General features: G+C 43.1%; 1 protein-coding gene across 3 annotated transcripts; it reads left to right on the top strand.

The window, feature by feature from the left end:
- Positions 1-19,633: 19,633 nt before the first annotated feature.
- Positions 19,634-86,821, top strand: LMO1 (LIM domain only 1). Of its 3 annotated transcripts, none has more exons than XM_031941433.1 (5): positions 19,634-19,684; positions 71,922-72,130; positions 75,212-75,425; positions 81,841-81,966; positions 86,318-86,821. In XM_031941433.1, exons 2-5 carry the CDS (start codon positions 72,109-72,111, stop codon positions 86,421-86,423), a joined length of 468 nt encoding a protein of 155 aa, XP_031797293.1. In that variant the 5' UTR covers positions 19,634-19,684; positions 71,922-72,108; the 3' UTR covers positions 86,424-86,821. The 3 variants fall into 3 exon arrangements, with proteins under 3 accessions (XP_031797293.1, XP_031797294.1, XP_023362026.2); XM_031941434.1 differs by lacking the exon at positions 19,634-19,684 and adding an exon at positions 25,874-26,501; XM_023506258.2 differs by lacking the exons at positions 19,634-19,684; positions 71,922-72,130 and adding an exon at positions 25,874-26,501.
- The last annotated feature ends 23,651 nt before the right edge of the window (positions 86,822-110,472 follow it).

The following is a 110,472-nucleotide window of genomic DNA, read 5'->3' as shown; positions in this document are numbered from 1 at the left end:
TGCTGAGTTGTCTAGGAGCCGGCTGGAAAGAAAGAATGGAATCAAATTATGGGAAGCCTTGAATGCCAGAAAAGGATTTGTATTTTATCCTAACAGCAATGAAAGTTGAAGTTTATGGAGTTTGGGGTCCAAGTAGTCAGAGCTTTCCTTAGAAATATAGTATGTTACAGAATGGAGAAGGATCTCATTAAGTCTCTTCCTGCTCAGAGCTATAACAAGGGAGGGACAGTGAAGCTGTGACCTAGGATGGTGGCTCTGAACTCAGATGGAAACTAGAGACAGCTACTAAACCTTACAGCAGGATCCCAAAAGCCATTGACTAAGAAAATGACATCAATATTATCGGTGCTCTGTTGTATTTTTATTTGTTATTGAACTCTTCTCGATTATATTTTAATCTTGTTCAGATCAGTGTTGTAAGCTTTTATGTAGCCCCCAGACAATGTTTGACACCCCTGACCTAGAGGTGGATCTATTTCCTTCAGAGGAAGTCATAATCCAAGTGCCCTTTTCCTCCCATCCTGTCCCACTGTTCCCTCCCTTTGTAGAAGCTTTGTTGACTTAGTTTCTTGAGGTGCCTCCCTTAGGTTAGGGTATACATCATGCATCCTTCCTCTCAGCCTCCCATATCCAGCTCCAAGTGACCCATCTTGCTGTGAATGGCAAAAAAAAGGTTGAAGGGAGGGTTTGTACGTGTCACTGTGATCGTCTGAAGTATCCTTGACTCCCTGGTAGCCAAGAGATCTGGGAGTAGGCACGGGAGGGGGAGGAGAGAGAAGGTTCAGGTTTCCAGACTTTTTGTTTCCTGGAGTCAGAGATAGATCTTCGGTCCCGCTTCCAGCTTTTCCTAAACTGTTTCCTCATCCTCAGGATATTCTCTCCCTGTCCACTGAGTGGTCAATCCCACTCAAGATGCACCTTACCCACTCAAAGTAATCCCTGCCCATTTGGAATGATCTCTCTGGGATTTAGCACTTTCAAATATATAAGTTATATATTTTATTATATATGATATTAATTATATATTAATTTCAAATATATAAATTATATATTTTTATTTATATATTTTGTTATATATTATATGTTATATTATATTATATATAATATATTATATATATATAATATATAAAAGGGCTAGATTTATAATCCCTTAGGGAATTTTTTGTTCTGAGATTTTTCCCTATGTGTTCTCTCCCAAAGACCACCCCCCCCAACTGTATTTTCCTTAATTGCGTCTGTACTATTACTTTCTTTTTAAAATTAACCATCTACTATTTTTTTTCACTTAACAGTATTTTTCCCCAATTACATATAAAGATAGTTTTTAACATTCATTTTTGTAAAATTTTGGGTCCCAAACTTTTTTCTCCTTACCTCCCCTGCCCCTTTAATCTGATATATTTTAGACATTGTCCTATTAGTTAGACATTGCACTATTACGACTTTACATCTCTGATCCTACCCTCTTCTTCCCATCAATTGGACTTTCCTCCAGTGATGAGCATCCCAGACTAACCTCTGGAACCTAAAGTTTCGGATGAGTGGCTAAGCTGCATTGATGAAGAAAACTTCCACACTGAGAGTACCCTCTACTAGGGAAATCATATATTAAGCGTCCCTCACGTCCACAGCTACAGAATATCATGAAAAGGTGTAAACTTTAAAATATCATGTAAGTGTGAATTATTATGAAGGATTATGTAAAGGCAACACTGGCACACTAGTTGCATGAATGTGCTAGATTAGTGTAGTGACCTTGGGTTGGTCCTCAAACATGAGGTCAAAAACATGATAGAGTTGGCTCTTATTTCAAGAGGGAGGATCATTAGGTGGAGGTATGAACTGGTCTAATCATTCTGGAAATTGAAGAAAAGAGATCTGAACTGGGTAGTCTTCAGACTGGGCTTCCGGTCTGAGCTATGCCATTGTCTCACTGTGCCCTTGAACAAATTGAACAAATGTCCTTCCCTTTCTAAACCTCAGTTTCCCTGTCTGTAAAATGTCTGAAAAAAGAACGAAGTTGGATTAGATGATTTTTAGTGTCTCTTAAGGGATTTCTGGTGGTGTTTGTTATTCCTTAGGCGGTGACTTCATACACTCCCCACTCAGTGTACAGAGTGGAGTGACCAGATCACATGAAAAGGGAGGCAATTGTAGACAGGCATATGATGAAAGGTGACGAGAAGGTGGACAGAAGAAAGGAGTTGCGAGATGGGCAAATAGGTCAGAGAGGACTTATAATGGGATTAGTCTTGGAGGGTGAGAATCTTTATGAAAACTTCCTTACCAAATATGAAGCCATGGAAATGGCTATTGGATTCCTTCTTCCTGATTCCCCAGGTATTCTTTGAATCCCAGGAAAATAGAGAACCCTGTGAGATCTATGTCACAGATACTGACTATAAGTTCCATGAGAGTAGGAACTAGATCTTGGCTTAGTCCCTTAGTCCCCAGAACAGGGCACTTCATCCAGGAGGTGCTACATAATAAATATTTTTGAATGGATGAATGAATGAAAATTGATCTAGAGTTGGTTCCAATTGGGAAACCAGCCCCAAGCCAACACTTACCAAGTTTTGATATTCTTTAGAGAACCACGTTGCTGACTAATACCAGAGCAAATGGAAACAGCTCTTTTTGTGGGCAGAGTCTCCTAAGAGCTTCTGAAATCTTTATGGGACTTTGTTTCATAAAATCCTCCAGTTTAAAAAGCTTCCCAAATATTGTATTTCAAGAAGGACATGGATGGAGTTCATCCAGAGGACAGCAGGTGAGGGAAACGGGGAGTATGCCATAAAGCAATCAGTTGAAGCTACTTAGGATGCTTCAATCAGACAAGATTTGGTTATTACCTATAAGGATCACTCTTGTAGAGACTGTACACAGCTCTGATCAGATTATAAATCTTTTGGAAGAATTTTTTTTCATCTTTGAACATCTTCCAGTTCCTAGCTTGGTGCCTTACACATAAAAGGTACTTCATAAATGTTAATTCGATTTATTAATTTTGGGTTTTTGGTCCTAGATGACAGAATGAAGAACAATAACTGGCAAATACAAAGGATGAATATTTTAGCTTAAGAAAAGACAGAACTCACTAACAGCTATCTAAGTACTAATTAACTTAATACTTTCATTCACTTATCCAAAAAAAATTAACTAATTAGCTACTGTGTATAGTAGAGTCCTTGATTAAACACTGGAAGAAATAATCAATTTAGATAAAGCATGAACCTGGATGTCATGGAGCTAAAAGTTTAGTAGAGGGACACAAACATTATAATTCACTAATGTTATGGTAGATCTGTAGACATTCCTATCAGCAAGGTAGTTCATGTTATTCATCCCTGAGTGTCCTATGTGATCCCTCCAATAAAGCCATACCTGGGGGTGTGAGGAACAAATGTGCTTGAGGACGTCTTCTACTTCTGCTGACATTTTGAGGATACCAATGGAACACTCCAGCTGTCTGTTGTCTATCTTTTATTTTTGCCACAACACCAGCCCATCCTCTTTTTTTCAACTTTAAATTTTTCATGATGACATCTTCCATATCACTTCTCCTTTGTAATTCAATATTCATAATGAGTTGCAAAGGCAGCTAAATGACACAGTGGATCGAGATCTGGGCTTGGAGTCAGGAAGACTCATCTTTCCAAGTTCAAGTCTGACCTCAGACACTTATTAGCTGTGTGATCCTAAACAAGTCACTTCTCTCTGTCTCAGTTTCCTCATCTGTAAAATGAACTAGAGAAAGAACAAATCACTCCAGTATCTTTGCCAAGCTCATGAAGAGTCAGAATAACAAATGAGTTGCAGCTGGCTCAACCCAACCATGAACTTTTCTATTTCGATCTGGTTGTTCCTCAACTGAAAACCCTTAAAAAATGCCATGTATCTTATCTCACATCTATACAAGAAGACCAGATGATTATTGATAAATAAAGATAAAAGATACTGATAATGGCCATGCCTCTCAAGAATCAAAAGAAATGATTATTAAAAACAAATATCTTGGAGAAATTCAGCGCTTTCCCCTCTAAAACTGTGAGTGGTCTGGTATAGAGGTACTTTGCCTATCCAAGAGATACTCAGTCCTTTATTTTAACATAACCCACCTCCAGTTAGATTTGATTGCTCTTCAATGGATGTTTGTCCATGATTGTCTTTGGTCTAAAAGAGATGGTCAAATGACCATCCTTTTAATAACCTGCTGACCTTACTATAAAATCATTAAATTACCTCCGAAAAAGAATACTAACAGCCAATACTGGAAGGGTACACAATATACCATTGGTGGAGTTGTTTGAACATCAGCTTTTAAATTTTTAACATTTTAATATTAGCTATTATTATTACTAGAAGGATAATGGTCCGACCATTCTGGAAAGAAATTTGAAATCATGCTAAGGAAATCACCAAAATGTCCATCCCCCTCGACCCAGACACTCTATTGCTAGGATGGATGAAATATATAGATGCCCATCAATCAGAGAATGGCTAAAAGAATTATGGTACATTAAAGTAAAGGAATATTATTGTAACAAAAAAATAGATTTATGTAATACAAAGAAAACTTGTGTGAACTTATACACAGTGAAGTAAGCCAAGTTGCATGACTGACTACATGAATGTAAATGGAAAGAACAACAACAAGCCCAAATGAAATAAATGAATATGAAGTAAAAAAGTAAAGAGCTCAGTTACAAGAGGAGTAGAATTAGTAATTGCCTTGCAAAATTGGAAATACTCAGAACTAGAAGAGACATTTGACTATCAAATGTCAGAACTAGAATGCATTAGAATATAAAATAGAAAATGTCAGAGTTAGGGATAATTGATAACCTTTATATAGCACTATAAGGTTTGCAAAGCACTTTACAAATATCATTTAATCCTCATAATAACCCTGGGAAGTAGGTGCTATTATTATTCCCATTTTACAGATGAGGAAACAGGCAAACAGTGCTTAAATGACTTACTCAATGATACTCAGTAAGTGTCTGAAGGGGCATTCAAATTAAAGTCTTTTTGACTTCCAAATCAGCATTATCTCAAAAGGGACTGAGTTCAAAATCCTTTCTGATTCTTATTAGATGTATGCCATGAAAGTCACTGACATCTCAAGTTTCATTTTCCTCATCTTTATAATGAGATTTATACTACCTGCAATACTTACAACACAAGGATTCTGAAATAATGCATAAGAAGATTCATAATTGCTCATATTTATAAAGCATTTTAATGTCAGTTATTATTATTATTAGAAGGAGGTGACCTCAAAGGAAGAAAGGAAGGAAGGAGGAAGGGAAAGAGGGAAGGAAGGGAGGGAGGGAGGAAGGAAGGAAGGAAGGAAGGAAGGAAGGAAGGAAGGAAGGAAGGAAGGAAGGAAGGAAGGGAAGGAGGTAAGAAGAGAGGGAGGGAGGGAAGGAGGAAGAAAGAAAGGGAGGGAGAGAAGGAGGAAGGGAGGGAGGGAATTAGTAGGAAGGAAAGATTCAGTTTTTCTCCTGGACACTTAAGATGTCCCTTAACTCAGGGGGAAAATGGAACCCCTCCATGTAAGACTGACATGAGTCTTCAAAAGCTCATTTCACTGCTCTTTATGGAAGAGTGGACTATTGCCTTCCAAATCCATGTCCCCAGACACAAGAAAGCTATAAACAGGGTCTGACCTTTGAGATTTTCTCCAACCTCGAAGCTGACCTTGGGGATCATCTCTGAAAGCGCTGATTAGAATTGCCTCCTTGAATAGAAGGAGGGAGTTTGAGGAGGAAGATCTGCCTTTCTAATTAGATTGGAGAGTGGGGTGGGGAGGAGAAAGGGGTGCTAGAGAGTCAACAGGAGAAGTCAGTGGCCTCTGTGAATGAACATCTGTAGGAAATTAGGAATTAGGCCTGGTTTCATATGGGACCCATTAGGAAGGAGGACTGAGTCCTCCTGGCTGTAGCTGCCTCTGGGAGTTTTATTCGGTCTGGGCCTCCTGGACAAGTGATTCAGCCTGAGACGAAGGGAGGGGGGGAAGGGGGAAGAGTTATTCCAGGGAATAAGTTTAAGGACTAATATATACATTGCCATTTGTCATCCCCTGCTGCCGGACCACATTTCAAGAGGGAGCCCTGGGTTCTCCGGCCTTCTTGGCAGCCCCGAGGCTCTCCCCCACAGTATTTCAGAGCCGACTGTTGACAGGGGGCTGTATTTTACCCATCTCCTGTTTAATTTAGTAAGCCCAGGTATGATGATGGGAATTAATTAGGGGAGGGGTGGAAGTGCAGTGAGTAATACACTTTTGATATTCACTTTCAAGGTACATTTATATCTATTGATCTATAAATACTTGCGGTAGATTTATGCAAATGTGATATACTGGCAAGGTAAGGCATTACAGACAATTTGCAAGGGTGTTATGGCGTAAATCTCCATTTAAGGCATCCGGCAGCAGCATGAGTGAGTTAGAGCTCAGTGCTCAAATCTCTGGGCAGAAAAGCAAAGGCAAAAGCTACGCATGAAGAAGCAGGAGGCAGGAAGCTTGGGATCCCAGCATCTCAGGACTTCAGCACTGCCCCTGATCAGTGATTAGATCCAGCCTTTTCTTGAAGCTTTCCAGTGATGGAGAGCTCACTACCTCCTCTGAGGTAGCCTGAGACCCTTGGAGATGGCTCTGACTATTAGGAAACTTTTACTTAGATATCAAGCCAGAATAGACACAATTTTAATCCGTTTCTCCTAGCTTTATCTTCTGAGACTAAGCAAAATGTTTCTAATTCCCTCCTTCTCCTCCTCTTCCTCCTCCTCCGCTGCCTCTCTGCCTCCTCTCCATCTCCTATCCTGTGAAAAGAGTGCATGTTGAGGTAGATCTGGGAACCTAAAGTCTTGCCCTCTACCACTTACTCTCTCTGTGACCTTTTGTCTAAGCCTTCGTTTCATCATCGGCAGCTTCAGAGATGTCATTTTAGAGTTAGGAGGCAAATTATAGTTAAAAGGGATTTTAATGATAATTGAGCACATGAACATACACTCTGCCCTCATTTTTACAGATAAGGAAACTGGAAAGAAATGTGGGGTAAGATTTGTCTAAGACCATTTATATAAGCATCTAGCAAGCAAATAAAAAGCTCTCGGATAGACTGTCCTAATGGACTTGGACTGGAGAGGGACAGTTTGAACAACATTTTAAAAATACTTGGAGATTTTAAGGCAAGGTGATTCTGGGTGTAAATTATCCAGAAAACCAATTCTAAGTGTAGAATTATGTAAGGATAAAACATTTTACAGAATCAGAGACAGACTCAATATGGCAAAATAGTAGTGCAACAAGGAACTCTGTCCCCAAACTTCTCCAAACAAAACTAAAATATGCATCACTCCAATGGAATTGAAGGGACTCCAAATTATCCAGTCCATCACCAGTCATTTGTCCTAGATCAGGGCTTCTCAAGCTGTGATCTACAAACTTCTTCCTCTTCCTTCTCCTTCTCTTTCTCCTTTTCATCCTCTTCTTCCTTATCATTGGAAGGACTAGTCTTACTAACTCTGAAGAAGCTCCTTATTTATAACCAGTCTTGATCACCAGGCCATTTTACATATGAAAAAACTGAGGCAGGTGGAGGTGAAGTGACTTGCTCTGGCTGCCTCTCTCTCCCACCTAGAACACAGCTTCTTCCTCCTTACCTTAGTAGATACATCCTTAGTAGTAAAATCAATGTTGGAAATGTGGGGGAAAGAAGATGCTCTTGGTTGAAAAGAGAGGGATGAAAGGTAAACAGAAAGTCACATAGAAAGGAAACATAGGATCAAGGATTTGGAGCTGGAAGGATCTTGGTGGTTGTTTAATCCAACCCACTCATTTTATTGATGGGGAATCCAAGATCCAAAGAAATTAAATATCTTACTCATATAGTAAATATAGGGCAAAGCTAAGAGTCCAACCCAGGTCCCCGATTCCAAATCCAGCGCCCTTTCCATGGTGCCCTACTGTAAGAATCCAAGCTCCAAAGATGACTGCTAACTCCATCTACCTTGGATCTCCACTAGAATCTCTTCTTTCGCTGTGTTTATTTACTTTATGTGACTTTACCACTTCAAGGATCTATGATAGTATCTGATTTGCTCCAGAAGTAGATGGCTCTTTAGTAATATCTGTAGCCAAAAATAAATCTATTGCCTAGTGACCAAGACCAGCAATGGATGATGAGCCTCTCCAATGTTAGTAAGGTTGATCTTCCAAATAAAGATGATGATGGTGGTGGTGATGATGGTTGTGATGATGATGATGATGATGATGATTACATGTTTCTATAGCTCTTTAGTATTTAGAAAAGGTCTTCTTGAAACAACCCAATGAGGGTAGGCAGTCCAAGCATCATTCTCCCAGCTTCACTGATGATAAACTGAGGCTCTAAGAATCGAAGTGTAACACTCATAATAACATAGTCAATGAGGACACGGTTCTTTATCTGCCTTGTAGTCAAAGCTACTCCAACATGGTAGGATCCACCAGCTTGTACTCCTCTAGGACAGCCTTTGAGAATCCAGGGCTATCTCCATGTCATGCTGAAACCCTGAGGGAAACTAACATTAGGGGCTCATGAAATAAAACAGAAGAAAATATGCATTTATTAGATACCAACTATGTGCTAGAATATGGTAAGCACCTTATAAATATAATTTCACGTGATCTTAGATACTTATCCTATTCTAATGTCTTTATTGTTAGAGACTAGGTCACCTTTCTTATACAAGGTACATTTGCCAAGTGTTTCATACTTTAGACTTCTTAATGGATAAATTATTAGAAGACCTGAGCTCTTCTTCTACCAACTTCTTCCTCCAACATTTATTAGTTGTGTGACCTTAATCAAGACACTTAAACTCTTTCAGTTTCAATTTTATCTGCTGTTTTGAGAGTCAGGTGATATAATCATGCAGGTCATCTCCAGTTATCCTGATCTATATCTTGCCACTGATAGATGGCTCTGGAGGGGAAAGTGAGGTGGGTGACCCTCCCTTGTTTAAAGTCAATTTATTTGCATGTCATGACATCACCTCTCTGAGGTCATGGTCCCTTTCTAGAACAAAGGACAAACAACATATATGTAATATACTTTGCAAACCTTAAAGCACTATACAAATGCTAGCTATCATTGTCATTTTATTCTCAATTAGCCCTGCTTCCTCTCCTAATCTGCCTTCTGCTCTTCTTTCTCTCCTCAAATTATCTTGCACTTATTTAGTTTCACATGCTATATTCTCACAAGAGAATATAAGTTCCTCAAGGACAAGGGCTTTTTTCATTTTATCTTTGTTTCCCTGTTACCTTGCACAATGCTTGCACATGGTATGTATTTGAAATAGGCAGTTACTGACATTTGAAAGATGAGGAAACTTTATAAGTAAAATCTTATGCTATCTCATTGAAACATAAAAAGGGTGATGGGTGCTCTCTTGTTCAAGAATCTTCAATACTTCCTTTTTACCTCTACCAACTCCTTAGCCTGACCTTAAGGCCTTTTCCAATTTAACATCAGCCTACATTTCCAAACTCTTTTTGCATTACTTTACCAAAATCCCTGACACTGTCAAACAATTCTACATATGATTTTATCAGTGGAAATTATATGAGAGAGAAGGTATTGCTATCTGTTCTGCTGCTGCACCCTAAGGACCATAGTAACTTTCTATCTGACTTGCCTCTGAAACTTTCTACATGTATTGTCTCCCTCATTAGAATGCGAGTTCCTTGAGAGCAGAGAGTATTACTTTTACATTGATATCTTCAGCTCTTAGCATGGCGTTTTGTAAATAGTAAGTGCTTAATAAATGCTTTATTCATTCATTCAGGAATTATTGATTTTGTTATGGATTGTAAACTGATCTATTTGCCTGCATCTTAAGCCAAACATTGGATCTCCTGTCTCCCTTACTTTTGCAAAAACTATTCCTATGCCCAGGATTCTTTGAGGAGGGCAAACTTCTCAAATTGCCTCAATTCTTACCCGGTCTTGAACCACTGAATGGGTGTTGCTTCAGACAAATGGAAATCTTCAGCTTAAAAAAGCCAAGGTGTCCCTCTGCATCTGGGCACATCCCACCCCATGTCTGGTTCCTGAACTCTGAGTGACTCTGGAAAAAGAAGCAATGCTGGTGACTTTGCACAGTCCTGCCTCACTTAAATCCAATTCACTTGCAAGTTAAGACCTCACCTTCCTAATGTCATCGGTCATTTTCAAGAACAAAGGACAAACAACAATCTGTCTAGAATACTTATCATCCTGAACTCAGTCTCTTAAAACCTTTAGTTTCCTGTTAGTGAATTATACAACCATGTTTATTTTGCTGCTTAGATGTTTATTTAAGCAAGGAGATTATGGGGACTGATAGGGGTTTGTGAAGCCTTATGGAAAAGAAGGTTTCTGAGATTTACTTAACAAATATTATTTAATAAACTAGTATGGGCTCAGAGCTAACTTATTAATTAATTAAAGTTGCTTTGATTTTAATCACTTGTGAGGAAATGTCAGAACATACCCTTCGCTTACTTTAGAATTGGGAAAGAAAAAAAATATAATAAAGAATTGTCAACTGGATCAGAACGAGCCTCCATCCTGTGGGTAGCTGGAATCCAATGAGCTGAACAAAGGACGTCAAAGTCGGGAGAATCGGGACACAAATAAAAGTTTAATTTCAGAGTGGGGAAAATAACATTTGCAAACAGAAAGTGCCCATCCACCCCCAAGAAGGAAGGCTTAACATGTTGGGGCCATTTATATATATAAATGGGGTTGGCCCACAACACAATCATTCTTAGATCTTGAGATACTTCTCCTAGTCACCATTTATTGAGATATTACAGATGTTCTTTAGTCCTATGGGAACAGTCTCAAGTTTTGTGGGGTTAGGGCCACTCTGCAGGGCACAGAACCAGACTTTTGGGAGAGGAACAGACGTGTAGTACAAGGAAAAGGGATAGTGAACGTGTGATGGATAGCCCTGGGAAATAAGGGGAACTAAATCCCTCAGTGAACACCTGGTGCTACTCCAAGCAAAACTCTTTGCCAGAGAGTGATACTATTCTGAGCGCAAAGGATTATTGTTATGCCAAGCTCAGGACACAGCCTGCTTGCCTGGACTTAGCTCTGGGAAACAGGGTGTCTCCAAATATTTTGACAGAATCAAGAAGGTCTGGAGGTATTGACTGGGTTTGGCTAGTACATGTACTAAACTTACATAATCTGTATGTGGGATGATAGCTCAAAACCCCTATTATTTCCAGGGATTTTTAGAAGAAAAAAAGAAATTTTAATTTGGAACACAAGGTTTTGCAAAGGTAAATGTTGAAAATTATCTATGTGTATGTTTTTTAAAAAAGAATTTTTAGCTTCCTTCAAGGTTCAGTTTTGATGTCACCCACTTCAGGCAACCTCTCTTGATCTCTCTTCTTTTTTTAATGAAAGCTTTTTATTTTCAAAATATATACATGAATAATTTTCAACATTACCCTTACAAAACCTCATGTTCTAATTTTTCCTCCCTTTCCCCCATCTTCTCCCCTGGATGACAAGTAATCCCATGTATGCTAAACGTGCGATTCTTCTATATATGTTTCAACAAATATCATGCTGCACAAGAAAAGCAGATTAAAAAAGGAAAAAAATGAGAAAGAAAACAAAATTCAAACAAACAACAAAAGGAGTAAAAATACTATGTTGTGATCCACACTCAGTTGTCACAATCCCCTCTCTGGGTGCAGATGGCTCTCTTCACCACAAGACCATTGGAACTGGCCTGAATCATCAAATTATTGAAGAGAGCCATGTCCACAGACACTATGTACAATGATCTCCTGGTTCTGCTCATTTCACTTGGTATCAGTTCATGCAAGTCTTTCCAGGCCTCTCTGAAATCATCCTGCTGCCTGATCTCTCTTCTGATTCCCTCCCAACCTTCTTACCTTCCTCACATTATCTTGCACTTATTTAGTTTGCATATTATATTCTCACAAGAGAATATAAGAATAAAAATTTCATTTTGTCTGTTTCGCTATTATCTTACACAATTCCTTGCACATGATACATACTTGAAAAATGCTTATTGAATTGAACTGAATTATCTTAGTATGTTTCTTGGTTCTAACACACTGTGGATGTTTTTAAAATCTCCTGGGACTGACCATGAATGAAGGCTGAATGAATGAATGAATGCTCCTGAAAAAGCCCGGTTCCCTATGTCCCCAGGCATCACACCTGGACCAGCTTCCTACACAGATGAAACCAAGGGAGTGATGGGATGAACATTTTGCCTTTGACTGCAGGCAATGCCCAGGGCCTCCTCCTAATGTCTTTGCCTCCAACTAGAATCCAGGTGTGTACCAAGAGGTAGCTAACATGATCTATGGAAAGAGCCCTCCAATTAAAGCCACTGGAGACACCTAAAAGTGATTTTTTGCCTTTTCCAATGTGGAGGTTCAAACTGTCTATTGTACCTCCCACTTGTGGCCTATTGGCAGAGCTAGCAAGATTGACACTGCCTTAGTCTCCTTATAACAGCTTCTGGGGCCATATTCCTTTTCTATAGTTATCTTTCCCAGGGACAGGGAATACCTTGGTAACAGCAGTGCTTCTGGGGAGCAATTGAGACTGTCCAGCAATTCTTTTATCTACAGTATTTTCTCCACTAATAGGACTGCCCCTGTTTCTGCTCTTCTACACCCACATCCCCAAACAGATCTGGCTAGTGAAACTGCCAGAGTCCTTTCTCCCAAAGAAAAACAGAGATAAGATAATAATGGAGATGATGGCTGATATTTTTAAAGGGCTTTAAGGTTTACAAAGTGGTTTACATATAAAGATATACTCCCTGGATAAGAAAAAAGAAAAAAAAATCACTGAATAGTATAGAATATAGACTTCCTTGCTATATCCATGAACTAAATCAGGATAATGTATATAAAACAACTTCCAATTCTAGTTCCCCCATAAGTTGATATGGCTTCATATCTTCTATCTCAGTGGAATTACAGTTGATCAAACCACAATAAGAGGACTTCATGTTGGGATGGAATTTCCTAAAAGTATTCTTCATCTTTGCATAGTATCCCATAGCATTTCATATCTATACTTGGTGTGTAAACTCTGGATCCTTGAAAGTATTCAATCAAAGCCCATCTTACAGTTCTTATACACAACTATCTTTCATAGGTACTAATAATATACAATTTCCACTAACACAAAAAGGGTCGTTTTATCACCTGTAGCCTCAGAGCATCACAGAGCACAGAGATACCAGTGGGAAGGTCTTTAGAATTGGTCTTGATGAAGGGGAACAAGGTGAGCCAAGGTGTTTAGAGAAAAGGGGATGAGGCTGGAATTCTCATCCTGGAAGCATTTCTGGAATTGGGGAAGGGGTGAAACAATAGTCTGTGTCGCCTCAACCTTTCCCATGAGAATCTCTAAATAAGAGCTTTACCACTCTCATGTTTAGAGTTGAAAAAGATTTTCCCAGCATCCCATTAGGATAAGAAGTGCCCCCATGAGATTATTTTAAATTGCATAGATGAACCTTTTACCTAAGTATCATGTATGAGAAAGGAAAAAATTTCCTGAAAAGCTTTTGCTCCAATCACATAAGATAGGAGGAAAGAAGAGGCTCAGGTTTTAAGGTAAAGGGTAAAACACCAGACTAAACAAGTCACCTTGTTAGAGAAAGACCAGCACAATAACAGACTGAGAAAAGGCCTACGAGTTTGTAGAAGAGAGTCCCCTTAGAGACAGACAAGAAACTGTTCCTCCAATTCCTTCTCTGCTAATTTAGGGAGCTAAGTGACTGGCATCTGTGAGGCTCTTTAGATAAGGAAGAGGGAGATGAAGAAAGGAAGGGAGAAAATAGAAAGAAAGATAGAAAGAGTAAGAACAAGAGAGGCTGGGGTAAAGGGAAAAGAAAGAGAAATTACAGAGAAGCTCACACTGGGCAAGACACTTCTTTTGAGTATCCTCATTTATAAAGTGGGAATCATGGTAGAATATAATCTACTTGTGAGCAAGAATTGTATTCTCTGTATTTGTGCCCTCAGTGTCGAGCAGGGTATCTGACATAGTGTGTCAAACTAACAGACAAATGTTTGTTGATTGACTAGGTGATTCATAATCACTGCATCAACTTGCCTACAAATTTATTGTGAGGAGAGTGCTTTGCAAACAGAAATCTGAGCAATGTGGGGTGTGTGTGTGTGTGTGTGTGTGTGTGTGTAAAGAATAGTTATCTAAAGGTACCTTTATTGATCACATCTAATAAGGACTATCAACTCTTGAGAAAAGCAATATAAGTATCATCATCATAATCATTTTACAAACATGCTAACTGAGTCCCTCAGAAGAGAGAGTGATTTCTTTAGGGTCACAGTTTGGGAAATTGTCCTCTGTCATCTAAATTTTTTTTTGAACAAGGAGGGTCCGGAGAAGGGAAGTAACACACCCAGTCACAGAGAAAGTTAGTGGCAGAGCTAGAACTAGCATCCAGGGCTTCTGACTCTGGCCAATGTTCTTTCCCTAATTCAAACATTTCTCATAAAGAAAAGGACTATGTTTATCAGAACTCTCCTTTACTTCTGCATACTCCTTATGAGTGACACCAAGCACAGGCAAGTTTTATCTTGGGTCCCCAGAACCAAGAAATCAGAATTCTGGTAATCCAAGATGGAGAGTTTGCAGAAATTCTTCAGATTTGGAGATTCTAGCAGATGTTTTACTCACCTAAAAGCCCAACTGATAATCAGGAAGGAAGCTAAACCTTCTGGGCAGCCTTAAAGGATCTTAGAGTTTGGACATTACATTTTGTTTTAACCAAATAAAAGTTCACTTGAACCCTTTCTCTGAGACCATCGATTCTTCCTTTATACATTGTTCTAACAAGCTAGGTTATCTAAGCTCACAGGAGATTAAAAGAGTTGAGACACAAGAATACCAATAGCAGACAAGTGAAAGCTAACACCTAACAGCACCTGGGAAAAACCAGAAAGACCACAAAAAGCAGGCACAAGAACATGAAAAGCATGGCAACTTGGAGTCATTTAGTGAATAGAAAGATAGCTTTATTCACCTCAACGCACTCCAACCTATCATTGTATCACAACATAAAAAGCTCTTAGATTTGTATTTTCAGTACCTAGGACAGTGCTTAGGGAGTTAATGGCTACTTCCGGTCATTATCAGTTAACAACATAACATTTATCAAGCATTTAGTTACTATGTGCCAGGCACTGTATTAATTATGGGAATATAATAAAGCCGTAAGAAAGAAAGGCTTTGCCATGAAGAAAAGAAGAAAAAGGATTAGAATTAGAAGAAGAAAAAGAAGGAGAAGAAGAAGAAGAAGAAGAAGAAGAAGAAGAATTAGAAGAAGAAGAAGAATTAGAATTAGAATTAGAAGAAGAAGAAGAAGAAGAAGAAGAAGAAGAAGAAGAAGAAGAAGAAGAAGAAGAAGAAGAAGAAGAAGAAGAAGAAGAAGAAGAAGAAAAGAAGCTTACATTCAAGAGAAAAGACAGACATATAAAAGATAACTGAAAGGGGAGAGAACAAAGGTATCCAGTTCACCGCATGGTGGGGAAAGTCTTGAGAATGGGAGACCCAGCTGGCCTGAAAACCTTCCTTAAATGGAGGCTCTGAGAGGAACCTAGGGTAGTTCCAATGTATGAATTCCATGCAGGAAGGAGGCTTCAGGAAGAAAAGTAGGAGCATGGTAGAGGAAGTCCAGGAGTACAATCTGGAAAGGAATGAAACATGGCTAGCCTTAAAAAAAAAATGCTTGGTGATTGACTGGTTGATTGATAAGCATAGCTGGTTGCTCATAACAGTTGACCCTGGATCATCAAGAGATTAAATTATGTTCAGTCTGCCTTGTTGACAGAAGAAATCTATGATAATATAAAAAAAAGTTTTTAATGATGATTTGGTGCTTAAGGAGAATGTGGGGGGGGGAGAGATAATCTTCAGTTATTAGGGAAACTAATCTTATCCTGTGCTCTAGATAGTTGAAATGTCCTCAAAATTACAGTCATTTTAGATCATTTATGTTTATATAAGAATCTAGAAGTAGATGGAGGATAAGGTAAAGCTTGATAGCAAATAGAACTATTCTCATCATGGAATGAGCTACTTGAGGAAGTAGTAAAATTTATATTAGGATTTTCAAGTCAAAATTGGGTAGCTACTTTTAGGGATGTTGCAGAGTGGGGTTCTAGTTTAATTCTGGGTTAGATCAGAAAGGCTTATGGGTTCTTTTCTGACTCAGATTCTGCAATCTTACTGGTTTTAGAGATTGTCTTTCCAATTCCATTCTATGGAGGAGAAAATAGGCCCAGAGTTGGAAGACGAAATATCAGATCTGACTTTCTTGATTTCATTATACTTGTTTCTACTATAATCCTACATCATCTCTTTTCTCCCCGGGTAACTTCCTATGCCAGACAAGGAGTCTTTGCTTTTAGAATGATTGATTCTTTGCTGTATTCTAGTCTCTGTGCCTGCCAAGGACTTTCTGAAACTTGGTTTAAATAAAATAAATTCTTCCAACACACCTTCCATTCCCCCTCCCATTTCCTTTCATCTACCTTACAGACGGATCATTTCATGATGAAATAATAGAGTTATTGAGTGTAACCTGAATTCTAATCCTGAGTCTATAAGACAAGTACTACTTTGGCATCTTAGGCAGGTCACTGAACCTTATAGGATCTCTGTCTAAGTTGACCTAGATGATATTGAAAGATTAGATATATGATTCTCTACACAAAAGCTCAACCTTGTAAGCTTTCCCCAGAAGGCAAGCAATATATCTTATTATCTCTGTATTCACTCTCCCTCATTCCACCATCCCAAGTTCATAGACATCTTGCCCATAGTAGAAATATGACAAACACTTGTCACTGGTATGGATGAACAAGTAAAGTAGCTTTACTGTGATCAGACAAATTCAAACTCCAGGACGTTTAATTTGGGGGAGGAAGGCCAGAGTCAATGTCCTTGTCTGATGTAGCACCATTTGATTGTTAGGCATTGGATAGTTCCATGAACAAGAAGAAACAAAATGCCTTGCCCTCTAAAAAGTTTTAATCTTCCAAGTCTGATGAACGAACTAGATTCTCGATCCAGACCTCTCACTAAACTTTCTGTGTGACCTCTGGGCTTCAGATTGCCTCTCTAAATGGGAGGAGGAGATTGTATTAAAACAGTTGTTCTTAACCATTTTGTGGCAGGGATCCCCTTTGGCCCCTGCCCTTTGGCAGGCTGGGGAAGTCTACAGACCATTCTCAAAACAATGTGGTTTAAAAAGAATAATCGGAGGAATCACCAAATTTCAATTAGACGTTAATGAAAATAAATATGCAATTTCCCCCCATCTTAGTCCAGGAACCCCTTGAAATCTAACCTAAGGAATAAGGAAGGATAAAGAGTTGTCAAAGAGCCCCAGCCACTGAGACACCTTAGCATCGGAACACAACACAACTTCAGTAAATAAGCAACCTCAAGTTGTCACCATTGACAACTTGTGTCCGGACTTCTCACGTATTCTCCATATTCATTTTCCTCCTAGTCCTCTTCATGCGCTAGAAAACATTTCTTCTCTTTCTTTCTTATTTATTAGCGGGGGTTGGGGACGGAGAAGGGGTAACTGGTGGGCCCCTTTCCCCCTCCCAATTAAATAAAGCCTGTATGAACAGAGCTAATATTAGTTTCCTGATTTATAAAAGCCAAATGGATTAATGGATCAGCTCATTCATTGCCTGGGGGAACAAAAAGAAAATCTTCAATACCTCTGTGCACATTGAAGAGGAACAATGAGGGTCTTTAGAAAGCAGAAACCTAATTTGGGGGAATCAATTACTCTCTCGGTCTCTGCGTCTCTGCCTCTGCGTCTCTGGCTCGCCTCCTTCTGCCTCTAGCTCTCTGTCTCTGACTTTTGATTCTGGCCGTTTTAAAAGAGATTTGGGGAGAACTAAAATTTGGAAAAGTCTAATTCTAGTTCGTCCATGTCCCACAAACTCCAAGACTGTTTGTGTTCGGTGCTGATAGGAGTGGAGGGATTGGGGGGAGGGTGTAATGGGTAGGTTCTCTTGGGTTTCATTTGAGGGGGGAATATGTGTTGTTAGTGGAAATATGGACTATGTGTTCTCATAGGGAGGAGAAGGAAGAAAAGGCGACTTGTTCTGCCTTCTCAGTCTTGTCTGATTAGGACGTTGAAAACAAGAAGCTTGTGTGAATTTTGGGGGTGTTGGGTAACGGTGGGAGTGGGTGGCAAAACCAAACTAGTGGAAGAGGCTGAAGGGAAGGATTCTTGCTCATTTTGAGACCAAACCAGTGAAGAGCAGCCCCAAAGGCGAGGTGGCGCTGTCCCCCCACATCGCGGGAGGTCTCTCTGCCTGGGGAGGCTTGGCTCTCTCCCGTACTTAACGAATTGTTCCAAGTAGTTCTCTGCTCCCTCCCTCCCCCCACCCCTGTAGCTTCCCCACAATGGCTGGGTGCTGCCCTCTGCTCTGGCCGGCCACTGGGGTCCGAGGAGGAGGATTTTCAGGAGAGTGGTTGGGGCTTATTTCCTCAGAAGCACGTGTGTGTGTCAGGCGCTCCTCTCCTCCCCGCCCGCGCAGACGGCTCTGCGCTCACGCACACACACACACACATACACACACACACACACACTCACTCTCACTGCTCTCTCTCTCTCACACACACACACACACACACACACACACATTCTCACTCACTCACACACTCCGCTCCGCTTTTGTGTTTTGTCAGAATTAATGAGAAAAGTTCCCTTGCCCTAGGGGTAATTAGTGTCCTTGGAGTTAAATAAGCTAATACTTAGGCACCTCTGGCACAGGCAATTATGTTTGTGTATTGAATAATTGATTCAAAGAGGGGGGGGAAGGGCCGCTAATCAGATCTGAGCATAATGAATTGATTTAATTAACAGGGGAATCTGAGGGTCCCTGGGAAATGCGGGCGTTTATTCAGCAGCCGGAGAGGGCAGAGGCACATAAATTGCGAGCGGGCGGCGGCGGCGGCTCCGGCTCCGGCTCCGGCTCCTCCTCGATCGCTTGCTCGCTCGCTGTTCCTGGCTGCTGCCTCGCCCGGCCGCCCGCCGCCGAATAACTGCTCCTGCCCCGAAGCGAGCCGGGCTCCGGGCTCTGGGCTCCGAGCAGGATCGCGCTCCCTTCCGTTCCCTGCCCGGCTCCCAGGCTCCCAAGCTCCCCGGCTCCCAGGCGCACGGCCCGCCCCGCGCTCTCGCCAGGCTGCCCTTTCACAAATTCATTATTAATCTCTCCCCTGCGCGCCCGCCTCCTGCTGCACAGCAGGGGCCCGGACTGGGGAGCAGGAGCCCGAGCCGAGCCAGGGGCCAGATCCAGATCGCGAGAAGCAGCGCCGGCCGGGTCTAGCCCGGGCCGGGCAGAGGGCGCGCTCGGAGCGGGCCGGCTTACGGCCGGTGGCCGCCTCCTTCCCGGCCCCGTACCCCGGTCCCCGTCCCCTCTGAGGCGCCCGGGCGACCGGGAAGCGGCGGCGTCTTGTCCACGCTCCCCCGGGCTGACGGCGGCAGCTGCCGCGGGTGGAGGAAGAGCCGCGGCGGCAGCGGCGGCGGCAGCGGCGCGGGCGCAGCGTCCCGGCAGCCAGGACAATGGTGCTGGATAAGGAGGACGGTAGGTGCCCCACAGGGCCGCCCGGCCCGTGCGCCCCAGGCCTGGGAAGAGGAGGGGGGCCTGGGGCCCAGAGAGGGGGAGGGGGGCAGGTTGCGCGCGCCACCTTCCAAGTCCGTGCCCGGCAGCCCCGGGAGGTAGAAAGTGGATTTGTTGTGGTTTGGAATGGGGCCGGGATGGGGAGGGGGTAGGGAGGGTGCTCAGTACGCATGAACGCCGGGCCGGCCTCCCGGACCGAGCTCAGCCACAGACCCGCCGCCGTGGAAAGGCCAGACTTTTTCAAGCTAGGACCACCCCCACCCCCCAACTCTGTCCCGGGCCCGAGGGGAGGGGAAGAGAGGGGAGGTGTGGTGTGCGGCGGGGCGGGACACGCTGGCTTCTCCCCTGGGATCCCGCCCCCTGACCGCTTTGCCCAAACTGACAAAGGGCGGGGGGCGGAGATTTACTTTTTAAACGAGTTGCGGACTGGAGGCCGGAGTTGACCCCAACACCCCTGCTTCTGATTCGGGGACTCTGGATCTAGAGATCCCTTTTGAGGAAGCCAGTGGGGGAGGGTCGGGGCAGGGCAGTGATCCGGGGAGGATTAGGATCTGTCCACAGGATCTGTCCGGGAGATAACCCGGTGGCCGCCCCCTTAAAGAGACCTGTCCTACTACTAAGGGATGCTGATGAAGAGACTCCTTTTCCCCCACTTCTCCCTCTGCTCTTTCCTCCCCGCCCCCCACCCACCCTTCCATGAGGCGGTGTGACAGCAGCTTCAGCAATACCAAGCAGCAACTCTTTCGTGTCTCCCCCACTCCCTGCCTCTACACACCCCTTCCCCAAATACGGGGCCTTCAAGTGACCTTCCCACGTCTGTAGGCAGGTTTCTTTCTAGAAAAGAGGCACAGAGCTCCAGGAGACAGCTTCTAAAAACCTTTGGGTTTCGAAGTCTTTAAAAACACAGGATGAGAGCAACCTGGAGGAGAGGCAGGGAGAAGCCTTCAATCTCAGTTCTAGTCTTTGGCCTTAGTGGTGCGGTGAGGTTCCTGCTTTCTCATCCTCCGGCCCATTAAATTGCCTTTGTTTTCCCAGACTTCCCTTGGCTAGAGCTCTTAACACGGGTGGATACTCTTGCTTCTTCTATCCCAGCAGATGCCTCCTCTCCTTCCAGAACAAGTAGTCTGAAAATCCAGGAAATTATACTAGTCACGCCAGGTTTTGGTGGTGAACTTCAGAAGAAAAGTACCCGCATTTTCAATGACCCCTTTCCATCTAGGTCCAGCTTCCTATTATATTTTGGGACTGCTGATTTCATAAAGGGATGCATGGCTCCAGAATTCTGTGGAAATGGGCAAGTCACTGGGCCAAGAAATAGAAGGGAGCTCCTTGATTTTTTTTTTTTTTTTACTCCTCTCAATCCTGAGGAATCCTAAAACATCCCAAGTGGCATCCCTCATTGTGACTTTTTGGTGGCCAGAACTGTTATATGCTTGAGGAGAAGGGAACATGAGAAATGTTCTTGACTGCTTAGAGACTGGGGCACTAAATAGTTGAATTGGAAGACAATCACTTGAACCCCATCGTCAGAGCCCAGAGTCAGGAAATATTGTAAAGTATTGAACTTTTAGGACTTGCTCCGAGACTACTCCCTGTTGGACCTACCAAGCATAGGACTTCTTCCACGGAAGTAGGAAGTAGGAAGAAATGCTGTTTTTCTTCCTTCTGATAGTAGGGCACAGGCAGACAGTTAAGTGGTTCAAAAATTAAGGACTGTTAAATTCTATTATCCTGTTCAGGTCTGCTGACCTGTGGCTGTAAGACTAGATGCAGGTCAACACTGGGAGGGGAATGGGGCAAATAGCCAAAGGAGGGCTACTTATTGATTCTCTCAGCAGTGCAGATGTGGTCATTAAACACTAGGCCTTGCAACTAGTGTGATGGAAAGAAATTAATTTGAAACCCCCGTACCACCATGGCCACTTTTCCTACGAGTCTTCCTCAGCCTCAAGTAACCTGACTGCCTGCTTGCTTGAAAGGAACAGGAGCAGTAGGTGGGTGGTTCTCATGGTAGTTCCTTAGAGCCATGTTCCCTTTTGCCCTCTTGGAGGCAGCCAGGGTCAAACTGTTTTTTTAAAGTCTTGTTTTCTTGCCTCATCTGCTTTCCACACAGGACTCGGAAAACCTGAAAAGATTCTTTGTGTGCTTTGACTTTGAGCTAGTTTTAAGGATCCAAATCTACTTAATTTTCCTGAAATTGAAGGAAAACAGAGTTTGGAGCATGAGAATTTCTTAGTTTTTGTCTATGTGACTGTGTGTGTGTGTGCACCCAAGGGTTTGCCTAATTCCAGAGGGAGGTAGCCTGGCCCCTCACTCAGTGACTTTGCCCTGGTTCATAGTGGGATATGAGGTTTCAAAAAAGGCATTCTGGGTGCTCCCTGTGGAACACTGAGCCTCACTAGCCCAGAACACCTGGAATTTAGATTAGACACACTGTTCCCAGACTCAGGAGGACAGTTTGGGGTTGCTGACCCCAGACCATGTTAATTTCCATATCATTTGATACCAGATCATAGAATCCTAAAGATAGAAAAAATTGAGGACTTAGAGAAGTGACTTTTCCAAGATCATAAGGCAGCAAGCCTTTCAACTTAGATTCTCTGATTGTATTTCCTATGTCCTTTCCACTGTACCAGACTGCCTTTTATTCCTGAGTTATAGAATCCTGGCATCTAAGGTACTGCCTCAGTACAGAAATCTCTCCCACAGGACCTGACAGGTGTTCCAGTCTATGCTTGAATCCCCCCACTGACAGGGAGCTTACCACCTCAAAAGACATCCTATCCTAACCCCTTTCTTGCCTTCTCCTAAAGGTCCTAGTCCATTTTCACCAGACATGAGGGCAGAGTCCTCTATCAATATAGCTGATCTTCAGTGCTGGATCTAAAAGTCTCCTATAAGGAATAGATTCCTCCAGACAGCAACCTGAGCATTTCACTACATTAGTGCCAGCCCACTATCGTTGTGCTGGACACCTCTGAACAAACTGCCTTTCCTGTCCCAACCTGACAGGATTTGATATGATTTTTCTGCCTTAATAAGGAGTCTGAGATGGTTGAGACCACTGCATAGTAGGCTGCCAAGACCATCGCCTAAAAGGTCTGCAGCATATGTGATTTGTATGTTGTGAAATCACGTCAGCTTATATCAGCAGTGCAGGATCTTTTTGTGTCTTTGGAGATACTCAAGAGCCTTCTCTCTGATGGAACCTGATATGATAGTTCAAATGCAATTCCAGATCAGCAACAGCAAAGCACCCACAGTTACATGAACTTGGGGAAGCAAAACTGGAAGCTTGTGTTCCTAACCGTTCATCTTCATAGGACCTGAGAAGGAAGCGTTCTAGTTTTTAAAAGCCGGATGAAGTTATCTAGCTTAACCCTCTCAATTTTCAAAGGAGAAACTGGGTGTCAGCAGAATGAAGAGATTTGACCAACGTCACACAGATAATAAATGGTAGAATCATGATTTTAACCTAGGTCTTCTGATGACATCAAGTTGTATCTCTCCCACAGGGCAGACTTTCCCAATGAAGGAGGTCCATAATCTAGGTCTAGTCCCATATGTCCTGCAGTCCCTGGGCACTGCCGCCAGTCTATAGCTCTTCCTTCCCTCCTTTCCCCAAATCCTAGCAAGTGGGATTTCAGCTCACACAGTTCCTGCCCTGATAGCATTTAGATATTTTGTCCAGTTCTCATGGCTTAATTATTGGAATTCTAGCTGTTTGACTGCTAATGAGGTGTCTTGGAGATTAAGGAGAAATCGGATGTTGAAAATGAACTTCTTGAGTATATGTGAGAAGATGTGAAATAAAAGAAAATGAGGAAGGCAAAGAACATACAGACACACATACAAGCAAAGAGAAAATCCCAGCCCAATTCTGTGGTGGGAGGGAAATTCCTTCTTTACATCATGTGCACAAGGACAATGATCTTACTGAAATGAGATGGTTTTGAGTGAATGTCTCAGGTGGTGATAATGTGGGACTCTAGGCTGAATATCTGAAGGAAATAAAATAACATTCCACTCTTGATTGATCAGAGTGCCAAAACTTCTGGCCTCGGAAATGATGGGTGATTATTGATATGAGCCAGGAATGTGCTTTGGTTTGGAGGGAGGGAACTTAATGCTGAAGGTTTTTGCGATAGGAGAGACCTGGATATGTAATTCCAGACTCTGGGTTATTGTAATGCCATGGTTTTTGTTTGTTTGGGGGAGACTATGAATACTGAATGGGAACTTTTCTTAATATGTGACTTGGAAGCCCCTTTTAATGAGTGAGAATCAAGTCCCTCCTTCCTTAAGTGTATCAGGGACCTTGCTCATCTCTCCAAATTGTCACCAATGGAAGGGAAAGAGTCCTGGATAAAAGCTATTCTGTGCAAAATGAGCTACTTAGCTTCAAATATATCCAAGGACTCTTTGGATTAAGCATTCAAAACGAGGGGGATGAGGGGAAAGCATCTGAGCTGTGGCTAAGGAAGCTAATTAAAAGCAGGTTGTGGAGATGTATTGCCTGAGCTTCCTACTCTTGCTTTTGAAAAGTCTCACTTCTCTGTTTGGAAAAAAGAGGGCAGGGTCCCTGAAATGGGGTTAGATGTGGTCTGAGGGGTTTTAGGGAGGTACATATGGTTTAGTGAAAAGTCCATTGATCTTGGAGTCAGAATATCTGAGTTCCAAGGACTAGTATCACTAGTTATGTGACTCTGGATGAGACATTTTCCCTCACAGCTCCTCAGCTTCCATTTCTTTCATACTGGGGATAATAATCATTGCATTGCCTATATCAGTCTTATGAAGACGTTTGTTAACCATATTAAGAGGAAGATCTACAGTTCTAGCTTTTCTTTGTGGCTAAAAGAAAGTCCTTCACTTAAATAGTGTTCTGTAGTTCACAAAGTGTTTTCATAACTGTATATGATAATTCATATGACCCTCATGATGACCTTATGGTGAAGGCAGAACAGATTATCCTTGCTTTACAGACAAACCCCAAAGCATTCAAGGTTTCCTTACTCCTATACTTGGGACCTTCCACTCATAAGAGAAAATGTAAATATCCATTTCTCTATCAAGATGTACTCATGAAAAATGCCATCTTGGTGTGCTTGACTAAATTGTGGGTATAATCCCATTCAAAACTGGCTTGAAGCCAATTTGCAAACCGAGGATAGGGGCAGAGTGGTATTCTCCCCAAAAGGCAAAAGGATAAGGGTAGAAGGGTGTTCCCCCCAAAAGACAACAGAGAATAGGGGTAGAGTGATATTCTCCCCAAAAGGCACCAGAAGATAAGGATGGAGTGGTGTTCCCCCCAAAAGACAACAGGGGATAGGGATAGAATGGTGTTCTCCCTCAAAGGCAACAGAGGATAGGGGTAAAGTGGTGTTCCTCGCAAACAGAAGAAGGTAGAGATTTAAACCCTATGCAGAACTTTAGGTGACCCACTTGGGAAAGCATAATAAGATTCTAGAACAAACCCTAGAACCACAGAATAGCCCAAGAGAGCTGGGATCTTTCAAGATAGAAAGGTGACCTTCAGCCACCTGGGTAATGGCTGGCCAGTCACTGAGATTCTTTCAGTAGTAGAAATGGGGAGAGGAGAAAAGGAGAGACCACAGAGCACTCCAATCTCCAGTTGCTACTTTCTAGGTTGAAAGTCAGACACCAAATCTCAAGAATTGGCACGGTGTGTTGGAAAGAGCCCTGACTGGGAAGCTGAAAGGACCAGGTTTGAACCTCAAACCTGTGTGTGTGTGTGTGAACCACACAATCTGAGTCCGTGAGCTTGGCGGAGTCATTCTCCCCTTCAGGTGGATTCCCTCCCTCTGTCAAATGAGAGTGGGCCATTCCCTCAGGCCTGGAGCTTCTGTGGGACCCGAGGGAACCAGCTCTTGAGTCTGGCAGAAAAGATGCCCCCCCCTGATACCCCGCGCACCCATGGAGCGGAGTGGGACAGGGAAAGAGGCCGGAGACTGGGTGCCCCTCTTCTAGCTAAGGGCCACAGTGCACCTCTGGTCCTGAAACATCTGCAGAAATGATCTCGGGGAGTGAGAGAGAAAGAGAGACCTGTAGGTGGTGCTGGAGAACCAGGCAGCCTTCCACTCCCCATTAAACTCTTGGGGAGGGGGGGCAGTGTGGGAGGAGGGGGGCTGTCTCTGGGAAATGTGCGCATTTATTCAGTAGCAAGAGTGCAGACCTCATAAATTGAGAGAGAAAGGCAGCGGTAGCCAGCCTCCGATATTTCCCCTCCCATCTCTTTGAATATAATTTTAGATTTAGATTCAGATTAAATCTAAGGGGAAAGCACTTTATAAGACAGAGCTGTGTAGTTGCGAGAGCCAGGGTTATGAGCTATCAAATGCAGTTACATTAAGACAGATTATACTGGGCAAATTGAGCCATTTAGAAGGTGAGAATCAAAGAAAAACTCTGCTCCTCTTCCCTCCTACTCTCTCCTCTCTCTCCTCTCTCTTTCTAAATTGCAGCCCCCTAGTCTCTTGCAATTCTGAGGCACAAAAAAGTAGGTGAGACTGCTTTTGTATCTGCAAAGTGCTTCACTTCTGAATGTAATTCTAGCTGAGTGCAATCTAGGTTAAGAGCTGGACAACCGGGTAATTAGAGCTCAGTGGCTGCCAAAGGGCCGTCCGCTGCGCTAGCTCATCCCGCTTCCCGGAGCCGAGACCTCTCCTCCCCGGAGCGGAGGCTGCAGCGGCTGGAGACGCAACGCCCGCCTTCGGACACTTCTCCCTCCCCGAGATGATGGTGTTGGACAAGGAGGACGGTAGGTCGGCTGAGGAGGGCACCGTCCCCCAGCGGGCAGCCTCTTCTCGCGCCTCCCCTATCCCACGCCGGCCGACCCGGCCCTGGCCGGGCACGAGCGGACCGGGGGCCGGCGGGCACGCGAGCGTGCCTCGGTGCCAGGGGCCGACCCGCCGCGTTCGCCCTTCTCCCTGGCATTAATGAAAAGTAATCTAGCCCAGAAGGCGTCACTCCACGCTCTGTTTGTTGAAGGATGTACAGTAGGAACCATTTCTGCCCGTTTGAATCATCCAGGCTGAGAACCCAATGACTCATTGGTCCGGGCTTTCGAGGGCTTCTTTATATAGTTGGGGTGGGCGGGAGGGTGTGGTGTGTGTGTGTGTGTGTGTGTGTGTGTGTGTGTGTGTGTTGGGTGTGCATTTCTTTGGAATCAAAGTGCAGGCACTAAGGGGCCCCTCGGCTGCCCGATTGCCATAATCATTTTTCCTACTCAGTATTTTGTCTTTGCGGCTTCCCTGCCCACCACGGCCATAAACCCGGCAGCCTTAACCTAATCTTCTCCCGAAGCAGAGGAAGCAAAATCGCCACCTTCCCAGAGCACTGGGGGGAAGGAGGGAGGAGGGACGAGTAAAAGTGCAGCCCTGAAGTGTAAAGGACTGCCCGAGGCTGCTCCCGGGCTCACCTCTGAACTTTAGCAGCAGCAGCCGGCTTGTGGAGGTGAAGGATGTCACCCCAGCCCCAGCCCAGAATTAAGATAAAAGCTTCCCAAACCCTGCAAGTATGTAAGAAAATTGCTCCACTGCCCCTGGGGAAAGTCTAGGAGGTGGATCCCCCCCCTCCCATGCTCCCTTTGCCAGCCTTGATTTTTGGACTGCTTGGGCAGGCTTTGCCTAGTGCCCATTTCTCTGGGATCTCTAGAAAGGGTGAGGGAAGTTGAGGCTGGGAGTTTTGTAATGGCATATAATCATTGCTGTGGTTTCCAAGAAGGACCTGACTGGCCCAGCTCTTCTGGAAATCCCACCCCCCTTCCCCTGACCCTGGCCAAATGGGATTCATCCAGAGAGTTGGTGGATTTTGGAGCAAAGAGCTGGCTGGGCTTATTCAACAGAGTGGAAGCTCATGGAGTTGGAGTCAAAAATGGAATAGAAGAATTATTAGAGATGGTTACATAGGGCCCCCTCCACTGGTTAAGGAAATTTCCTGTATCTGACTATATAGGGAGACAGCTATCGGAGGCAGCAGCATCCCCACTAGGTGTGTGTTTGGGGGAGAGAACTAGAGATGCAACAAGAGGGCTATGGGTGGAGAAAACAGGAGCAATGTCATGAGTGGGCAAAGCTGGGATTCTCAGTCAAGTCTTCCCAAGACTTTTATATACCCGAGAGGTACCAAGGTGCAGTGGGACATACAAGTGCTAATCTGACCAAGTCCACCTCTGGCCTCCTCCCTTGCCAACACAGACAATTGGGAATTTCCCCCAAATGCCTTCCCAGTTAATAGAAACTAATGAATAAGTCTCTGAAGTGGAGCTGAAATGGGCCACCTGCCCACAACTGTGATGGCTTTAGTGGGAGACACCCCCCACCCCAATCCCATCTCTTACCTTCTTTTACTGAGATCCCTTCTTACCCCTTCCCATGAGCTAACAGACAAGAGAAGACCTCAATTAGGCAACCTCTGTGGGCCCAATTGCAAGACAGGATTATTTCCATTCAGAGCTCTAAATGTGGAGTCAGAAAACTGCATGTAGGTTCAGCTACTTACTACTTGCATGATCTTGAACAAGTTTTCTCTTTTCAGATCTCCAAATCTTCATCTATAAAATACAAGGTTGGACTAGGTGGTTCTAAGTCACAGCCAGCTCTGAATCCCGTGGAGTGGGAAGGCTGAAACATCTCAGTCATAACCAACCCCATGGTCAAGGTAGTCAGGCGCAGGACAACTGCATACCTGTATGTTTGAACCCCTATATCAACAGTGTGAGTGATATCTTTAATGTCATTTTGTACCTCTTGTGGACTGTAGCAATGATTATATCCCATTACAAAACTCCCAGTCTTATTCTGTTTCCTCATCTGTAAAATGATATTAAAGATGAGTCCAGCAGAAGCTAATTTATTTGTCCAGCTAGTAAATGTCTTGAGACGACAAATTCAGATTTTCTTGACTCCACGTCCAATATTCTATCCACTATACCATCTCAAAAGTCAGAGTATCCAGGTGGGCTTCTGCCCAACAAAAATGTCTCACTGCACCTGTGACCGACAAAGTCACAGACTTCTTTTCACCTTGAGGTGAAGTCCTGGGTCGTTGGTTCATCGAGTCCTCAGGCTACTTGGCCCAGGCTTGCCAGCAAACCCACTTTAGGCCACCCAAGCTTAGTTCTATGGCTTTCTAGGAACTGTGCTTCCTCCACCCTGAGCTTGCACTCTGTCTTTCTTGTCCAACCCACTCCCATACCCATCATCACCACAGGAGCAGTTTTAACTCAGCCAGGATGCTTCATCTCCTGCCTTGAGCATCAGTGAAGGACCATATCCTGAACCATATACCTGGGTACTATCGGGATTCGTATTCTGTGAGACCAGTGGGTAACAGTGACAGTGAGTGAATACAGAATTTCAGGGACTTGCCCCATGGCACATATCAATCCAGGGATGGAACAGGGACCTGGGCTCTCTCTTAGCTTGAAGGAAAACAGGGGCCTGTCTCTTCACTTCCATATGATACCCCAATGTCACTCTTCTTGCATGCTCTAGTCAATCCAATTGAAATAGGATAAGAGCAGCGATTGGACCCATGATTTCATTCATTGGTGTAAGGAACTATCCCTATCAATGCAGATCCACACTTATCTATAAATTTAAGTCTTAGAGAGCTGCTTTGATCAGAATTTGTGTCAAATTCAAATAGAAACTGATCCTTGTAGGGTTATATATTGACATAGACGAACAAAAATTAACATTACTTATGTTATATTTTAATTATTATTTTTTGTTATATTTTTGTTAAAGATTTCCCAATGACATTTTCATTTCATTCGGGCTGTATTACATGTGACCTAAGAGCTGAGGGAATTTGACTCTTTTGGTCTACAGTACTGAAAATGTAAATGGCTTGCCCAAGGTCATCCAGCCAGCATGCCTCAGAGGCAAGACCGGAATCCAGGTCTCTATCACCTCTCAATTTTAAAATGATTACCATGTTTCTTTTTGTTATTTTTGTTTTCTTTTTTATTTAATTATATTTTATTTTTTCCAATTACACGTAAAGATAGTTTTCAACATTCATTTTTTAAGAGATCACTACAGATGGAATTGGAACATGAGATCACCATAGCAGACATAGAACCCACAAATGGTGTGTCTGTGTGTCTGTGTGTATAGAAGATACTAAATATATGGGACAGGTGAGAGAATTCATAGAAGGAAGAGATCAATACATTTGGTTTGATCGTCTATAGAACAGATCTTTCCATACAATTTGTGCCGTTCACTAACCCCACTGTCTGAAAACCATAAGTTCATATTTAAGAGCTGATAGGATTCTTTCTGAAAAGTCTGTAAGCAGCAGAGATGTGACTAAATCTAATGGTTCTGTCCAGCCGGCCCAATCCTAATAGCAAGGAACAGAGATGAGGCAGCTGCCAACATGCTCGAATGATCATAAGTTGTATGTGACTATAGAGGTCATCCAAGTCCAACCTTCTCCCGAAAAAAGTGGGAAAACTGAGGCTGTAAATTGGTTTGCCCAAGTTGAAAAAGGGATTTAAGTAGCAGAATTTTTATATTCAAATTAGGACCCAAATTTGGCTCTAGAAACAACACTCTTTACATTGAACTTTGAGGTCAGGAGAATGGAAAGGCTTGTGGTTAAATACCCAGTATTACACAGCAATCCTCAGGAGGAAGTGCTAGAGGGGGAAGAATCTGGTTCTGCCCTTCTGCAGCAGTGAAATGACCACATATGTTTCACCTAATCTGAAGGCTCTTGAAATGTTCAGAAGAGTCCAGGGCTCCTGGATGACCCTTGAATGAAGCAAGCAAGACTAGGCTGTCAGCAAGAACCTACAGAATTCAACCTGGTATTGCTCAAGACCACCATGGCCTAGAGCCTCCCTGATCCTCTCCTAAGGGCTATGAGAGCAAATAATGAAATCCCAGTTTTGGTATAGAAAGAATCAATTGTCTCCTCAGCAGTTCTTTCTGGAAACACTCTTATGTTCTTTCAAGATGCTGTGGGATTTTTTTTCTTGAGGTTTAGAGCTTGCTAAAGTTAAACCCAGCACTAAGAATCCTGCAGTGTCATTCAAGGTTCTTTCTCTTCCATCCATCTTCTCTTAGAGAGGAGGACTCCACACAATTGTTCTATCTCAATTGTCCATCCCATATTGTCTCCTTACTGCTGTGGACAGGCAACAAGTAGTCAACAAAGTTATATTAAACATTTATCATGTGACAAGCACTGTAAGAATATTGGGCATACAAGGAAAAGCAAGAGACAGAGACAGAAAAAAGAGAGTCAGACAGAGGAAAACACAGAGACACAAGAGAGACAGAGACAGAGAACAGAACACAAAGAGAGAACAAAGAGAGGAGAGAGAGAAACGGAAGAGAGACAGAGACAGAGAAAGACAGAAACAGAGGACAGAGAATAGAAAGAGACAGGAGAGAGACAGGAGAGAGAGAGAGAGAGAGAGAGAGAGAGAGAGAGAGAGAGAGAGAGAGAGAGAGAGAAACATCTTCTGCCTTCAGAAAGCTTACATTATGATGGAGGAAGAAAACACATTAAAGGGAGTTGAATGAGGAGGGGGAGAGAAAGATCCTTCCACAGGGCCATTATGGCAAAGTTCCAGAGTCAGAAGCGCAGCCAAGGGAGAAATGAAGTCACAACCCATCCCCAGTTAGAGGCCCCCAGAAGGAATTTGTCAGTAAGGAAAAAGGGCCAAGATGGGATATTCTATAAGAAGACAGCTAAGTTATGGTTGCAAAGTTAAGGAAGGGCAGGAGTAAAAAAAAAACACAAGGGAATGAAGCTCTATAAACAGGTTCCCCCAACCACAATATGGATTTCCAACTAAGTCTGTGCCAAATTCATCATGGCAAGCCTTTAGAAATCAGCTTGGTGATCCCACTGGAGTCCCCTGAAGATCATAGGGAGCATGAAGGATGGGGGTTCCAAACTAGCCATCCTTCTCTTGATTTCATACAAAAATAACTGTTGAGGCAAAACAGATTTACTTTCTTTTAAAGAGATCTTTTAAAAATTTTCCTTCAAAAATATAACTTTACCTTACTAGAGTCTTCTTCATATTGATTAATTGTGGCGAGTTAATCCTAGGTTCCTGAAGCTTTTGTCATAACTCCTAAGTTTTAGAATTGAAAGCATCCTTAAAGGGCTTCTGGTCCAAACCTCTCATTTTGCAGATGAAGATTCTTGCCCATATCCCACAGCTAATAACAGGATTTGAACCTCATTCCCCGTGACTTCCCAGTTCAGCATTCTTTTTTCTTTCTTAAATGAAATTTTTTATATAAAGCAAATCTACCTTCTCTCTTTCCTCTCTATCCCTCATGAAAAAAAAAAAGAAAAACTCATAACAACTATTTATAGTCAAGCAAAACAAATTCCAGCATTAGCTACGTTCCAAAAAAAACATATCTCAATTTAAATCCCGAGTCTATCAACTCTGTCAAGAGATGCGAAGCATTATTTCATTATATGTCCTTTGGAATTTGTGGTCAGACAGAGCATTGATCAGAGTTTCTTCTCAGCCTTTCAAAATGGTTTCTCTTTTCAAAATTGTTTTCATATAAACTCTCTTGGTTCTGCTTCCTTCGCTTGTATCAGTTCAGACAAGTTTTCCCAGGTTTCTCTGAAGCCGTCCCTTCCTTTTATTATTTTTACAGCACACTTCCATCACATTCATAATCCATAATATGCATACTGTCCAGTGCTTTAACACCACTTAGTAATAATAACAGCAGCTAACATTTACATAGCACTATGTACCAGGTAATGTACTTTCCAATGATCTCATCTGATCCTTACGACAATATTGAGAGGTAGACACTATTATTACCCCCATTTTATAGATGAGGAAACTGGGGCTAGCCGATTACATGATTTGCCAAAAGTCCCACAGATACTAAGTGTCTGGATTGAACTCCAGACCCAATGCTCTATCAGTTGTACCACCACTTCAGCATTCTGTCCGGCATTCCATGATGATTCCTCCGATGTCGTTACCCCATAACTTCCAAGCTGGAAAGGCTTCATCCTAGACTGTGCATCCTTGGCGAGCCAGTCTAGCTCAGGCTGGTGCACTTCTCACAAGCTCAGTCACCAGGGGATGTACTTCTTACCCATAAACCATGACAAATCTAAAGAGAATGCAATGATCTGCATTGATGGAAAGCATATCTACACAAAGCAAACAGAATCCTTAACATTTATCTTCCTGGGTAGTCGAGTTTTGCTGATATCATTGGTCTTTGGTCCAGCCCTTGTTATAAAAGGACAGGGTTATTCCTGATCTTTAGGGCTAGAGACACGACTGAGTCTCTTACTCCTATTCTCCCCTTGCCTCTGCTCCAAAGGAGTTCTCACCTTCCTGGGTCAAAAAATGTCCCTCAAGATCTCACCATCTTTCCAAGTAATAGCTTGGGGGGTGGAGGACAGTGATACTCTCTGTTCTCCCCTCCTTCATTGTGCTGTATAATTGGTTCTGTTTTGATGTTGCAAAGAAATTAGGGGAGCTGTAGGGTAGCCCGCAAGTATTTCCTCCCCCCTTCACTTGAAAAGCTTGAAAATCTTAATCTCCCCTCCCCAATCTGAGTAGGGTTCTTGGAAGAAGCTTTTGCTCCAGTTTGTTTCGGAGTGGGTCTGCAAGAGACTCGGGACTGTGAAAGACCAAAGCAGTAGCAGTGATGCTGCGGTGGTGCTTGGCTTTCATGTTTCACTTCTGAGAGATAATAAAATATCAATCGGGTTTTGCCGTAGCAACGGTTTTTAAGAGACTTTCTGAAGTATTGAATTGTCAGATTTTTTTTTTTTTTTTGCTTTTAAAGCACAGTGCATTATTAATAAAGTAATCCATTAGGTCGAACGGTGAGGGTCACCACAGAGATGGGCAGTGAGTTTAGCTTCTCAAATGGTTAAACTTAGGATTTCTAGATTAATTGCTTTTATTTGGGAAGTGGTTCTTGGCCTTCTAGGCCCAGGTTTACAGGAAGCTCCGGCACGATGCTTTAGTGAGTCTCCGCCATCCATTCCAAGGCTGAGTTCAGTGCAACCAATGTCACACAGGTGACAACACCCCAGCTCTAATGTAAGAACGCGGGACCTCAGGTCAGGAGTCCCAGCTCTGCCCCCCAGCAAGCCATGCGACCTTAAAGTCTCTTCATTCCAGACTGCATTGCAGCCCAGATGAGGAAAGGAGTTATGAGTGGGCAGCAGCTCGTGGTGATTTGGGGATGACTGGTGAGTAGGGAAGGAAAGGAGATCAAGAAAATGTTTGATTCTCAGCTGGCCTGGAGTTCCAGAAGGAAAATATAGACATGGGCAGCTAAGCTACGTGTTTACCTCTACCCACTACCACATTGTATCTCTTTACCTCCTGAAAAGTGAGGGCAAAAGGATGACCCTCTATTAAAAAAATCAAGATATAGCAATACAGTATAGTGGTGGGAAAAGAAAAAACATTGTATTTGGAATCTGAGATCCTGGCTTCCAATCAAAGCCCACCTAATTACCATTTGTGTCACCTGGGACAGGTCTTTTCCCAAAGTGTTTTCTCATTTGTAAAATTAGAGAGCTGTACTAATTCATCTATGGATGCTTCCAACCAGAGTCCCCATGTTTCTGTCTTTTTAACAATAAACTTAACAAGGAATCTAATACGAACAGCCTCTATTTTCACAGCATTTGAAGGTTTACAAAGTACTATTCTCCCAACAGTTTGAGGCAGGTGGGGGAAGTATTTTTTTTAGATAAAGGAATAGAAGTCTAAAGGTTGGGAATGATGTCACCAGCTAATAAGGGGAAGAAGCATCGAACTGGGGTCTCTTACCCCTGAACCCAGTGTTGTTATTTCTAGTGTAATTTAATGTAGTCCATCATAACTAGTCCCTCAAATCCTAGCCAGGAACACTATGAGCAGATTAATCTTCTTTCATTATGGACTGGAAGTGTAAAAAAAAAATTCTAGGGCATTTTTTAATTTTTGAAATGTGCAAAGATAATGAAACGTGGGAAAATGAAACTGGATATGGTTAAGCATTGACTTTTTAAAACTGAATTTCATTTTTTTCGATTTACAAAAGTCTACTTTATCTTCTTCTCACTTTCTACCCCACCCTCAATTGGGAAAAAACTAAAACCTTGTAACAAATATTAAGCTATAAATTGTTAATATCATTGGCCCCAATTCAATCCCAGTTGTTTTGAGTTTGGGACCCTTTAACCATGGGTGCCATTCTGGAGTTGTCCTGGGCACTGAAACTGCTCTTCCATCTGCTACCAGAGGTGGGTTAGAGGCAACAGGAAGAAAGGGTGGGCAGGGCAGCGTACATGTTGCCTTGGGTGCTAGCTTTATACAGAGCCCTGATTGCTCATCACTGGAGGAGACATAAAAGTTTAAATGAGTCATGGTCCTTGACCTCAGAAGACTTGCAATCTGGTAGAGAGAAGATATAAATACAGATCGTTAGAATGATTTAAACAAATATAAAACAATGTTTTGTGAGGTCATGAGGGCAGAGAATAAAGTTGCTGGTGACTATAGAAATCAGGGAAGACTTCATAGAAGAAATTAGGTTGAAAAGGATGACTAGGAATTCTAATAGAGAGGAAAAAGGAACAGCATGAGCAAAAGCTCTGAGGTGGGAGAACCGCTACGCCCAGGTGGAAAGCAAGTGCATCCCAGCTGGGATGGGGAGGCCGCTTGTGCTTAGACCCAGAGATGACAGCTAGAAAGCTAATGAACTGATAGAGCTAGAATGCAGAGTGCACCAAATGGAACAGTAATGTGAAATGTGGGCCAGAGCCAGGCTGCTGGGCAGGACTTTCAGTCCCAACCTGAAGAGTCGGCTAGAGACAGAGAGCTTGGAAATGATGTTGTGAGCCCCCATGCCCCCTTGTATGGAGAGCGACATCGTGGTATGGGCTCTGTACCTCCTGGGTCAGACGGACTCATGTATGGTGCCTTAGGACATGAGACCCTCTCACACACACACACACACACACACACACACACACACACACACAGCACCCATCTCCTTATCTCCAGGGCCACAGATGGGTGAAATATTTGGTGTGCTAACTCCCCAGATAGATAATGGATCAGCTCGGTATCTGATGGGTGAGAATGACATGCAGAATCTCTTAGGGTCCCAAGACCCCGGGGGCAATGGATGACAACTTTGAGTGATTAGGTTCCCTGAAGCCAGAGCAGACTCCTGTTTTTTGTAGCTGCCAGTCCTCTTCAGTGCAGGGGCTTAAGGACCCCCTGACTCCCTGAGGAGCGCCCTAAGCAGGGGGCAGAGAGCGGCCAGGACCCAGCACCCTCACGCCAAGCAGCCCAAGCCCCGTGTTCTACATCGGTGCCGTCCCTCCCACCCCAGCCTCATAGCTCAGCGGACTGTAGGCCCTGTTTGGAGCCCTGCCCATCCCCAACCTTTAGATAAGAGACCAGCTCCTGCGGTGACTAGAGGAGGGACTTTGCCAGGTGGCCCCGGAGGACTGGCTGCATTTAATGTTCCAGACACCAGGCACCTGGACCCCCGCAGAGCAGTCAGATTGCTGGGTTATAATAAATACCCAGCAGTAATTACATGCTTTTTCCCTTCCTCCTTCCCCCTTCTCCCCACCCCCCAGCCTTCGCCCACGGAGATCCAGCGATGCACACACTCACTCTGAGGTCAGCTTGATGCGCATGTGGGCCTCCAGCCCACCAGGCCCTGGTGCTAGATGGGAATCGGCTTTGGGAAAGGAGGGGGCTCCTGTCTTTTTCCTTTGTGATCTCCCAGTTATTTGCCTACGCATGGCAATAAAGGGTAAAACGCAAGTAACATAAATTGGTCTGTCTTCCTGAATCCATGTCTCGCTAATGTACCCAGATTAACTCAACTGTAAATTGTCTCCTTTGGATGCTGGTGTCTTGCTAAAAGTTTCCTCTATGATTCATGATTTGGATTGCTTTTAACAGCTATTGGCTAAGCAATATGGTAAGGGTACAAGGTGATGCAATTGGCATTAGTGGGAGGGTGCACAGGAGCATATAATGCAGTCAATACTACATTAACTACTGCTGCCCAATTACAGAAACGGGGAGAGTGGCTTTTAGGAGCATTAGGACTCGTGGAAGCGCTGAGATCACCTGCTGCTGCATCCCTAAAAGCTTCACCCTTTGTGTGCCGGATTGGGGCTCACACTCCCCCAGTAAGTGAGTCTGTCTGAGAGGGGGGAAATCTCCCTTTTCTCCCCTCACTCCCCCCCCACCCTTCTGGAGCCAATCACCCCAAAGATGCTTTTAACACAAAGAAATGGAAATCTTCCTGTACTGGGAGCTGGCCTCTCCTCTCCTGTCTCCGGAAGCAAGGCAGGCACTGGGTTGAAATGCAAAATCATCTTTGGGTGGCCAGCCTCCCCCCACCTGACTAAGATTTCCATTTAATTCAAGGGAGCCTCTTTAGAGTGATGATGTTTGGGTATCCTATTCGTGGGCCCTGCAGAATGGAATTCTATTTAATTCTTTACCCTTTATCTAATCAGCACATGATTGTTTATGAGAGGAAACCTATCAGCTCTAAGAGGTACCCATAGAACAGGATATTTGAGAGGCTGGCATCTCTGCAGTCGGTACATGTTCATACATATGGCACCCACCATTGGTGGAGCCCATAAAAACCAAAAGCAATCATTTGGGATGTGGAGAGATCCTTGTACTTCCACAGGACAAGTTAGTTTGGATTTTTCCTGAACAAAGTATGTCTTATTGGGCTCTAACCATTTGGATCTGTCCTGGTCTGACTCCAAGCTACCTTCCAGCCTTATATCACATTCCTTCACTTCATATCATCAGCATCCCTGCCAGACAGGATCATTCCCCATCCCTGTATATGTCTTGCTTGCCCTCTCTTGTCCCCCTCCCCACCCCCACAAAACCAGGCTTACTTTAGCTAGCTAAAATCCTTTAAGAGTTAAGAAGCTCTCTGGTGGGGTTCAGCTTAGCTAAGCCCAGTGCAGCTTAGTAGAAAGAAAACCTTCCTTAATAGAACTATAAAAGGAGAATTGTCTCCCTTATTGTATCCAGGGCCATCTTCAGTTGTCCTGATCTAAGTTGTCTTGATCTTGTTTCCATACTTTTGCTCATGGCAACCGGAATGGATTTCCCCTCCAACTTTATCTCTTACCAATCTCTCCTTGTGCAAATCTTTCCCCATTCCATGAACTTTTCTAAACATGACCCCGATCCTCCTCTTGAACTCCTCTCCCAGTGAAAATGGCCTCTCCCTTCTTTTTTACTTATAAGTTCCTTTTTTTCTATGAATTTAACAAATAGCAAAATAATTCTTAACAGAAAAACAAGATTCTGTATGAAACTAAATTTCTATTATGTATTTTCTGAAAGAAAATGTGTATAAAATTTAACAAGCTAGTAACAAAACTGCCCCATTCTATGGGATTTTATAGTTAGTCTCATTCTCCCTGGCATCGGTTATTTATGGACTTGCTATATCTGTACCCTTCCCATCAAGATCATAGATCTAATAATAGCAAGCATTTATATAGGGCTCCAAGGTTTACAAAGTGCTTTACATATGTTATCTCAATTGGTTCTTATAACAACTTTGTGAAGTAGGTGCTATAATTAGCTCCATTTGACAGATGAGGAAACGAGGTTAGGTGATTTGCTGGTATCTCACAGCTTGGTGGTGTCGAGCAGGATTAAAATCCAGGTCTTCCTGAAATCAAACTAGCACACTATTCAATAATGTATCATCTTATTGCCCCCAAGAATTGGAAGGGACCTCTGAAGCCATCAGTCCATCGTTCTTATTTTAGAGATGGACAAACTGAGAGCCAGTCCAAAGTTACAGAGGTATAAGCAACAGAATAAAATTTGAAATCGGGTTCCCTGTTTCTGGAGACAATGTTCTTTCTATTGTACCATGCATTAGACTGTGAGCTCCTTAAGAATAGGTATTGTCATACACACACAGGTATACATGAAACAATCAATCTTTGGTGTTAAGCACAAAATTCATTTTTAATGTTCTTGTTGAATGAATAGATGCATGAATAAATGCACGCATACATGAATGAATGAATGATTCTGAACCCTGTGTTTCTAGCCCAATAGGTGTTCCCACAGTTACGCCCAGTTGCTTCACCAGGGCACCCTCAGAAAAGAAAGCCCCTGACTAGAAGGAAAACCTCTCCCAAACTGTGAATTTAAGGAGCAAGAGTTCACACAGGAAGTTATTAGTACAACAATGACCTGAACACAGGTGTCCAACACTGTTATGGCCTCTGACCACGCCCCAAAATGTGACTAAGTCCATACTGGAGCCTAATCCAATAGTACTAATTTAGCTCAGAAACCTGGGTTCTTCCTCATCAGCCCTGTTGGATTAGACTCCTAGTCTGAGATTCTGACCTTTGTTTTCACGGACCTTGAACTCGGCAGACTTCTGAGTGGAAAGGGGGAATCTCCCCACATCTCCAGAAAGCCAAGCTTACTTTAGCCGGCCAAAATCTTTTAAGAGGTAGGGAGCTCTCTTGGTGGGGTTCAGCTTAGCTAAGCCCAGTACAGCTTAGTAGAAAGAAGATCTTCCTTTACAGAATTATCAAAGGAGTATTGTCTTCCACTGTATCCACGACCATCTCCAGATGTCTTGATCTATATCTTGCCAGTGGACCCAGATGGCTCTGGAGGAGAAAGTGCAGCTGGGACCTTGCACAGTCCTCCCTCACTTACATCCAAATCACTTGCCTGTCATGGGATCACCTCACTGAAGCCATGGTCCTCTTGGAGAATGAAGGACAACCACATGAGGTCACCCAGAGCTCTCCTTGGTGCTGGAAGCAGCCCTGTGTTAGGCTGCCTTTTCTGGCTGAAGTTGCTTCCCGCCACTACTTTTGGTACATACAGATTTTGTGCAGGGACCCGGCCAGACTGCCTGACCCAGGATCTGGCTGAGTCCTGTGCTGCTACCATCACCCACATGCTCTCCTGGAGACAAATTGCTTGCCCAGGAAGTAGCGACTCCTTTTCCCATTTAGATCAATGAATGCCCAGCAGTTGGGGATTATTGAAACTTATGCCTGCTAAGGTCTTTTCCATCTCTGTGATTCTGGCAAGTATTTCCATCCCTGCCATGTTTTAGAAGTCCACAAGAACATACGCTGCACTGGTTTTTTCCCTTGACCATTTTGCTTGTGTTTTTCCCTTGCCTGGAAACCTTCTCTCTTGCCTCTCTCCCTAGTCCCACTCCCCTTTCCAGATTCTTTCCACATTCAAGGGACAACTCAAACTCCACTTCCTCTAGAGAGCCTTCTCTTTCCACCTGCTCTGAAATATACTGCCCGCTCTCACTCTGGAATCCTGCCTCTTACCCTTAAATCCATCACCCACTGGTTCAGTGCAGGAGATTCCAACATTTTTCAGACCAGATACCTTTTGGGTTTTGGTAATAAATCCCAGTACGCCCTATTCAATATGAAAGGAAGAAAATTCTAGAAATAACACAAACCGAGACAAGGTCTGAGATTCCTGATTCGGGGAGATAAATTGTTACATAAATGGAATTAACATCTTTTAGGGTAGTTCGGTGTCATAATATAGATTTGGCAAATAGGTCCCCTACCTTATTGAAAAGTTTTTTATGCCACCTAGAAGTAGAAATACCCCAGGTTAGAAAGTTCTAATGTTTAAATGTTCTCTGCTTAATATGAACAGAGTATAAAATGGCAGAGCTAGGTGACATGTTAGAACATAGAGTGCAGACTATCAGGGCTGGGAGTGATAGTAGTATATAATATGTTAGAGTTAAGAGGAATCTCAGAAATCACCTAGAATAAAGTTTTAAATGTAGGTGTCATAGACCCCTTTGGCAGCCCTTTGAAACCTATTGTCCTTCTTAAAGTAATGTTTTTAAATGCAAAGAGTCACAAAGGAAATCAATCATATTGAAATGCATTTATCAGAATATTTGTTAAATAAGTTCACAGGACCCCTGATCTAACCTAACACTTGCAATCTGAGACTGAGATTGAGCAGGAGAAGAAATGTTCCTAAAGTCACACAGAATATTAGTAACAGAGAGAGACAAAAGGAAAATCCAGTCCAAGGATTGTGCCAGACTTCTGCTTTTACCTTAAAAAAAAAAAAAAAACAAAACTTTTCAAATAGCTATTGCTATTTGACAGGGAAATGTATCAATCTTATCTATCAGCTAGAATGAAAATTCTGTGTAGGCAAGGACTTCGCCTGCCCAGTGAGCCAATCAGAGGATTGTGTGCAAAAGAGAAGATGCTGGCCAAGTTGGTTAAGCCCGATAGCACTGAATGCCTGGTTGTAGGGAAGGAGAGAACTAAAGATCAGCCTCCAGAGGCAGAAGGCAAACATTTTGGATCTAGGGAGCTATAGAGTCTTCAAGATTGGGACCACGATAGGGAACAGTGTCCATCCCCTCTCTATAGTCCGTGGATTAAGCCTCTCCATCTACCCACTTGCCTCCCTCCTCCCATCCCAACTACCACCAAGAAGACCACCAAGATTATCACCGACCTTCTCCTGTTCAGGGGGAACAGCCTTTCTCAGAATCTCTAGTTCTCATCAAGAAGGATTACATAATCCCATTACTCTAGTGGAACTCCAGCCCCTGGGAAGCCCTGGAGAATTCCTAGAGATCTGGAAGCCTATCTCAGTCTCCTCTCAAAATGTCTGTTGCTAGCAGAAGAGTATTTTCCCCAGCTTGACTTGACTGAAGCCATATTAAACTTCATACCAGACCATTAATATGCAACTTTTCTCTTCTTTCCCCAAATCCTAGAATCATAAAATGTCAGAACTAGAAGGGACCTTAAGGATAATAATCATAATCATAATAGCTGACATTTATATAGCACTTTATATTCACAGAGCACTTTATACACATTTATCTTACTTGAGAATGTATGAGATCCAAGAGTGTAAACCAGACGGGCCTCAGAAATAATTACACCTAACATTTTCATTCTACAGAGAAGGAAACTGAGGCTCACAGGTATTAAGCGTACTGCCCAAGGTCACACAGACATTCACCACCAGAATGGAGAGCAGAATCTGAGTTCTCTAATTCCCATCCCCACACACCCCCTGCCCCATTTCTCTAGCACAGCTCCCCCCTCACAAGAAATAAATCCTAATTTAGAGAAAGTGAAACGGCTACGTTACCAGGACTGACTCAAAACACATGAAAATATGTAGATGGCTCTGTGTAATCAATTCACTGGTTAGCCTTTTCTGGTTTAAATGCACACCCTTTAAGTGGGCTGCTTCGGGAAATTTGTACATTCATAGAATAGCTGATTGAAAAGCAATATTTCAGATAAATACACGCCGGCGATCTATCAGTGGCTGTAATAAAACCTAGGCTTCAGGCTGTGATTTTATTTTGAAATAATAAGAATTGGTTTATTCTTTTTACTTGAGTTACCATGGTAATTCTGTCGTGGAGCAGTGTTATATTGATTTAGAAAGTGGACAGTAATATTTCTTTTGTGTTATTCTGTTTCTCGAGGTTGATTTCTAATTTCCACTTGGAGATTACTTTTATAAATTTCTTAAGTCCTTCTACTTTTTTTTTCCTCACGCGGTGTAATTTTCCTCCCTCACACTGCCATTTTCTGAGCTTATTGGTTTGCTCTTATTTTAAATTAAACTTGCTGGTTTCAAATATTGAAATGACATCTTTGTCTGTGTCTGTACCTCGGTTTAGCAAAATATTACAGTCTGATGTCTCATGCTTAATAATTTAAGGGAGATGCTATGTCTGCTATCATGGGTGCTAGTAACTTATGACTAAACCAACATGGGGCTTAAACTCCTGACATTTTAATATTGTGTGGCTGGAGCTTCCGCCCCCTTGCTCTGCTCCTTACAGGAGAAAAATCTACTTGGTCACTCAGAATATGAGTTTTAATAATTAAACTTGCAGGGTGGGCACCGGCTTCTCTAGGAGGAGAAGGGGGGTATTGAACTGGTGTATATAGGAGACCCCTCGAGGGTCCTGATATTAGCACCTCCCTCACTCTTTTGAATGTAGATGTTCACCCCATCACTATCTGGTTGGGTTTTTTTTTTTTTCAATTTTTCCCTTTCCTTTCCTTCCATTCTACTTCACTTCCCACTTGGATCTTTGACAACTTTCTAAAAAGGCTCTGAGAAGGCATCTGGCCTGATTAGTACCTCAGGAGGAATGCCTTGGTACCAGTCCCCAACAAGTGGTCACCCAACCTCTGCTTGAAGACCCCCCACTGACAAAGAACTCATTAGCTCATCCCCCTTTTGAGTAACTATGAATATTAAAGAGTTTTTCTTTTATATCAAGATGTAACTTACCTCCTATCACCTCAACTTTTCAAGAAATGTTCCCCTTATTTGGAATGGTTTCCCTTCTCCCTTCTACTTTTTGGGAGTCCCTGGCTGCCTTCAAGACTCAGAACTAAGAAGCCTTTTCTAATTTCTATTCTTCCTGCTCCACAGCCACAGATATTAGTTCCTCCCCCTCTCAAGATCACCCTCTGTCTACTTTTTACGTACCCATTATGAACTTATGTACGTAAATGTTGTTCCATTTCAGTCTTTGTTCTCTTTATGCTTAGGATAGTGCCTCCACATAGTAGGGGTTTCGGGATTGCTTCTGCTTGATCTCTTTCCTTTCGTTGGTCCTAGTCTTGAACCAAATCCCACAAAATAGGCCTTCAAATACTATTCACCATGTCCTCCTATACACATATACACATACATGCATAGCAAGCTAAATATCCCAAATTGATTTATTTAAGGACAAAGCTACACATGGTGTATGTAACAGAATGAATTTAAAAGGTCTGTATTTTAAACTGGCTTCGCCATTAACTTGCCACGTTGGTCTTGGGTGAGTGGACAGATCTTTCCAGACTTCAGTTTCCCCATTTATGAAATCAGAGAGTTGGACTGGATGATCGCCAAGGTCCCTTCCTTCACTGACATATTTCTTATGATTTTAAGTTAGACAATGCTCATCCTGTTGTCATGCCTTGTTGTGTGACTTTAAACAGATCAGATCAACTCTCTGAAACTCATCCTCTTTATATGTAGGTTGGAAAACTTAATATTATCTACTCCACAGAAATTCTGTGAGGGTCAAACTAGATAATGGATGTTGAGCTGTGTTTATGTAATCTGGATGAGTGACTTCACATTTCTAAGTCTCAGTTTCCTTTTCTATAAAATGGATGCCTCATGTGCCTCAACAGGATTTTTATGAGGAAAATCCTTTGTCATCTTTAAAGCTCCCCAGCAATTTGAGTGGTTAATATAAGATGCTTTGAAAAACAGCAAATGTCATAGAAACATTGGTGAGGATTCTTCAAGCCCAATGTAAAGGGGATTCAGTTGTTGTTACATGGTAATAATAGAGTTAGCAATTGTATGGTTCTTTACACACCTTTCCTTTTGTCCTCCTAGCAACTCCCCCATTTTACCAATAAGGAATCGAGACTCAGAGATGTAAGGATTTAACATCATGGAGCTTGAGCTAGAAGGAACCACTAAGGTCGTCTGGTCCAGGGCTTCTTATGCTGAGAAATTTCTATACAACTCCAGGCATATATATATATATATGTTTATGTGTGTGTGCGTGTGTGTGTGTGTATATATACACACAGACACACGTTAAAAAAAGACATACAAATCAAACATTTAGTAATAATAAATCATACAAAATTATTTTAAGATAATTCTTTGGTAAGCATATAATTTTATGATTTATTAAAGATGAAAGTAAAATTGCATATTAATGAGATGGATGTGCTTGTTTATTTTTACATCAAGCACTAAATCCTGGCAGAATATCTGATACCTTTTATGTTGCCAAATTTTTCCAGATTCCACATTCAGTTGCATGACCCCATATGGGCTTGCGACCCACAGTTTAAGAAGATTTGATCTAGTCCAGTTCCTTCATATAATAAAACTGGAGTTGAAGTGACTTGACCAGGTTCACAAGGCTAGTAAGTAGCAAGCCTGAAATTGGAAGCCAGGTTTTTTACTGTAAAATCTAACTCTCCCTTCCACTGAAGCATGGCTATCTCCTCCGGATGGTTAGATCTGGATAACTTTTCCTTCTGATAGAAGTCAGATGAAGAGGGCTGCTTGTGCTTCCCCTGGAGCAAGAATTCTGCCCTTGAAGACCAGAAAAATCAGTGCAGTTTGGGAGACATCATTCATTTAAATGTAGTATCCACTTACAACCTTACCCAGTAAGGGCTTGCTTAATGATGTGTTGAACTGAGTAGAAATTAGTCTGTCTACTTCTTGAAGCAGGATTCATTCAAACACACTCCAACTTCTACTGGAATACCTCCGCTGACAAGAACCTCACTACTTTCCAAAAGACTCCTTTATTTGCTTATTAGACAATTCTGATTTTTAAGGTATTTTTTCCTTCTCCTTTGCTAAAAATCTGCCTCTCTCTGAAACAGGATTCCTTCAAACACATCCCAGCTTCTCCTGGAATACCTCCACTGACAAGCACCTCACTACTTTCCAAAAGACCCTCCTTTCCTTATTGAACATTTATAATTTTTAAGATAATTTCCCTTCAACTTTGATAAAATCTGCCTCTCTCTGAAGCAGGATTCCTTCAAACACATCCCAGCTTCTTCTGGAATACCTCCACTGACAAGCACCTCACTACTTTCCAAAAGACCCCCTCATTTCCTTATTGGACATTTCTGATATTTAAGATATTTTCCCTTCTACTTGGTTAAATCTGCCTGTCTCTGCCACTTTCCCCCCACTGCTTTCTGGGACCAAATCCTCTTTACACATGATAGCCTTCAGATAGCTGAAAATCGTTATCACGGCTTCTTCCTATGATTCTCTCATTCTGTTCTTCCTCAAATGGAATGCTCAGAACTGAACACAATAATCCAGACATGCTCCCAGCTCCCCAAATGTTGACTCATCTGGACAAAGGACCATAAGACTCTCTGCTTTTTTAAAAATGTAAGCTAATTATAATTATACTACTCTTTAACACTACAGTGTGAAAATACATTTGTTAAATATCAATATGGCTTTTTTTTTCTATTTTCGTTCCTCTACAGATCTCTTTATCTTCATAAAAAGATGGTGGGGACCCAACAATAGGGTTATTATTATCCCCTTCTTGCAGGCCCAGAGAAGGAAGGCAACTTCTGCCAAGATTGCAAAACACTTTCCTGACGGTCAAAGAGGAACCCTAGGGGTCCTCTGAGTCCCTAGTCCAGCGCCCTTTCCCCTAGACCAACCATGCTGATTTATAAGCAGAAAAGCCAGTCTGTTGTTTTTTGGGTTTTTTTCTTTAAGAGGAGGGAAACCATTGTGAATACTATAGGCTTTCCTGGAGAATCTGCTCCCTTTTTGCTTGAAAAAGGTCAAGAGGTTAACAGAGCTTTGTGAAAAGAATTAGATTAAAAGCTCATTCAAATGCAACCCAATTGTCCAAGCATTGATTGGCTGCCCTTCTGGATAGCATGGGGATGGCCAGCCACGGTCTGGAGAGCATTTGGTTCACAGGCAGTGCGGTACAGTGGACAGGCCCTGGCTTGGGCTCCTGAGACTTGCGCGTTATCCCCTTTGCTCTGCCATAAAACCTTCAGTAAGATAGTCCCTTCTCTTCTCTGGGCCTCAGCCTTCCCATCTGTAAAATGAGGGGGTTGGATTTAGATTACAGAACAAGAAATAGAAGGAATCTCAGAGATTTTAGTCCAGCCTCCAACTTACAGAGAAGGAAACTGAGGCCCAGGGAGTTTACATGACCTATGGGGAAGCAGCAGTTGAACCAGGATCCTTTTTCATAGTCAGTGGGCTTTCTGCCCCGATATCCCTCCTAATATGCCAGTAGTTAGGGGACCAGCCAGTGGGTTGGAGTCTGGCAGAATCATACTGGTTCTCCATCAATATGTTCCAGACTGGGATTTGATCCCTCTTGGTCTGGGCCCCTCTAAGAAATTGTTCTGATCTAGAACCAATTTTTGACAATCCCTGGAGGGGTGTGGAGAAGGGGGTAGGTCAGACCAAAGAAGGAGAAAATTTTGATGACCACATTCCCTGAGAAAGCCTCATTTTTGCCCCCAGAAGAGTCCTCCTTTGTCCAGAGATGCCTTTGGCCCATGGGTCTGAACTCTCAAGATTTGGGGAAGAAGAATCTGGGCAACAGGAATACTTTTCTCCTCTTGCCTCTTCTCATTTCCCTGGAATCTAAAGCAAAGAAACTGAATATCGGCTCACTTTGAGAAAGTACGAAGAGCTCTGGGCTGGGGAGTCGAGAGGCTCCTTTTGCCACGGGCACCCTCCGATAACTCTGTCCTCTCCCCAAGCCTCGAGTTCCTCTCCTTAGACAATAAGCGCTTCTGAGTTGGACGCCATCAGCTCCCTGGGCCCGCCTGCCCTCCCCTTCTGTGTGGTCCACAGATCCTGCCCACCTCCAGACCTCATTTTATTGTTACTGTTTAAAGATTTAGGGTGGAAGAAAGGGGGGAGGAGAAGGCAGCGCCTGAGACCAGATGGTGTCAGCTAGGAGAATGGGTAAGAAATGGACTCCTAACTCCCTCCGCCTGAGCGTCCCATTCTCCACAGCTCAGGGGGAGAACTTCTTGTGTCGCCTGCAGAAGGGGTCGGGGCACTGGGAGATCCATCTATGGCTTAAGGACAGCAGGACCCTCGGATAACAAGCCCAGTAACCCAGCCGCTGGCCGAATGGGGGTCTCAGCACCCACAACACACCAGGCATTGGGGACTCATGGAAAGGACATTTTACATCTCAAATAAATCAAGCGTGGACTCAGTATGGAGTGTGTGAGTAGTAGGGTTCCAGTAGGAAGTGTTTGAGAAGTGTCCGAGCCTTGTGGGGTGAGAGCAAAAGGGGGAAAACTTTTAGAGGCTCCCAATTATTTACCAAATGAAGGGCACACTCTGCCTGACAAGTCCCCTCCCCTCTAATTTTGAAGTCATAAGATGTTAGAGCCGGTAAGAGCCTTAGCTGTTATCAAGTAATTTCATTTTTCACATGAAGAAACTGAGTCCCAGATGGGTGAGGTCATTTGCCAAGATCTAGAGACCACTGGCTGCCTTCCTACTAGCAAACCTTTGCTCTTGCTGTTGCCTATTCTTGGAATGTTTCTCTTCCTGTGCATACAAATCCTATCTATCCTGAAGTCTCAGCTCTCCTCCTCCAGGAAGCCTTCCCCGACCAACCCAAACAGAAATGGTCTCTTCTTCTTCCAGCATTTCATGCCTTTTATGGTTTGATTTATAATTATCCACAAATGGGCATTAATCCCCTCCCTGTGGTCAGGAACGGTTTCATGTCTCTGGGTCCCACATAAAGTGTGTCTTGCTGCTGCTTGTAATTTCTGCCACCTCACAATTTGTAGAGCCACTGAGAGCATGTGTTTTGTATAAACAGACTTCTTCCATTAAAATGTAACCTCTGTGAGAGCAGAATTTTTGCTTTTGTCTTTGGACCTCCCGTGCCTCCCAGCACAGTGACTGGCACAGAGTAAATCTTTAATAAACGCCTGTTGATTGATTGATTGTTTGATTGATGATCCCGTGTTCCATATGGCAATTATTGGGGTCAGAATGGAGTATCAGGAACCACACGGTTTGGGAAGGAATATGGGAGCCAGTGTTCTCTACATGGCAGATCCACTGAGCTGATGATCCATTGAAATTTATTTTTAGTTCCTTTTCAACTAAAGACCTACCTAAAGTTGACTGAAATTCTCAGACCTGGATTTGAGTCTTAATCCAAACATTTACTAGATGTATAATCATAAGCAAATCATTTTTACCTTTCTTGCCTCAGTTTACCCAATACATAGCATATATTGAGTAAGCACCTGTCTAGGGTGTACAAGGTGTACTAAGTAATAGATGGAGAGGCAGTCTCTGTCTCAGTTTCAAGCATCCTCCCTCTCCATGTATTAGCTGTGTGACCTATCTAAGGCTGTTTCCTCATCTGTAAAACTGGGGGGTGAGGGGAACTGGTCTCTCCCAGATCTAGGAGGCAGGACAGATTCAAAATCTACTTTAGTTGAGACAGTTTCCTCGATGGGTGTTTCCCTGCGCCAGGAAAATCAAAGGGATAGACCAGCAAACAAATAAATCTTGGAGGCCCTGTGACACCTCCTGGAGACATGGAGATGTAAATGAAAGTCTCTGCCCTCGGGGGCTTATGAATGCCACGTGTGCTGATGGCATAAATACGAGATAATTTGAGTAGAGAAAGCACATTAAAAACCTAGGAGAATCTGGGGAAACTTTCTGTAGGAGTTGGCAGCTGAGCTGAACAGGAAAGAAAGCCCAAAATTCTAAGAAATGCTGGTGGAGGGAGGGGAATTTATTCCAGGCCTGGGAGATGGCCGTACAAAGGTCAGAGTCAGAGAACGGCTCCTCAGCGCAGTTTGGCCAAAATATTTGCTATGTAAAGAGAAGTGATGTCAGATTTGTCTGGAGAGGCTGAGGGTAAATAAATCTGAAGAGTTCCTATCTATTCTAGGAGAACTAGGTAGCCACAGATGCTTCTTGAGAAGGAACTATATTTTAGGAAGAATATTCTGCTAACTGTATGACAAAGGGATTGAAAAGGGGTGGGGGGGGGGGGAACTAGAAGCCAAATAATCAATTTGGAGGCTGTTTACAATACTCCAAGTAAAAGGCAATGTGGACCTGCCTGAATTGAAATGGAGAGAAGGGGATGCTTGGGAAAGACAATGTGAAGGAAGAATTGACAAGAATTGGCAACTGATTCGATATGGGAAGAGATTGAAAGCCGAAAGGATCATAGAATCACAGACCTCAGTCTGGAAGGGACATGCGAGACTGTCTGTCCCAAGTTTCTTTCTTGGCAGATGAGAAAACATGAACTAACTCAAGTAAGAGAAGAAATGAAGCAAGATTTGAACTTAGGCCTTGAGATCCCAAAGTTAGTATTATTTCCACTATTCATGCTGCCTTCAAGGCCATAATCTGGGCTGTGGAAAAATAGGATCTCAATAGAAATAGGAGTTTGTTTGGAGTGGAGAGCTGCAAGGGAACACAGCAAAGTCCATCTTGGACATCCTAGCTTTCCAGTTGTTGAGGGGCCACAGGGCTACTTCCTGAAATTGTGGGGGGCCCCCCGATGTGCTTTATACACTGGGAGGCAAGTGTTGCAGAGAGTGGTGATTACGAGGAAGGGCCCCAGACCCTGGGAGAGCTGATTGAGCGGGGGTTGGGGAAGAAGGGGGGGGGGAGTTTCTGTCCTCTGCCTCCGGTAAACAGCTGGAGATATTAACTGCTGGCAGCTTCCACTGAGAAGCCAAGACAGCCCCTTAAGAGCAGTGGGTTTCAAATGCCTTCCCTTGCCGGGGCGCCGGCCAGCAGCTCCTCAGACTCCCTGGCTCGTCTCCCCGGGACCCCACATGCAGCAGCTTTTCGGAAGCCACGGGCCCTCTGTGACGGAGGGATGGTCACTCCCACCCGCCTGCGGCCTGGTTGTTCATTCCTTTCCCCACCCCCAGTTCCCTCAATGAGGTTAGAGCTAGAGATAGGCCAGACCAGCCTCCTGTTAGCCCAGAGTTCCCACTCAACCTGCGGAGATTCTCAAGCCACAGGATGCAGGAAGTGAGGTGGCCAGAGCCTTCCCATTTTAAGAAGGGAAACTGAGGCTCAGGTGGATGTCATCTTTTAGATGACAAAGTAGAAGGTAATTAATTTGTTAAGGTCACACAGTTGAATTTGAACTCACGTCCTTTATCTCCAAATCCAGCCTTCCTGAAAATATTTATAAAACCTTTAATTAGCCCAGTACCTAGCACGTAGCAGGTACCATATAAATGCTAGCTGTTATTATTATCATTATTTCCTACTACTGCTTCCCTCAAACTTAAATGGGTTAATGCTTTGCAAACATTAAAGGGCTTTGTAAATATCCATTACTATTCCTATTATCATCAGCATCTCTACATCATCCCTTTCTATTCCTTCCCATTCAATTCAATTCAAATATGCATTTATTAGATACCTACTTATACAAAAGCATTATGCTTAGACATGGGGATACAGAGGCAGAAATATCCCAATGCATGAAGGGACAACCTCCACGTACAGGAAATGGCTCAGGGGATAGAGGGTAGGGCCTGGAGTTCAAATGTGTGATCCTGGACAAAGCACTTCACCCTGTTTGCCTCAGTTTCCCCATCTGTAAAATGAGCTGGAGAAAATGACAAACCAATCTAGAATCTTTGCCAAGAAAACCCCAAATGGGGTCACAGAGAGCTGGAAGTGATTGAAAATAACAGAACAAAAGAAATTAGGAGTTGAAGTCCTGGCTATGTGACATTGGTCATTTTACTCCTCTGGAGTTAATTTCTTCATTTCTCCAAGTGATGATAACGCTTGCCCAGCTTCCTTGACAAGGAAGATCAAGAGAGACACTATGTGTGGAGGTGTGTGGGGTCCTTTATAACTATCCAGGGATCAATCCTGCATAAAAGACGTGCTTCCAGCTAGGAAGGGGGGATTTTATGAGGTTGGCACGAGTGTCTCCCCTTTAGTCTAGAGTCAAGGGGTTTATAGGGAGAGAGTAAGATTTAATAGGGGGCTTCTCAGGCTGGACTTTTAAGGGTGGTCCTGCTGAGTTTAATTCAATTAAGCAAACATTCTAATGCCTGTCTCCAAGTTCCTGATCTGGAGAAGGTGCTGAGGGAGAGGGAGCATCAAGAGGAGACAGTCTCAAAGAATTCAGTCCTATTGATGCATTGGGCTGCCGTCCCCTCCCCAAACCTTTGGAGAAGAAAGAAGGACAAATGTTGGCAGGTGCTTGCATTGATGGTGTTTGACAAGACAAGAGCTTTGGGTCCAGTTCCCAGAATCACTTGGGGACTGGAGCCTCGGTTCCCCTGCTACCAAAGATCCCAGCTCACTGGGAAAGGGGCTGAGAAGGTGGTCACCTTATCACCTGCCCCAGAGCCTCCCTATAGGGGAGAGACAGAAAGAGACAGACAGAGATACAGAGAGACAAAGAGAGACAGAGAGAGAGAGAGAGAGACACACACACACACACACACACAGAGACAGAGACAGACAGAGACAGAGACAAAGAGAGAGAGAGAGAGAGAGAGAGAGAGAGAGAGAGAGAGAGAGAGAGAGAGAGATGACTTCTGAAGCAAGTCAGCACAAGATCTCATGGTAAGATCTCTGTGCCCCCCAACCAGCTTACTACAGGGCTTCCTGTCAGGACATTCATGGCCTTAAATCACCCCCAAAAGGCATTAAAATACAAGTCAGAGGATCTGAATTCTAAACCAGGTTTCCAACCTAAGGCACTTCCCTTCCTCAAGGAACAACTAGACAAGAGTTTAAAGATCTGGATATTCAAATCACACTGGTCTCTACCTCAGTGTCCCTCACTTAATTTCTCTGGATCTCACTTTTCTTCTCTGTAAAATGAAAGAATAAGATGACTTAATTCTTACCATCAGGGCCATAGGCCCCTGAGCCCAAATCTCTCCCAGACTTCAGACGAAGGTACTCTTGTCCCTCATTAGAGCAATCATTTCCCTAGTTTTGTCCCAACAAGTGAGAGGCGGAATGGCTGTAGTTTAACAGAAGATGGAATCAGGGAGATATAGATTTAAGCTTTCTTAGACGCTGATTAACTGGGTTATCTTGGGACCTCTCTCAGCTTCAGTTTGTTTGCTTTTTTATATGTAAAATAATGGAAAATGGAAAATGACCTCTGAGGACCCTTCCCATTACACATCTGTAATCCAATGAAGGGTGACATGGCACAGGGATTTCCTAGAGAGCTTGCCGCCACCCAGCCACTTATTGATTACGCCCTCCCCCCATCCCAGATACAAGCCAGGGGGAGAGGCTAGGCTTACCATGGACCTCATCCCTTAGCTCATTATTTCCAGTCTTCCCGCTGGAGAAAGCCCATTTGTGAGCCGGCAAAGGGATGCCTTCAGTCTTGGCTCCCCCGGTCCCTCCCACCCCTAGTCTCCAAAGGATGACCAGACAGCAAGGCGGCCCGGCTTGGCAAAAAGCTTGCGGTCTTTAGCTCTTGGTCCGGCTCTCTGGACAGATATAGAAACAGCCCTTCCCCATCAGCACCCCCCCCCAAGTTACCCCAGAGCCTCGGCCTCCAGCTCTTTCCAATCCTGCATCTGGTTCAGCCTAATGGGTGTTTGCATGAACGCTTTAGTTAGCCAGTAGTAATAAAACACTTTAAATTTATTGTGACATTTGGATTTAATTAAAAAGTACACACTTAGGGAAGTAAAACATAATGGGAATAGAGGCAAGGGGTGGCAGTCCTCCTTTTTTCTTCCCCAAACTAATTAGAGTTGTATTTTAAATTGTTTATGTGCCGCTAATCATGGTAATAAATCATTTATACTGGGAAAGACACACTCGAATGTGCCCGTGTAACTGTTCCCGCTTTCAAGTTTCTATCATGGACAAATTGATCTGGAAGTGAATTTATTAACCACGAGGGAAGAAATCATTAGTGCTTTCTCCAAATATTCCCCAGGTGTGTTTTCATTGTGGCGGTTTCCTGCCTTAACTAAAAGTAGCTTCACGCAGCCTCGCTGGTAATTATGATACAAATTGACTTTCCATCACTTCAAAGAGGAGGCTGCCTCCTCACCCTCTCAGATCCGTTCCCTCCTACCCCAGCTGGCGCATCCAGGGTACCGTGGCCCCGATTGCTGGGCCCTGGAAGCTCCGGGAGGCCCGAGGAGAGGGTTCTCACAGTGAAAACACATCCCTGTCCCTGCTCACAAGCGACTAAGGACCCCAGAGATAACCGGGCCCATTTCTAAAGATCTTCCCAGGTGGCAGATCATTTCCCCACAACAGCTTTGCCAGGAAAAATAGAATGCCTGTTTTATTATTGCTGTTTTCTGTTTTTACAGAGAAGGAAACTGAGGCAAAGAAAAAGGGGAATAGCTTGTTCTGCAATCAGAGTTAATGAATGGCAGAGGAAAAACTGGAACCTAGAACTCTGGGCTCTGGGGTTCTTTCCAAGGAGTGCTTCTTACCCTCTTCTAGATAAAAATTTCTGAATTCTGCCTCTGTCATCCAATGTACAGGAAGAAGGAACAGTGCCAGTCCCTAGGATCAATCCAAAGCAAAGATTTCTGGGAAGCCTTCATTTCTTTCATTGTTTTTGAGCAGGAATAGGACTATCCAGGCTGGCTGGCCAGCTGTGCTTTCCCTGGAATGGAATTTAGGGGGAAGAGGAAGAAAATTATGCACCCATGAGTGCACGGTTTCTTTTGTTTGATTGAATATAACAGATTGGGATAGAGATGCGTGTGTATGTACACACAAACATATCGAGAATTATGAAAGTTTTCCTCTTTTTTTCTAACCCCTAGTCTCCCAACCTCCCTCCACCCCACCACTAGGACAACTACAAGGATGGGCTCTCTCCCAGGAGCACTTCCTAGCTATGTAATCATGGACAAACTATTCCTCTACTTTGAACCTCAGTTTCTTCTTCTATAAAATGAGACTGGGGACAGCAAGGAGAGTGGGAGGGGGTTACTAGAGAATCTCTAAATTCCCTTCCAGCTCTAAAATTCACAATTTTGTGAAATCTTTGGTTTATCTTGTGGCCAAACTTGTTTCCTACCCCCCAGAACAGGTCATGTCCTTTCTGTGTAGGATGTACAAAAATATGAAAGGGTCTAACACATTGACCCAAATCTAACGATACAAACTTCAATAAGGATAAATATAAAATCTCATGCTTGGGTTAAAAAAATCAATTTCACCAAGAGCTAGATGGAGAAAGCAGATTTGGACAGCAGTTTTGGGTTTTGGTTTTCTGAAAGAGATCTAGGGGTTTTCACGGCCTGCAAGCTCAGTGTGAATCAATAATGGGACCCGCAAGTCAGAACAACATTCGATTTGGGAGATAGTGGGAGTCTCGGATGGTCTCAAATGATGTAGTTGGGTGACTACTGGTCAGATTTGTTGTGGAGGACTTTTTTTCAGATATAAAGTGACACTGGATTCTCACTGAGGTCTCTTCCAATTCTGAAATCCTATGATTGTGATACTCAAGGACTATGTATAAATTCTAAGCAATGGCTACCGATGAACCTATGACCAGTGCCAGTTTGAGAGGTCTCTGACTCACAGAGGTTCCCAATATCCCAAGCAACATAGCTAGATCACCAAAGAGCCTCTTATGTCTCTCAAAATTCTTCCTTTCTACCCTCTCTACTTTTCTACTGCCTATCTATAACTGGGGGGGGGGGGGCTGTCCCTGGGTTTCTAACCACTTTGGACTTGCCCAGGCCAGATCCCACTGGGACCAGAATTGAGGGGACTCTCCCAGAGGGGTTGTAGAAGAACTTGATGCTTCCAGCTAATTTTTCCAATTCTGCAGATGGCATCCTTCCAAACATCAAGGCATTGAATGTAACTCTTCTCTCTCTCACCAGCCCCCAAACAACTTTGCCAAATCCTATTTATTCTTCCTCATATCTCCTTACACATCCCCCAGTCTCCAATGTTCCAGGCTAGTTTAGAACATCTTTTTGTTAAGGGCTGACATTGAGGTTGGCAGAGTGATTAACACACCCGATCTCATTTGGATCTCACATTCTCTCCAAGAGGTGAGGGCTGTGATTGTCCCCATGGAGATAAATATCTCACCTGGGATCACACAGCGTGCCTGACATATGATCCAAACACACATCTTCTTGATTCCAAATCTAGTGCTGTGCCAGACTTATACATGCCATGGTGTCTAGAGAGACTATTCTGGTATCCCCCTAAGTGATCTTTTTGCCTCCAGCCTCTCTCTTCTCTGACCCATCCTCCACATGCTACCAAAGTTATCTCCTTCAACAGAGGCTGAACAAGGTCACTCTTCTGCTCAGAAAGATTCAATGGCTCCTGTTTGCCCATAGGAGCAAAAAAACTCTAACCTAGCCCTCTCCGATCTGGTCCTACCTACCTATTCCTGTTTATTTAGCTCTTTCTTCTTTCATGTATCCACCATTTTACCCAAACTAGGTTACTTATTGGTCTCTAATCTTATTCTACCACCTCTTCCCATCTCACATTTGCTTTCATTTTTCTCAAGATCCTTCTTTTCTTTTAAAGTTTTTTATTTTTCAAAACGTCTGGACAATTCTTCAACCCTTGCAAAAACCCTGTGTTCCAATTTCCCTCCCTTCCCCCTTTCCTCCCCTAGATGACAAGTAATCCAATATATGTTAAACATGGTAGAAATGTATGTTAAATCCAATATATGTATGCATATTTATACAATTATCATACCACACAAGAAAAAAAGAGAAGCAAAATAAAATGCAAGCAAATGACAAAGAGAAGAGTGAAAATGCTGCATTGTGAACTACGATCAATTCTCTCTTTGGGTGTAGATGGCTCTCTTCATCACTGAACAAGTGGAACTGGTTTGAATCATCTCATTGTTGAAGAGAGCCACGTCCATCAGAATTGATCATCTTATGATCTTCTTGTTGCCATGTATAATAAAGATCCTTCTTTTCTTCAAGCCCTGCCTCCATCAAGCTTCCCTGATCCCCCTCATCTGAAAGTGATTTTTCTCCTCAAATGTTCAGTCTTTTTTCTGGATCTTCTTTTTACCCCAGCCTCCATTGATTTCATTATATTTATCTGCCTGTGTGTTGTCTTACTAAAGAGATTGAGAGCTTCTTGAAAGCAAGATCTGTATTTTTTTTCACTTCTGAATATTGTATGGCCCCAATGGCCATATCTTAGTGTCTCTTTCTAAGTCTTGAGTCCATCACCTCTCTGTCTGCAGGGGTATCATCTTCATCTGCAATTGTGGTTTTGTTGTTATATAGAGCTCTGAAGGTCCTTCAGAATTGTTTTTTCTCTATAATGCTGGCCAGGTTCTGTTAAGCTTTTCTGCATGGGTTCATCTCGATATTGTCCCAGGTGTTTCTGAAACCATACCCTACTCAGAGTTGTCAAATTCTGTGGAGCCCAGGCAACCTGCAAAACTCCCAAACATACCCTGAGTTAGATTAAAATGCAGTTGGGAAATACTGAACAAGATAAAAATACAATCTGACATAGATAATGTTCATTTGTGGTTCTCTGAGTGAATATGAGACCTGTAGGGATCCATCTCTTTTTGAGTTTGATGTCATTTTCTTATAGTATTCAGTTGTATTCAGATATCATCTTTTGGTTAGCACTTCCCTAATCAGCAGATTCCCCCAGAGTCAAAGGTCAGCTTTGTATAGTCAGCAAAATCTTTTTTTTTTTTTAATTTAATAGCCTTTTATTTACAGGATATATACATGGGTAACTTTACAGCATTAACAATTGCCAAACCTCTTGTTCCAATTTTTCACCTCTTACCCCCACCCTCCCTAAATGGCAGGATGACCAGTAGATGTTAAATATATTAAAATATAACTTAGATACATAATAAGTATACATGACCAAAACATTATTTTGCTGTACAAAAAGAATCAGACTCTGAATTATTGTACAATTAGCTTGTGAAGGAAATCAAAAATGCAGGTGTGCATAAATATAGGGATTAGGAATTCAATGTAATGGTTTTAGTCATCTCCCAGAGTTCTTTTCTGGGCATAGCTAGTTCAGTTCATTACTGCTCCATTAGAAATGATTTGGTTGATCTTGTTGCTGAGGATGGCCTGATCCATCAGAACTGGTCATCATCTAGTATTGTTGTTGAAGTATATAATGATCTCCTGGTCCTGCTCATTTCACTCAGCATCAGTTCGTGTAAGTCTCTCCAGGCCTTTCTGAAATCATCCTGTTGGTCATTTCTTACAGAACAGTAATATTCCATAATTTTCATATACCACAATTTATTCAGCCATTCTCCAACTGATGGACATCCATTCAGTTTCAGTTTCTAGCCACTACAAAAGGGCTGCCACAAACATTCGTGCACATACAGGTCCCTTTCCCTTCTTTATAATCTCTTTGGGATATAATCCCAGTAGTAACACTGCTGGATCAAAGGGTATGCACAGTTTGATAACTTTTTGAGCATAGTTCCAAACTACTCTCCAAAATGGTTGGATTCGTTCACAACTCCACCAACAATGAATCAATGTCCCAGTTTTCCCACATCCCCTCCAACAATCATCATTATTTTTTCCTGTCATTTTAGCCAATCAGTCAGCAAAATCTTTAAGGGATACATGCCTTTCCATTAAAGTTCCCCTTCTGCACCTTAGGAAACATTTGACCCAAATCCCTCATTTTACAGGTAGAGAAACTGAGGCCCGGAGAAAAGCCCTTACGTAAGATCAACATGAAGTTAGGGGCAGAGCCAATTTCAAGCCCAGATCTCTGGCTCTAAAGCCAGCACTTTGATCCACTGCTTCTAGTTCCCTTTTGGGCCTAGGTTTTCTAGATGCCAGTAAACTCATTCCATTTGTGAACCATCTTATTCTAGATGGAACCCAGGGCTCCGGACTCAAAACTGTTCTCTTCCCATCACTCCAGGTGCCTGGAGTTCACACCTGGCTTATCTGGAAAGTGGTTCTTCAGCTAGCTGCTCTGGCCTCGTTCTGGAGACTCCAGAAGGCCCTGAAGGTTCTGAGTCAATCAGGAAGGGTCCATAGTGGGCAGGAGGGGCTTCGGAAAGAGTCTGGATCTGGGCTGCACATACACACGCCTTCCCAGGGGCGCAGCGGGGTGACCCCCTCCCAGATCTGTTTCCTGCTGAGTGGGAGAGGGGCCGGAGAGGAGGCTCCTGAGCGATGTCCAAGAGTCCCTCCGCGGGCTCCAGCCCCGTGTGGGCTTAGCCGGGGTTTTCTCCTCCGAGGAGGGGTGCCTGGGTGGGGGGTGGGGAGGGAGAAGGGGGAGGGTAGCAGCCCCGAGTCCTCGAGCTCTCCCAGAGTGGAAGCTCTCCGCCGGCCTCTGGGAGAGTGCGTTTAGAAGTTGGAATTCCAAATTGATTTTGAAGGCCTCTAATCTAAAATCCCCCCAATGCCAGGCGCGCCTCCGACTCCTGCTAGACTAGTTTTCCGGCTCAGCGCTTTGGCACACGGTTCCCTGATGCTGTGAAATTGAGCCTCGTCTGGAGAGCTGAACTTTTTTTTTTTTTGAAGAGCTTGCAGGACACTTAAGACCCTGATTTCATTAGGCCAGTCGGGGGAGTCCTCCTGGGTGTCCCAGGAGCCCACCGGGAGCTTCCCTGGCAGGAGCGCTCTCACGTGCTTTGTCTGATCACGGATCGGCGGAGCCGGGAGAGTTCTCAGAATATAGATGGGGAGGATCACAGCCTGGGGAGACTTAGAGCATAGACTGACACAGCCGGGAGGGACCCTAGAACGCAGAACGGAGAATGTCCAAGCCGGCAGGGGCGTTAGAATGTCAGTGTAGGGAGAGAACTCAGAACCCCTAATGGAACGTCCAAGCCGGCAGGGGCGTTTGAACAGAGAACATCAGAGCCGGGAGGGACCTTACAAAGGAGATAATCACAGCTGGGAAGGACCTTAGAACAGAGAATATGAAAGGTGGCAGGGATAGTAAAACACATGTCAGCATTGGAAGGGACCTTAGAACATAGACCGTCACAGCTGGGAGAGATCCTAGAATGCAGAATAGAGAATGTTAGTGTTGTGAGATAACTTAGAACCAATAACAGAGAATGTCCAAGCCGGCAGGGGCATTTGAACAGAGAACATCAGAGCTGGGAGGGACCTTAGAAAGGAGATTGTCAAAACTGGGAAGGACTTTAGAACAGAATATAAAAGGTGACAGGGATATTAAAACGCATGTCAGTGTTGGAAGGGACCTGAGAACATAGACTGTCACAGCTGGGAGAAATCCTAGAATGCAGAATAGAGAATGTCCAAGCTGGCAGGGACAATTTGAACAGAAAACATCAGAGCTGGGGGTGGGGAGCTTAGAACAGAGAATGTCCCAGCTGGGAGAGACTTGGGAATATAAAATATAAATTCCAAAACTAGAAGGGAATTTAGAATACAGAACATATCCTATCAGAACCACTCAGCACTTTAGATATAGAATGTTTCAGCTGGGAGATTTATTAGTACACAGAACATACAGCTGGGAGAATTCTCAGAACAAAGAACATGAATGTTCTAATGGGAGGATCCTTAGGACAAAGAAGGTCAGAGCTTGGAAATTTTACCCAAGGGGCTGACTAGCTGAACTCTGAGCCCTTTCCACATTTTGCTAAATGAAGAAACTGAGGCTCATGTTAAATGATTTTGACAAATCTCAAGAGTCTTGGAGGATTCTTGCAGATTTCCTGGTTCTCAGATGATTCTCAAATTCTAAATTGAATCAACTTGGTCTTTCTCTCCATGCTTTGGCTCTTTCCCCATTCCCAAGTAGGCTCCAGAGGCTCAGCACCTGGTGCCCCTGAGGTCAGGTGTCCAAGATTTCCAAATGGAAATGGGATAACTGTAGAAATGTGATCGCCAGATCCATGGGTAAGAAAGATTATTCCAGCAGCAATCTGAAGGATACATCCGAAGAAGATCATGGAGGTGGGCAGGCTTGTTAGGAGACCCTCATCTAGCTCAGACCATGGCTGAAGAAGGCCTGTACTTGGGTGATGGCAGAACAATGGAGAAGGGATGGATTATAAAGGGGTTGCTAAGGCCCTCAGCACTGATGACCTTGTCTGGCTCATTAGTCATTGTTACAGCTGAGAGCTTTGTGGAGAGTGGGAGAAATAGGGCACAGGCAGAGAGCGTGTGAAGCTTGTGTTGGGCACTTGTGAAAGCTTTATGACCACTCACAGCAAGACGAGTTCTGGGGGAGCTGGGGCTGCTCAGTAATCTCTCCTGGGATGTTGGATGTACGGGCCCCAACTGCTCATCTAAGATTCCTTTGGGAGAATATCCTGGAACATGGAAGATTTGTCTCTCGGCTCCTTCTTCAGTTGTTTCAGAAGTAAGCCATTGATCTCATCATGGGAGAAAGCTCAGTTTAGATCGGCTGGTCTGACTGTACCAGCTATGACCACTTCCCTCTCCTTCAGAGGCATTCCTTGCAGGGGGCACTGGGATGTGACACACAGTCAGTCACCTGAGCCATGAAAGGAACTTGTCCTGGAAAAGTAACATCAACATGTTTGTGGTACTTTGAACACGTCACCTTAGACCTCTGGAAGCATATTATTACCCCTGTCTTGCAAATATGGAAACTGAGGCCCAGAGAGGGACAAGGATCTGCTTAAAAGTCACAGAGAGTGACATGGAGGAGCTGGGATTTGAACTCAGGTGTCCAAATCCAAATTCAGTCTTTTTTCTATTATATCACAGTTACTTTCATCCAGTCAGAATATTAGATTTGGAAGGGACTTTAAGGTTTTCTAGCCCAAATCCGTGCACCAGTGTTAGAATCCTCCCGACAGCATCCTTGGCTACCAGCCTTCCACTTGGACACTCCTAGTTATGGGGACACTGCTTCTCAAAGAGGTTTCGTCTCATTCTATTTGCTTATTTGCTTAAATCTAGTTTTATCTGGTTTTAGATGGCTCTCATCTTCTTTCTTGACTGTCAGAGAAGTCTCTCTTTAAATTATGGGAAGGAAGAAAAATGATCTAGTTAGACATTGGCAAAGCCTCTTCCTTCATCCCGGAGGTGAGCCCCAAGCTGCTCACTATAAGCCCAGTACCACCAGTAACACAGGCTAAGCGACCAAGGCCTGAGAAGATCCATTCTTATACACCCATGAACTTGGGGACGCAACTGCCCTAGGAACAGCATTCACTGACGGGCTAGCAGCCCAGTCCAGTCCATGGCCAACATTCTCAATTTCAATTCACCCCCAAGGATCCATGGATAGATTTCAGGGGGCTCATGAATTGGATTTTTAAAAATTATTTTAATAACTGTCTTTTTGATAACTGTTTTTGTAACTGGTTAACTTTGTAAATCTATGTATTTATTTAAAAACCTGATTCTAGGTGGCAAAGTAGATAGAGTACCGGCCCTGAGTTCAAATCTAGCCTCAGACATGTACTAACTGAGCAAGTCACTTAACTTCTGTTTGTCTCAATTTCTTCATTTGCAAAATGGGAATACTAATAGCTACTACCCCAGAGCTGTTGTAAGAATCAAATGAGATAAAAATTGTAAAGCTCTTAGCACAGAGCCAGTAAAGATTATATAAATGTCAGCTATCACAGTTATTAAGAAAGGGTCCATAGGCTTAACCACATTACTGAAGGGGTTCATCTCTCGTCTCTTTATCTATTATCTCTCTGTTTCTGTCTTTCTCTGCCTCTCTCTCTTAGTGTTTATTATTAACATTGTCTCTATTTGTCTCTCTGTGTGTCTATATCTTTCTATCTCTGTCTCTATCAGTCTCTCTGTCTCTATCTCTGTCTCTCTTTGTCTCTGCCTCTATTTCTCTGTCAGTCTTTCTGTCTCTTGTCTCTCTGCTCTCTCTCTTTACCAGAGGGAGTTTGGAGGTTTTCTTGGCAGAGATAATTAAGTGGTTGGCTATTTCCTTCAATAGCTCATTTTTACAGATGAGGAAATTGAGGCAAACAGGGTAGAGTGACTTGTCCAGGGTCACATAACTTTTAAGTGCCTGAGGCTGGATTTGAATTCAGGAAGATGAGTCTTTCTAATTCCAGTCCCTGTGCTCTATCCACCATATCTGCCCCTTCCTAGGGTCACCAAGTTAGAAAGTGTCTGAGGCTACATTTGAACGCAGATCTTCTTTGCTCCAGGTCCAGTATTCCATCCACTGGGTCTCCTTCCTGCCTCTGAGTAACTCTGGGATTCAGAGTGATTCTGGACCATACATTCCAGGAAAAGGCTGGAGAGGCTCTCCAACTGACCTCCATCACCTCCCTCAAGTCTAATCCACAGCCTGGGTTTAGGTTAGACATTAGGAAGGACTTCCTGAATGTTAGAATTGGGTAAACCTATGGGTAGATCGCTGACAGAAATGCAGATGTGGTGGCTTTGAGTTGGACTTTTCTGGACAGAGAAGAGCAGCTAAGGGGAGAGAGCTCTGGAATTCAAGCCAGGAAGATCTGAGTACAAATTTAACCCCAGATACTTCCTAGCTATAGGACCAGCCCATTGATCAGTAACAGTAATGTTAGTTTTAAGAACATGCTGGGGTTTTTAGCCAGTATATTATAGAAATGGAAAATTACTTATACTGTCAATCAGTGGAGGAGAATCTCATGGAAAAGGGGACTTTTTATGTATTTAGGGAAGTGTTTGTCATTTCCAAAGAAAATGTATAAATTAATTAAAGAAAAAAGAAAATGAAAAGGTTGTATCAACTCATCTTGAAAATCTCTTCTTCTGATTTATTATTCAGAAAAATGACGATCCATGGAGTTCCCAGTTCACCCCTAAAATTGACAGAAGATACCCCTTTCTTTGGCCTGTACCAAGACAGAGGAGCAGGAGTGTGTGTGTGTGTGTGTGTGTGTGTGTGTGTGTGTGTGTGTTCCGGGGCAGGTGGTAATTACTGGGTAGAGGTTGAAATTGTTTCCTGAAGGAGCAAAGCTGTTCTCTGAAGTCAGGAGCACATTAAAAGATTTGCAGGGCAGGTTTGATTTTTAGATAACCCTAAAGTGGATCCCAGATGGACCTGGGAGCAGGTTCGCTATCTCTGTAATGAAGGGAGCCAGCCAGGGCTGCCAGCCCAGCTGCTCTGCGGAGAATCTTGTGTCTAGACAGGTCTGTGGCTTTGGGGCCCAACCCCCACCCGGGGCCTGGGAAGCTGGGGGCAGTCTGAGGGGACAGAGGAGCCGGAAATGACTGTCCTTCTGGCCTCCCCCCTGCTCAGATCCAGGCCCAGATAATGGTAGAGAACATATGGCATACTGGATCAGCTGGAGCTAGATGACTTTCTCAGCCTCAGTTTCCTCATCCATAAAATGGGAATGATAATAATAGCACCTATCTCAGAAAGCTGTTGTGACAATCAAAGGAAGAAATTAATATTTCTAGAGTGTCAATCAATCAACATGCATTTATTATGGGCCTCCTGTACTGCATGCTAGGGCCTGGATAAAGCTCTCTGTTAATATAAGGCTCTCCTCATTATTGGGAAGGTCTTTGTGTGTACAAGAAAGGAACCATTCAATCATGAAAGAAAACGCATGTAAGTCTTTACTATGTGGCTAAACTATGTATAAATTTGGGCAACTCATTTCCCAAGAGTCTCCACCTCTTCCATCAGTTGTTTGGATGAGTTTAATCCTTCCCAGGGGCTCCTTCCAACAATCTTTGAGTCTTAGTTCCATCATTTCCATGAATTTGAGAAAGCCACTTTCTCTCCCTAAGACTCAGTTTCCCCATCTAAAAAGTGAGGGATTGGTCCACGTGACTTCCAACTTATAACCACCATCCCATGGCCTTGGATGGGCCACTTTCTCTATCCCAGCCTCAGGCTCCTGACCTGTAAAATGAGGCTATGATTCCAGACTTCTCTGTCTGATTCTGCTTCTCTGTCACAGGGGTGCTACAAGGTGCAAAGGAAAGAAAAAAGATAGTCTTTTGTAAATCACAAAATGTGGTTATAAATAGAGAATGTCCGAGCTGAGAGGGACATCAGAGCTGAGATATCCACTGGTCCATCCCCCTCGTTTGAAAAATGAGAACATGGGCTAGAAAGGAAGGGGTTCATCCAAAGTCACCTGGAAAGCAGAGCCGCCATAAGTGGGACTCGGGTTGCCTGACACTCAGCCTGGGTTTCTTTTCTGTCACCCCATGCTGCTTTCAAAGTCCTCATGAGAAGTCATAGAATCTCAGGGCGGGAAGAACCTCAGAAGTTAACTTGTCCAATCCATTCCTAAACCAGAATCCTTTATAAACCCAGACTTTCTGCTTCTAACTCTCCTGAGGGCTAAGGATGCTTCCCATTGGGGCACCCCATCAATTACTTAACAACAGCTATTCCATCCTGTCTAATCCAAGCCTTTTATTCTCCTGGTTAAGAATCCCCAGGAGCTTCAACCAACCTCCCATGACCCCTTCATCTTCTCTAGATACCCTCCAGCTTTTTAGATAGCCAGATAGGTCTCTTAAATGTGGGGCTCAAAATCAAATATAGTACTCTAGATGGATCTGAACAGAACAGAGTAAAGAAAGTCTACCACCTCCTAGTCTTATCATTGTAGCTTCTCTTTATGTAAGCCTGAAAAGAGGGAGGTATTTTGGCTACCATATCATTCTGTTAACTCCCATCAAATGTATCAGACACTAAATTCCCTAAATCTTTTTTCCCCTGAAAAACTGCTGTCTTGCTATGACTCCTCCGTCTTCCATATTGAAAGTCAAATTTCTGAATCCAACTGCAAGACGATAGAGAGATAGAACATATATATCTACATGTCACAGATTAATAGGGGAGACAACATAAAAACATCATATGTTATTGATCCCTTCAAGTCATCTTGAAATTGATGAATATGATTTTATCAAAATCATGGGAATGGGAATATTCAATAGAAAAAATGCTCAGGGCACTCCTCTGGAGACTTCCTTCCAAGTACAATTCATATAACTCTACTATAATCTAGGCCTTAAACGTGGGTCAGGATCCCATATGGGGAGTCATATAACTAAATCTAGGAGTCGTAAAATTATGATTTATTATCAGCAAATGTTTGATGTGTATACCAATTATATATATATATATATATATATATATATATATATATATATATATATATATATATATCTGTATGCCCAAGATAACATAAAAATTTCTCAGGCAAAAAGAAGCCTTGATCTAGCCCATATCTTTATCTTGTCCCCGGAGAAAAGCCCAAGAGATTTTGGAAAGGGCCCTTTCAAAGGCTAAATAAAATTATATCAATATTCCCTCAATTAACAATTTAGCTAATTCTTCAGTGATCTATGATATTCCAACACCTGTTGGAACTACCTCCACCAACACTAATTGCCATCCCCCTCTAACTTAGCAGATACTTAGAGGGTTGCTATGAATCAGAGTTTAAATGAGAACCCATCCTTTTCAGTTCTAAATTCTACAGGGCTCTTCTACGTCCCTTTGCCTCCATAGCCCCCTTGTCCAATTGGTAAGTTCTTCCATTTTGAGAAAGGACTCAGTTCACCCACTGGATCTGACCACCACCCACCCTTACAGGGATCTCTTCCTCCTCTCATCCCCCTTTTGAGTTTATCTTCCCCAGCTGGAATGAGTTCCTTAAGGAGTTTCTTTGCTTGTATCCCTAACACATAACACTTAAGAAATTCTAGTTGACTAAGAGGATATGCATGGACCCCCAGCCTGTGACTATCCACAAGTCCTAGAGATTATGTTCAATTTCTCTCTCAAAGACCTTAAACTGTTCTTGGAGATGGGGAGTGAGCAATAAGATCATTATTTAGTAATTGTCACTTTTCAGGTGTTTTCATCAGAGCAGACCTGAAGCACCCAGGAGATTTGTCTGTTTATAAAATCACTAATGTGCCCTTTTTATCCAACCTGACTAAAATCAGGTCACCTCTTGCAGAAATGCAATGCCTTCGTCACCCTTTGTAATGAATGTATCACAGAGATAGGGAAGCATCAAACTATCATTGACAAGCATCCATCCAGGATCTGCTCTGCTGGGCCCACCAGGAGCCCCCTGGTGAGGAGCACTGCAGAGGGCACTAGATTGTGAATGAGAGGCCTGGGTTCAAATCCTTGTTCTAATTTTCAGTAAATAGACCAACTTGGTTGAGTCATTTCCAATTGCCACCATTGTTTCTCTTGATTCATCCAAGAGTTCATAAAGTCAAAGGTTTAGTGCTGGGATGGACATCAAGCCCAACTCTCCCTTTTTACAGATGAGGAAATTATACTTGCTCAAGATCACAAATTTAATACATAGCAGAGGCAAAATTTAAACCAAATTCTCTGTTTTCATGTCATGTTTTTCTCAGAATTTGTTTCCTTCTCCATTAAATGAGGAGAAAGCCTATGCTGCAAAGGCATAGCAGGCCTGAAGTCAGGAGTTCAAATCCAATCTCAGATCCTTACTAGCTGTGTGATATTGGGTAAGGCACTCTGCCTGCCTCTCTTTCCTTGACTGTAAAATGGGATAATAACTGCACTTACCTCCAAGGTTGTTGTGAGGATCAAACAAGATATTTGAAAAGTGCCGGACACATAGTAGGCACTTAATAAATGCTTGTCCCCTTTTCTTCCACTCCGGTTTTGTATGTGGGAGGAACATTTCTTAAGCTGCAGGTCTTGGTCTGCCCTATAGAAAAGTGGATTGTCTCCAGCTGGGGAAATAAAATATCCCCACAGGAAGCATTTAATCAACAAGAGGCAATGAAGGGTGGTGGAAAGAACGCTGGGAGACAGAAGATTTAAGTTGAAGGTGTTGGAAGTCAGAAGACTTAAGTTGAAGGTGTGATGTTGGCTGGTTATGTGACCTTGAGTAAAGCAGGTAGTTTATAAGGATGTTCCCCTCTCCATAATGCTCCCCTGGTCTAGCAAAGGGCTTTGGAAGCCTTAATGTCACCATATAAATGTGAACTATTGTTAATATCAAATGTCCTGTCTATGTACCACCCAAGTGATGGTACAGATAAGGGAGACAGACTGTCAGACCTGGGATTATTTATCATTTGGGCTGTTCCCCTCATTCAAGTGATCAACAGTCACTGATTGGAGTTTGACCAGAAAGTGGCTTGAATCCCAACTCAAGCATCCATTTCTAACTGTATGACCTCAGCTAAATCCCTCATTAGGAAGATTCAGGTGAGGAACACGTCACATTTGCATAGCTTCCCCCCCCAAGTTCTATGCTTTTTTTAAAAAATCTATTTTAATTATGAACTTAATACAAACACTTCCAGAGACAAAGAAAAAGAAAGAAGAGCATGGTAAGAAACTCTGACCTATTCAGTATGTCATTTTTCAAGAAATGTGAGTATACTGCATTCAACTAGGTAGTAACAAAATTATTCTGTAGTTCTACATTTTTCTGGGCATTTAAAAATGTTTTATTTGTTCTTTTTTAAAGTGTCTATTGCTACTCACATTCAACCACATTTCCCAGCTTACAGCATTCTTTCTTCATATCAGTCTTGTGAGACACATAATCTGCAAGTATTGTTCCTGTTCAATTAATTAAATAAATTTATTTTATTTTTAGTAGCTTTTCATTTTACCAGATACAAGCAAAGATAGTTTTCCACATTCACCTTTGTAAAACCTTGTATTCTAAATTTTTCTTCCTCCTTAACCCCCTCCTATAGACAGCAAGCAATCCAATATAGGTTAAACATGTACGATTCTACTAAATATCTTTCAACATTCGTCATGCTATGCAAGAAAAATTAGATCAATGATTTTTCTTGTGGAGCAAGATAATTGTATAGATATGTGTACATATAGTGGATTTAACATATATTTTAACTGTTTAACATATATTTACTTGCCATCTATGGGATGGAGTGGGAAGAAGGAAGGAAAAATTTAGAACACAAAGTTTTGCAGGGGCAATGTTGAAAAATTATCTATGTGTATATTTTGAAAATAAAAAGCTTTAATAAAAAAAGATTAAAATCTTTTTGGGGGAAAAAAAAAAAGAAAAACCAGATCAAAAGGTGAAAGAAAAAAAACATGAAAAAAATAAGCAAACAAACAACAACAAAATATGGTGGAAATATTATATGTTGATCCATATTCAGTCTCCATAGTTCTCTCTCTGGATGTAGATGACACTTTTGATCACAGTCCCCATTTAATTGATAAGCTAACTGAGACCCTGAGAAGTAGCTAAGACATTTCAAACCCAAGTCTGCTGACTCTAAACTGAGCCCTTTCCCCACTGCACTGGGTTGTATGAAACTAGGCAGAGAACCTAGCAGGCCCTTTCCCACCCAAGAGTCCTAAGGGGCCAGAGCTCACCCCAGAGGTCCCACTGAAAAATGGCCCCAGTGAGGAACCGATAAAGAGTTAAAGGTAGCTGCTGCAAGTGTAGAAACGCCAGCCAAGGAGGGAGAATAAGCCAATTACCCGGGCTTCACATGAGGCTCGGGACTGACCTTTGTGTATAATTAGTCCTTTTATTTAAAGCAAAGATTTTTTTAGTAGAATAACTAATTAGCTGTCATAAGTGGCAAATGGGAAATTTGGGCCCATTCTGTCCAGTAGGGAGGAGGCGGGGAGGCTGCCCCTTCTCCCATCTTCTCAGCTCCTGGTACATCGGGCAGTCACAGCCACCCCCAAGGCTGGCAGGCTCTTTCCTCATTAGGGCCTGTCTCCAGGCCTTCAGCTGGGGTAATGAGCAGAGGGAGAGAGCCACTCTTAACGGATCCCCTCATAGCAAGGCATGAAATGCAAGTGGAACCAAGCCACCTTCGGTGCCAGCTCCTCTCCCCTCCAGTGCGTGGACCTGGGTGGCTGGGGAAGGGGCGGCCAGCAAGTGGTTGGGCATCTCTGCTGAGTGCTGTGCCCTCAGCTGGCTTGTATAAAGCAGGAGTCGGGGGAGCCTGGAGGCAGATATCATTAGCCAGCATTACTCTTTCAGACCAATTAACCTTTAGAGCTGCATTAAAGAAATTAGATAGTGAGCATCCCTGCTTTCAGATGGGCCCTGGGGGGTGGGCTGGGGGAGTGGAAGGAGAAAGAGGAGAGAAAAAAGGGAGAAAGAGAGAGAGAGGATGGAGACAGACAGAGACAGAGAGGAAAGACAGAGAAACAGAGACAGAGAGATAAAGAAAGAGACAGAGTAACAGAGATAGAGAAAGAGAATGAGAAGAGAGAGAGAAAGAGGAGAGAGTGAGAGAGGAAAGACAGAGACAGAAACAGAGACAGACAAAGAAAGAGACAGAGTAACAGACAGACAGAGACAGAGACAGAGAATCAGAGACAGAGAGACAAAGAAAGAAACAGTAACAGAGAGACAGAGAGAGTGAGAGAGAGAGAGAGAGAGAGAGAGAGAGAGAGAGAGAGGCAGAGAGACAGAGAGAGAGACAAGAATAACAGACAGAGACAGAGAGACAGAGATCAAGAGAGAAAGAGACACAGAGAGAAAGATGAAGGGGGGAGATGAGGGAAGGGAAGGGGAGAGGCTGTCATTGTGGGTCCTGTATCTTAGGGAACTCTTTTGCTTAGTTGTGGAGAGAATGGCTTGGTAGGAGACCAGTTAGGACACATTTGTGCAAGAGAAAGCTAAGGACCGTGTTCTCAAGTGATAGAGGTGGGAGGAGAGCACGGATGTGAGAGGCACTCTGAAAGGAGAGTGGTAAGATCCAAGGGACCCAGTGGCTCAAGAGCCTTGAAGGGAGAAGAGGGCTGACTGCAGGGTTTCCAGCCTGTGAGAGGGAAGCTGCTGGAGCCATCTCTAGCAGTCAGATAGTCGTGCACATGGCAGGTTCAGGACAGGAAATAACCAGTTTTGTTTGGGACAAGTTGAGCCAAAGGGGCCAGTGGAACAGAGCCTGGAGATTTCAGGAGGGCTTGGAGCTCCAAGCTCATTTTCCCTCCCATCCTCACACACAGACTCCCCTAGACATGTTTGATGTCTAGTTAGAGTGTCCCAACTACCAGCCCCTCTGCCCAAACAGTGAGGCTCCAAGCTGTCCCCTGCATAATAGAGCATCTCTGCTCTGAAATGAGGTCCAGCTTTGGACTCTTAACCAGGGACCCTGGGTTTCCACTTCCCCATAAACCTCCCCAAGAGCTAAAATCCTGAATAGTTGGACCTAACAACTGAAATCACTGATGGGGGAACGGTGTGCCAGGGGTAGCTGCCCCTCTCTTCTTTCTCTCAATTTCTCCTTCCTCCCCAAACTCTGAATCTCTCTCCTCTCTGACTATATCTTGCCTCTCTCTCCTCTCTCTGTCTTTCTCTACTTATGTGCCCTTATCAATCCACAAGCATTTATCAAGCACCTACTATGCGCCAGGCCCTGGGCTAAGATTTGGAAATATAAAGATGAAACAGGAATGTTGTTCCTTCCCTCCTGGAGCTCACATTCTCCTTGGGGGAAAAGAAACATATTCCCAGCTAAATAATACTGAATGAATAAGAAATAAAAACATAGTGATGGGGGAATGGGGAAACTCTCTGCTGAGTCTGGAAGGGAGTTAATGTAGAAGGCAAGAGGAAGGGCATTCCAGGTGTGGGGAAAAACTAAGACAAAGGCCCAGACTCAAGAAATGAAGTGTAATGTACTTGGAACAGCAAGTACTCCAGTTTGGCTTGAGTTATGAGTTCTTTCTTTGTCTGCCTTGGTCCTCTATATCAGTGTCTCTCAGTATCTCTGTTTAGCTCTCTCTATTGTTTCTCTTTTCCTTCTCTGTCTCTGTTTCTCCTTTATGTGCACATATTCCTATCTGTTCTCCTCTCATTCCTGCCATCTCTCTCTTCTCTCTTTTCGCATCCCTCTTCCCCATTTTTCCCAGAATCTTAGTTCCTGCGGTAGTTAAATAAGGGGGATGGTTTTAGATGGTCACTGAGGGTTGTCCCGGCTCTACATCTGTGATTTCTTCTTTTTTTTCTCTGATTATGATCCTCTAACTCTTAAACTTTTGTTCTCGGTATCTTTATAGTATTAAAAACTCATTGAGGGTCTGTCCAAAGAATTTTTGTTTATGTGGGTTGTGTTTGTAGATATTTACCATATTAGAAATAAAAACGAATTTTGCATTTGTAGACCCTCCTGAAGGGTTCCAGAGACCCTCAGAATTCTCTGCACCATACTCTGAGAACCACCGCTCTAATTCTTCCCTATTGTTGCTATTTTCTCAGCCTCTCTGGAGACAGAAAGAGTTGGAAAAGTGTGGGATAAAAGGGCAGGATCTGATGACTGGAAGAAATGAGGTTGGGGCAGTTTCCATGTTGCAAGGAAGGCCTTGGAAACCGGGGACCGCAGGTCACCAGATTTGGGGGGAAGGGGAACATGAAGAAGCCAATCTCAGGCCCCTTCTCTGCTTGGCCCTCGCCCAGCCCATCTCCAGCACAGCCCAGGTCTCTTGTCCCAATAGTATAAGCTACAGATCCAAAAGAAAAAAGGATGGGTGGAAAAATAAACGGTTGAACAAACACTAGTGGAACAAAGCCTTGGGGCCCTTCCTTGAGGTCTCAGCCACTTCTTCCTCCAGTGGGGAATATTAGAGCAGCAACAATATGAGGGCCAAGAGCTCCAACTGCTTCCCCACCCCCTGCAGGGAGGAAGTAAAGGCCTGACCTGGTCCGACACAACCGAGGGGTCCAGAGGCCGGCAGCCGGGAGACTGAGGAAGCTCATTCTGCCTGGCCCCAGAGGGCAGAACCAGCACGAATGAATGGAAGTGGAATCGAGGCAGATTGGGGCTCCATGTAAAGAAAATCTTCCTAACAATCAGCTGTCCTCAATATGGAATCGACTGCCTCTGAAGGTAGTGAGCGCTCCTTCCCTGGAGATCTTGGTGGACAAACGTGACCTTTTGTTGAGTTTTCTTTTTTTTCCATTTTGTTTTGTTTTTTCAATTAATCAGCATGTGTTTTCTCTCGAGTGAGACATTCATAAAGCACTTGGCACAATGCCAGCACATAGTAGGCACTTAAAATGACCGTCCCATTCTGCTGTGCTAAGTACCCAGCACATAGTAGGCACTTCAAAAAGATTTTCCATTCTATTCCATACATCCTCTATTTAAAAGAAAACAAATCAAAATCTTTATAATAAATATGCATAGCCAAGCAGAACAAATTGCCAATTTGTCCCCATCCAAAAATGTATCTCCCATTCTGCACCCTGAGACTATTGCCTTTCACTCAGGAAAAGCATATGATGGAGGATATTCTGGACTTCCACCTTGCCCATCCTTCCAGAGAAATAAATTCCCAATTCATCTGGACCTAACAATGTTATAGAAGGGAATTAGACTAATGATCCCCAAAGTCCCTTTCAGTTCTGAAATTCCTCAACTCCATGAGATCCCTCATTTGAAGGAAGTGTGACTGTCTGGTCTAAAGAACAGGGTAGACCTGATTAAAAGTTGTATCATGAATCAAAAAAACAGAAATTAAATCTACTTGAGATGCCATTTTAAATTCCTAAAACAGAAAAAAAAAACATTCAAAGCAATAAAATTCAGTGTTTATAAAATAGAAAACAAAACAAAAAGATTGCATCATGGCAGAATGGGCTGCCTTAGGTGGTAATGAGTTCCCCATCACTAAAAGTCTTCTAGCAGAGGCTAGATGGCCCCTTATTGAGAATGTCAAATAAGAAGATCAGGGAAGAGAGCTCTGGGCTTAGAATGAGAAAGATACATTCAAACACAGCCTCAGACACTAGCTGTGTAACAGTAGCTAAGTGACCAAATCACTTAACCTCTGTTTGCCTCAGTTTCTTCATTTGGAAAATGGGGATAATAGTATTAATACTTACCTCACAGGATTGTTGTGAGGATCTAATGACACAAGCACTTTGCAAACCTTAAGGCAATAGGTAGTAGTAGTGTAGTTGTAGTAGTAGTAGTAATTCATGTTTGGGTTGCATTGGATCCTTATGAAATCTCTTCCATATCTAAGATTCTATGACTAAAATATGGTATTATAGCAAAAGTCAGAGAACCTGACATCCTAAAAAGTGCGATTTGGGGAAGGAAAGGGAAATAAACATTTATGTAGAGCCTCCTATGTGCCAGGTACTGTGCTAAGCAATTTATAAATATTTTCTCATTAGACACGTTCCCCCTCCCCAACATCCCTAAGAGGTAGGTATTATTAAGATCCCCATTTTATATTAAATTATTGAGGGAGAAGTCATAAAGCTTGTTTGTAAAACTGAATATGAACTCAAGAACTCAGGACTTTCTATCCCCAGTCTAGCTGACCCTTTCCCACTGTGCTACCAGATGCCTCAATTTTCTCATCTGCGTAATGAAGATAGTAACAATCAACTACTGATCTTTCACTTCTGTTGTGGGGTAAATGGTTTGCAAATCTCGATGAAACCCAGTAATTTAAGCAATAGTACAGAGGCCAGCTTGGGAACTGACCCTGTACTGTAGTTCTGTCCTCCCCCTGAGTCAATTCAGTTTCCAATTTCCCCCTACAGCCCAGATTTCCTTTACAGGTTCTTCCAAGTCATTCATGTTACCTCAAGTCCACTGTGAGTTCTGGACCGTAGTTCCCACTTTTTATGGACCAGGAGCTACAAGCAGATTATTTTAATTTCAAAACCTCAAGTACTCACAAACGGATTGGGGGAGTCAGGTTTAGACAACAGAACCTCAGAGTTGTAAGAAACCTCAATGGAAGGGCCTTGTGAAAGAGACCCAGAGATTTTAGTGGGCTGAGCCAACTATACGATGTGGCAGCTAAAAACAAATCCTGCGCAATCTTAGGCTATATTAATAAAATTATAGTATGCAGTATAGAGGGAACTAAGGGACTACATGTGTATGTACATGCATGTGCTTATATTTATATTGTATAACATATGTGTGTACACACACAAACATATGTATATATGTACACATAAAGAAAATATAAATAAAGCTATGTGTATATATGTATATAAATATATATAAACAAAATTTATGAATAATGTATAAATAAAAAATTTATACAACAATAAGTACATAGATATGTTTCCATTTGATTCTCACAACAATCCTAGGAGGCAGATGCTATTATTATCCCCATTTTACAGATGAGGAAATTAAGGCTGAAAAAAGGTTAAGTGACTTACCAAGAGTCTTCCTGACTTCAAGTTCATTGACAATTGTTTCTAAGACTGGAGATCATGTTATACAAAGATTATTTGAAGGGAATGGGGAAGTTTGGCCCAAAGACCAGAAGACTTGGGGGACGGGGAGGAGGTGGTGGAGCAGCATCAGAGCTCCCTTTTAAGAATGTGAAAGGTCGTCTTGTTGCTTAGCACACCAAAGCACAAAATTAGAAGCAATGAGTGTAAGGCACGGGTTTCATTTCACTATAATAAGAAAATTCTTGATAATTTGAAGTACCCAAGAATGTAATACCATGGAAAAACCAGTAGATTTGAGAGTCAGAGACCTAAACCATGATTAATAAATGTTGCTCACTCCTTATCACTTAACCTCTCTGGGTCTCGATGTTCTTATCTCTAAGATGAGGACAGTAATTTTCCAAGGTCCCCCTTCCATGAGTCATGGGATGTCCTATATCTGCAGATGGGATTCTTACACTACAAGGGAACTTGGACTAGAAAAGCTCCTTTCTCTCCTGAGATTCTGGAATTCCACTATTCCCCCACAGCCATCTCACGTTAGGGCCCATGTGGGACCTTCTAGGAAAACCATAACCAAAAAAGACATTTTGGTCTAGTCCAGGAAATGTAAGAAAAGTATCTTGTCAGGCTCTTGTCTCCATCTGGCGGGGGGGGGGGGGGGGGGGGGGGGGAGGAGCCAGGGAATGAGCAGGGAGGCAATACTCACCATGATAACCATCCTATGCATTGGATCTGTCCCTGCCTCTGCCCACAGGTGTGCCCATGCTGTCTGTCCACCCCAAGGGGAAACAGAAAGGCTGTGCTGGCTGTAACCGGAAGATCAAGGACCGCTATCTCCTGAAGGCCCTAGACAAGTACTGGCATGAAGACTGTCTAAAGTGTGCCTGCTGTGACTGCCGGCTGGGAGAGGTGGGCTCCACACTCTACACCAAGGCCAACCTCATTCTGTGCCGCCGGGACTACCTGAGGTAGGGAGGAACCGGGGCAGGGAGAGGAGGGTTATCAGGGGCGGGAGGGCAGGTGGACTTCGCAGGACCAGAAGGTTTCTGATTTCTCTCTGACTTTCCACCTGGCCATAGAGTTAAGACCGGTGACAGCTAATAGCAGAAGTGTGGGGCAAAGGGAGGAGAAGCACAGAAATCACCTACCCATGGAGTACAGCTAATTCACCGGAGGCTTGTTGGTCAATTATTCAGTCAATGAGCATTTATCAAGCACCTACTGTGTGCCAGACACACAAAAAGAGGCAAAAAACAATCCTTGTTCTCAAGCTCACCTTCTAGTGGAGAAAACAACATACACACAACTATAACTTGGAAGTAATTTCAGACATTCACTGAATTATCAGCAAACCTTATAATAATACCCATCAATAATCATATAAGCTTACATATAACACTTAAGATATGCTGTGTGCCATGCTAACTGCTTTATAATTATCTCACTTGATCCATAGGGACATGATACTGTAATCCTTTTTGTTTTTACAGATGAGAAAACTGAGGCAGAGGTGAAGTAGCTTGTCCAGGTTCTGGGAACAAAATCATAACCTCCCCTCCTCAACTTATGACCCCCCTCACACACTAATATCACAGCTCTCCTCTTCCTTTTGTGAGTAGCACAAGCCTCTCACGGCCCATCACAAACTCTTATTTGTCATGGGGGAAGAGTATTGAGCTCAAATCCCAGTTCTCCCAATTACCTGTGTGAAACTAGGTACATGGCTTAATCCTTCTGGGCTTCCTTTTCTCATCTGAAAAATGAGACAGCTGAGCTAGACAACTTCATAGATCCCTCCCAGTTAAAATCCATGATCCCATGAACTCTTGCCGTGACATTCTATATAGCCAGGTCATATGGGTATGATCCTCATATGTCACAGTTTCCAATCCTCTCTCTCTGGGTCACACACTCATGCTAAAATTCTGTACTCTAGAAGTAGTGAATCAATCAATAAGCATTTATTAGCATCCAGCTACATTCCACTGGAGAAAGACAGAACATAAAAGTAACCTGAAAATGGTGGGGGACAAAGGTACCCAGGGCTGGGACGCAATAGAAGTAGTCTGTGAGGGCAGCTGGATAAAAATGGGGTCAGAAGATGGTAAGACTATTTTTATTATTGTGGACACTTTTGTTGTTCAATTATTTCAGTCGTGTCCAACTTTTTGTGACCCCATTTGGGGTTTTGTTGACAAAGATACTGGAGTGGTTCGCCATTTCCTTCTCCAGCTCGTTTTATAGATGAGGAAACTGAAGCAAAAAGGGTTAAGTGACTTGTCCAACATGGGGTTAATAGATGTCTGAGGCCAGATTTGAACTCAAGAAAATACCCTCCCAACTCCAGGTCCCGTGCTCCGTACACCTAGCTGCCCTCGTGGCCAATACACCTCTCTAAAGGGAGCCTGAAATCACTCCAGCTTTTCCCACTGTCCCATGGGTGCTACTTAGCTTGTATTCCACTATAACGGCTGTGTCCATGTCACACCAACTGTTGTATTACCATGTATCTTCTCTTCTTGCACGTTGATTTCTTGTACCACAGTGTAGGACTTTACATTTACCCTCTATTACATTGTATTTTATTATCTCGAGTTACACTGTATCTTATCGTCATTGGAGAATTTGGAGAATTTTTTTTCTGTCTATCAAGTTAGCCATCCACCTCTCCAGGTCCTAGTTTCTCACTCCCCCCCCCCCAAAAAGCCCAGAACCCAGCTGAGTAGAGGTCCTCCTTGATTAAGTGGGCTAATTGCTTCTCTCCTTCCCAGCCTCCCCCGCTGCCCCATCCCTCACCTCAGCCCTGGGAGCCGAAGCCACATTCGGGGCTGCTCCCTCTCCTCTGCTTTAATTTGGGCCACTCCTGACATCACCAGCCCGGTGGAGCCAGACCAGCTGAATTTTAGTGTGTCTATAAACCAAGGAAAATTGTCCTTGGCTCAGCTCCTGCATTTAGATTGGCTGCCGACAATGGGGATGGTGAAATTCAGGGGAAGAACCATTAACCGTAATTACCACCACAGGCTAAGGGTTTAATTGTGCTCCATTTTCAATCTTGGGGCCGCTGCCGCCACCTTATTTACAAGCTGCTTCTCTCCGGGAGCTCCATAAGGAGAGAAGATTTACACGGGGACTCTGGGCTTTTAAGTTCTTGTCCCTTTGGGGGAGGGGGTGGCCAGGGAAAGAAAGGGTGGGGGAAGGCTTAAGTGAGTGAAAAAAATAGCCTCTGACTCACTCTTCTGGGCCCAAAAGGGTCACCAAGGGCAGAAAGGGCTGGCGACATCTCGCACCTCTTGTGGAGGTCTAGGCTTTGCCCTACTCGCTAAGCACAAACATTTCTTTTTCATAGAATGTCAGAGCTGGGAGGGACCTTAGAACACAGAACGTCAAAGTGGGGAGGGACCTTGGGATACTGGGAGGGACCTTGGAACATAGAATGTCAGAGCCTAAAGGGATCTTAGAACATGGAAATGTCAGAGATGGACATAATATGTCAGAACTGGAAAGACCCTTGGGATACTGGGAGGGACCTTAGAACACAGAATGTCAGAGCTGGGAAAGACCTTAAAATATACTATTTCAAAGCTGAGAAGAATCTTAGAACATACATAGTATATCAGAGCTGGCAGGGACTTTAGAACATAATATTTTAGAGCTTCAAACACTGGGAGGCTCTTAGAACACAGAATATCAGAACTGGGAGGTTCCTTAGGACATGATATATCAGAGTTGAATGAGATCCCAGGACTTGGAATATAAGGCCTAAGAAGGATCTTAGGACATCAAATGCATGATTTGACAGGTCCTTAAAAAAACAGAACATAGGTTTTCAAAACTGAGTGATATCAAAATATCAGAGCTGGGAGGGACCTCATATAATGTCAGAAGGGAAAGAACCTCAGAACACAGAATGTAGAATGTCAGAGTTGGAAGCAATGTCATCAAATCCCAGGGTTCTGAAGCTAAGGCCCATGGAAATTTGGTTGGTTTTTTTTTTTTAATAATTGCATTTCAATATAATTGTTTTCCTTTAATTACCTTTATTTATGTATTTTAAACCTTTTTCTATGAAGGGGTCCATAAGCCATGACATCAAAATGATTAAGAACCTTGATCTGATCTAAATTCTTTGCTTTTACAGATAAGGAAACTGAGGCTCAGGGAAAGCAAGTCATTAACCCAAGATCCCAAGGGAGTTCCCTTCAGAGCTAGGGCATGAGCCCAGAACCCGACTCCCGGGCCAGGACGCTTTCAGTCTAGAAGGCTTTTTGCACACACTCCTCCACAATGAAAGCAGGCTGAGGCGGTCCAGAAGCCCACTGAGTTTGATGTCTCAGGGGGCTGGGGTTAGGCGGGAGCCGTGAATCGGACCCCCTGCGTGGGCCCAGCCTTAAGCCTAAGCCAGGAATCTTATGCAAACCCCCCAACCATTTGCCACGGGGTTTTCCCTCAGACCGTGACAGGAGGACAGGTGACCGGCGAGCTGAATGGAGAGGGGGAGGGGGAGTGCCCGCCCTGTGCCTAAGCTGCCTGTTTAGTTAAGTGAACATCTGTCCCAGCTTCCCCAGCTCTCATTTGAAGACTCCCCGCGTTTGGAAAGGGAAGAAAGGGCCTGTTTGGACACGCAGATGCCGTTGGGGCCCTTTGTCCTGGCTAATCTGGAGAGCAGGCCCCAGCACCAGGCCCTGATGAATAATGGATCCAAACAGGCAACGGCCTGGCATTGAGGGGACAAATCCGGGATTAAGCGCCCGCCGTAAGTCCGGCCCCAGCCTCCACCAGCAGGCTCCGTGGCTCAGCTCAGATTTGGAGAAAGGAACCAAGAGAAATCCTTGCCCCCATCACCCCAAGTGACAGTGGGAGCAGCTCTGGAGCCGGTGCACCCACAGCACCCTGAGCTCTGCTCGGCATTCAGTCCAGCACAGAGCATGAATGGAAAGAGGTGGGCCGTCCCCAACGGGGACCCCTGGCAAAGTCCCCAGTCCTCATGGGCGCAGGTTCCTGCCGGTCCTGTAAGCTGGAAGTGACCTAGGCTGGCTGTAAATGCAAGATTGAAGGGTTCTAGGTCTGGAGTCAGGAACAATGTAAGCTCAGATATTTCTTCCAACACTTACTAGCTGTGTGATCTTGTGCCTCAGTTTCCTCATCTGTCTAATGAGGACTATAATTACTGTGATACCTACTTACCTACCAGGGGCTGCTAGGGCCGCCAGGCCTGGAGTCAGAAGAAAATGGTCTAAGACACTTATTAGCTGGTGATTTTGGGCAACTCTGTTTGCCTCAGTTTCTGCATAGTAAAATGGCAAACAATTCGGTATCTTTGTCAAGAAAACTCCTAGTGGGGTTGGAAAAACTTAACAATAACAACATTATGCCCCTAGGTTCTAAATCACTTTACCACCACCACCACCTCCCACAGCGAGGTGGGCAGTATCAGGGTTGCTATCCCCATTTTAGAGAAAGGGAAAGGGGGCAGAGACAGGATTTGAACCCAAGACTCCAAGTCCAGCCTTCCCTCCATGGTATGTTTGCTCTGTCTGCACAACCTTTTAAGGTTTGTTTCTCTTCTCTGGGGCTGGGTCCCCATTAGACTAAAAAGACTCCTCAAAAGCACCATCAACTCTATATGGGGACTGTCCCTCACGCTCTCCTCCAGATCAAAGGACCATTTGTAATGAGATGGATAGAAAAAACACACAAGGTCATCCTTGGTTCCCAGCCTCATGCTGGGAGATCCAGGATGGACATATGGCCCCTGGCCAAGGTCTATGCCTGCCCACAGTACCCGAGGTCTAACCACAGTAGCTCAGGAAATATTCAGTGGCAGAGCTGGAAGGGACCTTAGAACATGGGACAGTGAATGACAGAGACAGGAGGGATCTTACAACATGAGACAGCAAATGACAGAGTTGGGAGGGAACTTAGAACATGAGACATCGAATGGCAGAGCTCGGAGGGATCTTGGAACATGGGACATCAAATGACAGAGCTGGGAGGGAACTTAGAACATGAGACATCGAATGGGTGGGAACTTAGAACATGGGACAGTGAATGTCAGAGGCAGGAGGGACCTTAGAACATGGGATATCCAATGGCAGAGCTGGGAGGGACCTTAGAACATCAATCCTCAGTAGCAAAGAAGCCAGCGAACATGGAATGTGAGACATCATGTAACTGAACCCACCCTTTCACAGACAAGGAAACTGCGGCTCGGAGAGAGGTGACTTGGTCTCCTGCCTCCCAGCTCAGGGTTCTTCTTTCTATCGAAGTTAGCCTGAGTAGGGTCTGGATTACACCTGGAACGCTCAGTCGCCCTGACCCTCACTGTACCTTTCCCAGGGTGGGAGGTATCACCAAGCTGGGGCAGGAGGGAATGAGAAGGGGTGGAAAAGAGAGGCTCCCCCCGCCCCCAGCTGGCCACTGACAGCCTTGGGCCTGTGGTTCAGGCACAGGCCTGCCCCCTCACAGCCCCAGGCTGCCTCAGAGAGCCGCTAGCCTGGCCCAGGGTCAGATGACCCAAAGCGGGGACCCAGTGTGGCTGAGAAGGCACGCAGTCCCCTTTAATTTAGACACCAAGAGATGGCATCTCCCTCGTCCAGGTCTCAGATAAAATGGAATGAGGCGATTGGTCTAAAATCTCTAGATCTGAGGTTTAGAATACATATATTATTTGATAACTGTTGGCAATATAATCGGTTTCCTTTGTAATCCCATTTTTATTTTATGCATTTAAAAACATTGTTCTGTGAAGGGATCACCCACAACTTCATTGGGGCATCAAAAGAGTCACCCACAACTTCACCAGGGTGCCACAGGGCTCATCCATGACTTCAGGGTGCCAGAAGGTCCATCAGGGCACCAAAGGGATCACCCATGACCACCGGGCCACCAAAGGGGTCACCCATGACTTCATCAGGGTGCCAGAGGGGTCACCAAGTTGCCAAAGGGGTCGCCCATGACTTCAGGGTGCCAAAGGGTCCATCAGGGCACCAAAGGTGTCACCCATGACCACCAGGGTGCCAGAGGGGAGACTATGACTTCACCAGGGTCCCAAAGGATCTGTCAGAAAGATTGAGAAGCCTTGAACCAGAGCGCTTTGGGCTTCCCAGCCCCAGTGTCTCCTCTTCTCTAAGACTTTGGGGTGCCTGGGGGCGACCTCCCCCAGGCTAGCAGAAGGACATGGGGAAGAGCAGACTAAGATGGCGCCTGTCCATCCCGGCCTCTCCTGGGGCCCTCCATCCCGCCACCCTGCAGCGGTCAGCAAGATGGAGGCTAGGCTGCCTGAGCCTGGTGCAGTGCTGGAGTTGATACTGCTAATTATACTTAATTAGCCCTTCCTCCATTTAATTAAAATGGCTCCTAATGAATGTGCTTTCTTGGCAGGCTCTTCGGCACCACGGGGAATTGTGCCGCCTGTAGCAAGCTGATCCCCGCCTTCGAGATGGTGATGCGAGCCCGGGACAACGTCTACCATTTGGACTGCTTCGCCTGCCAGCTCTGCAACCAGAGGTGAGGATGGGCCCCCTGTCCCCCCGCTGGGGGGCTCCCCTCCAGTCCCCTTCCTGGGCGAACCCCAGAGTGCGGCCCAGAATTCTGGGACCTGCCAGAGCGGCCCGGCCCCTTCCAGGGGGAGGAAGAGGAAGCTTCAGGAAGGCTGCCTGCCCAGGTACCAGAGAGAGCCGGGCCTTGCCTCCCAGAAGCCTCTCTCCTCCCCTGCTCAGTCACCCTCTCCCCTGGCCAGGGGCCCCCCCAAGCAGTGAGACAGACGGACAGAAAGATGGAGGCAGCTTTTATTTAGCAGTAGCCCTCCGCCAAGCACTGCGGAGGCTGGAAAGCGGTGAGAGGGAGGATTCCTCCTGAGAGGCCGGGAGGAGGGGCCTGGGGGGGCGGGGGCTCCTGGCAAGAGAGAGCCCTGGACTCCCTGTCAGATCTGGGAGAGGGTCTGAAGGGTGGCGACTGGTGAGATGAGGAGCTTCTTCCTTGCCTTGTTTTCTCTGTAGATCAGAGGGAAATATAAGGGTCGGGTTCAGAGCTGGAACAAGACCTTAGAGATCTTGTCCATCTCCCTCATTGTGCAGGAGAGGAAACTGAGTCCCAGAGGGGTGCAACAACGGTCACTCAGGCAGGATTTTAATTCAGGTCCAAGCCTTTTCTGGCCCACCTTGCCTTGGAAACGCCTTGTTATAGTCCCAAGGGTGCTCAGAGATGACCCGATCCAAGGCCCTTCCTCCCCATGTCCTGTTACCCATTTTTAACAGGTAAAAAGTGAGAACCTCAGAGAGGGAAAGGGAGTTTTCTGAGGTCACACAGCAAGGTAGGGACAGAGGGACACCGGCCCTCCGACCTCCTGCTTCCCTCCTGCTTTTAGAGGAGGGGTGATGGAAGACAGAGGACACGCCCCTCCCAGTACCCGGAGAGGGGGAAGAACCAGTGGCTGGTTTAACAAATGGGGAGGGGGGGGAGGGCTCTAGAGTGTACACAGCCTTAGGGAAAGCTCCAGGGCCGGCTGGCCCTGATACTCAGGTGAGGTTGTCGCGCCATCTAGCGGCCAGCCAGGGAGCAGGCCCAGATAATTCCCGGCAGGAGGCAGGGGAGACCCAGACTTCGGTTCCCAGGACGGCCAGGGGCCTCCCCCAGGGAGATGGGGGGTGGGAGGCCAGGCTCCGTCTGCATCCCTCGGGCCAGACAAAGGGGGGCACATCTTAAAATGACCTGAGGGTCTCATTAGGGTCTTCAGAAAAAAGGGGGTACTTCTTGTGTGGCAAAAAAGGGGGAGCTGTTCAGAGCAATAGAAAGAGCCGTGAATTTAGAGTAAGGGGCACTGGACACTCGTAGAGCAACTCTTCTGCTTCCTAGCCCTAGGCAAGGGGATACAGCGGAAGAAAGGTAGCTGAGTCTAGACCAGGAGCTGGGTTCAAATTCTGCTTCGGATGCTCTCTGTAGGGCAAGTTCAAGTGCTCGGTTTGTGCAGGGCTGAGTTTCCTTGCCTCTAACATGAGAGAGTCACACCAGATAGCCTCGGGGTCCCTCCAGCGCTAAAGCTATGATCCTGTGACAAATCAGTAGTCTCAAGAGTCTCCGTTTCCCCGTCATGAAGGGAGTCGGGTTGTGCAATTTCTGTAGCCCAGCCATAGCTGCCTCTCCTCCGTGTTCCCCGGTCTCTCCCGGCTCTGAATTGGAGCAGAGGGAATAAGCAGGACCGTAGAACTTCCATTGTGGACCACAGGTCTCTTCGTTTCTGTGGAAGAGCCCCCTTCCTGGGCAGCTGGGTTTCAGCCCCCATTCATTCCCTCGAGACAGCGCAGACTCAGCCGGATCACCGGCGGAGGGACTTGGAGAGAGCCAGGGAAGCCCCCTCCCACCCTCTCTTCTCCCCCCCCCACCCCCTGCTTCCCACTCCAGAACTTTCTAAAGAAGTGACTTATTGCTATTTTTTTAACCATCCTGGGGTCTGCACACAACAATAAATATCTCTGGGTTTTCTGTGACTTTCCACATTGAAAAGCTAAAGTAAGTCACAGAAGAAAGTGGCCCAGATGAAGAGGTCACCGAATAGAATCAAAGAAAGTCCAACCTGAAGAAGGTGAGATTTGGGACAAGAGAGAGATAATAGCCATATGAAGGTCTGCCCTGTATAGGAAACTGTGGCCCCTGATAGGGGAGGAAACAAGTGCAATGAGTGGAAGTTACAGAGGTACATTTTTAAGGCACCAGTTAGAGCTGCCCCCAAAGTCTAAAAGACTAAAAGTCTCTCAGCAGAGGCTGGAGAGCCATTCATGGGGGTATTAGAGAAGGGAGTGCTGGCCAGTCAGGGCCCTTACTGGATGACCGCTGAAGGCCCTTCCTAAGATTCTGTGACCGTCTCACTGTATGAGAAGAAAACTCTCTCCATCTGGGGCCATTCCTGCATCTGAAAAACGAAGATGAGAATTATTAGCTAAAGTGTGGTTCGGGAAAGACACCATTATCAATATTCATGCTAATCCCTTTTATCTGAACTGTGCTTTTTAAAAAATAGTTTACAAAGCACTTTTTCATCTCCCTTATTTGATCTTCCCAGCAGTACCCAAAGCTAGACTGAGCAAGAGATATTTTGGCCACTGGACAGGAGAAAAATGACGTCCAGAATGGAGAAATGAGTTACCAAATTGGTAGCGAATTGGTGGCAGAGTCAGACTTGAACCCAAGACTCTGGAAGTTTAGAGCAAAAAGGGATGAAATTCCAGAAAGAATTTGTAAAACCTTAATTCTTGGTTTGGAAATAAATTCTTAATAACAGAGCGCGCCTGGTTGCCTTTAATAGTTCAGGTCACCAGGTCTCAGTGAACCTATATTCCAGAGCAGCAAGAGAATTGGCAGATGTGGATGCTGACTCCATGGTCTTTTAAAGACTGTGGAGGATGGGAGGCATGCTGTGGGACTGGAGGAAAGCACATATCCTGATTTTCTAAAAGGGAACGGACAGAAGTCTGCCAAGAACGGGCTGATGGGAAGTTAACTCAATTCCGGGCAAAAATCTGAGAGCTATTAAAGAGATGTTTTGTGACTATCTGGAAAATGAAACAGTGATTACAAAGAAACCAATATGGCCCCATCAGGAGAAGGTCATTCCAGACCAAACTAATTCCTCTTTTGACTTTCTAGTAGATCAAGGGAATGCCCGGGATACCACTGATCTAGATTTTAGAAAAAGCACATGGAGGTCTTTCACATTATTCTTAAGATCAAATCAAAGCAATGAAAACTAGATGATGGTAGTTTCATGGATGCAGAACCGGTTGAATGGTTGGTCCCAATGAGCGGTCATTCAATTGCTATATCACCTTGGAAGTGGGACTTGAATGGAATACCCCAGAGATATTCAATTAAATTAAATATTAATCATGATTCTAAATGATTTCAAAAGGTTAGAACATTAAGTGAAATATAATATGAAATTGAATACAGGTAAATGTAATACCCAAAATTCTCATGAGTACACAATGATGGAAGTATGGTTCTACAGAACTTCCTTTGAAAAAGATCTGGAGTTTTCAGTGGACCACAAATTCAATTTGAGTGTATGGTGGTGAGAAAAACTAATAGGATTTTAGGTGATATTAAGCATAGCTCCTATAAGCCTAAGGAGATGATAGTCATCTTCAGCCTTATTGGATCATATGGTGTTCAATTCTTGGTACTCCTATTTTGGGAAGAACATTGAAGAGCTGGAGTGCTTCCCACTCAGAGGGAGGTGAAAGGGAATAGAGATCATTTCTGATTTGTTGAAATTGGTTGAAGGAAATGAGGATATTTATCTTGAAGAAGAAAAGTTGACGAGAGGAAGTGAGGGGGGATTATGTTTTCTGTCTTCAAGTATTTGTAGAAAAGGGATTAGTTTTTTTTTTCCTTTTGACCTCAGAGGGACAACTGAAGAGCAATAGGTAAAATTTAGTCAAAAAAAGACAGATTTAAGCCAACACAAGGAAAAACGCCCTAATATTAGAGCTATCCACAAAGGATAGCCATATTCCTGTCCTTTCTTTGGGCTAGCATCACTGGGGCAGATGGCAGTCATATGATTCTAAAAACATTATATGTAAACCCTTTTGGAAATGTAATATATAAGGGGCCCTGGCTATTGAACCAAGTGGTCTAGCCTAAACCCTCACATACTCCTTTTGCATATGGGTAAACTGAGGCACAGAGAGGGAAGATGGCTTCTTCAAGGTTACACAAAGAGTTGGAGCCGAATTGGAATTAGAAACCAGAATTTCTGCCTCCTACCCAAGTAGTCAGTCATTCCTTGATTTTTTTCTTCATCTCACACACTTTTTTTTTCTCTTTTTCTCTCTTTCTTTCTCTCTCTCTGCTCTTCCAGATTTTGCGTGGGAGACAAATTTTTCCTGAAAAACAACATGATCTTGTGTCAGATGGACTATGAGGAGGGGCAGCTGAATGGAAGTTTTGAATCACAGGTTCAGTAACCCCATCCCTTCACCTGTCTGGGGGCCCTGGGCTACACCCCGATGGGCAGCTCAACAGCCCGCTCCAGCTGCAGCAAGGGGGCCGGCCATTGGCCTGGCTCGGCCTGCCCATGATCTTTTTAAAATTCTCCATCCACAGAGGGACACCCCCCCCTCCATGGTCCCTTGCCGTCCCTGCCCGGCACCAAGCCGTTACAGGTATAGCTGTGCGGTTGCACCCGTGTTCCTGAGCACTGCCTTGCCTTTCCCCACCTCACCTAGCTAGTCTTGTGTGTGAGTCTCTGGGGGCCAGGCAGGGCCTGTACAGCCTGTCTTCTGTATATAAACTGGAACATTTATTTTATGAGAAATGTAATGCAATTTTATTACTGGTGTGAATTAAAAAAGTATGAATGTTTCCTGGGGAGCCTCCCTGTGGTTTATTTGGGGATGAAGATGAAGACCAGCCCCATTTAAAAATACTCTCCTAAACACTTAATAATAATAATAACAGTAACTCATACTTACACAGCACTCTCCAGTTTACAAGACACGTTCCTATAATCTTTCCTATCTGGTCCAGCCTTGGAGTTTATCCAGTCTGACTCCTATTCCTGTTTTATAGATGAGAAATTGGAACCTAGAAAACTAAAGTGACTGACAATAATTAACATTAACTGTTAACTCATTTGAGCCTCACAACAACCCTGGGATATAGATGCTATTATATTTTTATTTATAGTATTTGTAGATTATATAATTATATATATATATATATATATATATATATATATATATATAATTTATAGATGACATAATTGAGGCAGACTGAGGTGAAGTGACCAGGGGCACACAACTCTGAAATGTCTGAGGGAGAATGTGAATTCATATCTTTCAGATTCCAAATCCAGTGCTCTATCCACCATGCCCCGTGGCTGCCTCTGATCCAAAATTCATCCAAGTTCTCAGGGGGAATTCAATCCAATTTAACTCAACCAACATTTATGTACCCTCTTGGCACTAAAGAAAACACCAAATTTACCTGTGACCTCATCCCATGCCCTGACAGAGCTCAGTCTAGTAGTAAGATAATATACACAAATTGATAAATCTATGGTATTAGCCCATTACTGTAAGGTCTGCAGGGAAAAGTCACAATCAACTAGAGGAACAAGGCAGACTTCCCAGAGGAAGTGGTATTAGAGTTTAAGGGATGGGTGAATTCAAAGGCAAAGGGTGGGAGGAAGGTAATAGCAAAATTGTGACTTCAGGGGGATCTTCTTGCTCTCCTCTCCCCTAAAGAAGAAAGCCATAAAAACAGACTCACAAATCAACACAAAGATAGACCCAGATACACACCAACGTCATAAGACAGTTTGTAAAGAGCAAAACACTTTATCAACATGAGTTAGTAGAAGTAGCAGAAATAGTGTTAAAGAGAATAAATCTTAAGTCTCTCAGAAATGGGAGGCAGCAATGACCAGAATCTCTTTTTGAATGAGTCTCCGTTAAGGCATTCGCAACAGAAGATCATTTAGTCTGCACTTCAGGACTTCCAGTGATGGGGAACTCTACCTTTTGAGATAGCCCACATCTTTATTTTCTTTCTTCCAAGGTTCAGAGAGAAGTTTGCCCAGAAAGGCAAAAATGGAGTCTCAATACAGATACAGATAAGATACTCAATAGAGATAAGAACACAGATATCCAGGCAGACAAAAATATCCAGACACAAAAAGGACATATGTAGATGCACAAGTTCCCACAAACCATAGAATATCAAACTACAAAGGACTTTTATTGATCATTTAGTCCAAGACTCACTCTAGTGCACATAGATAAATAGATATAAAGTCAAGGTCATTATATTTGTTAACAATGTTCTTGTTACAAATAATGCATATTTGTTATGAGGTTTACTTTTCTTATTTTTTTTTCTCAATAAGGAGAAGTGGAAAGGAGAGAAATTAGATTTTTGTTATTTTTTTAAACTTTAATTATGAAAATAATTGGTGGGAAAAATATTATTTAAAATAAAATAAAGTCAAAATAACATATTTATTTGCATCTTCCCATCCCTCCTCCCTTCCATGGGGGAGGAGTAGGGATAATCCAGATGAGAAACTTTCCTACTAAGTGGTGCTGGTGGGAGAAGGGGGAAAGGGTCTTCCTTCCATATAGTGGGTCCACTCAAGGCCTTCTGTATAGACAGCCTGACACATATTATAGACTCACAGAGCTAGGGAGGAGCTATCCAGCTTATGGTGTTGGCAGCCAACAAAGTGGAAGAGCCGGGAGGAAGCTCACCGACAAAAGGAGGCAATTAGCCAGCAAGAGAGGGACTTGGGAAGGACCAGGGAAGGGGCCAGTCATTTGAACTATGGGACAAAAGCTGCCCCTAAATAAAGTTTCTGTTGGATTTTATTGTAATCGTTCACTCTGGTGTGGAGGGAGCCCTGAATGTAGCAAGGACCCTTGTGTGGTGACAGCTGCCTCTGTGGGGCTCAAACAGCTTTCTCTAGCTGCTTTCTTCTCTTCCATGGAAGACTTTCCTTTGAGACAGGAGGGGAAGTAAGAAATTGGGGTTGGAGGCTACCCCCTACCCTGCTCAGAGAGAGGAGGAACTAGCTAGAAGGATACAGATAAAGATAGATTTCTGATATAAAGATATATGTGTGTGTATACATATATATGTCCGTATATATATATGTATAGATGGATAGACAGATAGATAAATGTGTGTATACTCCTTTAAATATTGTTAGTCTAGGGAATATGACCAAGTTAAATCTAACTTCTGATTACTGTCTCTCATAATGGGGGGAAGGGAAACCCCAAGCTCTCTATCTAAGGCTTGATCCCTTGTCGATCAAATACTAGTTCTACCATGAACACAAATAGCCAATAGCAAAGAAACTCATTTCCAAATCATAGCAAAGCAGAAATCAGAGAAGGTATAGATAAGAGACTCTAGGAGCCAGTACAGAGTAAAGGATCTCTCTCACTGGGAGCAAAATAAATCAGTTCAAGCAAGAGAGAGGATCCCAGATCTCAGAGAAACTCCCCAAAGATGGACAAACATAGGTTGGCCCCTCCCCAGGCTTCCTAGAGTCTTTATCTTCAGTAACCTGATTTGGGATTGGTTCTTCCATTCTCTCTCTCTCTCTTGGAACTGGAAGCTGGTAGCACTGGAAGCACCATGATCCTTGAAGACTGAAGCCTGAGCACTCCCACCCACTGGACCACGTCTCTCACCCAGGAAAGGACATTCATCTCCCCCAGTGAGGAGAGGGTCTCCTACCAATGGGCTTTAAAGTAGGGGTTGCATCAGGAAGAAAGAGAATGTCTTTCCCATGCTTTACCCCTTCAGGGGCAGCCCCTACCCCTCAGATGGAAAGAGACCTAAGGACCTCAAGCAAGCTTCCTCTAGCTACCCCCCCTTCTCCCCTGGCCAGCCAGCAAATGGCTTCCCTTGACAGATCTTTTCCAGTCTTGCCCTGAGCCTCCTCCAGACATATATCCCCCACAGGGATACTCCCCAAAGCCCCCAGCTCCAGTCCGATAGGGAGAGCAAAATTCAGACAGATAAGCAAGTGTATAAAGAAAGAAGGGAAATGAGAACCCTTAGGATGTTCAAGGTCCCGTCAGTCCCAGCTCCAATACAGACCTCTTTCTGCTAGTTCTTTGAGGATTAAGGAAGGGCTCCTGGGGAGTGAGAAGGGTTAGGAATGGCCAGGGTGATAATCATCATGGCTTCTCTAGAGACCATCCCAGGGACTGAAACAGAGAGAAGAGGAGACTCTAAAGCTGAGTTTGTAGCTTTGTTTTTGCCTTTTCTCAATCTGTCCAGCAACACCCCAGACGGGGCCCCAGTGCCTAAGGGAAGGGAGCTGGATTGGAGATGTTTGGCCAGAGCAGACAGGCTGGGCTCTCACTCACAAGCCTCCCTCACTCTATAAAGGAGACTTTGCTCCCCCTTTTTGAGATGGGGGTGAGAAAAGCCGGGGGGATGCGGAGGATGGTATTCTGTGGTCTGTAGGACCACCAGAGGCCTCTGCATATAGATCTGTGTTGGTGTTGGGGACTGGGGTCTATCAAGAAGAACACTAGACTTGGAGTAGGGGAGCCCGGTGCTCGGATTCTGAATCAGACCCTAATTATTTGGGAAACTGAGCAATTCACTGATGAATCTCTGAATGTCTCATCAGTATAGAATATAGACAGCAATGTTGCAGACCCACGACCACTAGTCCTAATGACAGGAAGATGGGATTCAGTTTTGTTTCAGACTCCTACTAGCCATGTGACTAAGGAAGTCATGACACCTCTGAGATCCTCACTTTCCTCCTCTGCTAGATGGAAATAATAATAGTAGCCACCTATTATTGATGATGTTGGCAGAGGTTTTAGAAGGGCCAAGTGAGATAATATACGCATACAAAGGGCTTTGCAAGCCTTGAAGTGACATGTGATTATATTGCTAATCAAATATTACTATTTTTATTGTGTTTTATGTTTGGGTGCCCATAGTTATATTTGTATAAATTAGTGAATCACAGAATGTCAGAACTAGAAAGGATTCCAGGAAGCATTATAGGCAACCTCCTCTTGTTTCAGGTAATAAGAATACATTTGTTTGTCTATCTATCAAGTAAGTCAGTGTCTGCCCTCAAGCAGCTCCCAATCTAGCTGGAAGGTGACACACATAACAATATTTAGTGATCTTGGATCATTTTCTTTTTTGCAGTTTTTTAAAATTACAGCTTTTTATTTATGAAACATATTTATGGGTAATTTTTCAATATTGACCCTTGCAAAACTTTCTGTTCCAAATTTCCTCTCCTTCCCCCACCCCCTCCCCTAGATGGCAGGTAGTCCAACATATGCTAAATATGTTGAAATACATGTTAAATCCAATATATGTATACATATTTATACAAATATCTTGCTGTGTGAGAAAAATCAGATCAAGAAGAAAAAAAACTGAGAAAAAACAAAATACAAGTAAATAACAACAGAAAGAATGAGAATGCTATGTAGTGTTCCACACTCAGTTCCCATGGTTCTCTCTCTGGGTGTTATTGGCTCTTTTCATCACCAAACAAATGGAACTGGTCTGAATCATCTCATTGCTGAAGAGAGCCATGTCCATCAAATTGATCATCTTGTAGTCTTGTTACCATGTACAATGATCTCCTGGTCCTGCTCATTTCACTCAGCATCAGTTCATGTGAGTCCCTCCAGGCCTCTCTGAAATCATCCTGCTGGTCATTTCTTAGAGAACAATAATATTCCATATTATTCATATACCATAATTTATTCAGCCATTCTCCAACTGATGAGCACCCACTCAGTTTCCAGTTTCTGGCCACTACAAAGAGGGCTGCCACAAATATTTTGGCACATGTGGGTCCCTTTCCTCTTTTAGATCTTGGATAATTTCCTTAATCTCCCTGGGTCTGCTTTCTCATTTACAGAATGAGCAAGTTGGGCTCAGTAAGTACTGATGTCCCTTCCATCCTTTGAAGATTATGATTTCCCGCATGGAGATACTCTTCACGGATGTCATGGACCTACCCATGCATGCTTTAGTATATGGGAAGTCATACAAGAATAGCTGGTTTAGTAGCTGGTTTAGTAGCTGGTTCGCCAACCTATCATACATGAATTGCTTGTTTAATGGATAGGACGCCAACTTAGCCATGGCTGGTTTAGTAGATAGGATACCAACTCACTGAAGATGATTTTATAAGGAATTTCCCCTCTCCCCACAAAAAATAATAAACAACCCAAACCATCATCCGGGGACCTCAGCCATCTGGTGATGAGCCTCTTCTGGCTTAGATGACAGATCCACAGCCTCCCACAAGGGATGCTCATCAACAAAGCCTTCCCATCTCAGTTGGACCAACTAGTATTGCTTTTGAGGACACAGATTGATAACTGGGCTACGATTCCCTGGAGGAAAATAATGGGAAGACTAACAATGCCAGACATGTAGGAAAAATATCAAATATTTTATGACAAGCAAAGGGACTTCTTGTTGCCAGGTTTGCAAAACACTCAATAATCCTATGAGGGTATACTAACTTTTTTTTCCTAGATTGGATAAGCATTTCCTGGTGGCAGAAACTGCTTCCACCAGTGCAGAATAGTAACTATTCTACTAATTATGTTTAATAAGGAGTTGCTTGGGGGCATTAAGATGCTAAATGATTTGCCCATAGTCACCCAACCAGAACATGTCAAAGGAGGGGCTTGAGCCCAGGTTAAATTCCAAAAACAGGCATTATTCTCCCCATTTAATGGATGAGGAAACTGAGGTTTGGAGAGATGGAGAGGGATTTAGAGAGATTCATCCAGGGTCACCTAGGTAGTCAGTATCAAGAGTGAGATTTGAATCAAAGTCTTTCTACCTCCCAATCCAATGGTCTTTTTACTATGACGTTCTGAATCTTGCCATTAAAAACAAATCTTTTTTCCCCGTACACTATGGTGGATGTTTATACTGACCTCTCTCTTTGCCCCAAGAACGGTCTTTTTTGTGTCTTCAGGATCCCCTTTCCTCTCTTTCCCCCCTCCCCAAACTTGGGGGCTTGTGGCAGATAAAGTCGTCACCCACGTTAATTACATGGTTATCGAGAGATAGCAGGGCCCCAGAATATGCCATTTCTGGGCAATTACGATTGTTTCCAACAGAGTTACCATATTGTAGTCCATGAAATAACATGTCATTTTGCAATAATTATGTAATTAACTTGTCTCACCACTCTAGGATGCACAACAATTAATTCCCTCACAACGAGGGAGACTAAGAGTCAGCCTCCCAGACTCAGAAACCCTGAAAAAAGCAGAGGAGGGCCCTCAGGAAAGAAGGAGGATAGCGACAGCCACAAGAAGCCCAGCCCTGGCCAGGAGTTGGGAGTAGCCTTCCAGCTTCCCTTTGGCCTTTGGGTAGGCCTTCTTGGGCCCACCCACTGACCTCTGGCTTGTGACAAGGACCCTGAAGACTCTAAGGAAGCCCACCCTGCAATCCCACAGGGGGAAGATGGGATACCTTGTAGGTGATGATGGAGCGAGCTAGCTTTCTGATGGAAGAACTGATCTTTTGCTCATTTAACAACTCTTTTTTTCAATTAGCAGCTTTTTATACCCACCCAATGACCAGTTCAGTGGGAAAACCATGAAACAATAGGACATGTCCTTGGAAATTACCCTCTAGAAAGAGGAATATTGTGACCACATGTAAAAATTCATATTTATTTCTATGGCATTCCAACTTACTAAATTCAGCCCAACATCCTAGCCTGTATTCAACCCTGACTACAATATTCAGTATATTATTTAGAGCATGTCGTCTCTGCCTTTGTCCAGCTCATTAACAAAAAACATTACATATCCCAAGACCAAGCACAGATCTCCAGGGCACCGTGCTAGAGACAACCTTCAAAGCTGCCATCAAACCATTGGAGACAGGCCACTCAACAAGCCTAAATTCTGCTTACCATTATTATTGTCCAAACCACAGTTTTCCCTTTCTTTTTTCTGAGACAGTTGGGGTTAAGTGATTTGCCCAGAGTTACACAGCTAGGAAATGTTAAGTGTCTGAGTCCAGATTTGAACTCAGGTTCTCCTGACTCCAGGGCTGGTGCTCTATCCACTGAGCCATCTAGCTGCCCCTCTCTTGGTGTCTTTTGGAGTCAGTCTCATGGAGATTATCTGTGGATTTTAACCCTTTTTTACTGTTTACTTGCTTTTTGTTTTCTTTCTCATTTTTTCCTTTTTGATCTGATTTTTCTTGTGCACCATGATAATTGTGGAAATATATATTGCACATGTTTAACATATATTGGATTACTCACTGTCTAGAGGAGAGATGGGGGAAGGGAGGGAGGGAGAAAAAAATTTGGAACCCAAGGTTTTGCAAGAGTGAATGCTGAAAACATGTATTGCATATATTTTGAAAATAGAAAAGCTATTTTTTTCTTTTTTTATTATAATAACTTTTTATTGACAGAGCCCATGCCAGGGTAATTTTTTTATATTATCCCTTGCAGTCACTTTGGTTCTGATTTTTCCCCTCCCTCTTTCCACCCTCTCCCCTACATGGCAAGCAGTCCTATATATGTTAAATATGTCACAGTATATTCTAGATACAACATATGTGTGCAGAACCGACAGTTCTGAAAAGCTATTTTTTTAATTTTATTTTAAAAATCCAAGGCATTTTGGAAGAGCAAACACTAGAGTTTTAGAGGGAAGCAGGAAAGACTTCTTAGATGCATGACCTGTGTCTTGAGGAAAGAGAAAGAATCTGTAAAGATGAGGGAGTGCATTCCAGGCACAGGAAAGTTAGCCAGTGTAAAGACCCCGAGAATGGAGGTGGAAGGTTATATGAGAATAGAGAAGACATTTTAGATTGATCACAGAGCATAGGAGAAGGAAATAATTTCCAGTGAGGCTGGAAAGATAAGATGAAAGTTAGATATAAAGGGTTTTTAACTAGATAACAAAGTACATTAGAGAGCATTAGACCTGAAGTCAGGAAGATCTGAGTTCAAATTCTGCCTTAGATGCTGTCTAAATGGCTCTGGGCAAGTCACCTAGCCACTATCTGTTTCAGTTTCTTCATCTGTAAAATGGAGACAATAATAGCACCTATCTCCCAGAGTTGTTGTGAGAATAAAATGAGATAATATCTGTAAAGTGCTCTATAAGCCACAAAACATCATATAAGTGCTAGCTGTTGTTATTATTAATTATTATCATCCTGGAGGTAATAGAAAGCTATTTGAGTTTATTAAGTAGGTGAGTAACATGGCCAGTTCTGCTTTTAAAGAAAATCACTTTGGCAGCAGTGTGAAGAATGGACTATAGGGGGGAGATGATTGAGGCAGGAAGAGCAGTTAGGAGGTTGTTCCTATAATCTAGGTTTGAGAAGATGAGAGCTTGACCTAAAGTAGTGAGTCAATGAGCAGAAAGAAGGGGTCAAATGTGAGAGATGGTGTGGAGGAAGCAGATTTGGAGGCTGATTATGTATGCAGGATGAGTAAAAGTGAATCACAGAGGACAACATCAAGGTTACAAGTCTGGGAAACTGGAAAAAATGGTAATGTCTCTGACAGAAATAGGGAAGTTTGGAAGAAGGGTGAGTTTGTGGGGAAAGACGATGAGTTCTATTTTGGACATATTGCATTATCTTTCAGATTTCTACTTTGAAATGTCCAGTAGGCAGTGATTTAAGACAGTGATTTGAGATATTCAGAGAAGAGACTGAGACTGGATATATATAATCTGTGAGTCATCTGCATAGAGATGAAAATTAAATCCATGGGAGCTGAAAAGGTCATTGAGAGAAAAAGTGTAGAGAAAAACAATAGGGGATCTCAGAGAGCCCTTGGGAAAAACACATAATTAGAAGGTTTATGATGGATGATAAAATAGTACAAGAGGCTGAGAAGGAATAGTTAGATAGGTAGGAAGAGGACCAGGAGAACAGGAAGAAGTAGAAAAGATAAGGTTTGGAAAAGTTAGTGTAGGAAGCTGGATAGGGAATCAATTAGTGAGGAATTAAAAGGTTGCCTGGCAGCGGTGAGGGCCCAGTTGAAATTGGACAACATGAATTTATAATGTACCTAGTTAGTATGGTTGCGTGACTTCCTCCAGCTTTGTATAGGAGCAAAGGATAATGAGAATAATACATGGCTAAAGTTTAAAAAGGCATTAATATCAATAGTACAAGAGAATCGGTAATTCAGAAATAAAGGACAATAAACAGTTGAATTGGTTGAAGGAACAACGTTGGAAAGGAAGGAAAGGGAAGTCAGAGCCAGATAATGCCTGAGAAAGATAATGTGAGAAGGAGGGATTGGAGATGAATAAAGGTGGAGAAGAATAATGAATGGGGTATAGGAAGAAATGAACTGAAAAGAGGTTGTTATCAGATAGAAGGAAGTGGAACAAATGGGTAATGGTCATATCTAGTGCTTGACTATCTCTCTGTGAAGCTGAGATTGAACAAAGTGAAAAATCGCGGATTGAAAGAGACTGAGGAATGGGAGGTTAGGGAGCAACAACATGGCTTTTGAAATATCCCAGTATAAGGACAGGAATTAGAGAGGAGAGAGAACCAGTGGTCCAGGTACCAAACTTTTTGAAAAATGAGGGGGGAAAGAGATACTAAAAAAGGGAAAGGGACCTGTAAGTGCCAAAATGTTTGTGGCAGCCCTGTTTGTAGTGGCTAGAAACTGTAAAATGAATGAATGCCATTGGAGAATGGTTGAGTAAACTGTGGTATATGAATGTTATGGAATATTATTGTTCTGTAAGAAATGACCAGCAGGACGAATACAGAGAGGATTGGCAAGACTTACATGAACTGATGCTAAGTAAAATGAGCAGAACCAGGAGATCATTATATACCTCAACAACGATACTGTATGAGGATGTATTCTGATGGAAGTGGATTTCTTCCACAAAGAGAAGATCTAACTCGGTTTCAATCGATCAGTGATGGACAGAAGCAGCTACACCCAAAGAAAGAACACTGGGAAATGAATGTAAACTGTTTGCATTTTTGTTCTTCTTCCGAGGTTATTTTTACCTTCTGAATCCAATTCTCCCTGAGCAACAAGAGAACTGTTCAGTTCTGCACACATATATTGTATCTAGGATATACTGCAACATTTAACATGTATAGGATTGCTTGCCATCTAGGGGAGGGGGTGGAGAGAGGGAGGGGAAAAGTTGGAACAGAAGTGAATGCAAGGGATAATGTTGTAAAAAATTACCCAGGCATGGGTTCTGTCAATAAAAAGTTATAGTTATGAAAAAAAAGGGGGAGTGACTTGAGGGCTAGTATACAATAATCACCATAGTTTGAATTGGGTACAACATTTTAATTAAGTATACTTCAAAGGTGGAGCTAAATGATGGTGGCAAATCTGGGGGACGCTTAGTGGGGAAAAAAAATAAATCTAGGTAAGCCAGTCTAACTAATAACTGCCAAAAAGGAAATGAGGTTAGGCTGACGTGACCTGTTCTTGATTAAGTCATGCTGGCTCTGTGTGATCACTGTTCCCCTTTTCTCGATATCCATTAACCATTTCCTTAATAATATGTTCTAGAATTTTGCCATCACTCAAAGTCAAGATCAGTGATCTCTAGTTTGAAGATACCATTCTCTTCCTTAATTTGAAAATGCAAGTAACATTTGACTTCCTTTGGTCCTGTGGCAGCTTCCCCCTTCTCTATGATCTTTCAGAAATCACTGATGTTATTTCTGCAATCGTGTCTTCCAGTTCTTTCTATACCTTTAGATGTAGTTCATTTTTCTGGGCCAAATGCCTTAAAATCGGCAAAGAGCCCTAGGTTCTCTCTTGCTATATCTCTGCTTATTTTCAATATCTATTCCCTATGAAGTCATTTTAAATTCTCTCCTCTCCATTCCAAAGAATGTTCTCCTTTTATAGTAATCGGGGAAGGTCTTCTGAGTCAGCTTGTGTTGCACCAGACTTTCTCTAGATATATCCCTTTTCTCTAACCTGGCACCCCATTCCTTTTCTATAATCCTCTATGTTCAGAAACGTCCAGCTTCTAGACAATTAAACAATTTTCCAACCCCTCCAAGGCCCTGCCAAGCGGCTCCAGTTTATGGAATAATAGTGGACCCAAGTCTTATCCAACAAATCAAAGAGCGATAACATGTTAAATGCAGGATGAAGAGTCTCACACAAGGACTATCACCTAATCCTTCCTTCATCCGTAGCCTGCAGACCATTATGCCTGAAGATCTAGCAACACAATTTACCTGCCTGGGAGGTGTTGGATGCTGCCCTATTTGAGGGATGAGAGCTTTTCTAGCATGCCTTCTTTGTTCCTGTTCTGGGATGTCTCTTTTTAAGGCACATAGCTTCTCTTAGGTGAGTTTAAAATGCCAATTCAGTCCCTGGCCAGACTAATTCTTATGCCCTTTTTGGGATCCAGGAAAATTACAAAGTATTAGGACACCTTGTCAGAGCAAATGAAAATAAAGGAGAATTTGGCATTTCACTTCTTCATCATCTAGGATCATTATCCTATCAACTCAGAAGATTTTTCTGACTCCTTTAATCTTCCTATTTTTCCAATATAGGTTTTATTTAAAAAAAAACTACTCATATTTTTATTCAAAGACTGCTTGGCTTAGTAGATAATGAGCCAAACTTCAAGTCAGAAAGTCCTAGATTCAAATCTTTCCTCTAATGCATACTAATTGTGCAACACTTTCTGGGTCTCAGTTTCCTGACCTGTAAAATGGGGAGAGAGGGATGCTCAATAGTCTTTGCCAGTTCAAGACCCATGATTCTAAGGCATTTAACCTCTATGTGTCTCAAGCAACTTTTTTGATCTACATTGGTAAAAGGAGTTTCTTATGCTGATGAAATAACAGATCACAGGATTTGAGCTTTACAGATTCAAGGCCACCCAATCTAAGCTATTAAAGATTGAGGAGAGGAGTTCCAGAGATGTTAAGGTTTTGTTTAAGGTCACTCAAGCAACAAGTGGAGAAGCCAGGATTCAAATCCAGATCATCTGACTATGGACCCTTTGGGATATTCACATTATCACTGATAGATTTCTTTGACTAGTCTCTGCTCATTCTGAACACTAATATTCCTTCTGTTACTCTTCCAATATTGTGTCATGCTTCCATATTCATCTTTCATTATCTGCTCCTGTTTGTATCCTCTATAGGTGTGTTTTTAAAATCTAGGTTGGTCAATGACTTTCTCAAATATCAACTAGAATGTTTAAACAACTAATTGTAGCTGTTTCTCTTAACAACTTCCTATTCCTTTTGGGATGCTCTCCTCTGTCCATGGCTTTCTAACTATGCTATCAATTGTAAAAAATGATAATTTTGTTTTCTCTCTGCTGATGTTTATTCTCCTGCTTTCTTCTCTTATCTTATTGCTACATCTAACATTCCCAGAACTATACCAAATAATACTGGTGAATAATGGACCTCTTTGCTTTACCCCTGACCTTATTGGAAAAATATCTAGCACTACTTCATTACAGATAATGATAGTTCTTGGTTTTAGATAAATATGATTCATCATATTAAGAAAGGGTCCATTTATTGCTATACTTTTAAATATTTTAATAAAAATGGATAGTGTGTTTTATCAAAAGATTTCTCTGCATTATTTATATAATAGTGTGATTTGGGGGGTTGTTATTATGTTTTATTATGCTTGTTATTTTTATTTAGTTTGTTATTATTATCTTTATAATTTTTCTAATATTAAACCAATCTGCAATCCTGATATAAATCCAATTTAGTCATAATGTGGGTATACCAAATTCAAAAAGGACAGAATAGATAAAATGAAAGAGGTGAGGAAAGAGTAAGCACACTGTATATTAAGAAAATACACTCCTGTGAGGAAAATCAGGAACCAGAGTGGGATGGGGTCATGTGAAAGCGTGTGAACTAACATCAATGACAGCAAAAGAAATACTCAATTCCAAATATACTATAAATTCCCTAGAAAAAGGAAATGGGTGAAAAGTTCTGGAAACAGATCACAAGCCTGGTACAGGGTCATGAGTTGGTAATAGTAGCAGACCTCAAGATATGTAGACATAGGTTGCATATTTTTTTCTGCCCAAAGGGGAAGAATTAATAATCTTGATTTTTTTTCTTCAAAAGGTGGTGACTCCAATAAAAGAAATTCTTATTCTGGATCTACTTCTGATCAATAAGGAGGAACTGTTGGCTGGAGTGACAGTTACAGCACTCTTGAGAGGAAATGACCATTCCATATTAAAATCTGTGATAGAAGAGAGGAAAGCTGGGGATATTCTGACATGCCTCTTAGATTTGGGCAAGCTTATTTCAAATAGTTTAAAAAATGGCCAAATAGAGAGGGGTCCATTGATTGGAACTAAACTGAATTGAATTGAATTGAATGTATAGTGGATATTCATTAATCTTACATTAACCTTCTATACTCAGCCTGTGCTCACATTAGAGAATTATTAATCCTACAATGAGGCTCTATGCTGAGTGGGGTGCAAAATGTTTGTTCAGTAACCTGTTGTTACCTTAACCTGGACGGGGTACCATTAGGTGTTCAGAATCATCTCAGTGACTATTCACTTCAGGCTCTCAATAATTCACCAGTAATAGTCCTGCTTGATTGATGGATGGATGGATTCCCCCATACTGGCCATTTCTGCTGGTTTAGATCACCTGGAGAAGCAGATTTGGAGATCCACAATTGGTCAGTAAGGGAAAAGGTTGACTGGTGGGATATGAATTAACCTGATTAATAAACTTCTCTAATAAATACTTTCTCTGGAAGTCCTAAAAACTCTTCTACCCTTTTGGCCCATGAGACCACTTGAGAAAAGGATATTTTTTGTTCTTTATTTTTGTATCCTTAGCCTCTAACTGTGGCTCATAGCATTTAATAGATCATTAATAAATCACTTGGTCATTTATTAATTAATTGATAGGCTTGGCTGTGGCTAGGCACTCTTACTCCATTGTTTTTTTAGGAGAGATTCAGGGGTTCTAGGAAATTTGTAAAAGTTTCTGATTTCTTATTGCTTGCAACGTTAATAACCTCATTATTATCCCCAACAAATCCATAAATTCACAAAATCTTAGAGCTGAATGGAACTTCCCAGAGCATTTAACTGAAATCCTACTAGCAGAGAAATTCTCTCTTCAATATTTTTGAGGATGCAGCCTCCGTTTGAAGAATATGATGAGGAACCACTTACTACCTTCCAAAGCAAACTGCTCTTGGACACACACACACACACACACACACACACTGGTCTTTACAGTTTCTTCCCTTAATTCCTGAGCCCGCCTTCTGGAGTCAAGGAAGCTCACTATATTGTGACCTCGGATAAATCATTTACTCTTATGAGATGTCAATTTTTTCATCTATAAGCCAAGATGGAGTCGAGGTCCCTTCCAGCTCTAGCTGTAGAGTCCTATGCTATATAGTGTGATAACATAGTAACTTTAATGACTCTTCCCCATCACAATCTTCAGATACTTAGCCAGTCATCATGTCCCTCAAGATTTTCTCTTATTCCTGTTGTCTTTACCCAAATCCTTGTTCAACATGGTACCTACTCTTCCTCAAACTGATTCTCTTTCTCTAAACATGGTCCAGTTCATCAGAGCCTTCTTAAAATTTGGACTGATCAGGAAAGAAGACACGGGCACTATCCCTTTAGATATTCTGGAGATTCTGGACACAACGCTTCCATCAATGCAGCCTAAGATTACAGTACATTGGGGATAAGAGGTGAGGGGGCAGGCTGGCTACCATATGCACTGTGTCGACTCATTACTGCCAAGGCTCTCTTCTGCTTCCTTTCCAGAAATTTTATCCAAGAGAGGTCAGCAAGTAGTGACTTCCTGGCCTCAGGCTGGGGGCCTAGACCTTTTGGGTCCTTCCCAAAAACTCAGTGGAGGAAAGAAAGGTGGTGAGACACAACCAGCAGAGACCTGAACTTGCAGACAAGAGAATCAGACTGAGCTCCTACAGCTAAAATACTCTGTGCCCTGCACAAGTCCCTTTTCTTTCTCTCTCAAGGCTCTAATTTCTTCTATAAAATGAGAACATTCCCTACTTAAGTGACTCAAAAGTTCCTTCAGGTCTATGGTGTTGAGTGTGTGTGTGTGTGTGTGTGTATGTGTGTGTGTGTGTGTGTGTGTGTGTGTAGGAACAGAGAGGAACGCATGAGGACTTAAGAGTTCTGGTTCCCCAGCAAATTCCACCTTCCAGAGGAGTTCCATAAAGGAAAATTTGGGGAGAGGGAAAGATGAAAAGGGGAAGCCCCTTGAGTAGTTAAGGAACCACTCGGGCTCAATTACATATTTTAGGTCATGGTGTCTTTTTTATCTCTATCTCTCTGTCTCTCTTATCTGTTTGTCTCTGCCTCCCCTACCTAAACACTTATATTTCATTTTGGGACTTAGATTGATTATAACTTCCTGGGTTTATTTAGTGATTCTTCACCGTATCTCTCTTCTCTGTCTGAGTCACTGTCTCTTAATCTCTCTCTGTCTCTTAGTCTGTCTCTTTTTCTCTCTCTGTGTCTCTCTGTGTCTCTGATTGTCTGTCTCTTTCTCACTCTATCTCTATGTGTCTTTCTTATTCTCTGTTTCTCTGTCTCCCTCTGTCTCTGTCTCTTTTTCTCTGTCTTTGTGTCTCTGTTTCTCTCTGCCTCTATGTGCCTTTCTCTGTCTCTCTGTGTGTTTCTATGTGTGTCTCTGTCTGTCTCTGTCTGTCACTCTTTGCCTCCCTCTGTCTCTCTCTCTCTCTGTCTCTGTCTCTCTCTGTCTCTGTCTCTCTCTCTCTTTGCCCCCCACTTTTCCCCCCTTTCTCTCCCTCCCTCCCTTCCCCATATACCTTCTTGTATTTCTGTTAGACCATGACTTCTTGGTTCTTGATAACTGACATTGTTCTCTCCATCTCTGTCCCCTCCCCACTCATTTGTAGCTCATGTTGACCATGTCTGTGACCCATGTTGACAGGAATGATCAGGCCCCTCTAATGGATCCCCTCCTTTGCTTCTATTTCCATCCCTTTGTCATCGTTTGCCTTGATTCTATCTCTCTGCCTCTGTCTCTTTCTGTCTCAGTCTCTCTGTCTCTCTCTCCCCTCCCCACTCACCTGCATTTCTGTTTGTGAACATATTGGAAATAATTCCCTAGGCACTGCTAAGTGACCCCCTCCTCCCATCTCTTGCTTACATTAGAGACAAGAGAGCTAATTATTCAGTCTCTCTCCCCGGTGCTGCTGCAGGGCCATTTCAGAGCTGGTGCAACCCTTTAAAATGATTTTAAAAATCCATTTTCCCTCTGCAGGCGGGAGCAGATCGTGCTGCTGCTTCCTCCTCATTAATGCTAATTAGTGCACAATTCATGTTTGAGCACGGAGGGGACCGTGTTGGCCCTTCTCCTCCTGGCCTCCAGCATCTGGATCCTGAATCCCAGCAATTGTGGCCTCTGCATGGTCTGTACTTGGGCTGGTCAAAAATCATCACTGAATGGCGAGAAACCAGGGAGCAAGCACGATTGAGAGGGAAAAGTCTTGGGTAGATAGTGAGTATTCCTGAAATTACCAAAAATTTAAATAAACATGGGATTGTTCAGAAACGTGAATCTTTTACGCTGCAGGCAAAGATGGGTATCTGGAGAAAAGACATATATTGGACTCTTACTGCACAGCATTGAATGTCAGCATTTGGATGAACTTCGTAGAAGATCCAATTCAAACACTTCATTTTACAGATGAGGAAATTGAGGCTCAGGAAAAATGGCAGAGACAGGACTTAAATCCAGGTTTTCTGAAACCAAATCTTCAAAGTCATAGAATTATAAAGCTCCAGGGGACTTTCAATACTATCTAGTCCAATCTGTTTGTGATATAGATAAAAATAAAACTAAGAATGATAGAACAATAACTTATTCAGTGTCACATGGAGAATGGTAGCTGATATAAAAGCCAGGTCTATTGCCTACTAGTCTAGTGTTCCTTCTGCTAGATATCAAGAGATCTGAGTTCTAATCCTGGCTCCATGTCTAACTCATGGTGTGATCTTGGCGAGTCTTTTCCCCCTGTTAGCTCCTTCTTCCCCTGTTTCTATGAAATGATGAAGTTAGATGATTGAATCTCTCATGCTTTGCTCCACTCTGACAGTCAGTGATTCTAATTGTCCATTTACAGGACATTAAGGATAAGGAAAGAGACAGAAAGTCAACCAGTCCAGACATGAAGTGCTCTAAAGCACTTAGGACACGTGTATCATAGAATTTCAGAGTAGGAAGGGCCCATCCGACTTATAAAGGGACATCCATGTTGATGCTCCCTTAGATGTCCTAACCTCCCATGTCCACAATATCTTTGGATCCCAGAAGGCAGTAGGCAAAATGAAAAGAAAAATGACTCTGAAGTCGGACGACTTGAGTCCAAATTATGCATCTGATGGTTGATACCTCTGTGACTCTGGGCAAATTATTTAATCTCCTTAGACCTCAGTTTCCTCTTCCTTTGCAAAATGAGATGATTGGTTTCCGGGATCCCTGGCACTTCTGAATACATTATCCAATGGCCTACTCCTCTACATCACCTCAATCATACACAGGGATGACCACACCCTCAATCTCACCACCATCCATTTCCATAATCAAAAACTCTGACATTCCTCCATTGGACCAAATCACATTTCAGTCCATTTATCTCTATACCCTAGCCATCCTGAACCTATCCCTCAGCCCCATGGTGACCTTCAATCCTTGCTCCTCTCCCTACCTTATCAAACCATTACCTTTGCTCTGACTCCCCAATCTCAACCCTATCCTGAACCAATCTACTCTTCAACCCCTTGCCCACTTCTTCTACTTTTACTCATCCCTTGCCAGCCCTAAATCATTCCTAACATTTCTTTCTTCCAATCCTACCCACAGGACAGAGTACATCATACATTTGCTATCAAATCTCAACTGAGCTCTTAATGCAACAGAGCAATCCTATTATACTTCCCAGTTTATTCTACTTACAGAAACTGATCTGACCTACTCTTCTCTTCTCAAGCATCCCACATCTTCCCGATTCTTCTTTCAGCTGAGGATCTTTCCTCTTACTTTACTGAGAAAATTGAGGCCATTTGCCATGAGCTTTCTCTTCTTCCCCATTCTTTATCTCAAGTCCCCTTGACTTCGCCCCATCCCACTCTTTCCTCCTCTCTATTAGTCTCGAACAATGATGTGGTCCTTCTCCATGCCAAACCCAAGTCCCTTTTATGTGCCTTTCATCCTATACTGGTTTTGTATTCTTCATCAAGTTGCAACCTCAATTATTCTCTCTCCTTTCCTCCTCCTCTCTCTCTCTCTTTCTCTCTCTCTCTCCCTCTCTCTCCCTCTTCCCTCTCTCTCTCCATCTCTCTCTCTGTCTCTGTTTCTCTCTTTCTCTCTGTCTGTCTGTCTGTCTGTCTGTCTCTCTCTCTCTCTCTCTCTCTCACACACACACACACACACACACACATACACACACCCATTCAACATTTTGCTTTGTGCTTATTCCTTTCCTATTGCCCTCACACATCCCCAGGTTTCTATACTACTTAAAAAACTTTCAATGGATCTTACTATCTTCTCAAACTATTATATCTTTCCTTCCTTTCTCAGCCAAAAAAGAGAGCTATCTATACTTGTCCCCACTTCTTCACCTTTTACTCCCTCAAAGCTTTGTAACCTGGCTTCTGATTTCATTGCTCAAATGAAACTGTTCTCTTTCAAGTTACCAAAGATTCCTTAATTGTGAGATTTGCCGGTCTTTTGTTCAGTCCTCTTTCTTCTTGACAACTCTGTAGCATTTGAGATTGATAACTGCTGTCTTCTCTAGAATATCTTTCCTCTCAGTGTTTGTGGCACTACCCTTTTGGCTCTCCTCCTACCTCTCTGACAGCTTCTTCACACACTCCACTCACCAATCAGAATATGTGACTCTAGTCAAGACACAGCTTCCCAGAGCCATCAGGTAATGCTCCGAGACCCTAAGTTGTGGAACAGTTGTCTACCTGCATTAGTTGAAAGGTATTTCCAGGAATTTTCTATAGAGAAGAAATTACAGGTCTGAACTACCCCCAAAAAATTACACTATTGATAAATACCAAGCATATAATTCATAAAAACTCCTACATAAAAGGGCTGCTTTTATAGGAACCTTACCCCATCCCCAAAATGTATTCTGTCCACACCTTTGGCCAATTTCATTAACAAAGGGGATATGGGGAGATGAAAATGCTGAGAAAATAACATTAGCCCTAATGAGTCTGGTCCAGTTTTTTGACCCTGCAGGCCTTTCTGAAGACATGAAGTACTTCAGACAAATCCACTTTCAGGCTATAAGATATGATCTTATCTTTGTACTTGGCTATTAGAGGCTTCTAAGTATGTGGAGAAGTTTCTCTTCCTCAGCACACAATGAGGTTTGGGGAAGAGATAATCTACTACCACTGTGATTTTGAGGAATCATGAAACCTTTGAGTTGGGAGGATTTTCAGAGATCTGTAGCCTTGCCCTGAGCAGGTATTTCCCTCTACAATGTCCTTAATAGAGAAGTCTCTGCTTGAAGAAGACTCCAGTCAATGGGCTGCCTTTTGAAGGTATTGGTATTAAATGGTATTTTTGACATGAAGGAATGGTATTAAATATCCCCTATTAGTAGCAAGTTTTTCTTTACAAAGACCCCAAACATACTTCTCTGTAAGTTCTATCCATTTCTCCTAATTCTGTCCTCAAGGACAAGAAGATCAAGTAGAATCCCTCTTCCTTATGAAAGTCCTTCAAATACTTGAAGGTTTTTCTTCTCCAGACTAAACCTTCTACTCCTATGACAAGGTTCTGACTTCCCTCACCATCCTGATCATCCTCCTGTAAACATGGAACAGTTTGTCAATGTGCTGCCTGGAGTTCCAGAGTTGGACCCATCATTTACCAGCTGCTTGTGGAAGCCCTCATTCTGCCAGACTATTCGTGTGGAGCTCTCCGAGGTCCTGGCCTGAGGACTCTGCAACTGGCTTTCAACCCTTCAAGTTGGGTTCCTTACTCTCCAACTTCTGTCTACTTAGAATCTCACCAAACTTCATTTGCCTGACTCTGACCACTAACCAAATACCAGCTGACCAACTTGAACCATAGAGACTCATAAAATGACAAAATCCCAAAGTTGAATGGGAGTCAAAATCTTCTCCATAAGTTTCTCCTCTTTGAGGGTGGATGACCACTTGTTGGATTAACTGTAGAGATTTTTATTTAGGGACAGATTGACCCAGGTAATTTCTGGGGTTCCTGAGGTTGTGAAATCCTATGATTCTCCTTTTAATTCTGCTTCCTGGGCCTAAACATACAACTCTAAGGCTTAATTTTTTTTTTAATTTTCAATATTATTTTATTTTTCAAATACATGTAAAGATAGTTTTCAACATTTGCTTTTGTAAGACTTTATGTTCAAATTATTCTCCCTCTCTTACCTCCTTCTCCCCAAAACAGCAAGTAATCTGATATAGATTAAATATGTGCAATTCTTTAAAATCTATTTCCATATTTGTCATGTTGTACAAGAAAAATCATACCAAAAGGGAAAAAGAGAGACAACTCCACCAACAATGCATCTAAGCCTCTTTAACAAAGCAGCTCTTCATATATTTAAAGATAACTATTGTTTCCCTTTAGGTCTTCTCTTCTTTACTCTAAACACCCCCGGTTCTTTCAAATAATCCTCAAATAATTTGATCTTGAAGTCCTCCACCCTCCTGTTCTCCCTTCTCTGGATTTATGCCTGATTGTCAATGTTTCCCCTAAAATGTAGAGCCTAGAAATAAGTGCTATATTCCTGAGATGGATAAAAACCAGTGATAATCTTGACTGGCCTGAATTTATTCCTTCCCACAGACTTCTCAGAACTTTGGCAAGTATGCTGTGTTCCTTAGTCATGGGAACAGGATGTTACAGGGAAAAGAACGGTAGGTTTGGTGACAAAAACCCAGAGTTCAAATCCTTGCTCTATCATTGACTAACTGTGTAATGTCAGATGATTTCCTTAACTTCTTAAAAGTCTCATATTCCTCCCCTATAAAACTGTGATTGGGTTAAATGATCTGCAATGCTCTTTCCAGCTCTAAATGTATGATCTTATGAACTTTTCAATTCAATAAGTACCTTTTTCTCCCTCCATTCAATATCCAATGCTTTAGTCAGGATCCTGAATCTACAAATATGTGATAGTTAAGAGATATTTCTTCATTTACTTGTCTCACAAACATTTCCTGTCCTGTACTAATTAACATTTTTATCAGCAACTTGGATGAAGGTAAAGATAGCATACTTGTCAAATTTGCAGATGACACAAAGCCAGAAGAGAAAGCTAACAAGGTGGATAACAGAATCAGATTCCAAAAGAATCTAGACAGGGTAGAACACGGTGCCAAATCAAATTAAATGAAATTTAATGAAGATAAATATAAAGTCTGACATTCGAGTTTTTAAAACCTCCACAAGTACAAAATGGGGAAATCTTGCGTTAGACAACAAATGATTATTTGTTGAATTAGATCTAGGTTGCAAGTTCAAAATGAGTCATCAGTGAAACATGGAGGCCAAAACCACTATGAGGATCTTGGGTTGCATGCTAACAAAACGTATAGAACTGGAAAGGTGAAAGGTGACAGTCTTACTACCCTTTATCCTAATGAAACTCCATCTGGAATATTACGTTCAGTTCTAGGTACCATTTCTTAGGAAGATTGTTTTTTTTTCCTTATTTATTTTTATTTCCATAGTTACATGTTAAAAAAAACATTTTTGATTATAAATGTACATTCATTTTTAAAATATATTTCCTTATGAATCATGTTGAGAGAGAAAAATCAGAACAAAAGGGAAAAACCACAAGAGAAGAAAAATAGGAAAAAGGAGAACATAGCATGTGTTGATTTACAGTCTCCATAGTTCTCTCTACATTTGGATGGCATTTTCCATCCAAAGTTTATTGGGATTGTCTTGAATCACTGAACCACTAGAAGAACCAAGTCTGTCATAGCTGATCATCACACAATCTTGCTATTACTGTATCAATGTCTTCCTGGTTCTACTTATTTCACCCAGCATCAGTTCAGGTAAATCTTTCTAGCCTTTCTAAAATCAGCCTGAGTATCATTTTTAATAGAACAATAATATTCCATTACTTTCATATACCATAACTTATTCAGCCATTCCCCGACTGATGGACATCTCTTCATTTTCCAGCTCCTTGCCATCACAAAAAGAACTGCTACAAACACTTTTTGCCCATGAGTCCTTTTCCCTCTTTTATTATCTCTTTAGAATACAGGCCCAAAAGAGACTCTGCTGGATCAGAGGGTATGCAGAGTTTGATAGCCCTTTAGGCTTAGTTTCAGATTGCTCTCCAGAGTGGTTGGATCTCTTAGGAACACTGTTGATGTCCAGAGGAGGGTGATCAGTATGGTGAAGACTACGAGACTATGAAATACAAAAAAACATTTGGAAGACTTGGAAATAATTGTCTTGGAGAAGACTCAGAGAACAGCTTTCAAGTATTTGAAGGGATGTCTCATGGAAGAGGGATGAGCCTTGCTCTGCTTAGTCCTAGAGGACAATTGCAAAGAAGTTGCAAAGAGGCAGATTCTTAATAAGTTTAATAAATTGAGTTACTTATGTGATGCAGCGGACAGAGCACTAGGCTGAAGTAAAGAAGGTCTGAGTTCAAATTTGGCCTCAAACATATACTAGTTGTGTGACCCTGGGCAAGTCACTTAACCATAGACTGCCTCAGTTTCCTCAATTATAAAATAAGAATAAAAATAGCACTTACCTTGCAAAGTTGATGTGAAGGTCAAATGAGATATCTGGAAAAGTGCTTAGCACATAGCAGGTGCTATATACATACTTATTCGCTTCCTCTCCACCAATTAAAGCCATTCTACAGTAGAATAGTCTGCCTTAGGAGATAATGGGTTCCCTCTAATTTGAGGTGCTCCTTTTTTAGAGACTGTTGTAGAGAGGGTTCTTATGGCCTCTAAAGTTCAATCTGATTGTTTTTTAATTATCTTGTGCCAGGTTATGCTATGTAGTCTGTAAGGGGAGGGCGAAATTAGTCAAAAGCATTTATTAAGTTATCTACCAGATCCCTGGCATTGTGCTAAGAGCTGGATAGAAAATGAGCTATATCTGGGTCAGTCCCTGTCCTCTGGGAGCTCAAAGAGCTGAAGAGATAATCAATAATAATACCTCATAACTTGAGAGCAGTTTATGCTTTCCCATCTAATCTGGGCTAAGAAGAGCATCACCTCTACAATTAGAGAGGTAGTACAGGGAAGGAGAAAGGGACTTGACCTGGGAACCAGGAGCTCTAGAATCGAGCTCTTGCTGTCACTGACTCATTTTGTGAACTAGGCCAAATTGCTCAACCTCTCTGGGTCTCAGTCGCCTCGTCTGTAAAATGGGAACAATTCACGCTTGTTCTATATCTAAACC

This window comes from Sarcophilus harrisii, chromosome 6, assembly GCF_902635505.1.
Source record: "Sarcophilus harrisii chromosome 6, mSarHar1.11, whole genome shotgun sequence".
In the NCBI taxonomy this organism is placed as follows: Eukaryota; Metazoa; Chordata; class Mammalia; order Dasyuromorphia; family Dasyuridae; genus Sarcophilus; species Sarcophilus harrisii.
This window is presented reverse-complemented; position numbering and strand designations above follow the sequence as displayed.

Bases quoted from the DNA above. Each gene is read 5' to 3' on its own strand.
- LMO1 (XM_023506258.2), top strand. From the start codon at position 26,477: ATGATGGTGTTGGACAAGGAGGACG. The intron at 26,502-75,211 runs GTAGGTCGGCTG...CTCTGCCCACAG, and splicing joins GGTGTTGGACAAGGAGGACG to GTGTGCCCATGCTGTCTGTC. The intron at 81,967-86,317 runs GTGAGGATGGGC...CTGCTCTTCCAG, and splicing joins TGCCAGCTCTGCAACCAGAG to ATTTTGCGTGGGAGACAAAT.